Raw genomic sequence first — 105,483 nt, 5'->3', positions numbered from 1 at the left:
CTAGAAATAGAGGGAGAGAACTTGAAAATTAAAACAGAGTCAAACTAAGTATTTTTGAATGCTCTTAAAAGACCACACACACACACACACACACACACACACACACGTTTTGATCACATCAGAAGTTCCTTATATAGCCATATATAGTCTTATAGTCATTTCTTGCAATGGAAGGAACATGGAAGAAGCAGGCACACCATGATTTGGAAGCTCAGTTTTTGTTCTATTAATTAATTGCAGCCAACTTCCTACTATTGAAAAAAAGAAAGATGATTTAGAGTTAAAGGATTGCTTATCTGTATTAAAAGGTTCACTGGTTCATTCCATCGATGCCCAGAGACCCCAAGATGGAGGTGAGTTTCTATTGCTACTGCTATTGTTTTACCTCTTCGTGTTGACTGTGGCATGTGTTGGTTGAAGTCTTATAGAACAGCATATTGCCTTACGTGGTACAAAATATTGTTGCAGGGGCTCCTGGCTGGCTCAGAAAGTAGAGCATGGGGTTCTTGATCTCAGGGTTGTGAGTCTGAGCCCCACATGGGTGTAGAGATTACTTAAAAATAGAAAATCTTTAGGGGTGCCTGGGTGGCTCAGTCGGTTAAGCATCCAACTTCGGCTTGGGTCATGATCTCACAGTTTGTGGGTTCGAGCCCCACATTGGGCTCTGTGCTGACAGCTTAAAGCCTGGAGCCTGTTTCAGATTCTGTGTCTCCCTCTCTCTCTGCACTCATGCTCTCTCCCTCTGTCTCAAAAATAAAAATAAACATTAAAAAAATGTTTAAAAAATATATAAAATCTTTAAAACTATATATGTCATTGGATCATGAACTTAGAGCTCCTAACTGTAATTTATTCATATTCTTCATCACACACATGTAATGGAGGAAGGAGAATTTGGGTCCAATAGTCAACTATTTTTTATTAGTACTAGGGTTGGTCTTAGAAGAGTGGCGTTCAAGACCTGAGTGTTAAGTGGTTCATACTTTAGTGCAGGGAGTCTTAGAAGGGTAGGTAGAAACAATGTTTGCTTTCTCCTCCATCTTTGAGTCATATGCACCATGTCTGGAGGCTAGCAAAGGTCTAAACACAGAACAGAAGGTATTGGGGATGAGGTTAAGAGATTGTCACAGGCACATGGTCCCACAGTTTTCTTTTGAAGACGGAAATTATCTTCCCATATAGAACATGATACACAACATTGAATAAAACAAACATCATCCACTAGCCAGAAACAATGATTTTTCTGACCATCTTTGGCCTCTAACCAGTAAGAAGTTTTGGTTTTCCCTTGTATAGACATTCTTTTTTATTTTTTAATGTTTATTTACTTTTGAGAGAGAAAGAGAGAGACACTGCAAATGTGCACATGCATGCAAGGGAAAGGCAGAGAGAGAGAGGGGGGACAGAGGATCCAAGGCAGGCTCTGTGCCGATAGCAGAGAGCCCAATGCAGGGTTCAAACTCATGAACCATGAGGTAATGACCTGAGCTGAAGTCAGACACTTAACCAACTGAGCCACCCAGGTGCCCCCCTTGTATAGACATTCTTAATTGATTCTATCAGATTCCTAGTCATCCCAGCCATAGTTACCTTTTTCTCTTAAAGTAGTCAAATTACTGAGCGTAAGTCAGCACTTCAACACCAAATTCAGACTTTATAAAAAAAAGTAAATACACAGGGAATAGATGTGTAGCATGGTGAGCACCTTGTTGTTCATCCCTGCTCAGGGCCCAGACTAAAAGTGTTTTCACAGGGCTGGGCTCCTGGGATGTGCTAGCCATTTGCTCAGAGTGTTCATGTTCAGGGTGATTTATGAGCTATTGCTGAGCACATAATGGTCAGTACAGCTACATAAGCAGTCTTGGCCCCAAATATGTTCACTTGAACTTAGTAAGTCAAATTGGGTCTATAGAGAGGTTCTGTTGGGTTCTGACTGGAAACTCTTTGGATGCGCCTTTGAATTCCAAGACTGAGCTGGGTTTGATGTGAGAAGATGTTCCAGTTCCCTCCAGCTACCTGTAAGGGGCCCATTATAATGCCAAGGATGTAGATTGTCCTTTAATTAGACTAAATCATTTTGATATTTTACACACACACACACACACACACACACACACACACACACACACACCAATAACAATAATAGTAACAGAAGCTGTTTTCCCATGTCTAATGAGAAAGTTCTTTAAACTTCTGGCTTATCTTGGTGGTCTCTTTCTATTTTTCTTAGCATAAATTAAATTTTATCAGTTTAAGTGGGATGATATTTTAGAAAGTAGGATCTGGTTAACAAAGGATCTTCCCTTCCTTAGCAAGAAAGACTTAGAGGTCAGCAAGGAGCATCTCAAGATACAAAGAAGGCATGAGGAGGAGTTTGGGGCTATAGCCTAGGTTGCTACAAGTCTTGCAAAACTAGAATTCATCTTTCTTTTCTCTGTAGGCATTTAAAGATACTCTTTTTACCCTCAGAAATCAGACTTTTTTATTGAAGTATATTTGACTTTTCATATTGTGTAATTTTAAAGTGTACACATTTAATTTGATACATTTATATATATATACTGCCATTATAGTGATAATTAGCATCTCTATCACATTACATAATTATCATTTCTTTTTAGTGGTTGGAATAATTAAGTTCTAGTCTCTTAGCAAGTTTTATGATTATAATACTATACTGTTGTCTATATTCACTGTGCTGTGCATTAGAGCTATAGGGCCTATTTGCCACTCATTTCAAGTTTACACCAGAAAACATCTGTCCTAACCCCCAACCCCCATCACCCATTTTACTTTCTGTTTTTACAAGTTTGGCTCTTTTAGATTCCACCTACAAGGAGTATTATTCAGTACCTGTCCTTCTGATTGACTTATTTCACTTAGCATAATGTGCTCAAGGTCCATTCATGTTGTTGCAAATGGAAGGACATCCTTCTTTCTTATCTTCTTCATCTACTCATCCACTGATGGGCACTTAGGTTGTTTCCATGTCTTGGCTGCTATGAATAATGCTGCAATAAACATGGAAGGGCCTATATCTCTCTGATATCCTGTTTCCATTTTCTTTAGGTATGTACCCAGAAGTAGGATTGTTGGATCATATAGTTGATCTATTTTAAATTTTTTGAAGAAACTCCGTATTGTTTTCCAGAGTAGATGAGCTGATTTACATTCCCACCAACAGTGTTACAAGAGTTCTCTCTTCTCCACATCCTTGCCAATATTTGTTATCTCTTGTCTTCTTGATGATAGCCATTATAACTAGTTTGAGGTGATATCTCATTGTGGTTTTGATTTGCATTTCCTTGATGATGAATGATGTTGAGCATCTTTTCATGTACCTATTGACCATTTGGATGTCTTAGACACATTCTGTTTAAATTTATTTAGTGATAGTTTTCACTGCCAAACAATATATTCATTTATAGGTAGATTTTTAAAATAGTTTTAAAGCTTTTATAGAGATCATGTCTCATATATGCTGTTTCTTCCTTGATCCTTTAAATATTCCCGCAAATAGAGTACCTAGCCTTCTATATCTGGGCATTCTTCAGTATTGTTTTTTCTTTTCTTTTTCTTTCTTTCTTTCTTTCTTTCTTTCTTTCTTTCTTTCTTTCTTTCTTTCTTTCTTTCTTTCTTTGTAGGCTTCATGCCCGGTGTGGAGCCCAACATGGGGCTTGAACTCACAACCCTGAGATCAAGACCTGAGCTGAGATCAGGAGTCAGATGTTTAACTGACTGAACCACCCAGGAACTCCTTCTTTTTCATTTTTAAACTACAAATTACTGAATGCTCATTCTGTGCCAAACACTATGCCAAGAGATTTACACGCACTATCTCATGTTCTCCTAGCAATCCTGTGAACTAGGTATTATTATTCCTATTTTTCAGAAGAGGAAACTAAGACTCAGAAAAATTAAGTAACTTGCCTGAAGGCATATAGCTAATGAGTAGAGAAGCTGGAACTCACATCTAAGTCTCTCAACTCTTGCTTTCCCACTGTGCTCTTGACTTTCCTGGGAAGCATTTTTCCTTGTTCTTCAATTTGGGTTGGAGTAATCTTTAATTCTGTTCATGAAGATATGCCTCACTTCACAGTAAATATTAGGCACTAAATAATTCAAAGTAATCCTTCAGTGATTCTTCTCCTCTTTCTCCCATCCTCCTCCTCCTCTCCCTATTCCCTCCTCCCCCTCTTCCTCTTCTTCCTCCTCTTCTTCTTCTCTTCTCCCTCCCTCCTTCCCTCTTCCCCCTCCCTCTCTTTCCCCCTTCTTCCCTCTCTCTCTCTCTCTCTCCCCTCTCCCCTCACTTTAAACAAAATATTTTTTTGATTTGAGTTCTCTAACATTGGCATATATCTATAAATTAAGATTTTGAACAATGTTCTGTAGATGTCTTTACCACATTTAGTTTGTACTCCTTTTTTCTTGGACAATTTAGCTCATTTTTTTTTTTTGGTCAAACATATTATTTTAGATTTTCAGGTTATCTAATAAACCACAAGTTCACAGACTCAGAAAAATTTAGAAGGGGAGAGAACCGCAGAGATCCACTCACCCAACCCTGTCATTATATGGTCAAGGGAGGTAGCTGGTGGCTGCAGGCCCCCTGGTTGAGTCAGAGCCTCAGTTACTCCACCTAAAACTGGAGGAAATCTTACTGCTTCTAAGGAGTTGTTCCACGAGTTCGCAAGTTGAGAAGAGGTATCTAAATGGATGGTTTTTTTACAGAGAGGGAGGGAGGCAAACCATAAGAAACTCTTTTTTTTCTTTTATTTTTTTATATGTTTATTTATTTCTGAGACAGAGAGAGACAGAGCATGAGCAGGGAAGGGATAGAGAGAGAGGGAGACACAGAATCAGAAGCAGGCTCCAGGCTCTGAGCTGTTAGCACAGAGCCAGCTGTAGGGCTCGAATTCCCGAATCCATGATCATGAGATCATGACCTGAGCTGAAGTTGGTCACTTAACTGACTGAGCCATCCAGGCACCCCTAGCCCTGCTACTTTAAGATAGTAATCTTTCACTTTCACCCTAAGTTCTTACTTTGTGGAATATATATTCCAAATAGCATTTCCTAAGAGAGATTGAAAAATACGTGCTCATCAACTGGAGATCAAATTCTCCCTCAAAATTTAATGAATGAAACATGTAAAACCTCCTCCCAACCTTTTTTTTTTTAAATTCCTTGCTTATACACCACTTGGCTGAGCATTCTGCCTTCATATTTATAACTGAATTTCCCTAAATGAAAAGCATCCATTTTGTTCTGGTATAGACAGCAATATAAGCATAGTGTCATACATTATTCCAATACATTTAACAATGACGTTCTTCTTGTTTTGCACAGACTAGGAGACACAATGAAGACAACCAATGAAAACCAAAAGATCTACAGTTACAATTAAGAACATCAAAAAGAGGCAGCAAAGGACAAAGGAAGTCAGGCTGCACATACATGGAGGAAGCCAGTTTCTCAGAAGACACAACTCCTAAGCCACAGGAACATTTGCTTTTTGGTAGGGATTTCTCCCAAATTAAGATATACAGCGATTACAATTTTACCTCAAAAAATGACATCCTTGATGTCTCATATCAAATTATGTCAACAGTAGATGATCCTCAAAAAAAGGCCACATACAAAGAGATTTGTGGAAATGCAGACATAACCAAGACTTGGGATAAAATGACTGAAACTGTTGTTAACAAAAACTATGATAAAGAGAAACAATCCACCATAAATCTTGATATTCCAGCTAATGAAAGAGACCCTTCAAAGTCAAACCTTTCTGATATTTTACTCCATCATCTTTCCAAAGAGGAATTCTTAAAAGGTCAAGGCATTAGTTGTGAAACTTTCCCTGAGATTTCTAATGCTGGCTGCTCTGATGAAGCCATTATTAAAAATATTATTTTGCACTATGCTAAGAATTCTTGGCCAAAAGAACAAACCCTGGAACTCACAGGCCCTCTCAGCCCCAAAAGGGATGATGAAAGCAGCAATAAGCCCTATTGTTCTCGAGCTATGAGAGAAGAAAACACCTCTAATTTAGAAGAGCCAGTGGTTGCTGGAGAGAATCAAGAAACTTCAAATTTTCTAACTAAGATCAAGAGTCTATGTGATAAACCAAAAAGTTTCCAAGGGCAGCCACCCCAGAAACAACAGACTGAAAAAGCAATTTCAGGCAATTGGTTGAAATATGGTCATGACCAGGTTCATTACCAGTTCTCTGATTTCCTTAAGGTTGCTCCCAAAGTGAAAATCCCTAAAAATAACATAATTAATAAGCCACTTATAATAGATACAGAAGCCAGCCTTTCTCCTAAACTGAGAGATAAGTCAGTTATGATGCAAGGTATTTTAGAAAGCATATCTAGGTCAAATTGTATTGAAAAACAAAAGCAGAAAAGGAAAACTACTGATTCTTCACAACAGACAGAGGTGAGTAAAAGTAGTCTCCAGGGAATGCACAATCTGGGCAACTTCCCATCCATATCAGTGGGCCTTTGCAAGGTGCGTGGAACTGACTTCTAGTCTTTGACCCCTCAGAAGCTCAGTGGGTGTCTTCCTGAGAAGAATCAGGGGCTGGACAAACAACACACAATAGTATAAATTCCAAACTCTTTGACCTGGAATTTGAGTCCCCCCGCTGCCCTGCTTTTTTTTGCTTCATCCTACCCTTATAAACTTAGCTCCCATCCCTCAGGAGTCATCTTCAGTGACCTGGCTGGTCCCCAAGCTCTCTGGCCGCTCACCCACTGAGCTCCTGCCCTCCATGGAACATCCCACCTATGCCTATTCAAAATCTGGTCATTTTCATGGCCTCTTTCAATTCCCTGTTGGCCACAGGACTTTTCAGACCCTCACTCCCACTCCCATTCAGTCCTTCACACCCTCTTTTGTTTAGTTTTCTTTCAGAGCATTTATCTCAGCCTGCTTTGGATCATAATAATTTGGAAATATCTGTTTTTTCCACTAGATTTGAGTACTGTGGAGGGCAGTAACCTTGTCTTCATCTTTCCATTGCCTAATTCCCCTAGGGGCTTGGCCTTGTGTCTTCTATATATTACACCCTTAGTTATTAACGCTAAATCAGATCAAATTAAGATCTTTAATAACATAATCCAAGCTTGCTACATTGGTAACTAGTTAGTACCATTTTTTAAATGCTTATATTGGGATTTTTTTTTTTTTAAGTAATCTCTGCACCCAACATGGGGCTCGAACTCACAACCCTGAGATCAAGAGTCGCAGGCTGTACTGATGGAGGCAGCCAGGAACTCCCAAAGACCAAATTTTGTTAATGTTTAATTTATACTATCTCCCCTTTCCTCATCTCCCGTCCCCCCATCTATCTCCCAACACGTTGAGTCTCAGGGCCTCGATTATTTAAGATTCAGTGGTGAGGTAAATTCACATTAATGATCAAAGTAAACATTTCAGTTCTCTGGCACTTTGTCAGGACAGTATGATCTTTCCCTGAAGCTTTGTATGAAGGGCACTCTGGACTGAACACTCTATGCCTGTTTCCATTTCTACTCCTTCATGCTTCAACTCCTTTCTCTAGCAACTGAATGCTCTGGGGAGCTTGAACAGAACCCCTCCCCCAGCCCCACTCCATCCCCTCCCCCCCTCCCCCCCCCATACCTGAATCTAGCAGCTCCACTTGGCCTTGACTGGAATGCGTCTCTATGTCTGACATTGGCAAGTCTCAGGGGTCCTCATTCTGCTTGCACCCACCCCTGGGTGCACAGGGGTGCACAGTCCTCAGTGCTCTGAGGTTAGCAGGAACAGAAATGGATATTAGGCTCACCTTTCTCTGGCAATGGAAGTCTAAAGTCAGGTGTCTTATTTTCTCTAGTCCTGCTAATTGAGGTTGGAGAACTAGACTCTATCAGTTCTCTGTCATACAGTTGAGACATTCATAATAACCAAAGTCTAATTTGACCACCACCATTTAGCTCTCTGGCACTAGCATGTTTCTGAGCTTTATGTGTAGACTCTCAAGGTGAGTCACTCTGGAATTTAAGCTCCTGTCCTGTTAGCTTATGGCAAGTAAACAATCACTATCATGACATACATTTTGGAACTTAATGCATACTATTTTATATTTTTCTCCAGAATGTGGCTACTGTGTGCATGGTGTTAGTGAGAGTACCAGTGACAGAGCTGGCGACAAGACCAACAATGGCCGCTGCCCTCATGGACCTCATGGTCCAGTTTTAGGAGAAACGTTTCAGTGTTCCCCACAATAGTATCAAACATGGTAGTAGTAACAGATATGGTAATATCTAACACTTAATCCTTGTAACAACCCTAGGAGGTAGGTTCTATTTCTACCCTTATTTTATTGCTGAGGAATTTGAGGTTTACAGCGATGGGGTCATTGCCTTGGGTCACCTGGGAGGTAAGTGTCAGAGTGGAATTCAACCTTGGCTTTGGGAGCCCAGCTCTTGACACAACTCTGGGCTGCCTCCATGATGACCACAACATTTTGGATCATTTTGAATAATGGCGTCACCAATCTGTGTCAACAATAATGTTTTCTTATCCTTTAATTGTGCAGATGGAGCCCACAATACATATTCATCAAGACAATCTCACAGGTACCAGCATTTTAATTTAATTTAATTTAATTTAATTTAATTTAATTTAATTTTATTTTATTTTATTTTATTTTTACTATTTATTTATTTTTAGGAGAACGCAAATTCAGGGGGGTGGGCAAAGAGAGGAGAACAGAAAATCAGAATCAGGCTCTGTGCGGACAGGTTGACAACAGCAAGCCCAATGTGGGGCTCAAATTCATGAACTGTGAGATCATGACCTAAGCCAAATTTGGATGCTCAGCTGACTGAGCTACCCAGGTGCCCCACTAGCATTTTTAAACTTCTGATTTAGATATACATTTTGAAAACTTTTTTTAAACTTTTTTTTTTAATGTTTATTCATATTTTGAGAGACAGAGCATGAGTGGGGAGAGGCAGAGAGAGAGAGGGAGACACAGAATCTGAAGCAGACTCCAGGCTCTGAACTGACAGCACAGAGCCCAATGCAGGGCTCGAACTCACAGACAGTGAGATCATGACCTGAGCTGAAGTTGGACGCTTCACTGACTGAGCCAGGCGCCCTGAAAACTTTTTTTTTAATAGCAAATGGTGATGGTTGCCACAGACTTCTGTTTTTAGTACTTCATAAATCTGCAGTGAAGTTGAGATGAACAGAAGCCAAAACTTATTCTCTCTTACACAGGAATAGAATCTGAGACAAGTGTCTTTAAGGTGTCATCAACCTCTCAGAAAGACCCTTGCCCAAGTTCTTCTTACATATTTCAAAAGATAACTGAAGGGAAACAGATGTGCCAGAAGTTAAAAGAACAGACTGATCAACTGAAGACTAAAGTAATATTTTGAAAGATTATGACCAATAGAAGTGACCAAATTCAGACATAAGACATCATGCAATTAATGAAATATTGCATTTTTTCACTACAGGTACAAGAATTTTCCAAAAGCATAGCACAGGACTCTCCTTGTCATTTGCAAGACAAGAAGCTGGTAAAAATTTTATCAAGTTTTAAACATCTTTGTTAGGGAATTTGATGTACATAAGTATGAATGACTTTATAGCACCATGTTTCCTCTACACTGGGGGGCATAGAAATGTTCTGGTGGAAATGTTTTGCTGAAGATTAAGGGCTGTGACCTCCAGAGGCCTAGCCTTGTGTTTCACATATGTTGTACCCTTAATTATTGATTAATTGAATTGAATTAAGACCTTTAATAATCTATTTCAAGCTTGATATATTTGGTAACTAGTACAAAATTTTGTCAACGTTTAATTTATACTATTTCCCCTTTCCCTCTCCCCGACCTCTCAACATGCTGAGGTTCAGGACCTCCTTGATTATCTGGCTCAGGGGTTTGTGTTATAGGAGCTAAAAGAGCTTAGAGTTCTATTACTATGTGTATTTATCCCTTGTTCATTCTCAGAGGAGTCTATTACTTATGGCTATTATTCCTCAGTGGCCACCCAACAATAAATCTGAGACCATGGTAGGCTTAAGAGAATAACATGCCAGCTGTTATACAGGGCAAGTCCATCCAGAGTTGGTGGGTCCTGGGGGATACAGATTATAAAATTTGCCAATATCTGACAACTCAACATATAAAACTTTGCAAACTCAAACCTGATCTTAAAACTATGCTTTTCAGATGAAAATCTGTGATTTTCACATCCTTGCTTGTTGTTGCATTTAATCAAATCACTAATTTATATTGTAACCACAGTTCATCAGTGCCAGGGTTGTGGGAAGTTGGGGTGGAACATGGTAATGGGGCAAAAAGCTGAGATTGTTAGAGCCAGAAATGTGCAAAGTCAAAGACGTCATTCGGGCCACTGGGTCAGCAATAAGGCAGGTGGTCAGAAGTCCTGATGTGAAGGAGCACAAACAAAGCAATGGCAGGCTGTGCGGTAGAAACCAGACAGTATAGACAGAGGAAAGGAGGACTCAAATGTTAAGAGACACAGTTGATCACTCTCATTCATCTATTATATTAATTAAATAACTAATTAATTAATTAATTAATTAATCAATTCAACATATACTTATCAGGTACTTCCTATGTCCAAGACTCTGTACCAGGTGCTAGAGATTTGGAGATAAAGAAACAATTTCTTTTTCAAGTGGCTTACAGTCTCCTGGGAACAGATAGGTAAATAGACAAGCAACATGAAGCTTGAGAAATAATGCTAATGGCAGCTTAGAAGCGGCTCACCCTTGACAGTTAGAGGGTACTTTGCAAGACTCCCTGGAAGTGACTGACCTCGGAGTTTGGCATCGTAGGATGAATATGTATGAGATTGACAGGGTAGTTACAAAACAGTGGTCCAAGAAAAAGAATCACCAGTCACAATGGCACAGGGGACAGAAAACCCTGATGGGATGAGGAATTGTGTGGTACTGTAATTAGCCAGATGGAATCCAGGGTTCATGTGGTGAAGAGGAAGGGACGAGACAAGGACTATTCATGAAAGACCTTTAAACCATGCTAAGAAGATTATATTTCACCCTGAGGTTGAGTGAGGGGGCAACACTGGAGGACTGAAAGCCAAGAAATGGTGAGCACCATGGGGGCAAGACTTAGGGACAAAGCCTGGCTAGGAAGCCATATTCCAGGTAACAAGTTATGAGCGCCTGAACCAAAACTAGCAATGAGGATGGAGAGGGGGACAAATCTAAGAGTTTAACAAAGTGGTTGCACATTAAGAGGGGAGAAGAAAGGACGGGAGGAGGCTTGGATGAGTTTCAGATTTCTAGCGTGGGCAACCAAGGCCAGGACTAAAAATGGAAGATCCAGTTCCTAATGGGTGTGGGAGGCAGGCAAGAGGCAAGGTGCCAAGTTCATTTTGAGGTCCCTGTAGGACATCCAATTGGAAAGATCCAGTAGGCAATTAGAGCAATGGATTTGGACCTCAGAGGAGTTGCTTGGGCCAGAAATGTAAATCTGGATATAGTTGTGGGTTGAAGCTATGAAGTATATGAAGTTTACTCCCAGGCAAACCTGCAGAGTAAGCAGTAAAGAAGCCCAAGGAAAGAATCAGCAAACAGGGGCAGGTAAAAGAGGGTTCCTCAAAGGAGACTGACAAGCAGTGACCTCAAAGCTCAAGGCAGACCTGCAAGGGGCAGAGCTGTAAAGCCAAAAGAAAAGAAGGGGGTATGGGCCACAACAACACATGTTCAAATAACAGGAAAAAAAAAAATCAAGAAGTGAATTGGATTTGGCAACCAAGAGATCATGAGGGACCTTGACAAGCCCAGTTTTATTTAATGAAGTGATTCTGTAAAAGCCAGATTGCCAGAGTGAAGCAGTGAATGATAAAGGAGATATCAAAAAAGTCTGGTTTTGGGGTGCCTGGGTGGCTCAGTTGGTTAAGCATCCGACTTCGACTCAGGTCATGATCTCACAGTTCGTGGGTTTGAGTACTGCATCGGGCTCTGTGCTGACAGCTGAGAGACTGGAGCCTGCTTCAGATTCTGTCTCTCCCTCTCTCTCTGCCCCTACCCTGCTCACACTCTGCCAAAAATAATAAATAAATATTAAAAAAAATTTTTTTTTAAAGTCTGGTTTTCAGGAACTGGGAGAACACAGATTTTTTTTTTTTCAACGTTTATTTATTTTTGGGACAGAGACAGACAGAGCATGAACGGGGGAGGGGCAGAGAGAGAGGGAGACACAGAATCAGAAACAGGCTCCACGCTCTGAGCCATCAGCCCAGAGCCTGACGCGGGGCTCGAACTCACGGACCGCGAGATCGTGACCTGGCTGAAGTCGGACACTTAACCGACTGTGCAACCCAGGCGCCCCATAGATTTTTAAAGGGCTGAGCAAAGCAGAGGGAACTGGTTCAAGGCACTAGCCTTCTGAGGCCTCAATCCAGGAAGTTTCCCCTTGATGCTAGAGGATATGAGGGGATTTGTATTAGGGCAGAGATGAGAGTCAAGGTGATTCCTGACAGTGTCAGCCTTGGCCTGAGATTTCCAGGCCCATTTGATTCAGCATTGGAAGAAGGCCAGAGAGGGCGACACTAACCTTCTCAGCATGAACAACACAACAGAATGGAAAGCATCTGGATGTTGGAACAGACAATGTAGTTCTATATACTGGCTGTACGATCTTAGGCACTTCCCATCTCAGAGTTGCCATGAGGATTACATGAGGTACATTTATAGCTAGAAAACTGTGCCCTATCTTCTTCTGAGATACAACACAATTTAAATCCCAAGATCTTAAATTTTAATTTGTAATTGACTTTCTCTCTTTTCTCTTTCCTTTGAACACCTAATTCCTTCTTACGTTTTCACTATCTGCATGCTACCAATTCCTAAATTCCTGGTCCTACCTTCTCATCTACAGCTCCAAATGTTTGTGTGTATCTTTACTTGGCTCTCCCACTCTTGCTGAAGATTCTACATGTCCAACATTGACAGCTCCATTCAAATCTGTTAGCCTTTCCAAATTCCTCAGTTTAGTCAGGGGTTCACATTCTTTCCGCCTCCCAAGCTAGAAACCTGAGCATTATCAGTGAGATTTACAGTAGTACCAGGCAGGGTCCTGGCAGGAACTAGATGGTTTATTCCGATGGAACAACTGAGGGGAGTTTAATAAGGCATCATTTTACAACAGCGTGGGTAAGGTTCAGGGAAACCAATAAGGGACAGAAAGCATCTCATAGAAGGAACAGTGGGGCAGAAAGAAAGGAGGAAGAGCAGATATTGGAGCCTAGGGAGAGTAGCTATAATGGTAGGAGTAGCTGACAAGCTCTGCTTTTGGTAGAGAGACACAGCCAATCCACTGGGATACAGGCAGGAGGACATCAGGGAAATAAAGACCCCTACCTCATCTTTCTTCATTTCCTCTCTTCTGTCATTGCTTTCTATTGACTGAAACCAATGCCAGGGCAGGGAAGCCTATTGGTGCAGTCCACTGAAGGTCAGCTTCCTGGCTGGGGCACGGAGAAAGATGGAGGACAAATCTGGGTGGGGGGAACATGGAAGACATCTACCACACTTGCCATTTTTTTTTCAACGTTTATTTATTTTTGGGACAGAGAGAGACAGAGCATGAGCGGGGAGGGGCAGAGAGACAGGGAGACACAGAATCGGAAACAGGCTCCAGGCTCCGAGCCATCAGCCCAGAGCCTGACGCGGGGCTCGAACTCACGGACCGCGAGATCGTGACCTGGCTGAAGTCAGATGCTTAACCGACTGCGCCACCCAGGCGCCCCCACACTTGCCATTTTTTATGCCCTATGATCAATATGTTTCCAAACTTGGAATAATAATCAGATTTAATAATGATGATGGTGATGATCCTGGCACTAAGCATTAACTCATTTAACTTTCACAGTATGAGGTGAGGGCTATTATTGTCTCAGATGAGAAAACTAAAGTTTAGAGTTCAAATTGACTAAAATCATAATAATTATTAGGTGAAAGAGTCTGAACTTGAACCCTGGGGTGTCTGATCCTGTAACCCTATTGTTGTGTCCCTCCAACCATCCTTTCCTCTCCATGTTCATGGACACTGCCTGGCCCAGGCCTTCCTGAGCATCCTTCAAGCCTGATGTAGGTCTCACTTCTTGCACTGAGCCATGGCAAAGTGCCATGGCAAAGTCCTTGAATCCCGTTTCTTTTCCCAACTGGAATAAAATCCCTGAGACTGATGTAAATTTTGTATGTCTCACGCATTTGGCCCAGGGCCACGTATAGGCAGTGCTCAGGGAATATTTAGCTATTGGGGCTGCAGTGCTGAAGCCTCTATACATCAAGACCAGACCTTAACCTGCACCATGTAAGTGTTAATCTGCACGAGGCTGCATGTGTTGACGTCTAGAAGACCCATTTGAAGCTCTGGCTAAACTTCCTAATGCCCCATCCCTCCAAGTGCCATAGACTCAAACTCAGATCCTCTAACTTCAGTCCCTTTTAAGGTCCTTGTGGCTTCAGACATACCTCCCAGAGCTCCAATTTCCTCCCATATACAATCGAGATAATAAAATCTACTTTGCAACATTTACAACATTGATGTGTGGATTAAGTAAGATAATGCTCAGGAAAGTGCTCTATAAGCTAAAAGCCATTCTGCAATAGCACAGGACTATTGATATCCTATTAAGGAGTTCAGAGGCCTCTGAGTGGGCCCTGGGGAAGAAATCGGAAGTCGCCGTATTGAAAAAGCTGTGTGCTGGAAGGGCGTTGTGAATGTGGAGATGCCTGGGTTGCCTCTGTTTTACATGTCAGTCTCTGAAACAAAACAATTGCCAGGAGAAGGGTGGTGGCTTCATTTTGAAACTACCATAGTGTACACTCTCCTTGTATTTTGGGGGGAAACAACCACTCATGCGTGATTCTGGTGACTTTACTGCTGCAGGTCCTGGAGAAACTGCAGGGACATCTTGAACTACTGGAGCAGGAGTTTAGGGACAACAAGGAGAAGCATCTGGCTTTGAAGCAAATTCACAGGCATGAATCCCCAGCTGTCGGTGACTTTGATCCAGAAAGGTCAGGCTTAAACTGTGTGAGGTGGAGGGGTCAGAGGCAACCTCCTTCAGGTGGGATTCTGATATGGCTGCTGGCTTAATGCTTGCACAGCCCCTGGCCTAGGGTCAGCAAAAACTGTGCCATCACTGAACAAGTGTTAGCGCATGAGACAAACAATGTGGAACTCCCGCTACGTATAAAGTCCTGTCCTGGGCACTGACCCAGATGGAGTCCTCCACATGAACAATTGTCCCCCAGAGGAGCAATTTTGTACTACAATCCTGCCCTTTGTTGTGTGTCATAACTGGTTCTGAGACCCAGAACAGTGTAAGAAAATCCTGGAAAGGCTCACACGCTAACCCCAGAGGGCCTTCTCTCTAAGCTCCTTGTGTCCTGGCCTTCATCCCACTCCTTCCTCTGTCTCCCCTGCCTGGCTCTTCTGTCCTTCCCTTTTCCCCCATTTTCTTTCCTATCTGCAGACAATTCCAAAGGGGCAGTGGGTATGAGAGGACCATTGCTAGGTTGGTTAATGTGGGGGTGAAGAACCCACAAAGCCTGATAAATTTAGGGAAAATGTTAAAGCTTGAAGTCAAAATGACTTCTGAGTTAATTCACATTAGAAACTTAGATGCAAACTCACTGAAGTTTCCAACTGGCCATTTTTATGGCCCTGTGCTCCTCTCTCTCCAATCCAAACAATTTTAAGATGTATTCCAGGACTCAAGGCTAGGATTGTTTCCATTTAATTTCCTGGTATGAATTAAAAGAATCCATTTAGGAGACTTAATCTCTGTAAATTCAACTCTTTCTATTCATTGCATTTTTACACGGAATCTTTCTTGATGCCAGATTACTTTAATGGTTTATATTTCGGCACTAGCGTCCTGAGGTATTTTTTCCAAAGTACAATTTCACCTTTTCAAAATGAATGAAATCTCTGTCTACTGTTATTTCAATACTGAGTAATTAGACAGCAAGGATGAGGTTTTAATATTGATTTTTTTTTTGCCCAAAGGCTTATTTTGTTTTCTGGGAAAAGAAAGATCTCTACATACTTTCACTATTTATTTAAAAACTAATAGAGTAAGGATATTTATTTTCCGAGGAATCCCACTTGTCTAGGCAGTCATTTTAAAGTTGGGCCTCTGTGCACATTCAGACCAAAGTTATGCAACACCTTATTTATATCCTAGTTACACCCACAGTGTGCTGGACCCAGTATAAATCAAAAAAGTTTCAGCTGTAATTATGTCCCATATACAGGAAAAGCTTTCAACACTGGGGCAAGGGAAGGACCCAGTCTCTCCGAAACTCGGTTAAAACCACCTCAGAGCAAGCAAGGCTGCTCCGTTTGACACTGGTCCTCTTGTTCTCGCATGGGCATAATGTGGCAGTGAGCAGAACCCCATACAATTAATTGTCCAGAACCTTCTAAGTGTTGAATCTAAAGGCCATTGTAGATGGCTTTCTGCAAGGGAAAGAATTCTGCAAGTTCATTGGCTAATTACTTGTTTAAGTCTGCTATGTGCTCTTACTAAAACCTTATTGGGGCACCTGGGTGGCTCAAGTAATTAAGCATCCGACTCTTGATTTCTGCTCAGGTCATGACCTCGTGGTTCATGAGTTTGAGACCCGTGCTGACAGGGTGGAGCCTGCTTAGGATTCTCTCTCTCTGACTCTCCCATGCACTCTTTCTCTCAAAATAAATAAACGTTAAAAAAAACACAACAAACGTATTATTGCCTTTAAAAGGTAATATGCGGGGCGCCTGGGTGGCTCAGTTGGTTAAGCGGCCGACTTCAGCTCAGGTCATGATCTCGCGGTCCATGGGTTCGAGCCCCGCGTCGCGCTCTGTGCTGACAGCTCAGAGCCTGGATCCTGTTTCAGATTCTGTGTCTCCCTCTTTCTCTGACCCTCCCCTGTTCATGCTCTCTCTCTGTCTCAAAAATAAATAAATGTTAAAAAAAAAATTAAAAATAAAATAAAATAAAAGGTAATATGCAAAAATAGTTCTTTTATTTCATGCATCTTGTTTGTCAGAATGTAGTCTGATAGTCATTTCACACGCTGACCCCAGAAGTCAAGGAGTCAAGAAATGGGGTTCTGCCTCCACCAATCCCTCTCTCTGATATTATCAACATACAATCTTGTCTTCTCCTTTATGGAAAAGATCACAAAATCCCTCGAAAATGTCTTTTCTCCATCTCCAGATCTGCATGTTTTCACCTCCTCTTTCTTCCTTCACTCACCTCCAACCCATCTGGCCTGGTCCTTGGGCCCATTTCTTCCCACTACCTTCAGGTCTATCTCCACCATTTCAGAACTTCCTTCAAATTTTCAGCCTCTCCTTGTCCTCTGCTTAACTCTCATTTGCCTGCTAGATTAGAGCATATTTTCCTATATTTTACTTGATTATCAACAGTTTTCCATGCATAGATCTTTGTCCCACCGCTTGCTGAGTACAGCAGCCTTTCCCACAGGATGAAAAGGCCACTTTTATCACATAAAAAACCCCCCACATATAGATAGGACTGGTTCTCTTCCATCCCATTGATCTGCGTTTCTATTTCTACATTAACCACACAGTTTTAAATTAGTGTAGTCTAGGGGTGCCTGGGTGGCTCTGTCGGTTGAATGCCCCACTTTGGCTCAGGTCATGATCTCATGGTTTGTGAGTTTGAGCCCTGTGTTGGGCTCTGGGCTGACAGCTCAGAGCCTGGAGCTTGCTTCAGATTCTGTCTCCCTCTCTCCTCTCTCTCTGCCCCTCCTCCACTCATGCTCTGTCTCTTTCTCTCTCAAAAGTAAACATTAAATAAATAAATAAATAAATAAATTACTATAGTCTAGTGTATATTTTGACATATTTCTTCTTTAAATTTTCTTTAGCTGTTCTTGAACACCCTTCTTACTAATAAACTTTATAAATAGCTCACCAAACTTCCTTAGGGACATGCCACTCGAATTTTGTTCAGAATTGTGTTGAATTTACAGATTAGAGAAGAGTTGAAATCTTTGCAATGAGTAGTCCCATCCAGGAGCATGTTTTCTTCATGCAGATTTCATGCATGTTTTGTTAGATTTATTCCTACCTATTTGGTAGGTTTTCTCAGCATTATTAACAGATGTTTTCTGTAATTGATATACAGGAAATAAAGAAAAACAATATATTTAACTTCTGCTGGGCTATCTTATGTATTTCTGTTCATAGTGTTTTTTGATTAGCTGTTGATTGTCTTAGTTTTTAGGTATGACAATCATAGCATTTGAAAATAATGACAGGTTCCCCCAACTTCCATTTCCCCCTAAATATTTATACTTTATCTTTTCTTCCCTGATTCTTATATATCATATTTTTTAATCAATTTATTTTATTTGTTAGGTTTTCCAAAACAATGTTAAATAATACTAGCAAAAGCAACCATTCTTTTCATATTCCAAACAGTAATGGGATTTTTTTCAAGTATGACTCTTGCTGTAGTTTCAAGTAGATAAGTTTATCAAGAAAGTTTTCTTCTATTCTTGATTTACTAGGATTAGATTTGTTTTTTTAATGTTTTAATGTTTACTCAAATGGGATTTAGAAATCTATTTAGTTTATTTCCTAACTCTATTAATATAATAATAAAATGTATTAATAAATATCCTAATGTTTAGTTATAGAATGATTGGGAAATTTTTCCCTTTTCTTTTTATGTTTCAAAAGGGTTAAAGTCTTACTGGAACTCACCCATAATCCCACTTGGATTTGGTGCCTTTTGGGCTGGTGGATTTTTGATTATTTTTTCTATTTTTCTCTGGTTATTAGTTTTTTTCCAGATTTCCTACCTCTTTTTGAGTAGATTTTAATAATTTATGTTTTTATAGAGACTTGTCCATTTCATCTAGATTCTAAACTGTATTGGCATCAAGTTGTTCAATCCCATTTGATTTAAAATTTTCCTCGGGCATATTTCCTTTCTCATTCTTAATGTTACTTATGCTTTTCAGTCAGACTTTCCAGTGGTTTCTTTTATAGATATTTTCAAAGACAATGTTTTATTTTATTAATCAAATTCTTTTAAATTATATTTATTTCTCCTTTTGGGGGGTTCATTTGGTAGTTCTTTTTTCTATTTTCCTGTTTTGGATACTTAGTTTATTGATTTTGAACTTTGCTCCCTTGTAAATGCATGCTAAAGCTATAAATTTTTCTCAGAGTACTGCGCTAGCTACATTACATTGGTTTTATATGTTTTTTTTGCATTTATTATTCACTTATAGAGTATCCTTAATGTCTATTAACCCAAGAGTTAGTAAGATGAGTGTTAAAATTTCCAATTAGTTGTTTGTTCTTGTTGTTGCTATCTTTTTGTTATTAATTTCCAGTGATCAAATTTTTAAGACTTTAATTTTTAAGAGCATTTTTCATAGGAAAATTGAGAGGAAGATACAGAGATTTCCCACATACCTCTGCCTGCACACATGCATCATCACCATTATCACCCCTCACCAGAGTGGTACATTTGTTACAACTGATGAACCTACACAGATCCTAACTGTTCAAAGCCCATTTTCTGCATTAATGGTTTACTGTTGGTACTGTACATTCTATGGTTTCGGACAAATGTATAATGACTTGTATCCATCTTTATAGCATCAGAGAATTTTCACTGCCCCCAAAATCATCTGTACTCCACCTATTCATCTCTCTGCCCCCACCCCAACCCTTGGCAACCACTGATCTTTTTACTATTGCTATTTATTGCTTTTTATTATTTCCAGAATGTCACATAGTTGGAATCATGCAATGTGTAGACTTTTCAGATTGGGCTTCTTCCACTTAGTGATATGCATTTAAGGTTCCTACATGTCTTTTCACAACTTGATAACTCATTTTTTTTTTTAGTGATGAATAATATTCCATTGTCTAGATGTACCATAGTTTATTTATCCATTCACCTCCTGAAGGACATCTTGGTTGCTATCAAGTTTGACAAGTTGAATATAGTTGCCATAAACATCTGTGTTCACGTTTTTGTGTTGACATAAGTTTTCAACCCCTTTGGGTAAATACTGAGTGCATTGGATTGTATGGTGAGAATATGTTTAATTTTTAAAAAAGCTGTCAAACTGTCTTCCAAAGTGGCTGTACCATTTTGCATTCCCACCAGCAGTGAATAAGAGTTCCTATTGCTCCACATCCTTGCCAGCAATTGGTATTGTTAGCATTCCATATTCTGACCATTCTAATAACGTATAGTGGTATCTCATTGTTTAAATGTGCATTTCTCTGATGAACTATAATATGGAGCATCTTTTCATAGGCTTATTTCCCATCTTTATATCTTCATTGGTGAGATATCTATTAAGGTCTGTAGCACATTTTAAAATTGGGTTGTGTGTGTTTTTTTATTGTTGAGTTTTAAGAGTTCTTTGTATATTTTGGGTACTAGTCGTTTATCAGAAATGTCTTTTGCCAATATTTTTTCCTGGTCTGTGGCTTATCTTCTCATTTTCTTGACATTGTCTTTCTCAGAACATAAGTTTTAATTTTAATGAAGTCAAACTGATCAATTATTTCTTTCAGGGATAATGCCTTTGGTGTTGTATCTCAGAAGTCATCACCATACCCAAGATTATCTAGGTACTCTACCATGTTATCTTGGAGTTTTATACTTTTGCATTTTACATTAGGCCTGTGATCCATTTTGAGTTAATTTTTATGAAGGATATAACATCTGTGTCCAGATTCAAATTCTTTTTTCCACATGGATGTCCATATGTTCCAGCAGCAACTGTTGAAAAGACTATCTTTCTTTGCTCCATTGTATTGCCTTTTCTCTTTTCTCAAAGATCAGGTGACTATAGTTATGTGGGCCTATTTCTGGGTTGTCCATTCTGTTCCACTGATCTATTTGTATAGTCTTTCACCAATACCACACTGCTTTGATTGCTGTAGCTTTATAGTAAGTCTTGAAGTTGGGTAGTGTCAGTCCTCCAACTTTGTTCTTGTCCTTCAATATTATGTTGGCTATTTTGAGTCTTTTGTCTCTTCATATAAACTTAGAATCATTTTGTCAATAGCCGCAAAAGAACTTGCGGGGATTTTGACAGGGGTTGCACTGAATCTATAGATTGAGTTGGGAAGAATGGCCATCATGACAATATTGAGTCTTCTTATTCATAAACATGGAATATCTCTCCATTTATTGAGCTCTTTGATTTCATTCATCAGAATTTTATGTTTCCCTTATACAGATCTTGTATATATTTTGTTAGATTTATACCTAAGTATTTCATTTTTTGGATCTTAATGTAAATAGTACTGTCTTTAATTTCAAATTCTACTCATTCATTGATAGTATATAGCAAAGTGATTCACTTTTGTACATTAAACTTGTACCCTGTAATTTCTCTATAATTGCTTATTAGTTCCAGTTTTTCTGTTGATTCTTTTGGATTTTCTACACAATCATGTCATCTGTGAACAAAGACACTTTTATTTCTTCCTTTCCAATCTGTATACCTTATATTTTCTTTTCTCATTGCATTAAGTAGGACTTCCAATGCAATGTTGAAAAGGAGTGGTGAGAAGGGACTTCCTTGCTTTTTTCCTGATCTTAGTGAGAAAACGGTGATATAATTATTAATGATTTGGAATTTGTCGAGATTCTTCTTTGTGGATTAATATAAGGTAAATTTTTATAAATGTAATGGATTTGAGGAAAATGGGTTCTTCCTGGGTAAAATAGGTATTTATATTTATAGATACATTTACACATATACATATATGTATACATGTATATATATATATATGTACAGATGCATATAGATCCAGCTTGTTAATCAAATTCTTCAGATAGTTCATTTCCTTCCTCTTTTCAATTGATATAAATCATTATTTCCGTAGAATCATAGCTCTTAGAACTGTAAAGGATCTCAGGGTGCCTGGATGGCTTCGTCGGTTAAGCGTCTGACTTCAACTCAGGTCATGATCTCTGTGGTTTGTGGATTTGAGCTCCATGTCGGGCTCTGTGCTGACGGCTCAGAGCCTGGAGCCTGCTTCCAATTCTGCGTCTCCCTCTCTCTCTGCCCTTCTCCCACTTGTTCTCTCTCTCTCTCTCTCTCTCTGTCTCTCAAAAATAAATAAATGTAAAAATATATATAAAAAAAAAAAAGAACAGTAAGGGATCTCAAAATAATTAGATCCAGGTAAGCAGAGTATTGTTTTCCCATGTTATAGTTGAGACATTGGAGGCACAGGAAGATTAAGTGATTTTCCCAAGGATACACAGCTAATGAATAATAAAATGAGGATTAGAGCCCAGGCCTTTGGAATGAAACTCTAAACAGGATGCATGTCAGGGCGGGTGTCCATTATCCTTCCTGTCTGAAGCCAAACCACCTTAATAATACAGACCAATGCTATATTCAAGAACTGTTGTTACTAATTAGAATGTTGACTGCATATCCAATAAGATGCTTGTTTATGTTTATTAGAGAAGTGGAAGGTGAAATCTTCAAGTTGGAGATGCTACTTGAAGATGTTAAGGAGAAAATTAATAAGGGCAAATATACGTCAGCCGTCTGTCTTCCCGGGAGTTCTCCAATCATCCCTGATGACTTGGCATCCACATCCTCTCCACCCTCAAATGAGGTAATACAGCAACCTACAGCCTAATTTTATGCCAGGAAAAGATGTTTTTTATGCATTTATAGAATCCTAATTCATGAACTCATGAATTCTATTTTAATATCTCATGAAAATTTAACTTTCCAAAGTCCCATGGAACCAGCTTTTAAAAATTAGAAGCTATTTTAAGTGTTGGTTTTTGAAATATCTTAATAGTTTAAGATGTAACAACGCAGTTTAAACTGATGAACCATTGAAAAGCTATTTCTTCTGGATGAATAGCAACATTTTTGTGGATCGTGCCTGGAAGAAATAATTTTTCTTCTTAATAGTTTTATATTCCCTCTTCTACATAAAGAATAACATACTCAGCAGGAAGAACTATTTTCCACGAGTCCACTTCTGCATTTTCCTTCTCTCAAGTTCAATTCTTTTGGATTGTTTACATATGCAAGATGAGGAATTCAAATCAATCACCACCCAGTATTTCTACACTTTTTGTCTTTGTGGCCTCAACTATCAGAACATTCAGACTAAATTAAAATTCTGAGAAACTGAATCATCTGGATAATTGCCTTAAATTGACTCTTTTGTTTCAGACAAAATTTGCCTGTGGCTGACATTCAAAATCTGAATAGGTTTTTGTTAGAGTTAAGAACAAAATGCTGAAGATTATATAAATATTAGCCTTGCCAGAGAAGTGCAGTTGCCCCTTCAAAACAACCTGCCCAGCAAAATTTCATCCATTTATATAACCTTGACACAATGCCTCCCCATCCCAGGCAGAATTCTTTGTTCACACCTCTGTGCCCCCACAGCACTGTGTCTCATTTGTCCCTTGTGCCTTTGTACCTATCTTTTTATCCCAAACATCTGACTAAACGCCTGGTGTAGCATGAATGCTCAGTATAGTAACCTCTGAGCCCTTGTGGATTTAATAGTTTCAACACCTCACAACTGTCTCCAAGGTTCACAGCACTTTATGCCTACAATTCTGAACCTGAACTAGCTTCCAGGTGGTGCGAGGGAGCCCAGGAGTCAGCTTAGCCTTCCGCCCAGCAGCTCCCTCAGGTCTGGGTTTGCTCTTCTTTATTTGGTCCCAAGTTTACAGCACTTGCTGTGAAATAATAACTCTGTAACTTTGTGATAAATAGCCCTGAAAAGAGAGTCTACTGCTAGGATCATTCATTCCTTCATTCATTCAGGTACTTTTCAGGTATCGGGGTAGAACATAAACAAAGCAGGGTCACCTGGATGGCTTAGTTTGTTAAGCGTCTGACTTTGGCTCAGGTCATGATCTCACAGTTCGTGAGTTTGAGACCGGGATCAAGCCCTGTGCTGACAGCATCGAGCCTGGAGCCTGCTTCAGATTTGGTGTCTCCCTCTCTCTCTGCCCTGGCCCCACCCCTGCTCACACTCTGTCTCTCTCAAAAATAAATAAACACTAAAAAAAAAAAGCAGACAAATTACTTGCCTTCAAGATGCTTACATTTCTGTGAGGGACACATACAATAAACAAAATGTGTGGTTACAGAATGTTAAAAGTGCGATGCATTTAACATTATACATTCCTGTGACTCTGAAGCCGAACTGCCTGGGTCTGAGTACTGGCTCTGTCACTCATCACCTTTGTGACCTTGGGAAAGTTACGTAACCCTCTCTGTGCCTCAGTTTCCTCCTCTGTAAAATAAAGATAATAAGATCTGCCCAAGCTTCCAAGTCCTCTTCTGCAAAAAGTCTCTGCAAACTGTAAAGCTCTGAACCAACAGAATTACTGTTTACTTCTCATTATAATTTTGTTATTATTTTAGGCCCACAGAGTTTTAATCCCAGCACTTCCAATTAATTTATAATGAAATAATCTCAAGTGTGGTCCCCAGACCAAGAGCATTAACATCACCTGGCAGCTTGTTAGAAATTGGCATGATGTTACAGTGTCAAGTTAATATAAGTAAAATATGTGAAACAGAGCCTGGCTCATAGAAAGCATACTACCTGGGTGTTAGCTCTCGTGACTATTAAGTAATGGCATGTGACCAAAAGTCACTCACTGTGGGAGGGCAAAGTCACTCGGGAGACATGGTCAGGGAAGGTAAGATTTGAATTGAGTTGGTTGGGAGGGAGGGATGAGAAGGCAGTAGGTAGGTGAGGAGTCTGGGGACAAGGACTCCAGGCAGGATGTGATGGTGCCTTAGGGGTGGGGTGGTGATGCTGGAGCCCTTGGTGCCCTTTCCCATGGGAACTGATTGGAGCCCTTTCCCCTGGGACTGCAACCCTAAAGGCAGTCCCTCTGTGTGGCTCCGTGGATTCCCAAGGAATACTGGGGCCATCCTTTGGAGCCCATGTGGGCATGAGGGGACAAAGGGCACCCCGGGCAGGAGGACCCCCTCCTCCGAGGGGCTTGGCGGCCTGGCCCCACAGCCCTGAGTCCTCAGCCCGCAGGCCCCCCTACCAGCTCCCTCAACACAGCGACAGGCCCCTTCCTTCTCAGACAAGTTCCCAGAGGAAAGAGGGAGAGTGGCCTCATGATGTCCCCATCACACCCTACCTTAGGTTGCTCCTTCCCATTATCCCAGGAATGCTGAAATTAAATTCCCACTGACTCTTAGGCAAATAATCCCCCAAAGTGAGACTCTCACGTAGCCTAAGAACTGATTCTAAAAACTTCCTTAAAAAACAAAAATACCAAAACCCAAAAGACAACAACAACAACACGGAGTAACTAGATCAAATGGCCATAAGGTTGTCCTCTGATTCCAGGGTCATGTCCAGCAGCCCAGTCCTGCTTAGTTCAGTTCATTCGGTTGAATCTCTGACCATAACCAGTGTTACTTACTGAATGTGGCTCTGAAACTGGCATTGTTGAGATCACATGGCTCTTATACTAACATCTTGGGTGTTAGTGCTGGAGACAGCTGCTGGTATTGCTAATGTTTCCCACTCTCTCAGCACTCAGGAAACACCAGTCTGAGGCACCTGTTCTAGATCAGGGCTTCTCCAACTGCAGTGAATCTAGGAATCGTCTGCAAATCTTACTGGATGCAGGCTTGATTCAGTGGGTCTGGGGTGAGCCTGCAATTCTATAGTTCTAACAAGCTCCCAGGTGATGCCAATACTTCTGGTCTGGGGACCACACCTTGAGAGTATTTCTTTTCTTTTTTTAAAAAAATTTTTAATGTTATTTATTTTTGAGAGAGAGAGAATAGAGTGTGAGTGGGGGAGAGGCAGAGAGAGAGAGACACACACACACACACAGAATCCGAAGCAGGCTCCAGGCTCTGAGCTGTCAGCACGGAGCCCATGAACCATGAGATCATGACCTGAGCCAAAGTCTGATACTTAACCAACTGAGCCACCCAGGCACCCTGAGAGTATTTCATTATGAATGAATTGGGAGTACTGGGATTAAATAAACCCCCTGGGTCTAAAATGATAATGACAAAACTATAATAAGCAGTAAACAGTAATAGTTCTGGTGGTTCAAAGCTCCACAGTTTGTGAAGACTAGGCAGAAGAAGAGTTGGAAACTTAAGAAGGTAAGATTTGCCCAGGACAAATATCACGGGACACTGGATCCCCCAGTTCAGGTGGGGGGCACCTGCCTACATTCTGCTCATGTAAATCTGCCTTAAATGTGAAGTGCAGGGCAACCCCTGTAGGCCTAAAAGTGAGAATTGATCAAAGAAAACACAGGGAAAATCCTTTATTTTTTAATTATAAAAATGATTCATGCTTGCTGCAAAAAAAAAAAAAAAAATTAGAAGGTAGAAAAAAAGTATAAAGAAGAACATTTTAAGAAAGAAAAAGCATAGCTAATATATTAGTATCTGCCCAGTCTCTTTTCTTCTCTGCATACACATATACATTTTTGCAAAAATGAGATCATACTGTATGTATTGGTGTTTTATAGATGTTTTTTAATGTTTATTTATTTATTTTGAGGGGGGTGGGGTAGGGGAGGGGCAGAGAGAGGGAGAGAGAGAATACCAAGCAGGCTCCACACTGGCAGCACAGAGTCCGATGCAGGGTTTGATCCCATGAACCGTGAGATCCTGACCTGATCTCAGGTCATTGAGAGTCAAATGCTTAACTGACTGAGCCACCCAGTCAGGCTATACATATAGTTGCCCCATACGTATTGTTTTATGATGCTTTTTTTTCATTTAACATTCTATTGTGGGCATCTCAACAATCACTTAGAATAAATCTATAGCTTCATTTTTAAGGATTCCATTGTATTTCATTATACTAATTCATTTAACCAGTCCCTTGTTGATGGACATTCAGGTTTTTTCCAGTTCTTTGATATGGTAAACACTGCTTCAGTAACATCATTTTATATGCAAGCTTTTGGCCATACTTGATATTTCCTTAAAATAAAAACCTAGGAGTGCAGTTAATGGTTCAAGAGGCACAGAGTGCAAATTCTGATAAGCTGGCCCTTAGCAAGGTGGTATCTGTCCAGCTGTGCACGGGAAAGGAGATGTGTTCACCTGAGTGCACCCTGGGTATTTTTTTCCAACCTCTGCTAAAGTGATAAGTGAAACCAGTTTCTCATTGTTTTCATCTCTATTTCTTTGACTATTTATGAAATTTAACTCATTTTCATGTTTCTTGGCCATTTGACAACATCAACATTTTAACTAATATTTGCAAAACTGAAACCGCAGCCACTTTTTTTTAAGGCAGACATATTGAAAAATATTAAGAACCAATAATGTTCAATATTGAGATTTTTATTACACAAAGTGCTCTGACAAATGCACAAAGGAGTAGTAAAATTATGGTTAATAACACAAACATATGGGTAAAGGTTCAAATCCCCGCTCTGCCACTTACACCCTGTGTGACCTTGCCAGGTTGCTTAAATCCTCTGAGCCTCAGATGATTAAAAATGGGCATTAAAATGGGCACGTTTCAGGATGGTGGGAAGGAACAAAGGAGGCTGTATGAGAAGCACGTGACCCAATGAGTGATCAACAAATGGTTGTTTTTATTAATAGGGAGACACTGAAACCCTCCAAAAAATTAATGGACAAAGGATACGAACTAGAAGTCACAAGTAGGAAACACAGCCAATAAATAAGCACATGGGAAAATGTTTATCTCCTTTAATAATAGAGGAAATGCTAATTAACACAAGGTGCCACCTTCCCCCTCTTGAAATTACCAAAAACATTTTCAAGGATAATTCCTGATGCAGAGGAAGGTGTGGTCAAACTGAGCTGCCCACATTTTGGCGGTTGTGTAATTCTTACCACGTTTGTGGAAAGCAATTTGGCAATGTGTATCATCATGCAAACATGTTCACAACCTTTGACCTAGACATTTCCTAAGGAAGTAATTCAAAATATGGAAAAAGCTACCTGTACAATGATGCTTATGCCAGCATTGTTTATAATGGCGAGAAGAGCACGGTTTCTGTTTACATAAAGGGTAAAACCATAGTAAAAAAATACACACGGGGCACGGGGGTGGGGGCGGCGTCAGGCCTTTTCGGTGAAGTAGTGTAATTTCTCTGTGTTAAAAAGGGACATATAGACACTTTAAGCCTCTAAGTGATTTCTAAATCTCATTTTAATTCAGTTTAATGCATTTCTTTGGAAAAGCTTTTAAACCTCTACTAACAGTGGTCAGATTGATGGATTTAAGTATCTTCTTAAATCTGTTCATCCCCTGGTGGAGCTTGGGGTCATTTGAAACTAAGGAAAGAAAAAAAGGGGGTGCAGGGGAAGTATTCTCTCATCTGTAAGCTAGATTTTCAAATGTTTGGAGAAGGAAAGAAACCAAGCCAGTGTTGCAGCCTTCTTTCTCTGAGCCCCAGGCCATTACAACACAGACCCCATCGAGGGAGTGAGAAATCAGAACTGAAGGAATCCTGGAGTGGTGAGTTTGGCTGCCTCTGTGTGTGAGCAGCGGAGGGATGAGTCACTTCCTCAGTCACATCCACATCTGTCTGTGCTTTGTGGTGCAGGAGAACCCCAACAACACCTCAGGAAGGCCCAGTCGTGCAGAGACAGCCAGTCCAAGCTGTGCCTGTAGCCACCTGGTCTTTGAATGGTGAGGGCTTCTCACTGCTAAATTCCCAGGGTGGGTGGGAGCCGGTGCTGGTATAATAGCTCCAGTGAGAGTGGGCGTCAACTACTGGAACAGGTGCCAGAAGCCACTGGCCAAGTTACAGAATCACAGATGTCAGGGCTGGGCATGCCCAGCCTCCCTCCTGATTCACAAACCCTTCTAGCAGTGGCTCGAGTGAGGAGAGCATCAGAGTCACTGGGGAGATTTTTTGATCATGCACATGCCTCAACCTCACCTAGTATATCAGACTCACCAGGGCTGGAGCCCTAGTAGGAATACTTTTAAATCTGCTCAAGATTCTCCTAAGTTCCCTTGGTTAAGAATCAGGGCTTTGGAACACGAAGGGTGGTTTGTCCTGTAGGCTGCATTTGAACATTATCCACACGGGAGATTATTGGGCACCATTATATAGCAACTTCTCATGATGAGTGAAAATCTTCCCTGTCCTCCTCTCTGTCCCCAGTCCCACTGGAAATAAGCCTAATCCCATGTATAGGGGTTTACTTCTCCCCATTCTTCAGCAAGAAATCTGGAGGTTACAAGCTGTAATTGTGCAAAAAAAAAAAAAAAAAAAAAGCTATAGATGTAAAATCCTAAGGAGAAATCCTTTGTGTTCTTAAAACTTTCTTTGGCTCAACTGTTAGGCCATATGGATTCAAAATCCTTTATTTGAAGCTTCTATCAGTTAGTGAGAGGCACCAACTCCAAGCTCAGGAGGCACTGTGGACTTCTGCCAAAGCTTGGCTAATTTACCTTCCAAAGGTCAAGAGTCAAGGAGGGAGGAGCAACCATTCCTTGTGGTTTAGCAACCACTATTACATGCACATAATAAGCTCTAATAGAAGCAGATGACAAGGTCTGAAGTTAGAAAGCATTCCGCCACGGGAATGGGCACTTGTCATAAGTGTTCTACTGAGTTTCCGCCCCCTGAAAAAGGAAACAGCATGCTGTTTGTGCTAAATATGACCATGCGTCATCTGGTGTGGACCATTATTTTAACTGACATGCCAGTCATCAGCTTTGACCCTCCTTTTAAATATAGGAGGCAATAGTGATGCCTACTCCCTGAGTCACCACAGGCCCACTATTTTTATTTATTGAGTTAAACCTAGGTTTTGGGATTTTTTTTTAGATTTTATTAAGTATAATAAAGAGAGTTTGACATTTAAAAAACACTCTGATGAATGATCCAAGGTACTAAATGTTTGTCTTTCAAATTCCTAGTCTAGAACTTCAGATACTCTTTACATACTAATTGTAAAGAGTATTGGCTCAATACTCTTGGCATTGGCATTGGCTTAAGGACCAACGTCCCAGACTAAATTTTCTGTTTTATCACGGACAAGAGGGAAGGAAAAACACAACCAAGTGCAAAATCAGATCTAACAATGCATCTAACGCTGGGGTGTGAAGTGGAGATACACATGATTTATAAATTGAAATCTTGGTAAACTACCTAATACTCCGAGGAATTAATTGAACAAAGGGCTATATATACTCTTTGCTCTTCTAAAAGATTTGATATCTCTCAGACAAGACATGTGCTTTATGAAGCTAGCTGGCCTTTGAGGGATATTTTTATATATATGCAGATCAATGGTCTATATGCTACATATAAAATGCAAATCCCTTTGTGTTATGTCTGATGCAGGATTTGGGATTTAAGAGTCCACTTTAGCTACTCAGTCTTCTTGGAAAACTGTCTTCTCAAGTAGAATTGCCCTTAGCTCTTATGATTGGCAAGAAGATTTTAAGCGCACAAAGAAGTTTAAAAGAGGCAGAAAAAGAAAGTCATGTGTTAGACTGAACTCACTTGAAAGAGATCCAAGTTTTCCACTTTGGAGAGCAGATGTTCAAATGCCCCGAAGGGGGAGGGTGGAGACAGAAAATGAGGTGTGAGAAAATATGTGACTCAGGAGGAGAGCATGTTTTTCCAAGGAGAGGGGAAGGGCCCAGCTCAGTAGCCCCCAACCCCACCAACTCCAGAGCACAGTGGCTCTCTCCACGGAAGGCAGGCCTAGGCATAGGCCTAGGCATAGCTGGGTGTGCTGCATTTGCCAAGCAACTCCTAAGGCTCTCACCCCATCCTCGAGGGGATCAGCCTCATTTCTCACCAGCCACGTGCAGCAGATCTTGGGCACAGTGCCTTCCACACTAAGAATGAGCCACTTTCCCGGAGGGGCTATTACCATATCGCTGGGGCTGAGCAAGGGCTTTGTTAAGAATTGTGATTAACTAGAATTCCTTTGAAGGGGTTAGGATTTCTGTGAAGAAGGCAGGCAGAAGCTACAGCCAAGTCAGAGGGTGTCCTGGTAACTTACAATTGTAAGGCATCTTTCTGATGCCCCCTGGTGGCCTTGTACAGCTAAAGTTAACCCTACATGCTCCCTTAGCTTTTAGCCCCATACACACCGGACAAAATCCACCTTGCTGGGCTTTTTAGATACATTCAGCTTATACTTATGGAGCCAAAGCCACGGGACCTAGTACTGCCATGTGGCACATCTTCTTCCCCTGATAAGAAGTGAATTTGAGGGGTGCCTGGGTAGCTCAGTCGGTTCAGTGTCTAACTCTTGATTTGGCTCTGGTCATGATCTCAGTTTGTGAGATCGAGCCCCATGTTAGGCACGGCACTGAGCGTAGAGCCTGCTTAAGATTCTCTCTCTCTCTCTCTCTCTCTCTCTCTCTTTCCCTCTCCCCTACTCATATGCGCACTCTCTCACTAAAATTAAAAAAAAAATCATTTAAAAAGAATTGAATTTGAGACATGAGTATGAAGAAAACTCCAAATATAATTCCATACTTCAAATTTCTATATTGCATATGTGTACATGATAATTAGATATTATCCTCTGGGGAACAAACCAGATTTACTTTCAACATCTGGTAGACCTGTTCTTACCAGGCCAAGTTGTCGCTGGGTGCAGTTTCTTACAGGGAAGCTCTCAGAAAGGCAGGCAGAAGGGATCTCTGTGTGGAGGACAACATGCCACGCCCGCATCATCCCAGTCTCTGATACAAGAAATTTAACATTTCAGTTTTACCGATACTCTCACGATCTCTATTAGATGTTAATAAAATAAATAAATAAATAAATAAATAATAAATAAAAAAATAAAAAAGAAGAAGTATGTTAAATGTTTATTGGATCTTATGCATCTTTTTTTAGGAAGGAAAATATGGAGAAAAAAGGGCACAGAAGGCCCAGCTGTGGAAGGTGTCCCACTGCCCTTCAAGAAAAGGCACTGCATGCAGACTCAATTCTCGGTAAGTTAAGGGGCCTGGTGCTGTGGGTGCTCTGTCTTCAAGGTCCCTCTCCAGGGGTCTGCCCACTGCAGGCAGACCATCTGCCACACCAAATAGCATTACCCAGATTAGGGTGTTACACGTTGTGTTTTTTTGCAAACCGTAAAAAATTAACAATTAAATAGATTCAAACAGATCAAGTGTGGTCAGAGAGTGCGAAAGTGCCCACCCACCTCTGTTTGTGCGGGAGCCACAGGACTCCATGCACTCAGTCGTGCAGTGGCCTCAGTTCTATGTGTCATCCTTGCAGCACGACCCATAATCTGCACCTGGTGAGCTCACAGGACGTGGGAGAGTTGCTGCCGACTTGTCCATAACATTTCTCAGAAGCAAAGAAAATGAGAGCTGGGAGGGGACCTGGAGAGCACCAGGGCATAGAATTCAATGATTTTTAGTCATAGGAGCCTTCCTCCAAAGGTAGTTTAAGCAGAAAAACATCCCTGGCAGAACCGCCCTGGGTGAGGAAGAGGTGAGGCCAAGGCCTGCCTGTTCAGGCAGCTCCTGAGCATGAAAATCACCACCTGAGCCTAGTCTACCCTGTTTCTACATGAGAAACCAGGTCCGGAGAGCTAACGAGGCTTGTTTACATTCATACAAGCTGTTAGTCAAGAGCCTTTCCTTCAAGTCAGTATTTCTTTGCTATGTCACATGGAGTTCTACTTCTTCTCTGCAGACGACTCATTTTTTTTTTTTTTTACTTTTTAAATGTTTAGTTTTGAGAGACAGAGAGACAGAGAGTGAGCAGGAGAGGGGCGGAGAGAGAGGGAGACACAGAATCCAAAGCAGGCTTTAGGGTCTAAGCTGTTAGCACAGAGCCGATGCTGGGCCTGAACCCATGAACCATGAGATCATGACCTGAGCCAAAGTCAGACGCTTAACTGACTGAGCCACCCAGGCGCCCACCTCCCTTTTTAAAATTTTTTAAATGTTTACTTATTTTTGAGAGAGAGCGAGAGCGAGAGCATGAGTGGGGGATGGGCAGAGAGAGAGAGGGAGACATGGAATATGAAGCAGGCTCCATGTTCTGAGCTGTCAACACAGAGCTCGACACCCAGGCTCAAAATCATGAATCGAGAGATCATGACCTGAGCCAAAATTGGCCACTTAACCGACTGAACCACCCAGGCGCCCAGATGATTCATTTTCTGATGGTAATAGTAATGTTTCATTGACTGAACACCTACTATATCAGATGCTGTCACAGAGCTTTCAGAATGTGATCAGAAGGCCCTTGGGGGTCCCTGAGACCCTTTCAGGGGACCACGAGGTCCTCTCTTTCCCAGCTACATATCTGTGCAAAGCCAATACTGAAGGAGATTGAATGGAGGTGCAGCTATGTAATCCAGCTGCCTTCTATTAAGCCAGATATTCAAGACACTTGCCCAAACATAAAATACTGCCTCTTCTAATACTCTTCATTAAAAAAAAAAAACCTCTTTGCATTAAAAACCTGTTATTTGGTGAGCATAAAATGAATTACTGTTGGTTTTAAATGACATAATAAATAAAATATTTTTAAATGCCTCAGTTTAAAATTCTATTAAAAAAAAAGCCTTGGGGTGGCTGGGTGGCTCAGTCAGTTAAGCATCTGACTCTTAATCTCAGTTCAGGTCTTCATCTAAGGGTCATGAGTTCAAGCCCTGCGTTGAGCTCCACACCCAGCATGGAGCGTACTTAAAAAATAATAATAATAAAAATAGATAAAGAAAAAAAAACTTAAAGCCCTAGGACTGTCCATTCAGTCTTGGGAAAATTTGAATGATTCTGCACAAGCAAAAATGACTTGAAATTTATAAATACGTACCTCTATACCAGTCCATCATCAACTGATTGTTGTATAATAGCTCTTCTCCAATACAGGGGGAGATTTTTCACCACAGGTATAAAACAGGGTGCATATTATGATATATGATAGATAAAAACTGTAATAAGCAGAAGCTCTTTAAGGTCCTCAATTTTAAGAGTGTAAAAGGGTTCTGAAAGAAAAAAAAATTGAGAACTGCTGACATAGTGTATAACATTTAGCTATCCTTATACCCCTGTAAGTAGGAATTATGATTTTTATTTTACAGATAAGGAAATGGAGACTCAAAGAAATTTAATGACTTGCCAAAGAGCAGTTGTATTATCTACTGCTGTGTAATGCAGTATCCCAAAACTTAATGGTTCAAAACAAAAAACATTTTCTATCTCATAATTCCTATGGGTCAGGAATTTGGGGGCAGCTTAGCTGGGTGAATCAGCCTCAGGTTCTCTCATGAGGCTATGGTCAAGATGTTGGCCAATACTGCCATCATATGAAGGCTTGACTGGACTGGAGAATCTGCTTCTAAGATGGTTCACTCACGTGGCCATTGGCAGGAGGTCTTAGTTCCTCATCATGTGGGCATTTCCAATAGGTTGCTTGAGTATCATTATGACATGGCAGCCAAGTGATCTAGGTCTTTTATGACCTAGTTTTGGAAGTTATACACCATCACTACCACTTTATCTGTGAGAAGCAAGTCACTAAGTCCAGTCCACACTCAAGGAGAGTGGAATTACGCTATACCTTTTGAAGAACATATAAAAGAATTTGTGGACATATTTTCAACCATCACAGCTAACTAGCGGTAGACCCAGATTGCAAACTCAGGTCTGTCTGAACCTCATGCTATTGTAATTTCCTTGAGCTCTGGATTGAGAAGGAATTCAATGACTATTGACTGACTGAGATTTGGGGGGTGGGGTAGGGTGGGAAAACCATCCCTAGAGCTCATTCCATTTATGACTTACTCTTTGAAAGATAATGTTACAAAGGAGCGTAATCACGAGAGAAGCAAGGCAGGTAGCCCTGACAGATGCTTTGTCACTCGGCCTCATCTCTCCTGGAACTGAGATGTTGTTTGAACACCCAAGCCTGTGTGCTCACCTATCCGGCACAGGATCTCATGTTCTGGTCTTATCTGGAAGTCTCCACTGCCCACAGCCTGCCAGGTTCTAGACCGGTACCACACACACACACTTTCTATTACTAGCCCCTCTTTGGCAGAGATGAGGGCAAAGCTGTAATTCAGTTTCCCATATCAGCTCATGAATTTGATGTAGAGTAAAACCATCTTTTCAATTGTCTGGATGACAAAACACAAGTTCTTGGCCAAAACAGGGTCTGAGAAGAGAATGTGGATGTGTCAGGGCAAATCTGGAAAAATACCAATCTTGCATTTGTAGTTAATTCAGGGGGTCAAATTCTCACAGATCCATCAGTTCAGCAGGCCTTCACTAAACACCTACATGTGCTAGGAAAACCTTGAGACTTTCCTATCAGATTTGTTACTTCTGAAAACATCTCTCAGTTGTCATACGGGGATTCCAAATGCCATCCTGAGGCTGGTGACTCCCCTTGGTAATGCAGCTGGGGAAGTTGAACACTTCTGCACCTAATGCATACCTCCCGTGGTCAGAGCTCTACTTTCCACACACTCTATGACTATAATGAAGAAACTCACCTGTCCTTTGTGTAACTTGGGATTTTTCAGGTTCTGATACAGGCCATAGCTGCTATTCTGCTCCTGGGATCGGACTGCTGAGTGATAAATGTCAGAACTGCGGCACTAAGAGTCATAATTCTGGAAGAACCTGTGGCAAAAAACCACCTGAAGGTGAGTGAGACTTAGGGGCTTTAGAAGGAAGGCATAAGTGGGGACAGCTGCTGTTCCCAGGCAGTGAGTTTTATTTCTCTTTTCTTTTTAGAATTTCATTATAGATACAACACCCCAGGAGAGAATTACTTATATCATAGTGAAAGAAGCAACTTTGTCCAGCTCTGCTTTTTAAATGAAAATAAAAATTCTTCATCTTGTAAGTACATCTGCTGCATGATCTCATCTTTGTAAACAACCTGGTCTCCCAGGCGTGGGGGACCCACATCACACCAGCCACTGCTTCTGTTTGGGGAGGCCCTGGCCTCTCCAGTGTGCTGTCTGGATCTCTAGTACTCATCTGACACTCCCACATCCTGGATGGCAAAAGGCTGGGCCAGGGCTGGGAGATAAGAAATCCTAGCAATAAAGGACTCTAAAAGTTTTTAAGGGCTAACTCAGTGTAAGTTGGTAACAAATTGCAAATATTTGCTAAACAAATGACCAACTAAATAATTGCCACTATTATTGCTATTCAGGAGTGGTCAAAACTTTACATATATCCCTACTGAAAGCATGTAAAGTAATAGACTATTTTTACACTCCTTAAACATCATATTGCTAATTTCAATTAGCAATTTGGAAAAAACTAAAATCCCACATTTATTTATAAAGATGAATAAAACATGCCCCCACCCAAGGAGTTCACAATCTCTTAAGAGGAACTCATACCCAAATAAGGAAAGTTCATGGCAAAACGTGGTGCTAGAATTAACAAAGTCAGAGTGTGCTAAGGGAACAAAAAAGGAGGGAAGGACATGTTCCTTGTTGTGTTTCTGAATGACAGTCATATCTGGTTCTTCGACATCCTCTCCTTGTGGGAAAGTTCATACCTCCAGAGCTCTTTCTCTCCTGAGTGACAAGGCGTCAGGGAAAATGTTTCTTATCTTTCACAATTGCCAATTTCCAAGACGAAAGAATGCCATTTACTTGATTGAACTCAGCTGGTGAGTCCCCTACACTGCCATCCCCCAGCTGCTAAATCCTCCAACTGGATGTATTCTCTCAAGATGACAGCCACTAAAACTGCAGAAGCAACAGGGCTAATTTCTTTATCATCTCCCTGGCCTTTGAGTCTATAGCCCATGGGACTTGTTATTCTGATATATGAGGGCATGAGGGAATCAACTATGTCATCTGAAGTGTGACCTTGAACTACATTAGTAAATGTATCGTGGCTAAGAGGGTAGATTCATAGGGAGGCATATTTGCTCAATGTTGAAAAGAACCTTTCAGAAACTGGAATGGAGTGGGCTGTTGTAGGAGGACGTGAGCCCTATCTGTAGAGGTGTCTCTACAGATCCCATCCAGAGCCAATGTACTTTGTCAGGATGTTGCAAATCTGTGGACTGGACTAGAATCAGAACTGATTACGCTATGGTCCTTCCCAACTCTGAGTTTCTATGTTTCAAATAAAATCCAAAATTATATTTGGAGACTAGCAAAGGATTAAGACTGAACTCATTTGTGCCACTGCTCATCAGGACTTACGTTTGGGTGGTCAGCATGATTAATTTGGACTTTCTAGCTTCTACCTTCCATGTCTTAGGGACAGTATTTCCCAGATCGCTTGTCAAATGGGACCCTCCTGAGGGGGAGTGAAACCTAGCTACCAGAGACTGATGAGTAAGATAGAAGACGTGGAAGGAGACCCAGCAACAGAGAAGGCAGATTTATTGGCTGTTGGCCATTGACTCTTCTCCTTTCCTTTCCCTGGCTTTATTATTGTCTTCCATGGTGGCTTTCTTACATTGATCTTCTCTGTTTAGTCTCTATTTTCTGGAGTTGTCTTAGTAACATAATTTAGTTTTTGACTCCCCAGAATCCTTGCACCTGAATTTGAAGACTTCCAGGAATCCATTTGGTCCATGCTCTTGAAAGGGATTATCCCTCCACTTGTCAGATGAAGTAGCTGAGTCCACAGAAGTTGGACAGCATGCCCAGGTGTCACAGAGTTAGCACCCAGGGAACCTAAATCCAGACTCCTGATCTCTTGTCTACTGAAAAAACTCCTTTTAAAGGGGCATCTGGGTGGTTCAGTCAATTAAGTGTCTGCCTCTTGATCTCAGGGTTGTGAACTCGGGCTCCACATAGGGCACCATGCTGGATGTGGAGCCTACTTAAAAAAAAAAGTCGAATTTTTTTTTATTTTTTAGAATTTAACGACTATTCTAAGATGTCAATTATTTCCAAATAAATTAATAGATTCAACATAATCACAGAATTTTAGAGATGATCAAGGAGTGCAAAGACTACCCCCAATAACCATTTTGCTCTCCGCAGGTAAGAATTCTGAGAGTTTTAGTTTTTATTTTTTCAGTGCAGAAAGAATTCAGTATATTTATCTATTTTTTAAAATTTATATATTGTTTAATTTACATCCAAGTTAGTTAGCATATAGTGCAACAATTTCAGGAGTAGATTCCTTAAACCCCTTACCCATTTAGCCCATCCCCCCTCCCACGACCCCTCCAGCAACCCTGTTTGTTCTCTATATTTAAGAGTCTCTTATGTTTTGTCTCCATGTTTTTATTTTTGCTTCCCTTCCCTTATGTTCATCTGTTTAGTATCTTAAAATTCCTCATATGAGTGAAGTCATATGATATTTGTCTTTCTCTAATTTTGTTTAGCATAATACCCTCCAGCTCCATCCACATAGTTGCAAATGGCAACTTTTTGATTGCCAAGTAATACTCCTTTGTAGATATATACCACATCTTCTTTATCCATTCATCCATCAATGGACACTAGGGCTCCTTTCATAGTTTGGCAATTATCGATAGCACTGCTATAAACATTGGGGTGCATGTGCCCCTTCGAAACAATACACATGTATCCCTTGGGTAAATACCTAGTAGTGCAATTGCTGGGTTGTAGAGTAGTTCTATTTTTAATTTTCTGAGGAACCTCCATACTGTTTTCCAGAGTGGCTGCACCAGTTTGCATTCCCATCAGCAGTGCAAAAGAGATCCTCTTTCTCTGCATCCTCACCAACATCTGTTGTTGCCTGAGTTGTTAATGTTAGCCATTCTGACAGGTGTGAGGTGGTATCTTGTGGTTTTGTATTTCCCTGATGATGAGCGATGTTGAGCATTTTTTCATGTGTTGGTTGGCCATCTGGAAGTCTTCTTTGGAAAAGTGTCTATTCATATCTTTTGCCCATTTCTTCACTGGGTTGTTTTTTGGGTGTTGACTTTGATAAGTTCTTTATAAAGTTTGGATACTAACCCTTTATCTGATATGTCGTTTGCAAATATCTTCTCCCATTCTGTCAGTTGCCTTTTAGTTTTGCTGAGTGTTTCCTTTGCTGTGCAGAAATTTTTATTTTGATGAGGTCCCAATAGTTCATTTTTGCTTTTGTTTCCTTTGCCCCTGGAGACGTGTTGAGTAAGAAGTTGCTGCAGCCAAAGTCAAAAGAGGTTTTTGCCTACTTTCTCCTTGAGGATTTTGATGGCTTCCTGTCTTACATTTAGGTCTTTCATTCATTTTATTTGTGTGGATGGTGTAAGAAAGTGGTCCAGGATCATTTTTCTGCATGTTGCTGTCCAGTTTTCCCAGCACCATTTGCTGAAGAGTGTCTTTATTCCATTCGATATTCTTTCCTGCTTTGTCAAAGATTAGTTGACCATACGTTTGTGGGTCCATTTCTGGGTTCTCTATTCTGTTCCATTGACCTGCGTGTCTGTTTTTGTGCCAGTACTATACTGTCTTGATGATTACAACTTTGTAATACATCTTGAATATCTGGAGTGTGATTCCTCCAGCTTTTTTTTTTTTTTCAAGATTGCTTTGGCTATTTGAGGTCTTTTCTGGTTCTATACAAATTTTAGGATTGTCTGTTTTAGCTTTGTGAAGAATGCTGGTGTTATTTTGATAGGGATTGCTGAATTTCTTAAAATAAATAAATAAGCTGAATTTCTTTTCCTGAATTCAGAAAGAAAGTTCTTTGTTTTCTATGTTCCCTAGTTTTCTTATTAAGATTTCATGAAATATTACATTCATACAGAAAGGTTCGGGAAATGCTACCCATATGTCCACCATTTGGGGGTCATTTTTGATAACTCTGAATTTAATCATAGCTAACATTTTTCAGCTTGTTCAAAACCAGAATGGATCTGTTCCCAGACATCGAATCCGAAATCCTCTCAAGACGAACATGAGCCCATACCAGAAAAGTAAGTATTATTTTATTAATGATAATAACCATGCAATGTGCTTAGTGCATTAAATTACTGGCTCAAGGTCACTGAGATCATAAATTGTAGAGCCAAGATTCAAACCAAAGTATGGCTAATACTTCATTTATTTATTCAACAAGTATTTTGAGTGTCAATAGCAGGGTCTTGGTCTAGGTCCTGAGGACACAGTGAAAAATTAAACCACTGTCCCTACCCTCATGGAAGTTACCTTTTTGGTAGAAGTAGTCTTTTAAGTGCCACAAAGGGGGTGTACAGAGTGCTATTACCTAATTTGGGGGTTCAGGGAAGCTAAACACCAAAGGGTAAGTGTGAATCAACTAGCAAAGGGATGTGGAGGTAAGAGGGCATCTAGTCTATGAAGGCTTCCTGGAGCCGAAAGGCCCCTTGGCAAGTTCAGGAAGTGTAGTGCGAGGGGCTGTGGGGCAAGATGGGGCTGGCAAGGGGAAGCTGAAGGGATGGGTAGGGCTAGACCATGCAGGGGCTTGTCAGCTACAGGAAGTATTTCAGACTCAAGGGTATAATAAGCCAATTAAGTTTTTTAATGAGGCTGTTTTTAAAGTTTCCTAGTGTTGGGGCACCTGGGTGGCTCAGTTGGTTAAGCATCCAACTCTTGATTTTGGCTCAGGTCATGATCTCAAGGTTCATGAGATTGAGCCCCCATCAGGCTCTGCGCTGACAGAGCAGAGCCTGCTTGGGTTTCTCTCTCCTTTTCTCTCTGCCCTTCCCTGCTTGTGTTCTCTCAAAATAAATAAACTTAAAAAAAAAAGTTTCCCAGGGTTTTTAAAAGATCACTCTAACTACTAAAGGAATGGGAATGGATTAGAGATATCAAGAATTGGAGCACAGAGGCCAAGTAAGAGCCCAGGGCAATAATCCAAGTGGGGTGATGGTAGCTTGGCCAAGGGTGAAAGAGAAGGAGAGACAGAGGTCTAGTATTCAAGAGCTATTTAGGAGGCAAAATCAATAGTGTAGCAGAGTGGTTAAAAGTTCAGGTTCTGCACTCAGTCTGAACTCACTAGCTACTACCATATGTAGTGCAGTGTTTAAGAATGTGGCCTCTGGGCAGGTCTTGGGTTTGCATCTTAGTTCCGTGTCCTTGGGCTGGTTGCTTGACCTCTTTGTGCCTCCCTTTCCCCACTGTGCGTCCTCATTATTCTCCAAATGGGAATAATAGTAGTGCCAAACTAAGAATTGGGTCAATACATATAAAGCACGTGGAAAGGTACATGGCACTCAGCAAGTGATGGTGATTATTGTTGATCATCATGACTGACTGGATGTGAAGAGAGAGAGGACTCTCAAGCCCATACCCTTCCCACTGCACCACACTGCCCTGCCTTGCCTTAAGTTTTTTTATTAGCTAGGGGCCGCTGATGCTCTTTGATGTTCTCAACCGGATAATAGATCCAAAGTGTTAAACTGACCTGAAGAAACAACTCCTGTTAATGTGGTAGAGGAGAGACACAAAGGGAGGCTTAGAGTCACAAACATTTGAAATCAGACTTCCTGGAGATGACTGCTTACAAGTGCTCTAAGTACCAAAGAAGTAATGCTTAACAGAAGGAATCTCAAGTCAGGGAGATATGAAGATGGCTCCATGGCCCACCTGTCAACAGGCAAGACTTGTGGCATCCCCTACAGCCACTATTCATGGCATAACTCCACGCAGTGCCCTTCACAGAGAATGTGTGAATGAAACCTCCCAGAGCTATGCAGTGCACAACCAAACAACTGTACATAGTGACCCTGGCTCTCCTTATTCACCCAGACCATCATCAGAGAGAGTCATACTTAGTGTAGTAGTCCAGAGGTGCCTATTTAGAGGTGCTGCTTTTCTTCTTTTAATTTATTTTGAGAGACACAGAGTGCACACATGTGGGGGAGGGGCAGAGAGAGGGAGAGAAGGAGAAACCCCAAGGAGAGCTGGTGCAGAGCCCAACGTGGGGCTTGATCTCATGAACCGTGAGATCATGACTTGAGCTGAAATCAAGTGTTGGACACCTAAGCGACTGAGCCACCCTGGCACCCCAGCTTTTATTTTTCTATTGCTGCTGCCTCATTGCTGTGTAAGCTCCCTGGTGCTGAAGCGAACTCAAAGTGCCTACAATTGGCAGATTTGTGTGCATTTGTTTTATAAATATGCCAAGGTGGAAGGTTGGCCCCCAAAGAATGAAAACTGAATAAACTGGAATGTTGCCTCTTTCTGTGACAATGGGAAGATTCTGGGAGGAAACACTTCCCAGATCGTGGTCATGGAACCATCTTTTCCTGAAGCTCATCTGTGGTCAGCCACACGGGGACTATAAGAGCTACAAAAAGCGGAGAGTGCACAAAGTCCTAACACCCAACACGCACACAGCCATTACTGAACCACAGAGTTAGGGAAGAGAGGGGAGATTTACACAAGTATCAGTGTGCTTTTGCCTTCCAGAAAAAATAAGATTTTCATGACCTACAGTTCAGACCTTGCTACACCCACACCCCATTTCCACTCCTGCAGGATTTCTGGAAGCAAATCCTTAAGCAACTTGCGCAGTATGGAAACGGAATCTGAGGTGAGGACTTAGAAAAATCCATTCCAGAATCCTTGCAGCTTGTAAGTATGGTCTTGGTCACAAAACTGATGGCTTTTAAATTATTACAGTATGGTGGCACCAGGAAATGCTTTGCTAATAAAAACACTTTGTGCTCCGCACTAACATAAAGACACACAGCCTGAGCAGCCACATGGTTTGTATTATTCCTAAACTGGTTCCAAGGGAAATTTCCTGGAGAAAGTGTTTTGTGGGTGGTGCCTCCACTACAGGATCCCCCTGGCCCAGGAGTGAAGGTAGTGGACTGTTTCCAGCTGCTCACAAGTCTGTTCCAGTGACACTGGGGTTAGAGCTGCCAGCACTTCCCTGTTTTCAAATCAAATCCCAGGCCACCTTCAAATGCTTTGGAATGCAAGCACTAATGCCCCTGGGTGCCCTCTCAGGGGTTATGACCCCTAAATCCTCTTCAATCAGCCCCAATAGCTTTCCTTCTTTCTCACAAATTTGTTCCTCTGCACCAGGGCAACAGCCCAGCAGGTTGCTGACCTCACCCTCTGATTCACACTCATCAGTCACGTGTTGGGTCTTTTTTCTGTCCCTTTCTCTAAAAAATATATTCCATCTCAGACTGGTTTCCTAGGAAACCAACCGTTAAAAACAGGAATAGACCGGGTGGGAAAAGAATGCTCCAAAAATTCCACCTTGCAATGTTTAATAATGAGATAACCCAATTAACAGAAACAGTAACTTTAAATATGTGAATTTTTCCTCTGTAGATTTTAAACTCATCTTTGGATCATGCCCTAAGGACAGCAACCATTTTGAAAGAAACTACTGATCGAATGATTAGAACTATTGCAGAAGATCTTGCCAAAGTACAGAGATGGAGGAATCGGCTGAAATACTAGTTTGACCCAAGGCAACCAAAGACTTAAAAAAAAAAAAAAAAAGAAAAATGCAAAGAAAACTTTATCTTCCCTCAAAAAGTATCTTATTACACAATTTAGGAAGGTGACTTTCTAGAGACAATACCAAAACCATAGAAAATGGGGGGCACCAAGTACTTAAAAGGAAAAAAAAACCAATGGACCCTGATTCTTAAATTGAAATCAACAAGTATTTATTTTCAAATAAATCTGTTATTCCTAACTCATAATGGAAGAAATTAAAACAATAAACTAGGGGTACCTGGCTGGCTTAATTGGAAGAGTATCTAACTCTTGATCTCAGGGTCATGAGTTCAAGCCTCATGTTAGGTATACAGATTACTAAAAAACAAAACAAAACAAAAAACAAAAACAAACACTTAAAAAAAGGACAGAACAAAACAGACTATACTTTTGCCTTTTAGTATGGCAAAAAATAAAGTTTAGAAGACCCAGCATCAGTGAGGCTGGGGATGACAGGTGCTCTCATACACTGAGGGTGGAAGTATAAATTGGTGCAACCTGGTGGAAAGAAGGCAACTTGGTACCAAATTCTACAAATGTCAAAGCACTTAAATTCTGAGCAGCAATTCCACTATTAGCAATGACTTTATAGGTAACTCCCACAATAGGCCATGGTATTACAAATGGGATGGCCACCGAAGCACTGATGGGAAGAGCCCCCAAGTAGAGCTAATCTAAACACCCTACATGAGGAATCATAAATAACAACAGTCCTGCAATCAGTCAGTACTCTGCGGCCACTGAAAAAAATGTAGCCACTGGGCAGGTGGGGGGGGGGGGAGGGAAGACAGTGAAAAAAGGCAAACACGTAATAATACATGCAGTGTGACTTCGTTTGTGTATGTTTTTCAAAGGGCATACATATTTTCTGGAAACACACACAGAAATATTCTGTGGACCTCTAAGAAATGGAGATGGGAGTCATCCAGGGAAGGAAGAATCTTTCCTTTTCATTTACTTTCTGTATAATACGAAATTCTTATGTTTGTATCATAAGTTATGTGAAGATCTCTTAAAGTCAGAAATATGCAAACACGTTAGTCCTGGATTAATGAATTTGGGACAAAAGTAAAGACAATTCATTACAACTATGTACCAGGTATTAACTACATTTCATGTAGAATGCCAGAACAAGATTCTGATTTGCTTCTTTAAGGCTGATTTAGAACCTCTTTAATGACAGAGCAGCACATCATTGGCTCTTTCCCTCTTTCCTGAGGCCTGTATTCACTCAAAACAGTCAACAAATGGTTTCCTAACCCCCAGAGCTTTGCTTAGTGGTAAAGAGAGTTGAATCCATTCCCACTTTGAAGATCTTTGTGGTGGCCAAGGCAGCTGCTATTTGTCTAGAGCTGGCTAGAGAATAGGCTATTTTTAACTTTGGAGCTTGGAAACTGGTTAAGAGTGCCTTAGAAGAGATAAAGCAGAGCCAGCCTGAAGATACCTCTGACTCTGGGGCTACAGGTACTTTAAGCTGTGGCATTATAAGGAAGATAGTGAACACTGGTAGTAGCACTGTAAGAGAAAAAAGGGAGTTTAAACTGTGTATATGCTCTTTCAAGAGGCTTTTAGATTCAGCACTTACCTAAATTTAATCACCACTTGACAACCTGTTTTATGTGCCAAGCATCACTATCCTGTCCTCAAGTTTAAAATTATACTTCTCTGGCTGGAAGGGTTCTTATATGATTCATTAGTTCTTAACCTTTTTTGAGTTCAACCCTCTTTGAGAATCTGATGAAAGCTATGGAGTCTCCCTCCCCCATACTCCACTCTTGCAGGGAAAAGGGATGTAAGAACGCACAATTTTGCACACAATTTTTAAAAGTTCAAAGACACCTAAAGCAAATCCATGCAATCCAAGTTAGAAAGGACCACCACAAGTGAATGTTCCTAAGCCCTCAATTAACCTTTATAGAAAGTTAACCCCTGTAATCATTTAAAAATATGGCCCACCTCTACTTTATTAAGCTATATTCTAAATGTTATTTTTATATTTCCTTAATGACTGAGGATCATTATGAACAATCACTGTGACATGCTTAATCCAAGAAACAGAAATAGGGCTATGTCCTTAAGAAGTCCTGGAAAAGTGCTAAGCTCTGATTTACAAAGGTAATTTTATATTTACTGATCATGTACCCTTGGCTGTCTCCTCCCTTGTTTGTGTAAATTCTGACAGATCTCTCTCTTAATTCTGATGCAGTAACAGACCAGAAAAACGAGCTCGTTAACTGTTTGTTTCCAATGCTGAGTCAAGGGACTCACCATTGTTGAGGGCAGCGGTGTGGTAAAAAAACATCTGGCAGCTTCCACTGTCCAGAGGCCTCTTCATGTCTACTTCCAATGTGTAGCTGTGCTCTGGCTGCTTCAGGTTGCCAGGAACAAGCAAGCAGGATGAGGGGGGAATGCTTTTATCTCTTTAATAAAAAATTCTAGGGGTGCCTGGGTGGCTCAGTCAGCTGAGTGACTCGATTTTGGCTCAGGTCACAATCCCAGGGTCATGGGATCAAGACCAGCGTCAGAGTGCGTGCTGAGTATGAAGCCTGCTTGGGATTCTCTCTCCTCCCCCTGCCTCTCTCCCCAGCTTGCATTCTCTAAAATTATAAAACTAAATGAAAATAAAATTCTAGGGGGCGCCTGGCTGGCTTATGCAACTCTTGATCTCAGGATTTTGAGTTTGAGCCCCAGGATGGGTGTAGAGAGATTATTTAAAAGTAAAATCCTAAAAAAAAAAAAAAAAAAATTCTAGCCATCCACTTTAACTATTAGATTATACAAATGAAAACTCATCTTTTTATCACTCCTTTCTACTGTAATCTTACTGATTTGAATCTTAATGATTTATGTAAAAAAAAAATTTTTTTTTAACATTTATCATTGAGAGACAGAGACAGAGACAGCATGAGCATGGGAGAGGCAGAGAGAGGGGGAGACACAGAATCCGAAGCAGGCTCCAGGTTCTGAGCTGTCAGCACAGAGCCTGACGCGGGGCTCAAACTCATAAACTGCGAGATCATGACCTGAGTGGAAGTCAGACACTGTACCGACTGAGCCACCCAGGTGCCCCTGAATCTTAAAGATTTAAAACAGACCTAATTCATATTAAATATGAATATATTTAATGCCCAAATTGTTGTTGTTTTGGTAGCAGAAATTTTATTGTGGGATGAAGACTTTTTTGCTCCTTTGATTTTAAAAGAAATCTGCCTGCAACCTGACAGAATTCACAGAAAGTTACAAATACCTATAGGAGAAGTGAGTTATGGAGGCATCACATCTTACAAAAATAAACTGCCAGGATCTGGGCTTTTGGGCTCAAATCCAAGAATTTTTGTCTTTGCGAACTGATATTTTCCTTATTTTTTTGTGAATATGGTTGAACAATGTGAATCCACTATACTTTATAAGCCAAGCACACATCAACAGGAATTAATGTGGGCTTCAGAGATACTGAATAAATGGTTTCATTTAGTTGTAACAGTGAAATGTCTTCTTCAGGGTCTTGGTATCAGAATCTGTAATTGCTAATTCTGAAGGTGGAATTAGCTTATACTAAGAATTTATGTGAGATGAACACTTACATCTTCAAATTCAGTAAGAGATTTAGGAAACAAAGGATCACTCCAATTCTAAGACTAAAATACATGTAAAATGGAGGCCTCAAAGGATCTCACATCATTGTGATAGGACAAAATCATCACTGAGGTGTTAAGTGACTCAATGAATGGGCCAGTGTTTGCTGTCATCACACTCTTGGTTCCATTTGTTACAGGGCATTGGATTAGTCTAAATCTCTGTTCCACACAAGTACTAACCTTGGACTGATAGTAACCAAGGCTTACAAGGACCACAAATAAAATGCAGACACCCAAAACCAGCCCTTTCACTGACAAAGTACTGTTCCCACGCTTGATATTCAAAGAGAGCTGTTTATTAATGTCAAGCCTTTCCTCTCCACATAAACAGCGAGGTTAAATTACATAACCTTTATGTGCCCTAGTTTCCTCAGCTTTAAAATGGAGATGATAATAATAGTCCCTATCTTCATAGGATTAAATGAGAAGATTAAATGAGGTAATATAAGCACTTCGAAACACTGCTTGGCACATATAATGCTCTAAGTAAGCGCTTGCATATTGTTACTTAGTAAAACAGCAAGTTATGAAATTAATATATCAAAACAATAGCTTTCCTATATAAAAAATGTTTGAAAATAACATAAAAGATCCAATTCACATGGAATCACAAAAGAAAGATATTATGGAAATATACAGTACCTATATGAGGAAAATAAAGGTTCTGAAGGTTATAAAGACTTAGGTAAATAAAAAGACATTATATATTCCTAAATCTCAAATTTCAATATTATAGGGGTGTCAATTTTTCCTAAATTAACCTACAAATTTACTGCAATCCTAATAAAAATACCAAAATAACTTGTGGTATTAACAAAATGATACTAAAGTTCATTTAGAAAAATGTAATAGCCAGAAAATTTCTGAAAAGTAACAGTGATTTAGGTAGAGATTATATCTATCACACATTAAAATACAGCATGAATTAAAATAGGGAAAAATACAAACTAATGGTCAATAAAACAATTCAGAAACAGACCAAAATGCAAATAAAGTCTATGATAAAGGTAGTATTTCAGACTAGTTGGGGAAGGAGAAATTGCCCAATAAAATCTGTACAATATCTGGGTATTTAAGAAGAAAGCTGGATCTCTATTAAATAATATATCAGTCAGGGTTCACTGTAGGAACAGAAACTCTGCTAGGTATTTCAAAGAATGGGACTGAATATAGGTCCTTAAAAATCAAGAGAAAAAGCTGCAGGGGCAGAAAGTGGGGGCCAACACGTTTTAATTTAAATTTTTTTTTTAATTTTTATTTTGAGAGAGAGAGAGAGAGAGAGAGAGAGAGAGAGAATTTCAAGCAGGTTCTGAGCTGTCAGCACAGAGTCCAACTTCACAAACTGTGAGATCATGACCTGAGCTGAAATCAAGGGTCGGACACTTAACTGACTGAGCCACCCAGATGCCCCAGCCAACATGCTTTTAGACTCAAGGTTATATCACCTTCTGTGATCCAGAGAATATAAATTCAGTGCTGTACTGCCACCAGCATTGCCTCATGCCCATGCAGCAGGTGACAGACACTAAAACATGGAGTCTGGTTGCTACAAACTTCAGGTGGCAGGAGCTTGCTTATCCACTAGCACAGCCGTGGTACATGGTCTCTACCTTCCAAATCTTGACCAAATGCAAATCTCTGGCAGAACCTAACCTGTTCAGAACGAACCCTACTTACCTTGGAGTCTACAAAACTTCATTTTTGGCCTTTCATCCCCTTTGGTATGAGATGGGGAGGCATGGGACATAATGTCAAGTGCTAAGAGACCGTACCTAGCATATATTCTCACACTAAAGTCAATTCCAGATGGATGAATTATCTGTAAAAATAAAATGAACTTATTGAAATGTTCCAGAAGAGTGAATGACTTTATAATATTGAGCGTAAGAAGTATTTCTAAGTACAACATATAATACCAAAGCCATAAAGGAAAAGTGATAGATTTACTATATAACGGTCATACCTATCAGCACAGTTGACCCTTGAACAACATAGATTTTTTTAGATAAATACAGTACAGTATTGTAAGTTATTTTCTCATGATTTTCATTCATTCATTTGTTCATTCATTCATTCATTCATTCAGAGAAAGGGAGAGAACGCAGAGGCAGGGGAGGGGCAGAGAAAGAGGGAGAGAGAATAGAATGCCAAGCAGGCTCTGTGTGCTGTCAGCACAGAGCCCAATGCAGGGCTTGAACCCTAAGCCAAAATCAAGAGTTGGACACTTAACCAACTTGAGCCACTCAGGCTCCCTGTTTCTCATGATTTTCTTAACATTTTTTCTCTCATTTACTTTATTGTAAGAATACAGTATATAATACATATAACACAAAATGTGTGTTGACTGTTTACATTATTGCTAAGGCTTCTGGTCAACAGTATGCTATTAGTAGTTAAGTTTTTGAGGAGTAAATGCAGATTTTCAATTGCGTGGTTGGGGAGGGTGGGGGTCAGTGTCCATAAACCCATGTTGTTCAAGGGTCAGCTAGATTTTATTTATTTATTTTTATTTTTTTTAACGTTTTATTTATGAGACAGAGAGAGACAGAGCATGAACGGGGGAGGGTCAGAGAGAGGGAGACACAGAATCTGAAATAGGCTCCAGGCTCTGAGCTGTCAGCACAGAGCCCGAAGCGGGGCTCGAACTCAGAAACCGCGAGATCATGACCTGAGCCGAAGTCGGCTGCCTAACCGACTGAGCCACCCAGGTGCCCCAGGGTCAGCTAGATTTTAAACGCACAAATACTTTGACCAGCTATGCCATTGCTAGAAATTTATATTATAAAAATTTGAGTGTTTGCGAAGGTTATGTACCCAAATAATGCAGCATTCTATATAAGCAAAACTCTGAAGATGAGTAATATATAAAATTATGGTCCCTAATGTGACAACACTAGGAGGACAGGTTAAAAGAGATATTTGGAATGAAGACATTCCTTTTGTGTAATACCTGTGCACACACATCCTTATATTATCCAACCTATACAAATATTACATTGTTTTTATAGAATATCAACCCGGGCTATCTTGATGGGAAGATTATGGTGCATTCTTTTTTTTTTTTTGTAACTCTCTGATTTAGAATTTTTAAGTTCCCAACTTCCCTCTCCTCCCCTGCCCCCAAAAAGATAATTTTTGTAACTATACATTTATTTTCTCTTAGAATATTCACAATTAATTTTGGCTTTCTAATTTAAACATACATGACTCTGAAATTACATAAAATTGTGTTCTTTAGAAGTATCTGGGAAGACAGTATACACTGTGAAATTATTTCTATTAATGACAATACTATTTTACACATAAAAGAAATTATGAATTTCAAATGGAAAAAACCCTGCACTTATAGAAAATCATTCTATCATACACACACTTAAAGTTTTTACTTTTACTACCTTTTCACTTAAAATAATTCTTTCCCAAAAAACTATATTTCAGTATAAGACAGATAAGCATCCGGTAAGTAATTAATATGTACATAGGTAGTTGTGAAAAATTACCCACAATTCTAATATATTCAGTTCCAAAGGTGAAAAATTTCCTTTTAGAAAGCATTTTAACATTTCTTCTCATCATCTACAAAGCAACAACACTATTTAAATTATTAAACATGGCAAATCCAAAGATATGTAATCGTAAAGTCCCTTAAGAAGTATGTTTGAAAAATCATTATTCCATAAAATATTTACAGTGTTAAATTACATGGTAGCAACCTTGTCTTGATCTATTTTAGTTGAACATATTAATAAGAATCTCCAAAAAAAAAAAAAAATCCCTATTCATCCTTAATTAAGGAGACTTTATCCTTGGGTTTATTCAGCATCTTTATATCATCCAAAAGCTTTCTGGGTGTTAAAATATGCGTAGAACCTGGTAGGAGAAAAGATAAATGTTCAGAGGCCAGCACTTAAATAGATTCTTCTTGGTTAATTATATTGCCCTGTCCCTCAAATTTGCAAAGTGCCATAGCTTGGAGCAATTTAGCAAAATTTCTATAGGACACGTTCCTGAAAACTGCTTATCCCACAATATTTCACGTCCTTCCTCTTCATTGAACAGTAGGCTTAATAATTCACTCCTAGGGCTCTGTCTTCTTTGTGCTATATATTGATATGCTGAACAGCAAAACTGGAAATTATTCTATCCCTGTGGCAGAACATGATAGTCACTGTTCAACCACAGGATCATTAAGCAGTGCTCTAGATTTAGACCTGGTATACAAATGTTGCATTCCATAGACGAGGAGAGGTTATATATCAGTGGCTTTGATAAAATTCTTAAAACTAAATTCCACACAAGACTTGCCAATGTCACATCCACAAAAACATTCAAAATATTTCTGTAATAAAAATGTATTTATGTCTCAAAATTTATTTCATAAGAGCAGAACATAATATTTTAAAAGATACTTAATATTTAAATCATATAGTATCTTGAAGCTTATTCCTTCAAAATCAGAGTATTTAAAAATCAAATTATCAAAAAGGTCAACCAGGAAAAACTAGTACATCACATAAAACACACTATGATTAATACCTTTTTGCACTGAACAATTAGTCTTACATATAAAATACAACATAAAGTTTTACATATATATTCTTGCATTTAGAGTTTGTTTAAAATAAAATTGAAAAGTGGAAAAAAAAGACTTACCAATAATAACTTCACAGGATTTATGTGCCTGAGAAACTTCATAAGCACAACGCATTTCAGAGTATGTAATTCCTCCAATTACAAAAACAATCAGTTTTGAGCCATTTTTCCTGTCCTCTAAATAATTAGCTCTGGGCTTCTGGCGAGCACTAAAAAATAAACACAAACATGTTAAAAACATTTCCAAAACCATAGTGCTTGTAGATTTCTTAAAAAGGCTAATTCAAGCAAACTCAAATTTGGCACCAACTACACTGATTTTATGGAAATGACTTAACTATGGTATGACTGGAGGATCAAGAATTAGATAGGACAGCCCCACTTCAAGTTTAATTTTGATCAGGGGTGCCTGGCTGGCTCAGTTGGAAGATGGTGCAACTCTTGGAATTCTCTCTCCCTCTCTCTACCCCTCCCCTGCTCACTCTCTCAAAATAAATAAACTTAAAAAAAAAAAAGTGGGGGGATGCCTGGATGGCTCAGTCGGTTAAGCACCTGACTTCAGCTCAGGTCATGATCTTGCAGTTTGTGCATTCAAGCCCTGCAATGGGCTCTGTGCTGACAGCTCAGAGCTTGGAGCCTGCTTCAGATTCTGTGTCTCCATCTCTCTCTGCCCCTCCCCTGCTTGTACTCTCTCTCTCTCTCTCTCTCTCTCTCTCTCTCTCTCTCTGTCTCTTTCAAAAATAGATAAAAAAAAAAACCAAAACATTTTTTTTTTTAAAAAGAGTGTTCTCTGAGGGCTCTCATAAAAAATAAAAAATAAAATAAAACTCTATATACCTGAAAAGTCTATGACTTTCTGGAGTCTTTAAAACCCTCTTGCTTCAGTGCCACTTTCCCCATTTTTTTTAACTTTACAAAGTCACAGACTTATCAGGTATATTATTTCTTCATATGAAATAAATGAGAGTGTCAGCTGTATTTATAGGTATAGGGAGGGAGGCACAGGTATGGATGTGCAGTTGATGTGGTACTGGGACATTCTATGCTGGAACTCACTGAAGTATGATGGCAGGAGATATTGAAGATATATCTGTACTTTTGTGTTACCTGCAGCATTATTCACAATAGCGATGATACAGAAAACACTTAAATGTCTGCTGGTAGAGAAATGGATAAAGAAAATGTAGTGTAGGGGCGCCTGGGTGGCTCAGTCGGTTGAGCGTCCGACTTCGCTCAGGTCACGATCTCACAGTCCGTGAGTTCGAGCCCCGCATCAGGCTCTGTGCTGACAGCTCAGAGCCTGGAGCCTGCTTCAGATTCTGTGTCTCCCTCTCTCTTTGGCCCTCCCCCCATTCATGCTCTGTCTCTCTCTGTCTCAAAAATAAATAAATGTTAAAAAAAAATAAAAAAATAAATAAAAAAAAAAAGAAAATGTAGTGTATATATCCAGTGGAATATTATTCAGCCTTAAAACAAAAAAAAAAAAAAAAAAAAAAGGAAATTCTGCTAATGGCAACACGGATGAACCTGCAGGGCATTACGCTAAGTGAAATTACATTGGACTCAAAGACAAACACTGCATGATCTCACTTCTCTGTGGAATATGAAACAAATTCACAGAAGCAGAGAATAGATTACTGGCTGCCAGGAGTTGGCGGCAGGAAAGGGAAATGAGGTAGTGTTGATCAAAGGACACAAAGTTTCAGTTATGCAAGATGAATTAATTCTGGAGACCTAATGTACTGCCTAGTGACTATAGTTAACAAAAATTATATTGTATATTGAAATTTGCTAAAAGGTTAGATCTTAAATTATTAAATTAAGCCTTCTCACCCCCCCACCCCCCCACACGCATGCGAAAGAAAATGATAACTTTGTAAAGGTAATAGATACATTAATTAGCTTGTGGTGATCATTTACAATGTACATGTATCAAAATACCAAACTGTAGATCTTGAATATATACAGTGTTTCTAAGTCAATTACACCTCAATAAAGTTGTTTTTAAAAAAAAAAAAGATAAAAGGAGTTAGACCTGGGTTACAACTCTGCTTCTGTTGCTTTCTAATTCAGTTGCACTTTTCAGCAAGTTACCGAACTTCTTTCTAAACTTCAAGGGTTGTTTCCGGATTAAATGAAAAAATGTACAGGATACACAAAGTATGCAATCTGGTACCAAGGAAACACTCAATAAATAATAGCTATTATTTATATGTCACTTCCTCCCCCAGATTGCTCTAGATCTGCACTGTCCAATACAGGAGCCACTAGCTCCATGAGGCTATTAAAATTTTTTTTAAGTTTATTTATTTATTTTGAGAGAGGGAGAGAGAGGGAGAAAGAGAGTGAGCTAGCGTGAGTGGGGCAGGGGCAAAGAGAGAGAATACCAAGCAGGCTCTGCACTATCAGCACAGAGCCTGATTCAGGGCTCGAACCCATGAACCATGAGATCATGACCTGAGCCAAAACCAAGAGTCAGACGCTCAACCGACTGAACCACCCAGGTGCCCCAAAGCTACTTAAATGTAATTAAAATTAAATAAAATTAAAAATTCAGTCATACTAGCCACATATCATGTGCTCAACAGCCATATGTGGCTAGTGACTATCATACTATAGAGGACAGATATATGACATTTCCATTACTGCAAGAAAGTTCTACTGGATAGCACTGCTATTCACAGGAATCATGTTCCCACACTTCACTAGTAAAAATTTTGAGCTTTTACTTCAAAAGTAAATGTTTCAAAATAAAATTTTTGTACATCTAGGGGCGCCTGGGTGGCTCAGTTGGTTAAGTGTCCGACTTCGGCTCAGGTCATGATCTCATGGTTTGTGGGTTTGAGGCCCTGCATCAGGCTCTGTGCTGACAGCTCAGAGCCTGGAGCCTGCTTCTAATTCTGTGTCTCCCACTCTCTCTGGCTCTCCCCGACTCATGCTCTGTCTCTCTCTCAGAAATAAATAAACATTAAAAAAAATTTTTTTTTAAATTATATGTGTATTGGTGCATATTAATAAAGCTTTAATTTCTCCCTCTTTTGTAAAAATAAATACCCTCAAATCATCTTGTCACCCACTTGGGAGACCATGTTCTAGAGGACCTCTAAGATCCTGCAATGTAGGATCCCATAGTAAACTTTTAATAATGTTCTTGTCTACATCATTTCCATCTGACATCTTAAGGAATGACGAAGGAGTCAACAACAGAAAAAAAAGTAAGAATCAGTAACTGGTTTTGAAAGATGAAACAGGGGGGCGCCTGGGTGGTGCAGTCGGTTGAGCGTCCGACTTCAGCCAGGTCACGATCTCGCGGTCCGTGAGTTCGAGCCCCGCGTCAGGCTCTGAGCTGTCAGCACAGAACCCGACGCGGGGCTTGAACTCACGGACCGTGAGATCATGACCTGAGCCGAAATCCAACGCTTAACCGACCAAGCCACCCAGGCGCCCCTACCTAGACTCATTTAGAACAGGTCACGGTTAAAGAAAAACTGTCTTTTAAGTAACTATTCTTCCAGGAGAATTCTCAAAATAAGAGTACTTCTCAATGTAAGAGTACTTTCAATTATTAGTCTATAATATCATACTTCTATAGCTTTTACCTTACAGCCCCTGAGCCATTCCATACTGCTGGACACTGGGAACAATATGGCCATTCTTTTGAATCTAATCTATTATCGATGGCATCCTAGGGAAGAAAAAAATTAACACCATCAAAAAAATGTAAATTCCAGGATTTTTTTCTTAATATTTATTTTTGAGAGACACAGAGACAGAACACGAGCCAGGGAGGGACAGAGAGAGAGGGAGACACAGAATTCAAAGCAGGCTCCAGGCTCTGAGCTATCAGCACAGAGCCCAACATGGGGCTTGAACCCATGAACCATGAGATCATGACCTGGGCCGAAGTGGGACACTCAACTGACTAAGTCACCCAGGTGCCCCCTCCAGGATTTTTTATTTGTATGTTTTACATAAAACTCAAAATTTGTGTTAACAATTAAGGAACCTCAAGATATATAAATATTTAATAAAATAAGGTTAACCCTCTCTCTGAAACTTACAAACCTTACTTGCTTCAAAAATTAATGCAATCCTTTATTTACTTATTAAATTAATATTTACTGAATGTCTAAGTTTCATTTGGAGGGTCTACTGGTGTAAGGATTACAGAGACTTTATCAAAACCTTTATCTCTAGAGCACTACAGGTTTCTAAATACCATCCTAGTCCTGACATACCTCTTAGGCTACTGGAGAGTCCAGGTTTTGCCCTTCATTGCAATGGCTCTAAAATAAAATGTGCGCTCCTGACCTAGGGGTAATCAAGACAATCCAAGGGGATGAGAGAAGTTTTCCTTTATGTTTAAAAAAAATTTTTTAAGGGTTACATTTTATGATATACTTATATGTATGGGTATACTATATACATACATTATGCTTTATCAGTACAGTAATGCATAGTTCACAAGTAGTTCATATGCTATAACTCATGTTCATAATTTTTATGGTTAAGTGTACATGATTAAAACAGTTTGGAGACCACTGCTTTACAGCATGGTAGTATAATAGGTATCAGTAGGTGGGCACAAGGAATGAGCACAAGGTACTGAGTAGTCCAAGAATATTTTATTAAGATTGTAAGAAGCCTAACTTGCATGTAAGTAAGTAAGTAAAGTAACTAAATAAATAAATACATAAATAAAAAGATTGTAAGAAGCAAAGAAACCAAGTTTCAGGAGAAATCTTGAAGGCCTTAGAATGTCACTGAGCCAAAAATAGACTATTTTTTAATTAACATGCAAATCCTTGTTACAGGGTTCAGGATAGTCAATTCTCATTTTAAAAGTACTAGCCAAGGGCCACCTGGGTGGCTCAGTCAGTTAAGTGTCCGACTCTTAATTTTGGCTCAGGTCATGAACTCAAGGTTCAAGAAATCAAGCCCTTTGTCAGGCTCTCTGCTGGCAGCGCCGAGCCTGCTTGGGATTCTCTTTCTCTGTCCCTCCCCTGCTCACGCTCTCTTGCTCTCAAACATTAAGAAATATATTTTTTTAAAGTACTAGCCAAGAAAGACTACTTAATTCTACATCCTTGTTATGGATAGGGAAAAAAATCGTATGCTATATAACAAAGTCTAAATTCTTTAAACTTTTCATCTATGTTAAACATGTATGAATGACATAAAATTAGCCAAGCAAAACAGGAAAATCATAGTAATAAATTATAAACATTTAGTTCCCAAAGCAAAATAGAAATTGGGGTTTAAGTCAAAGGAAAATTGGAATAAATAGAACTATATGATTATAACTGAAGAATCAATGCCATGATTTTACTGTTCATAATATAATTTTTATTAGTTCATTTTCTAATTTCCTATAAATGAATATTAATTTATAAAAGGAAACAGTATTAAAGGCATAAACCATCTGTTGGATATAACAGCAAACTACAATTTACAATTTAATATCACAAATACATTTCCAAGAATACTAGAGTGTAACTTTTTTTTAATGTTTATTTTTGAGAGAAAGAGACAGAGTGTGAGCACGAGAGGGGCAGAGAGAGAGGGAGACACGGAATCCGAAGCAGGCTCCAGGCTCTGAGCTGTCAGCACAGAGCCCAACGCGGCGCTTGAACTCATGAGCAGTGAGATCATGACCTGAGCTGAAGTCGGATGCTTAACTGACTGAGCCAGCTAGGTACCCCTGGAGTCTAACACTTTCTAACAGTGATAACATACAAATGTTATTTTGTTGAACTTTCATTCAAATAAATTATTTATATTTATGCTACATAGAGTTATTAAAACAATAGTTTTTTTCATAAGGCAGTATGTGTACTTATTTTTATCTTGAGGCCATTAGTGTGTAAGTTTGTTTGATATCTTCACAGAAAGAATCTTCAAGTTTCTTTCTTCCCCTGACCCCAGATACAGCCTTCTTTTGTGAACTCTCCCAGTAGTGCAGAAAATTCCTGACCCATAGATATGCTCAGACTGACAAATATACAAAGAGTAAAGAATACTCTACAGAAAGGCGCTTAGCGTATACGTAAAATTTAATGAATTATACCTCCAAAATATCTTTGATAAAAGGTGTCCATCGGGAGAGTTGAAAAGTTTCTTCTGTAGACCTATCCTTTCTTAATGGTTTGCCTTGTTGAGACTAATACAAATAGAGGAAAAAATTAAAAACCAGTAATTTTATTTAGTAATATTCACTTACTACATTTTCTTAAAAACATACGTAATTTACAGCAAATACTATGTGTATTTGACTTAGAACTAAGAGTGGAAATGCTTACTCAAAAAAAATCTGAATAGGAGTGGTCACAAAATTTCACAGTATTTTGTGCTCTAATGATAAAATTTGTAATAGTATCAGAACTTATATTTACTCAAAAGTGCTATAAAACTTGATGGTAAAGACTGGGAGTCTAAACAGAATTCTTTCAAAATTTGCTATAAATGAATCATACAGAAAAGTATAAGAGCAAATTACAACAGAAAACAAAAGATACAAATTCACTAGAAAATGTACTTGTACAAATTACTCATATACAGAAAATAAAATTAAAATTTTTCTACTTACCAAATCTATCGAGTGAAATTAAGACTATCCACATGGATTTCCCATATGAGGAAACATATTTAATATAAACACACACATGCACGTATATGAATATATACCAAATGTAAGATTTCTTACTGGGGGGACAATGGGAACACCAAGGTAACTCCAGTTACGGATCATGTCACTCTCATTTTCTATCTTTACGTTCTGGATCAACCTGTCCAAATTTTCTTCTGTAGTTCCTTAGATAAAAATATATGAGTGAACAGTCACATAATTGCTACCACAATCATCTCTAGGTTTCAGGTAGTACCCATTAATAAAGCTTTTTAAATAAAAAACAAATGTTTAATTACATACCCCCTTTGGTGTTCTCCCAATTTCCTATTTTTCTTTATGTTTATCTTAACCAACTTCAGCTACTATCTTTGAATTTTCTAAGACTTTCTTATGATGAATAGTGAAGTACTTAATTATAAAGTGATTTTAGAGCTGAGTATTTCAATATATTCGTGAAATAAAGTCTCAATTACCATTAATACTGAAGATGTAAAGTAGAATCGCTCTTATTTTATCGTAATTATCATGATTTTTGTTGAGTAGAACTGGAAGAAGTACTCGCATAGAATCTTTCACTTTCTGTCCTTCTGCATCAGTTCCAAGTGCCAGGTCCTTAATGAAAATTAAATATAGTCAGCGGCCTATAATCCAAATTCATTTTTTTAATTAAAAACATCTTAAACCCAAGGGTGCCTGGCTGGCTCAGTCAGTAGAGTGTGAGACACTTGATCTCGAGGTTGTAAGTTCAAGTCCCATGTTGGATGTGAAGATTACTTAAAAATAAAATCTTTTAAAAAATACCTTAAATTATGCCAAATTTTAATGTAACACTGATGATACTTCACAAAAAAGTAGGCATCACTTGTAAACTATTGACTGTCTAAAATATAAAAAGTCAAAAAATAATTCAAAGAAAATCATTAATCTAAACCTATGCTAATATGGTAGCCTTGAGCCACATGTGGTCAATGAGCATTTGAAATGTGGCTAGACTAAATTAAGATGTGCTTACAAGTGAAAACACCAGATTCTGAAGACTCAGTTTTTAAAAAGGAATGTAAAATATTTCACTAATAATTTTATATTGATTACATGTTGAAATAACATTTTGAATTTATTATGTTAGGTCAAGTATATTACTAAAATTAACTATACGTGTTTCTTTTTACGTTTTAACATGATTACAGCTGACCCTTGAACAACACAGGTTTGAAGTGTGTGGGTCCACTTATACATGGATTTTTCCTTTTCCTTTTTTTTTTTTAAGTTTATTTATATTTAGAGAGAGAGACAGAGAGAGTGAGCAAGCATGAGTGGGGAAAGAACAGAGAGGGAGGGAGAGAGAGAATTCCAAGCAGGTTCTGTGCTGACAAAGCACAGAGCCTGACACAGGGCTTGAACCCACAAACCCTAAGATCATGACCTGAGCCAAAATCAAGAATTAGATGCTTAACTGACTGAGCCACTCAGGCACCCTGGATTTTTTCAATAAATATAGCACAGGACTTTATTTTTATTTTTTTTTAGTTTTTATTTAAATTCCAGTTATTTAACATACAGTGTAGTATTAGTTTCAGGTGTAGAATTACGTGATTCATCATCACTTAAATACAATACCCAGTGTTCATCATAACAAGTGCCCTCCTTAATATCCATGACCCATCTAGCCCATCCACCCACTCCCCTCCCCTCCCCTCCAGTTAACTATCAGTTTGTTCTCTAAGTTTCTTGGTTTGCCTCTATTTCCCTTCCCCATCAATGTTCATTTGCTTTGTTTCTTAAATTCCACATATGAATGAAATCATATGGTATTTGTCTTTCTTGGACTTATTTTGTTTAGCTTAATAGTCCCTCGCTCCATCCACATTGTTGCAAATGGCAAGATTTCATTCTTTTTTTTTATGGCTGGGTAATATTCCTGTGTGTGCGCGTATACACACACACACACACACACACACACACACACACCACTTCTTTATCCATTCCTCAGTCGATGGACACTTGGGCTCTTTCCATAATTTGGCTATTGTTGAACATGCTATAAATACTGGGGTGCATTTGGCCCTTCGAATCAGTATTTTTGTATACTGTGGGTAAATACCTAGTAGTGCAATTGCTAGATCATGGGGTAGTCCTATTTTTAACTTTTTGAGGAACCTCCATACTGTTTTCCAGAGTGGCTGCACCAGTTTAGCACAGCACTTTTGTTTTATTTCATTTTAATTAATTAATTAATCAATTTAGAGGGAGAATGTATGTGTGAATGTACAGGCACATGAGTGGGGGAGGGGTAGACAGACCACAACCTGAGCCGAAATCAAGAGTTGGACACTCAACTGAGCCGCCCAAGCACCCCAGCACAGTACTTTAAATGTATTTTCTCTTATGATTTTCTTAGAAACATTTCATTTTCTCTAGCTTACAATATCATAAAAATACAGTATATAATATGTATAACATATAAAATATGTATTTATCAACTGCTTATGTTATCAGTAAGACTTCTGGCCAACAGATGTTATTAGTGAGTTAAGTTTTGGGGGAATCAAAAGTTATACATGGATTTTTTTACTGTGTGGGCGGTCAGCGCCCCTGATCCTTGTTCAAGAGTCAGCTGTACTATAATATTTAAAATTACATGGGGTATCTGGATGGCTCAGTTGGTTAAGCACCTGACTCTTGGTTTTGGCTCAGGTCATGATCTCACGGTTTGTGGGTTTGAGCCCTACATCAGGCACTGTGCTGATGATGCAGAGTCTGCTTGGGATTCCCTCTCTCCCTGTCTCACTGCCTCTCTCTCTCTCTCTCTCTCAAATAAACATTAAAAAAATTAAAATCACATATGGTTTGCATTCTATTTCTCTTTGCACTAAATAGTTTGGCATTAAAGAGGGGCCTCTAAAACAAGTTAAATGTGCCAATGCAGTACTCTGCAGGATGCTGCATTAAATGTTGTACCTACTGAGAAAGGCCTGCCAACAGTGCTACTCTGAAACAATGTTCTAAATACTTAAATTGTTCCATTTAACCAAAAACGCATAATCACAGATTAGGAGGAACTGCTTACTATGATACTTATAGCTACATGATAAGGTTGGTGAATAGTGATATATTTAAATACTGCCTAGTTGAATCCCCTTCTAAGAGAGATTTTGTGGTTTAGCACACCTTACAAAGTTCATTCTGGAAATGTATTAGGACATATGTATTTCTCACTCTGCACATACCTGTTCACTTTTGCAGAGCTTTTCTATATTAGGCTTGAATTTATTCATGCAATCTTCTGCTAAGTTAAGATGGACAACTTGCTGAAAAACAAATCAATCATTTAAATCATTTTAATTTCTTTTTAAGCAACTGATAATACTAAACTTGTAAGATGGGCCTGAAGGAAATTATGGGCTTAGGCAGAAAGTAGGTACCGTGTAAAGCAAGGAAAATAGCTCAAGAAAAAGAAAAAAGTGACAATTAACATGGTCCACAGGAGACAATCAACAGACAGCAAAAAACAGAAGGGTTGAGTATGTGTTGGGTTTAAGAGTAATGAAAAAGAAGCAGAGAAAGAAAAACAGCTAAGTCCTTAAAGTTTGAATTTATATTATTGGTTCTTGATTAGGGTACCATATGATAAAAAATGAGTTAAAATTATTCTGATAATGACTCATAAGAAAGAATGATACACCACTACCAACAACAACAAAAGTTTACCTACCAACGTGGCTTAACTGCTCTTAACTACTAACACATAACTATTAAGGAACCAAGTAGAGTAACAACCAATGGTCAATCCAATATTAAATTTTCTTATTAAGTTGATAAATACAAAATTCTCTGTCTGGCTGTTCAAGACAAAGGTATAAAAAGTTTAAGCTGGATTTGGATGAATCTACATTATATACAGAGAATACTACTGAGAAGCTTAAGTATTTGGAAAATTTCCCAGACCTAGACTAAAATTTTAGAGGTTAACTAACACCAACTATCCCATAACACCCACTACTAAACCTGACTATAGAACTGGACAACTAATAAACTAAAAATGATAAAGTATCTCATGTACAATACTGCTTACCTTAGTAATCTGTTTACGGAAATGGGGCATCTTTTTCATCAGTTGCGCAAGAGCACTAAGTGATGTCTAGAAAAAAATCAAACATTTTTAAAGCAAACTTATAATTCCGGTATTTTATATAAAAATTTTTAAATCTTGTAGTTTTATTGTTAATTTTCTAAGTATTTGGCAAATTAAAAAAATTCAAGAGGCTTCCAGTTTCAGTCACAATAAAGTAGCTAATTTCAAAATTATTCTACCTCCATAAACAAAAATAGAATTGGACAAAGTAAGTAAGACAACTCTCAGGCAATGGCTAAGAAAAACTGCTCACAGCTAAGATATGTAAGCAGAAGAAAGCACTGAAGGCGATCCCTGCACTTACCCTAGCTTTTCCCTTGAGCACTTTAGAAAACATGGTGAAAGGAAATAGAATTCAACTAAAAAGCACTAGTCTCTCCAGGCAGAGGAAAAAGAGGTCAGAGTTTGGGGCTGGTGAGATAGGGTTTGGGGGGGCAGGGTGCTAGGAAAGAGCCAGTCACAACATAACTCAAAGATATAACTCAAAGAAGGGTTGTCTTTGGATCCCTGGCCAAACACCAACCTGCACATGTAAAGGGCAAAACTTTTAAAGGTCTAACACAGAGGGGCACCTGGGTGGCTCAGTTGGCTAAAAGCATCCAACTTTGGCTCAGGTCATGATCTCACGGTTCGTGGGTTTGAGCCCCACGTGAGACTCTGTGCTGACAGCTCAGAGCCTGGAGCCTGCTTCAGATTCTGTGTCTCTCCCTCTCTCTGCCCCTCTGCTGCTTGCGCTCTGTCTCTGTCTTTCAAAAATAAATAAAACGTGGAAAAAAAAACTTCAAAAAAAAAAAAAAAAAAAAAAGGCCTACCAGAGAACAACGGCTGGGTGCCCAAATGCTGAACAGAGATTTCAGAGGGGTCTTAGTGCTAAGAAAATACTGGCATTCTCTGATCGGAAGAAGACAGTGTTAAGGGAATATCCCCAGAGATTAAGTTCTAGTCTAGGACTATGTCTCTGAACCAAAGGAAATATGCTAACCATAACAGTGCCTGACATGAAGTGGCAACAAAATTAAGATTATTCATCAGCAAATTAAATCCCTGCCAGAACAGAACTCAATACTCTTTGCAGGGAGAACATCATCTAGAGCTTCTGCAATGTAATCTGTGATGTCTAACATACACGAAAATATTACTGGACATATAAGACAAAAAAAGTGATCAATATTGAAGTGATAAAATAGTAAAAGTAGACTCAAGACAAAGAAGATGCGGTATATATACACAATGGGATACTACCAGATGTAAACAAAGAATGACATCTTGCCGTTTGCAACAACATGGATGGATCTAGAGGGTATAATGCTAGTGAAATAAGTCAGAGAAAGACAAATATCATATGATTTCACTCATGTGGAATCTAAAAAACAAAAGAACAAAGAAAAGAAGAGACAAACCAAAAAAACCAGACTCTTAACTGCAGAGAACAAACTGATGGTTACCAGAGAGAACATGGGTAGAGGCATGGGTGAAACAGGTGAAGGGGATTAAGAGTACACTTATCATGATGAACACTGAATCATATATGGAATTGCTGAATCACTATATTGTATACCTGAAACTAATATAACACTGTACGTTAACTATACTGGTATTAAAAAAAAAAAAAAAAAAAAAGGTAGACCCAGGACAATCCAGATGTTGGAGTTAGCAGACAAGGAATTCAAAAATAGCATATTTATGTTAAAGAAAACAGAGGAAAAATGGACTAAATGGATAAAAAGATACAGTACTTCAATAGAAAATGAGAATTTATTTAAAAAATTCAATGGATGTCTTGGAACTAAATGCAATATTAGAAATCAAAAACATAGTGATTCCTTTACAATGCTGGAGGGACTATAAAATAGTACAGCCACAGTATTTTGGAATTTTCTTACAAAGTTAAACATATATTTACTGTATGGCCCAGCAATCTCACCCTTAATTGTCTACCCAAGAGAATGAAAACATCTTTTTACACAAAACCTGAATGTTTTATAGTGGCTTTATTCATAATTGCCAACAACTTGAAAAAAATTTCAATGTTCAGCAAGATGGGAATAGATAAACACAGTGGAGTACTTCTAAGCATTAAAGGGTAAAACCACTGTTACAGCCAACATGAATGTCAAGTGCATTATCATAAATGAGAAAAGTCATACTGTATTATTCCATTTAGCTGACATTCTAGAAAAGGCAAATCTACAGAGACAGAAAACAGATTAGTGGTTGCCAGGAGATCAGAGTTGTATACAGAGGTTGTCTACAAAGAGGCACAAGGGAATTTGGGGGAGGTGGTGGAACTATTCTATAACTTGACTGTAGTTATATGATCGTATGAATTTGTCAAAACGAATAGAATTTTATACTATAGAGAGAAAACTTTACAAATCAACTTAAAAATAATACATAGAATGGGTTTAACAGCATACTGGACACAAAAGAGACAGAAATAGGAGACTCAAAGGTTAACAGAAAATATTCAATTAAAGTAGAGAGGGAAATATGGGGGGAAAAGAACAGAATGTAGAAGATGTGGAATATGGTTAAAAAAAAAAAAAAATCTCTAAAACACAAGTGAATGGAGTCCTAGAAGGAAAGGAGAAAGATTAGGACAAACATGAGGAAATAATGACCAAGAATTTTTACAAATATGATGAAAGTTATTAATCAGTGATTTAAGAAGCCCAACAAACCCAAGGAAGATACATATTTTATATATATATATATATATATATATATATATATATATATATATATATTATATACATTATACACATTATAGTAAGAAATATGATGGCTAAGTTGTTAAAAATCAAACATAAAGGGAAAATCTTTAAAAAGCCACTTTAGGGGCGCCTGGGTGGCGCAGTCGGTTAAGTGTCCGACTTCAGCCAGGTCACGATCTCGCAGTCCGTGAGTTCGAGCCCCGCGTCAGGCTCTGGGCTGATGGCTCAGAGCCTGGAGCCTGTTTCCGATTCTGTGTCTCCCTCTCTCTCTGCCCCTCCCCCGTTCATGCTCTGTCTCTCTCTGTCCCAAAAATAAATTAAAAAAAACGTTGAAAAGAAAAAAAAAAATTTAAAAAGCCACTTTATCCTCAGGAAGATAACATGACAGCTGCTTTCTTTAATATAAAATATGGTGGCCAGAAGGTGATGTTTTACAATCTTCACATTGCTGAAAGGAAAACTGCTAACCTTTCATTTTAAATGCAGCAAAAGTGTAGCTGAAAAGCTTACAAAACAAAGATAACCTCAGATAAAACAAAAATTGAGAGAATTCATCTGGCCCTTGGAAAAACTGAAGAGTTATAAGGAATAAGTAACAATACATCTCATAAATATGAGGGCAATATGAGAATTTAAATAATAACAACTTAAGTTTATAAACACGTTAAAGTAAAATACACGACGATAATGGCACAAAAGAGGAAGGAGGAAAATGTAGTTAAACTTTTACAAGGCTCTTGAATTCTTCAGGACATGGCAAAAGTATACTTTAAGGTAGACTGTGATAATACATTTAGTAATACCTAGCATAATGACTATAAAAAGGATACTAAAAGATAAAACAAATTTATATTGGAGATAAAATGGAATCATTAAAAAAAAATACAATACATAAAGGTGACAGAAAAGAAAAAGACAAAAGGACAAAACAAATAGAAACAAGATGGTAGACATAAACTCAACTATATCAATAATTATATGAAATATTTATGGACTAAACATTTCAATTAAAGACAAAATTGTCGGGGTACCTGGATGGCTCAGCTGGTTAAATGTCTGGCTCTTGGTTTTGGCTCAGGTCATGATCTCACAGTTTTGTGGATTTGAGCCCCGCATCAGGCTCTGTGCTGACTGTAGGGAGCCTGGTTAGGATTCTCTCTCTCCCTGACCCTTCCCCACTTGGGCATGTATGTGCACTCTCTCTCTCAAAACAAATAAACAAACTTAAAAAAACTATTTTAAATGTATAAAATCGAAAAGGGTCAGGCTAAATTTTCTTTATTCACAGATGATATTATTGTGTACTCTTTTGGAATGATGGAATGTTCTCTATTTTGATTTAGGTGGTGGTTCCATATATATATTTATGTGTGTGTGTGTGTGTGTATACATATATATATATGTAAAAAGTTACTCAGTATACACTTAAGATTTGTGCACTTGGGTAAATCACACCTCATTATTAAAAAATCCAACAAGAATGCATTGATGAAATTGACTAAATGGCTTTTTAATTTTTTTAAATATTTTTTATTTATTTTTGAGACAGAGAGAGAGAGAGAGAGAGAGAGAGAGAGAGAGTGTGTGTGTGTGTGTGTGTGTGTGTGTGAGCACAGGAGGGGCAGAGAGAGAGGGAGAAACAGAATCCGAAGCAGGCTCCAGGCTCTGAGCTATTCAGCACAGAGCCCGATGAGGGGCTTGAACCCACAAACCAGTAGATCATGACATGAGCTGAAGTAGAACACTCAACTGAGCCACCCAGGCACCCCAAATGGCCTTTTAAAAGTAAACTCAAATGAAACAAGACAGATGAAATGTTGCCAACTGTTGAAACTAGGTAATGGGTACATGGGAGTTCATTTCTTCTACTTTAGTGTGTGTTAGAAATTTCCCGAAGTGGAAAATTAAATAGTTAAAATACACATTTTAAACAAACTTTAAAATTCACCATCATTAGTTTGAATGTTAAATAAAATTCTTACCTTTCCTTCTGTTGCTTTCTTTGTTGATGAAATTTCCTTCATTAGTTTGGGAATTTCCCTGTCAAATTTGAGAAAATTATTTAGATTTCTAAGGTCTAACTCTTTACAGAAATATATTAACATTACAATATGTACTTTCAGGTACTTAGTGCCTAAAAAATATGGAATAATAATTAAAATAGGTTCACATACTCTAATACAACTGCAATATGCCGATGTCGAATTCTGACCCAGAGGTCATCATCTTCTTCAAGGACGGCCTCCTTTTCTTTCCCATCTGTTTTGTATCTACAAGCAGACAGAAATATAAAACTTTTGGATTATCTCCCACCTAAAGTGGAAGAAACATCTTTACAAACAATTTTAAGACATAGCTCAAGAAACTGAACAATACATATATATATTCAATCCATTAATTTTAGGAGGATAATGAATATCTACTCAAAAGTAAGGCATATTGGTATCCTTACATTCAAAATCAAAGTTGTATGTCTACCAAGACATTTTTGCTTTCAAATGTTAAATTCAGCTATATTAAAGAGTTTTAGCTCAGCAAAATGGTACTTTATGAAATATTAAACATTCTACAATCAACTCTAAGAACAAGACTGAATTTATATTAACAATGTGTTCTAATTGCTTAAAATACTATTTTGATGTGCTGATAACCATCAGCACAACTATTAAACACCTATTAAATGTCACCCCTAAGGTGTTTCAGTTCACATTTTCACAAACATGTATCCAAGTATATAAAATCATAAACACGTGTCATCTGTTTCTACATTCTTCCCTAATCCTATAACCACATCTCCAATGAAGAATGAGAAAGGATATGAGAGAAAAACTAACGCAGTCATAAAAAATTCTGATTGCCTTAGTAAGTCCTACCGAGGTGAGTAGAAATTCAAGAGGTTCATGAAACTACTCAAAATGGGCTTCTTGACTGCCTCCCCAAATGTAACATCTCCCTTCTTTTTTAATGCAGATAGCCTCCTTCCATCTATAGTGCTAAGGAGATTCAATCATCCTTGGAACTGTCAATTTCCTGAGCCAAGATTAGGAAGTACAGCTTTGAACTTTCCCAGCTCTAAACTGCAGACAGTAAATACAGATTTCTACTATATGAATATAATCCCACTTCCATAGCTCCAAAAATTACAGGCCCCACGTATAAAACCATTTACCTATGCAGTCTTAATTGCAAATACCCAAAGGTAGAATAAGAGCTTAATCAGAAGATACATTAAGGACACAGCAGCCTATCTGCCATTTAAAATGTAACTTTGTACTTACATAATTCTTTTAACCTTTGATTTATAAACAAAGATTAAGACAGCAAGCCTGACAATACTAAAAGATGATGACAACTCCATTTTAAAAGTACATTTAAAGAAATTACCAATATAAAAAACAGAGCATGGATACTTTGAATTTCCTGCTTTGTACTGTCTCCATTAACAATTGTAATGGAGCACAAACCATAGGGAGTTCAAACTTTCATCTCATTTTATCCCTGGACTTTTTTGATTCATAAAAGGGAGTATTGCTGGTGTTTTTTTGTTTGTTTGTTTGTTTAATAGGTCTCTCCCTTACTCTTAAAAAAATTAAAACTTTCTTTCCTTGCCAGCAAATTTAAAGGGGATAAATATTTTAAATACTAGGTTAGAACTGCCTGAACTGTCTGCAGCCAAGTCCTTCAGTGTCTATTAGTTTATTCCTTTCTAATCTCTGGAGCAGTGCAGGCTTACAGACCTAAAGGACAACAGAGGTAAACAGTATTATTCTCTCCTGAAAATTCTCAATAAACTGTTTGAAACTACTTTTATGTTAGAAAAATAAGCTATATTGATTTCTCTATGTCACCAGATGTAATATAAATTACAGGAAGGAAATTCAGAAGCCAGGATTTGACCAGAATGCAAATAAGCATACAATAGAAAATACATAAATATATACAACAGAAAAAAGATCTTTTTAATTTATTAAAATTACTGAAGTAATTTACACAAAATTTCAGAAAACTAATTTTCATTTTTACTACTATGCTCAAGCAGTAAATCTTAGCTGAAAAACGCCAATTTGGACTTAGAGATTATGATATCAAATAACATGTAATATACATATGCCTGTACATATATATATACACTCATAATGACTCACAAAAATACAGTAAAATGGTTCCCTAATAGAAAAATTATTTCACTTTTCATTTAGCTATTTGGCCTCACTTTTAAAGTAAATATGCTTATATCAGAGTTAAGTCAATAGGTACTAAATTAGTTAAGACTATGTCTATTCTCAATAGCTATCCTATTCAGTTTTCCAGTATTCTAATCTTCTTAAAGATACTATGTTGACAAGACATACACACAGATACCTTTGGGTGGGTGATTCAGAATAATTACAGCCTAATAAGTTTGAATATGGTTTCCACTTCAATAAATATAATAGTGGGCCAGGTATTTACTCTTAACATAAGCAAGAAGCCCAAATTCCACCGGTTTAAATGTAGCTTTGTTGTAGATATAGTTAAGGAAGCAACTACATCAAAGAAGCTTCAAAGCAGTCAAATTACCCATTAACTTACAAGGTCAAGGTATTTTTTAATACACTATGATTATAAGGGTAAGAGAATAATAAAGTTTCTGAATAACAAAGTTACAGGGGCATTAGATTTCTGGTGCCTACACAAATCATTAAATGCTCATATCCTATATGCTCTTTGTATATGCCCTTTATATGCCCTTCAAAATATACTTGCTTGTATGTATCATTCTCAATTGGCAGTAGATCATATGCCATTGCCTGAAAGGTCAGTTCATGCAGGACAGTGGACACAGGATCAAAGCCACGATCAATTATTATGAGCTGGGAATGAGTTTTACCCTGGAATAACAAGATAAAATTATCTTCAGAAACTTCAATTTGTGTGAACACCTTGTTAATATCTCAGAAAACAAAAGCAGACTTTTCCTAACTTCTGTCTCATTCTTAAGAATGTGAAGTTCTATTAAAACAGAAAAATTGGAGTGGCACAATAGGGGAAAAACCAAGACTACAAAACTGAAAACTTATAATTAAGGAGCCAAACTTGATATTACAATATTGTGAAAATTTGTTTTAAAAAAGTAACATCTGCCTTGCACTAAACCCATTTTCTTAGGAATTTAGTTCCATAAACATTAAAACTGATATAAATTATGAACAGCAGTCACTACTTAGGCTCTTTGTATTACACATGTGCTAAGCAAAAAAATATATTACTCAATTCTTATAGCAACCCTATGAGGCAGGTATTATATCTCCATATGATGAAGGCATTACAGCTTAAAAGTCAGCAACCTGACTAAATGACATAGCTAGTAAGTAGCAGAATGGAGATTCAAACCCATGTCAGTTTCATTCCATGCCTATGCTCTTAACCATTATGCTATTTAAAAGGATTATACTGATACCAGCTAAGATGGCAAATCAAAATGAAAGCCTTGTTATCATTAATTCACAAACAGCAGTAATTATTAAACAGTGAATAACAGTGCTAGGAAAAGTATTGTTAATACTAGTATCTTTCATATGCTTCATTTTAGAAAATAATAAATTATTTGGATTATTATTTAAAGCAGTAAGAAATAACTACAACTCATTAGATAAATATTTCCTATTTATTTACATATATCAGATATAAGTAAATTACATGAGAAAGACCTTTAAAAATTGTTTTATTTAACATTTACTCATTTAAACCTTGAGACAGTATGATACAGTGGTTAAGAATACAGGCTCTGGAATCACATAGATCCAGGTATCAGCCCAGTCTTGACCACTTTCTTGCTAAATGACTTTGGACAAATTGCTTAACTTAAATTATCTCAGTATTCTCATTTGTAAAACAAAATATAACCAGAACCTCTGCTGTACAAGATTATTGTAAAGACTTAATGTAGGGGCACCTGGGTGGCTCAGTTGGTTAAGGGTCTGACTTGGGCTCAGGTCATGATCTCACGGGTCGTGCATTTGAGTTCCGCATGAGGCTCTCTGCTATCAGCACAGAGCCCACTTTGGATCCTCTGTCCCTCCCCTTCCCCCCTCCCCCCCCCACCCCGCCTCTCTCTCTCTCTCGAAAATAAACTTAAAAAAAAAAGAAAGATTTAATGTAGTAACACCATAAAACACTTAGTGCCTAGGATTTAGTAAGCCTTCAATACATTTAAGTTATAGGTCCTCAAAAATCCAAATATGAAAAATATGGTGCAATATAAGTGTTATATCAGGGCTTGGGGTTATGACAATAGGTGGGAGGAAGTATCATTTGACCTGAAGAGTCACGAAATGCTTCAAAAAGAATGTGACACTTCATCATGCTCTCAAATGAAGGAAAAATACCAAGCATTTGAAGGATGTATAATTTCCCAGGCAGAAAAATGGAAAGCACAAGTTTGTTTTTTTGTGTGGATCTTGCCGTTTTTTGTTTTTTTTTTTCATTGAAATCATAAAGGAAAAAAGGATATTTACTAACATACTGACAAAAGGATATTTACTAACATACCCATCATGTATCTCTTCCTGCATTCAACATACATTGACTATTACTATGCTACACACTGAGCCACTGTCTTCATCACTACACCAGAACAGCTTTCACCAGACCTCTAGCAACTCTTAAAAGTTGTAAACTAACATTATATCTAAGCTTATACCCTCCTAATCCAGTGCAAGTATTTGTGAATTTCCCTGTTTCACTATGCCTCTGCCAAAGAATCCTGTTATCCAAGCAACAAACCCCTTCTTCCATCATGTTGTACTCATTCTTTAAGTTCAAGAGCCTCCTCCTCTGGGATGCCTTCCAAGACTCCAGTTAGAAGATTAATCCACTGCCTATGTTCCCACTACATTCTATGTATTATTTTTTTCATTTCACTTATTAAAGAACACTGTATCAGTAGTTTCCCTTGCCCATCTCCTCTTCTAAACTGTCAACAGTTTCTTCTGCTCATTTAATATGGCTTCCAAGCCCCCTGGCCCCACCTCCTTCAGTTTCCTCAGACTCTTCATTTTCCAACGCAAGCCTAAATGCTGCTATTCTCCAGGACTCAACCTCAGTCTCTGATTACTTTATACTGTCTTCATAGGATAATAACAGCTGCCATTTATTAAACTCCTATATGTGCTGAACATGTTAACTTACCTATCTTCATGCCAACCAAGCAAGCTATATGTTTATCGCATCCATTTTATAGATGAAAATACAACTCAGAGTAAATAATTTGTATAAAGTCACAGAGCTAGCAGTAAGATAAGAATAACTATTAAATGTTTACTCAGCAGGCATCATTGTAAGAACTTTAAAAGTAATAACTCATTTAACCCTCTACTTTATAAAATAGGTATCCTTATTATCCCCATTTTACAGTTTAAAAAACTTAAGCACAGAGAAGTTACATTATTTGTCCAAACTAACATATCTATGAATTAAAAATGGCAGAACCAGGAGTTGGACACAGTCCTTACTTCAAAACTCTTATCTTCCCCACTAAACCACAACATTATTAAGGTTCCCTCTACCACCTATATTAATTATTCTTAAATCAATACTGGGGATCTATATCAATAATTCCCAAATCAACGCTGGAAATGAACAATTTTTTTGGTTTATGAAGAGATAAGACAGACTTTGTTCATAATCACTATTTGCCTTTTACACATTACCTTTATTAGGCTCTTTTCATCAATCTTGTAGTAGTTTTCAAGTTTTTTTTCAACAAGCTGGGCAAGCTTACTGGCATTATCTAGAGGTTTACTATAAGTGGAAAAAACATTTAAACAATTATCCTTCTTTCAAAACACATGTTATAGTAACATAAAGCTGAATTCTAAAATTAAACCATGCAATAACTTATTAATTTAAAAGACTTTATAAACACAGAAAAGTTCAAATAATACATCAAATATAATATTATACCAATTTGTCTGGATTTTACAAATGTAAACCTTATCATATATGCTTCAAATTTTCTTAAAGAAAATATTATAAATAAAACTGCAGGTCCCTTTATTTCCTTCCCAATTCCTAATCTTCTCCTCTACCTCTATCCACTTCCAATAGCAACCACTGTCATGAATTTGGTGTGTATTCTTCCTGTCAATGCTGTTATATATGTTTACTATTTTATATATGTTTAACAGTATATGTTATATATGTTTGATATCTATGTTGACATACACATATCAAATTTACTTACTTTAGTTTTACACAATTTTCCATCATATAATTATACTGGATTCTATGTATTCATCCCCTTAAAGATGGACTTTAAAAAAAAAATTTTTTTAAGGTTTATTCATTTTTCAGAGACAGAGCATGCGTGGGGGGAGGGGCAGAGAGAGAGGGAGACACAGAATCTGAAGCTGGGCCCAGGCTCTGAGCTGTCAGCACAGAGCTCAACGCAGGGCTCAAACTCATGGGCTGTGAAATCATGACCTAAACTGAAGTCAGATACCCACCCAGCCTCCCCTTAAAGATGGACATTTAAATCATTCTCAATTTTATACTATTTCAAACAAAAGTGAAACAAATATCTTTGTAAATATATCTCCATGTATGTTTTTCTACATCTAAAAGTATAATTGCTGAATCATGAAGAACATTTTTACTTTTCTAGATACTAGCATGTTACTCTCCAAATGAGTTGACCAATTATCCTTCCTACTAGCAGTGTGAGATTTCCCAATGTGCTAACATCTAATTAGCTTTCCAGTATAATCTTTTGCATAAAGTCTTGTATATCAGTCTTCTAAAATGATAAAATCATAGTTTAAATTACAACTTCATGACCAGTGGCATTAGCATAACTTCTGAATCTACAGGGAAAACTTCTGTGAAAGGCTCCTCAATTAGCAAACCAATCTCAAAAATCTCATTGTGACGGCTTCCAAGAGTGAAAGACTCTTTAGGTTTTATACCTTAAAAATAAAATAGCAACTATAAAGAAAAATTTATTACATGTTTAGCTTTAGAGTATTTTCAAAAGGAAATAATTTTATGTCAGAATTACACTTTAACAGTCCGTAAGACATAAAGGAATGCTTTGAGAAACTACAAGTAGGATTTTAATGTAACTTAAATATAAAGTACATGAATTTGAAATTAAACAGCTCAGCCAACAAACATGACACATGCAAATGTTTAAATTAAAGAAACTTTTAAAAAAGAAATGAGTGATAATACTTACTAGTAATACCATAGTATATTTACTACTACTATTTTACTAGTGTCATGTACTATCCCGAATGCTTTACAGAATCCTAACAACAACTTAATAAGGTGGGTACTATCATTCCCATTTCATAGATAAGGAAACTGAGGGCAGAAGGGTCACACAGCTAGTAATTAGCAGAGATTACATAAAACAATATGGATGACTCTCAAAACATAATGTTGAACAAAGAAGGCAGAAACAAAAATTTCATATGATTCCATTTTTACCAAGTTCAACACCAGGCAGAACTAAAATACATGTTAAAAGTCAGGATAGTAGTAACCTTTGGGGAGAAAAAAGGGGGTAGTGATCAAGAAGGATCATGAGCAGAACCTCTGAGATGCTGTTTATGTTCTATTTCTTGACCTTGGTAGGTTTAGAGGGATATGTTCACTTTGGAATGATTTATCAAGCAATATATATATCATTTATGCATTTTACAGTAAATTTTTATTTTGTTATTATTTATTAAAAAAATATTTTTAATGTTAATTTTTTTTGAGAGAGAGCACGAGCAGGAGAGGGGTAGAGAGTGATAGGGAGACACAGAATCCAAAGCAGGCTGCAGGCTCTGAGCTGTCAGCATAAGAGCCTGATGTAGGGCTCAAACCTGTGAACTGTTAGATCATGACCTGAGCCAAAGTCAGATGCTGAACGACTGAGCCACCCAGGTGCCTCACAGTAAATCTTATTTTTAAAAAGAAGCAAATAAATAAAGGTACACGGATTTAAAGTCAAACTTTAGCTCTTTAAAAAAAACAACAGAAAATCTATTTAAAATGGCCACTGGGGGGCAGCTGGCTGGCTCAGAGTGGAACATCTGACTCTTGATTTCTGCGCAAGTCATGATCTTACTATTCTTGAGTTTGAGCCCTGCTCTGACAGCAGGGAGCCTGCTTGGAATTCTCTCCCTCTCTCTCTGCCCCTCCCCCGCTCATTCACACATGCTCTCTCTCAAAGTAAATAAACATTAAAAAATAACACTCAGATCAATGAAATAGAATAGAGAACCCAGAAATGTACCCACAAACGTATGGCCACCTAATCTTTGACCAAGCAGGAAAGAATATCCAATGGAATAAAGACAGTCTCTTCAGCAAGTGGTGCTGGGAAAACTGGACAGTGACATGCAGAAGAATGAACCTGGACTACTTTTCTTACACCATACACAAAAATAAATTCAAAATGGATGAAAGACCTAAATGTAAGACAGGAAGCCATCAAAATCCTAGAGGAGAACACAGGCAAAAACCTCTTTGATCTTGGCCACAGCAACTTCTTACTCAACACGTCTCCAAAGGCAAGGGAAGCAAAAGCAAAAATGAACTACTGGGACCTCATCAAAATAAAAAGCTTCTGCACAGCAAAGGAAACAATCAGCAAAACTAAAAGGCAACCAACAGAATGGGAGAAGGTATTTGCAAATGACATATCAGATAAAGGGTTAGTATCCAAAATCTATAAAGAATTTATCAAACTCAACACCCAAAAAACAAATAATCCAGTGAAGAAATGGGCAAAAGACATGAATAGACACTTCTCCAAAGAAGACATCCAGATGTCCAACCGACACATGAAAAAATGCTCAACATCACTCATCATCAGGGAAATACAAATCAAAACCAGAATGAGGGGTGTCTGGGTGGCTCAGTCGGTTGGGTGTCTGACTTCAGCTCAGGTCATGATCTCACCGCTCCTGAGTTCGAGCCCCATGTCGGGCTCTGTGCTGACAGCTCAGAGCCTGGAGCCTGCTTCAGATTCTGTGTATGTCTCTCTCTCTGTCCCTACCCTGCTCACACTCTGTATCTCTATCTCTCAAAAATAAATAAACATTAAAAATTAAAAAAAAAAAAATACCACAATGAGATACCACCTTACATCTGTCAGAATGGCTAACATTAACAACTCAGGCAACAATAGATGTTGGCAAGGATGCGGAGAAAGGATCTCTTTTGCATTGTTGGTGGGAATGCAAGCTGGTGCAGCCACTCTGGAAAACAGTATGGAGGTTCCTCAAAAAACTAAAAATGGAACTGCCCTACAACCCAGCAATTGCACTACTAGGCGTTTATCCAAGGAATACAGGTGTGCTGTTTCGAAGGGACACATGCACCTCCATGTTTATAGCAGCACTATCAACAATAGCCAAAGTACGGAAAGACCACAAATGTCCATCGATGGATGAATGGATAAAGAAGATGTGGTATATATATACAATGGAGTATTACTCAGCAATCAGAAAGAATGAAACCTTGCCATTTGCAACTATGTGGATAAAACTGGAGGGTATTATGCTAAGTGAAATTAGTCAGAGAAAGACAAAAATCATATGACTTCACTCATATGAGGACTTTAAGACACAAAACAGATGAACGTAAGTGAAGGGAAACAAAAATAATATAAAAACAGGGAGGGGGACAAAACAGAAGAGACTCATACAAATGGAGAACAAACAGAGGGTTATTGGAGGGGTTGTGGGCAGAGGGATGGGTTAAATGGGTAAGGGGCAGTGAGGAATCTACTCCTGAAATCATTGTTGTACTATATGCTAACTAATTTGGATGTAAATTTTTAAAATAACTAATTAATTAATTAATTAATTAATGTATTTATTTATTTGAGGGGCACCTGGGTGGCTCAGTCGGTTAAGTGTCCAACTCTTGATCTCAGCTCAGGTCATGATCTCAGGGTTCATGAGTCTGAACCCCACATTGGGCTCTGCACTGACAGTGTGGAACCTGCTTGGGATTCTCTCTCTCCTCTTTCTCTACCTCCTCCCCATGACGTGCTCTCTCTCAAAATAAACATGTTTTAAAAAGTGCTTGCAAATTATACCAAATTTAAGCTCTGAAATTTAGTAACAGGGGGCTATTAGTTGCTTGGAAATTTCAACCTTAAACTTTAAATCTGCTATTTGAACAGCATAATTTTACATGGAGTTTGCAAAGTAAACCCTGCAAACCAATACACTTTAGCACAGAGATATTACTTACCTCTATATTGGAGATCAAATAGAAAGCATAACATATACAGACAGTATTGAGTGTTCTACCTTTTATATCTTACTCCGGGGTTTTCATCCAGGGTAGCACAGACTGTAACTATCTGCTCAGCCATTGCTTCCATAACGGCATCTTTTCCATTTGCATTACTAGGGTCCGGACTGTAACAGTAATAGAATGCATCCGGTACATCAAGAGTATAAACCTAAGTTAGGCCCCCCCAAAAAAAAATAAGGTCATACTGTGTCAATTGGTGATTTGGTTTAACATACACACACAGAAAAATGTGGCTATTATTTGGGACATTAAAAAAATTACTTGCTTAACCATGCTGTTTCCTGAGACCACTGTGTCTTTACCTTAATCAAATCTCATTTTCTCTCAGTCATCTTGCTTTCATCCTTTATTTCTTTTCCCACTCTCCTTTCCTGCTTAGTCTACCTCTCTCCTTCATTTCTTGTTTCACACTGTACTATTTGTCTCTTACTACCTGTGCAAGAGATGAAGGAATTTGAGGTAGTCAAACTAAACTAAAAATCTAATACCTGACACAAAGAAATACAACAAAGCCAAAGTTGGTCTATATATTTGACATACATTAAAAATCTTAATCTGTTAGAGAATAACCTAGAAATTTTCCATAGTTGATATGTATCTTCAATTCTTTGGTTTATATTCTTCATGTCCTTAAAATAGAGATATGTTTCCCAAAAAGACACAGTATTGTGCCAGACATAGTAATTGGTCTAATCATAGACCACACTGAAACCTCAAAGACACATTTTTTCAACTAACAAAAACATTTACTTATGTGCAAAGAACTGGATTAGAGGGGCGCCTGGGTGGTGCAGTCGGTTAAGCAACTGACTTTTGATCTCAGGTCAGGTCATGATGTCTCCATTCATGGGTTTGAGCCCTGTGTCAGGCTCTGTGCTGATGGTATAGAGCCTGCTTGGGAGTCTCTCTCCCCTTCTCTTTGCCCCTCCCCCGCTTGTGTATGTGTGGCTCTCTCTCCCTCAAAAATAAATATTTAAAAAAAGAACTGCATTAGAAATTTACTATTATTATGTTATTTGAAGAGTACAAAAGTGAGGCACCTGGGTGGCTCAGTCGGTTTAACGCCTCTTGGTTTCAGCTCAGGTCATGATCGCACTGATAGTGGTATCAGCTCTGTGCTGATGGTGTAGAGGCTACTTGGGATTCTCTCTCTCCCTCTCTCTCTGCCCCACCCCCACTCATACTCACGCAGTCTCTCTAAATAAATAAACTTTTAAAAAATGAATACAAAAGAAGAAGCTCTTTTACTAGGGTTGGGAGTTAGTTCTTCATTAAACCAATTTTTATTTTTTTTAAACAATGATAACAATCTCTCTTAGCCTAGGATGATGTATTGAGTGTAAAAGTAAGTATGTAATAAACATTACATGCTAAACTATTGCATTATGAATAAACCTGCTTATGAAAAGTTTCCTTTCATTGTACATTCATTTCTCTGAACATAACCAACAGCAGCAGGCCGCACATGGATTCAGATTTAGCCATAGCTAATCCACTTATGTCTGTATTGCTCAAAATCTTGGCTATTATATTAACTGCCAACCAACAAGCACTTCTCTTAGTACACTATTACACTACAGTAGATAATATTATCTGTTCAAAAATACTTACTGCCCCTCCCTAAGGGCCTCTCCCTATAAGAGTATACTTCCCACTCACTAAAGTCAGCCTTGGCTATGGGTATTCGAACATGAGTAGAAGTGACACGTGCTACTCCCCACAAAAGCTTTAAAAGCCATTGTATGTCTCCAACATTTCTCTTTTCCTTCTGCTATGTCCCAGACAAGGGCTAGTCCTTCAGCCTCAGTTCCGGAATGAAGAGAATATACAGCAAAGCCCCAGACAAACCACAATGGACAAAAATATGAGAAATAAACTTGGCTACAGTAATGAACTGAGATTTAGGGAGTTATCACAACAATTTAACCTAAGCTAATACTCCAATGAACCAAAGAGAATATTAGAGCTTATTTTCATTCTACTCTCACATTTCTTCCATTCTTCCATTTCCTTCCTCCTCTTCCTCTCCACTTTCCATTACCACCATACATGTTCCTTCAGACCATTACCAAATATTTTCTTCAACTTTATGACCCACAATCAGCTCCTTAAATAAAGACTCCTCCCACCCCCACCACTTTCATCTACTTTTTTTTGCTAATCTACAACTGGCTTAGCTCTATTTCTACCTAAACACCTCCCTACTAACTACACCAGACTCTTTGTACTCTGTAAGATCCACTGTAATCAAATATCCCTACATTCTTAAATGCTTTCCCTCTAATTGCCTTAATGTATATGTGATAGCACTAATTATCTTAAATCCTGTAAGAAGTAAAGCAAGAGGTTTCTTTAATCTCTTGGACTCATAAATTCAGGAGTGAATCAACCTCCTTCCTCTCCATGCAACCTCTAAATGTGTTTAATGTCCGTCCAACTTGTCTTCTTTGGAGCACTATCCTATCTGACTTTGCACCTGGCAGACAGTATCCACTGCACAAGACCTTGATAAATGCTCACATAGGCCTTTGCTCTTAGCTCAAAGCACTTAGTAGTCTACTATTTCCTTTATATCTTCACTTGCAAACAAAGTTGAAAACATTTTCACTGTAATTTCTCTGTAACAATTATAGTTACTTAGTAAACTCTCAGATGCTTATCAAGGAAATAAAAGCAAAAACTTCTTAGGGGAAAAACAAACCAGACAGGACCTTAAATAATCACATTTTGCAAAGACACAGTAAGAAGATTCTCATGAGATTTCTCTATATAGACAAAAACAAGTTATTCTCATCACCAAATTGGTCAGATAGCTACACAAATCTCTCCTTCAAATAGAGCAACTGCAGAATTTTGATGAATTTTGAGGCTAAAACTATATTTACCATCTGTACAGCAGATGCTCTGGATCCGTTTATAATATTTATCACACTACTATTCATATCCCACATCATTTAGAAAGCCCATTTCACCCTATATTTTAAACTTACATATCACATTAAAAGGAACAGGCCTAAAGTTAACCTTTGGCAATAGTGTAACGTTAAACAGATATCTTAAAATTTTACAATTTGGATTATAATCTTTCTTTGCCCAAAATAGCAATAACTTAAAAGAAAAATCTCTTGGGGTGCCTGGGTGGCTCAGTCAGTTAAGCGACCACTTCAGCTCAGGTCATGACCTCATGGTTTGTGAGGTCGAGGCTGGGAGAACCCCGTTTAGGATCCTCTGTCTCCCTCTCTCTCTGCCCCTCCCCTGCACTCTCTCTCTCTCAAAAATAAACATACATTTAAAAAGAAAAGAAAAAGAAAAATTCCTCTTCTAGGACCCTTATTTCTCTTAAAATATTGACCTTATAGTTCCAAACAACGTAAACTATTAGAATTCTATGAAATGCTAGAATCCAAACACAGAGAACAGAGCACAACAAAGTTGAGCAATGCACTAGCTGTGTGATCTGGGGCAAGTTACTTAACTTCTTTGATTTCCCCATCTTTAAAATGAAGACAGAATTACCATCCATTCATAGGACTATCATGAGGATTACATGAATATATTTACGGAAAATATTTAGGAAAGTGTCTGGCACATGGAGAATACTACATAGGTGTTTCCTTTCACCATCATTATTATTAATTGAAGGATCATAACTGTTCCAAAGTCAAAATGAATTTTTAAAACCCTTCATTTTATAAATTAATGCAATCTATATAATGTTATAGAAAAAATTTGTTGAAGAACATTTGTTTTAACATCACAAATGGTTGCAGAAGCTAAAGGTTATTTCTTTTGAGTCATCTAACATCGTGTTCAAAATCTTTTCATTTCATAATCTAATAGTTCTGTAAAACTTGACATACACAGCACTTAGTGGCAGCTGTGAAATTTAAGCTCCACTTTCATAATGTTCTGTTCCAATTTATGCTCCTCTCCTTTCCTTCATCATGAGAAATGTTTATTTGTGGATCATTCAAAATTCACCAAATACATAACATATAAAACATCTTTAAGGTATACCTTATTAACAATAAGTAAGCTCATAAAACCAAAATTTTAAATCCATTATGAACTAAAACTAAAAGTAAAACAAGAAAGTACCTGAGATTCAAGTGGAATGAAGGAAATATTTATTTCTTTACATCTTCTTATTGATTTGGAGCAAGAAGTCTTAATTTTGTTAAAGAGACTATCAGGGCAAACTGAGAGGGGGGGAAAAATCAAAGCATATAACTCCATCTAAATTTTTATTCTTTGGAATAAATCATTTTAACATGCAAGAATATTTATTTTTTACATATAATTAGTGACTTTCACAAAGCAATTTACTACGAGGACAGAGACAATATGTAAATATTTTTCTTCACTTTACAGAGCAAATGTATTCTAGCCAACAGGGCTGTAACAGAAATTCCATTTTCCCCATTCATAGGCACCATAACTTAGGATTATTTCCTTAGAGAGCTGCTTACACAGCAAACTAAAATTGTTAGGAAGGAAAATCAGATCCAAACTCATGGCTTAATAAACTTTCAGAGGACTTTCAGAATTTCTTAGGAATTTATACTGCTTTTCTAAATGTGGCACTAAGTGCAACCATCCCACACAAATTGTTAGTTTTTCCTTGTATCTCAAGACCTTCTCTAATGTCAGGAAATCCTGAGACTAATCCAGAGCCTGTTCTCTCCACCCTCCCTTTACCTGTCTATATCTCTATTAAATCTAGGTTGGAACATCAACCATTGGGTCCTAGTGTCTTTTAACATGATGTTCTTTAGCCTCAAGATTCCTTAAAAGAGGCTTCACATTCATTAAATTTTATAACTTTTATAAACATGAATTTCTGTGTAATACAGTTATTTAAAACACAAATACTTATGGCATGACATATTTAAAATGGCAACTATTACTAGGCATGAGATAAATAATAACTTATAGGAAAAACAATATACTGCTTAAAATGAATTTCTAATAGCACAGACTAAGACTACACTTAGATGAACAGCATTTTTATTTTGCAAAATAATTATGTAAGATATAACATAAAGCAGAATTATATGTGTGTCTGGACTTCTCTGTGATGCTTTTGTTTAGCTGCTTTCTATCTGAACATATGGCATTGCAAGAGAAATGTGACAGATTCTCTCCATTAATATTTGCCAAACAGATGGCAATTTCTCCAGTACCCTCCCAAAGGGTCTTATTTTTGATTACATAATCAAATCCCCAATTAAAACTTAGATTTAAAAAAGAATTCCTCCTTCATCAGCATAAAATTTGAGATACAGCTCTCACTACCAACCCCCCACCATTGTATACCAGCAAAAATGACTGGTTCAGAATTTTCTATCACTTTAATATGAATTAGGACAGATATGATCTTATATTTTTAGATTTTTTCTAATCTAATTAGAACAAGCAATACATAGAAAGTCTTAATATTATAATAGTACTGTAAGAAATACTTTACAATTAATAGGATTTTAAACAATGAAGCAATACTTTTACAAAGCTACTTACAGTCAGTGAAGTATATATATGCTGCTTTGTATTTGTTCTCGGACTTACTTGCAAAATCACGTAAAAAACATTCTACAGACTTAAAAAAGGTTAGATGTTAATACACATTTAACAAAATACTAATTTGAACGTGCTAGCTTTTGAAATAACTAAGATTATTCTTTTTCGATGATAAAACAAAACCTTAACTATCTCAAAGTTTACTTTATAAGCTGATTTTTTTAAAATGCTATGTTGTCTAGCCAGTAACAGCTAAAAACCTAAGAAGTAGTAAGGTAATATGTATAAACAGAGTACTGTTTTGGCAATGAGAAGATCCAGGAACGATCCAGTGACTGGGAAGCTGAAGCCACACAGACCATTAGAAGACAACAAATCAAGGAACTGAAAAGCCAATAAGCATACTGGAAATGTTATCTACCTGGATGATGAAAGCATTGTGACTGTAACTGGGAAAGTGCTGAAGAGAGTGACAGTGAGCTAGGAGTAAAATTGTTAAGGGATAATGAAAGACCCAGAGGTTGGTAGATGACAGCAAGGAGGGGAATGGCAGGTAATAAAGTCTGGTAGTTCTTGCATGCCTCAGTGCTGGTAGTTTTAAAGATACAATGGTCTAAAAGCAAAAATGAGGAATACAGAATGTAATGATCTCTCCTCCATCTGTTCCTTTTTCTCCTGGAACTCTAGAACTATTTCTGTTAGACCTCATAGATCAATCCAACAAGTCTCTTATCTTTCGCCCATGATTTCCATGACTTTGGTTTTTTTTTGTTTTGTTTTTTGGGTTTTTTTGCTTTGAGATATTCCATTTTAACTCGGCTATTAATTCAAATTTCAATAGTGATTATCCTCTTATGCAATTAATCATTTAACGGAGAAATCACACACTTTTGAACTTCAGGAAGTTTTTTATATGCTGTACTAGACTCTTCTTATGTGTTATCATTTTTCTGTTCAGTTCATCATCCTTCTCTCTAAGCAGCTATATTTTGTATTTTCTTCATTCTTACTGAACTTCCTCTTTCTGGCAGCTTGGCTCACTTAGATGTGTTGATGCTTTCCTTTGTTAACTCACTGAAGGTTTAGGTTTGTTGCTGGAGAATCCTAAATACAGGCAGTTCTACAAGAGGGGAAGGCAAAAAGATTTCTCCTTCTCTGGGCTGTAGGTATATAAGCAGACAAATCACCAGGGCTTTGCTTTTTCACCAAATGACCTTTCCCTGGGGTTCAGAGATCTCTTACAGCTAAACTCTTCAGAAATCTGTCATTTTATGACTTTGGCTGGGAACACTCTCATGCTGGTGTCTAAGGTGCTTACCCAGCTACTAAGGAAGGAAGTCCCTCACTAGGCTTCTCCACTACTATCCAATAAGCTCAAGCCCTCGCTGGTACCCGTAGGGCTATGGGGCCCAATAGGTAATTGATCCAGGACAGAAAGAGAAACTGGAGTTGGTTATAGTAGAAAAAAGAGTCACATTCAGGTACTATTTTCTCTGAGCCCTTTGCTCCTTTACTGAATATACAATTTTATATCCTGCTTCTGTCACTTAACATTAAAAATGAACATTTACCTAAATCATTAAAATTTCCTAGAAATCTCATTTTCAATGGACACACAGTCTTTCCTACTATTAATCTATTAATGATAAGAATTAGCATTAAGATATAAAATGTCATTAAAACCCACCAGCAGCCAGCATATAGAAACTAAATAGTGAATATCTGTTTTTTTTCCTGCTGTCTGCTAGAATCAGAAGAAACCAAACTGCAATTGCCAACTTAACATTCTGGATGAATGTAACAGCCAAAGAATGTATTAGAAAATCCATTCTCAAATATTGTACAGAATAAAGGAATCTGACATGGCACCTGGGTAGCACAACTGAGCCCTGCGTCGGCCTCTGTGCTGACATCCCAGAGCCTGGAGCCTGCTTTGGATCCTGTGTCTCCCCCTCTCCATGCCCCTTCCCCACTCACACTCTGTGTCTCAAAAATAAATAAACATTAAAAAAAAATTAGAATAAAGGAATCTGATATTTACTTGGCTCTAAAAGTTTGGCATTAATATGCATTCAATCACAGATTATAAACTAATTCCTTTGACGTAAAAGATATATTTACATATATATGCATGCATATATGTGTATATACACACATGTATGCTACAGGAAGTAACTACGATAAAGGATTAATCCAAGACTATTTCTTTTATGTACATTTCTATCCTCCAAAAATATGGTTGCATAGGAATAGCATGAGTAACAAACTACTCAAACTTCATCATTTTAATACAATTAAATTCTGCTTTCAGATATGAGGGGAGAATTCTTTCATTTATACATTCTCATTAAGAGTGCAAATGAAACAATTTTCTAACACAGAAAAACTTTCCTAAGCAAACTAGTTTATGGCACTATTTTTCTAATAAAGGATGTTTTATTGCTTTGAATTGCCTATGAGAAAATGATGTCAATGATAAATGAGGAAAATACTTTTTAAAGATTCAAAATACTCACCTTTGATGTTGGAGAGATAAAATAAAGAGCTTTCATTTGTCTGACAGGTTCTCGATTCCTATAAATATTCTCCACAACTAATAAAAAAAAAGAAAGTCCATTTTATATAACCAAGTATTTATACACTTGAAACAATTTTTTTTTTTTTTTTAAATTTTTTTTTTCAACGTTTATTTATTTTTGGGACAGAGAGAGACAGAGCCTGAACGGGGGAGGGGCAGAGAGAGAGGGAGACACAGAATCGGAAACAGGCTCCAGGCTCTGAGCCATCAGCCCAGAGCCTGATGCGGGGCTCGAACTCCCGGACCGCAAGATCGTGACCTGGCTGAAGTCGGATGCCTAACCGACTGCGCCACCCAGGCGCCCCTACACTTGAAACAATTTTAAAATAAAACTATACTTATTTATAATAGGGAACACATTAACATATCCTGGGTTTAACATTTTTTTGGTCTCCCTTTGATAAATTAAAAAATCCCAAAATTGTATCTTCCCTAAACCTAAATTCTGGGCTAAGTAATCATCATAAGAAAAAAGGATGAAAGAGCTATTTCATAGTTACATCTACCAGTGTAAGCAATCAACATGCCATGAAGCAAGAAAATGCATTAAAAATTAAAATTTGTATTTCTTTTTAAAAATATTCTAATGTAATAGCAAATATAATACCAGATATCAGGCTAAGTCCTTAACATTACTTATCTGTTAAACCTTCTAATAATTATTATATAACAAACTGATAAAATAAGTATTTTACAAATTAGGAAACTGAGACTTAAAGAAGTTAGGTAACTTGAAAGCTAGAAAGTAGAACAGGTAGGATTCTAACCCAGATCTGTCTGACTCCAGAACCCAAGTTTTTAACTGCTATAATATTCTTTAAATAAACTGCCAATTAACTCTTACTCTTTTAAAACTACGCAATATTTTTAAAGTATTTTTAACAATGAAATATCGCCATAATTTACTGTTATATTTTTATTATTGAAATTAAGAAGTTCATAAAATTAACAAATATAAAACAAAGTGAATTTAAAACTAGTAAACTCTAGGGGTGACTGGGTGGCTCAGTAAGCATCCAACTCTGTTTCGGCTCAGGTCATGATCTCACAGTTTCAGGAGTCTGAGCCCTGCATTGGGCCGGGCCCTGTGCTGACAGTGTGGAGGCTGCTTGGGATTCTCTCTCTCCCTCTCTCAGACCCTCCCATGCTTGCATTTGCCCTGTCTCTCCCTCTCAAAAAAATAAACTTAAAAAAACCCCAAAACATTAAAAACGAACAAAAACCACAAAAAACTAGTAAACTTTAAATTGTCAAATTAACTATTAAAGCTATATTTTTAAAAAATTAAGCATTATTCTACAAATCAAGAGAACCACTTTTCAAGACTAATGCTGGCAAAAGCCCTGGAAAGAATTAAAAAGATTAACCTGATAGGCAAGGAAGGCTACTGTTGAACTTCTCTGGTAAATATGGTGATTCACCTTCTCATTCTTACATTTATATTAGTAAAGTATAGACTTATCACAGCTTCTATTAGACAGGATATCAAATAAGGTTTCCAAGGAAATATTTAATTTTAATCTCCATTCCCAACTATTGTAATTTCACCTTTAAAAGATTAAAGTTAAATCTGTGCAAACTTACTTTTATTACTTAATACTCAAAATCAAGTGCCTTATAGTCATCTTACGCTATACATACTATTATGCTTGGTAAGTAATGTACATGTTAAAATGTGAAAACATTGTGGTACGATTTATTAGAACACAGACTTTGAAAATAATCTGAAATGTCTGGTTATTAATAGCAGAAAGTGCCACTTCTTCAATTCCCTGAAAAATGGATATACACTAATAAGTGATTTAACAAAAGGTTTTTACAGGATGCCTGAATGGCTGTTAAATATTAATCTAAAACCTCACAATAGCCCAACAAGATCAAAATACTCATTGCCATTTTACAGATGTGAAAATTGAGATTCAGAAGTTAAATAAGTCAGGGGCATCTGGGTGGCTAAGTCGGTTGAGTGTCTGACTGTTCATTTCAGCTCAGGACATGATCTCGCCGTTCTTGAGTCCTAGCCCCGAGTTGAGCTCTGTGCTGATGGTGTGGAGCCTGCTTGGGATACTCGCTCTCCCTTTCTCTCTGCCCCTCTCCCACTCATGCTCTCCTCTCTCTCTCTCAAAATAAATAAACATTAAGGAAAAAAGCAACTCTGGAAAGTCCTCAAGAAACCTGTTTATGGGCACCTGGGTGGCTCAGTCAGTTGAGTGTCCAACTTTGGCTCAGGTCATGATCTCACGGTTTGGAGTTCGAGCCCCACGTCAGGCTCTGTGCTGAAAGCTCAGAGTCTGGAGCCTGCTTCGGATTCTGTGTCTCCCTCTCTCTCTGCCCCTTCCCTGCTCTGTCTCTCTCTCTCAAAAATAAATAAACATTAAAAAAAAAAAAGAAAAGAAACTTGTTTAGCTTTGTCTAATGCTATATCCCAACTTACTTGGCAATAGAATTTTTTCCTTGAAGAGTATCTATCAACACCAAACACACAGTAATAAACAATGGTTACAAAAATGAAATAAAACCTCCTTACAGTGCAAAATGGTTCTGCAGCTTCATTATATTTTCATACATATTATCAAATGGTTCTAGGGGCACCTGGGTGGCTCAGTTGGTTAAGTGTCCAACTTTAGCTTGGGTCATGATGTTGCAGTTCTTGAGTTCACGCCCCGTGTTGGGTTCTGTGCTGACAGCTCAGAGCATGGAGTCTGCTTCCGATTCTGTGTCTCCCTCTCTCTCTCTCTCTGCCCCTCCCCTGTTTGCATTCTGTCTCTCTCAAAAATAAACAAACATTAAAAAAAAAAAACCTTAAAAAAATGGTTCTCACTTTAGCTGCTAATTAGAATGGCCTCTGGAACTTAAAAAACTTCATGGCCTTGGGCGTCTGGGTGGCTCAGTCGTTTGAGCATCCGATTTCAGCTCAGGTCATGATCTCACAGCTCGTGAGTTTGAGCCCCGCATCGGGCTCTGTGCTGACAGCTCAGAGCCTGGAGCCTGCTTCCGATTCTGTCTCTCTGCCCCTAACCCACTCGCATTCTGTCTCTGTCTCTCTCAAAAAAAATAAATAAACATTAAAAAAAAACAACTTCGTGGCTTAATCAATACTATATTTGTCCAGTGTCAGAAAAATCAAGGCTTCAATCTTTTAACGTCTAGTTGAGAGTTTTTCCATTGAGAAGGCCATAAAGACCAGGAAGACAAGCTGAATATATGATCAATAATAAAGTATCATATAGCAAAGATTTTATATATAAGTATCAAAATAATTATTACAAAATTTTTTAGATAATCCTCCCTTTGTATACACTGCTCAGGTTTTCTTGAAAATACTGGTGTAGTTTGTTTTTTTTTTTAAGTTTATTTATTTATTTTGAGAGCTACAGAGACATCTGGGGGAGACAGAGAGAATCCCAAGCAGGCTCCAAGCTGCCAGCTGCAGAGCCCGATGTGGGGCTCGAACCCACAAACTATGAGATCATGACCTGAGCCAAAAATCAAGAGTCAGTCACTTAACCAACTGAGCCACCCAGGCACCCCAAGTGTACTTTTGAACCTCACAAGTAGCAGTGACAAGACAGTACACATACTACACTAAATTCCAAAATATAAAAGAATTGTATTCGACTTTGAGTCTTAGTTTCCTCATTACAAGTGGGGGTATTTAAAATCTCTTTAAAGGGTTGTCATGAAGATCAAATGTAAATAAATGAGTGAAAGGATGAGGAGTTTAAGGATAATGGTAAGATTATAAATGTTATAAAATATTGGTATCATCCCCCAAAGAGATTAAAATCTCATTAACAATTCTGCCCTAATGAAAGATTATAGCAGTATGGTTTTTTTCATAATGTTATTCTAAAGCGGATTAAAAACAATTTTTTTTAATGTTTTATTTATTTTTGAGAGAGACAGAGACAGATGGCAAGTAGGTTAGGGGCAGAGAGAGGGAGACACAGAATCCAAAGCAGGCTCCAGGCTCCGAGCTGTCAGCACAGAGCCCGACGCAGGGCCTGAACTCACAAGCTGTGAGATCATGACCTGAGCTGAAGTTGGACGCTCAACCGACTGAGCCACCCAGGCGCCCCATAAAGCTGATTTAACTTGTAATTAACTGCTTCATTTCTAGGTAATAAAGAAAAACTTACAAAGTCAGTATTATACACTTGTAAATATGTACAAAAATTGATTTTATAACATAAATCTTACTATCTACTTAAAAGCAATACATGAAAACCACCAACATTAGTAAAAACACTAGGGTAAACATAGTGTCAGCATATAAAATCCTTATCAAATATGCAAGAATAAAAATTTAAGTAACAAACTCAACAAGGCAATTGACTTACTCTTGGTCAGAGGCACTGATTTATAATCAAAGCTTAAGAGGGGCGCCTGGGTGGCTCAGTCGGTTAAGCATCCGAATTCAGCTCAGGTCATGATCTCACAGTCTGTGAGTTCGAGCCCCGCGTCAGGCTCTGTGCTGACACCTCAGAGCCTGGACCCTGCTTCAGATTCTGTGTCTCCCTCTCTCTCTGCCCCTCCCCCAATCAAAGCTTAAGAAAAAACTTCCAGGGGTTATTCTGAAGATTCACAGAGAAATGTCCAGTTATTATTATGGCTAGAGTTATAAAAATAATGAAATATAACCACCTCAAAAACACAATGACTAACTAAAATTTATTATTACTTCAAACTTTCCTAATCACAATAAAAAAGTTTTTATGATGAGTATTCGTAACACTTACCAGTTATACCCTCTGCTAGAAGATCTGTCATTTTGCAACACGATGCCAAAAGCTTAGTGGTAAATTCATCTAAAAGCATTATCTTAAAATGAATATATAATAAGAAATAGTGTAAGTACCTGATTGCCAAGAATTCACAATAGACACAATTTAATCCATTAAACTTACTCAAACATAAACCTTTTATAACATAAAATGAAAATATCAGGACAGTAAACAAAATTATCTCAATTCACCTCTTAACTTGTATGACCTAGAGATTTATTTTCTCAATATACATACATATAATATTATACATAAGCAAATAGAAACATTTCCATTTTGAAGCAGAAAACTTGTTCATTTTAAATGTATCTTGTGTTTAACATCAAATTTCTTACAATTATAAAATGTCACTTACAAAATACTAATTGTTCCAGGTGCTGTTCTTATTTTCCATGGATTAATTAATTTAATCTTTACAACTATGCTATGAGATAAGACTATCCCTATTTTAGAGACAAATAACAGAGAGGTCAACAATTTGCCTAAGAAGCCACAGCTATCAAGTGGTGAAGCTATGATGTGAATGCAGTCAGTATGGTTCCAGACTCTACACTCTTACAGAAGTATAATAAGGACAATAGATTGATGTCCTCAATTAAAGGGCAAAATATGCATTCTACCTTCCATTCGCCTTCTTTCTTGCAGTCATCAAACACTGTTGCTTTTATCTCTGCCAAAAAAACAAAACAAAACACAAAAAACACAATTATTTACAAATTTGAATCAACAATTAGAAACATAATAATAACTACTGAAAGAGCAAAAAGATTGGGGAAGTACCCAATTTGAAAATCTGCTAACTTACATAAAAAGTATATATACCTGTTAAACTCTAAGTAAAAATTCAGTTCTCTTTAATACCTAACCTATATTTAAACTGTAATATATTTTTAAATTTTTGAGAATTAAAGTATTATAGGGGCACCCGGGTGGCTCAGTAGGTTAAGCGTCCAACTTCGGCTCAGGTCATGATTTCACAGTTCTTGGGTTCGAGCCCTGAGTCAGGCTCTGTGCTGACAGCTCGGAACCTGGATCCTGCTTCAGGTTCTATGTCTCCCTCTCTCTCTGCCCCTTCCCTGTTCCTGCTCTGTCTCTCCTGCTCTCAAAAATAAATAACAAACATCAAAAAAAAAAAAAGTTAAGGGATGCCTGGGTGGCTCAGTCAGTTAAGCATCTGACTTTGGCTCAGGTCATGATCTCATGGCTTGTGAGTTCGAGCCCCGTGTTGGGCTCTGTGCTGACAGCTTGGAGCCTGGAGCCTGGAGCCTGCTTCAGATTCTGTGTCTCCCTCCCTCTCTCTCTGCCCCTTCCCCACTCACACTGTCTCTTTCTCTCTCTCTCAAAAATAAACATTAAAAACATATTTTTAAAAAAGTTTTAAAAAAAGTATTATAAAATATTAATATAAGTATATAAATATATCTGGAAAATATTCCTGAAACTATTATCTGATTTGCTTTTTCCTATTCTACTTAAACCCCAAGTAAACAAGATGAAAACAAAAAAACTCATAGGAAAATCCCTAACTAGCCCATTGCTAAATTATATCTGACAATCAAAATTGGGTAAGCACTTTTCTTCCTGGTTTACTGCATTACAATTTTCAACAATTTATATTACAACATTAGGTACAGATATTCAGTCTTGATTTATAATCGATAAATATTAACATGTTCCTTGTAATGATTTTTAAAATTAACCTAAACATATTTTTTAAATTACTTCACTGATAAACAAAAATTTTTTTCTGATGTATTAAATAACACACATAGGCAATCAACACAAATATCTGTTGTTCTACCTCATAATAAGACAATTCCTCACAAAGTTTTACTAATTTTCAATTTTGAAAACTGATATGTAGTATGTAACAAATAAAATATAATTAAAATGTAAATTACAGTAACTTCTAATTTCATTAATTCCTGGTAATGAGATGTTTATATAATTCATTTAAACTTTCCTACTTCTTGGGTAGGTCTGGCTGGCTCAGTCAAAACATGTGACTCTTAATCTCAGGGTTGTAAGTTTGAGTCCCAGGGAGAGTATAGAGATTACTTAAATAAGTAAATAAACTTAAAAAAAAAATAAAAAAATTAAAAGATAAACTTTTCTACTTCTTAATTTAATACCTAAACTTCAATTGTTTTAAGTTAATGCTTGTGGAAATATACCATCAATTTTTGGCATCACATTAAATGACATGTTCAAGCAGAGGGTATATTTAATAAGGATTACTAATACTCATCATTAGAAGTGTGATCTGGAAGGTTTTATTTGATTGGGAAGGCTTGAAAGTGTTAAGAAATACTAGTTAAGGTGCTTATATGTGTTTGTTAGGAAGATTGTAGCTTTTTTAAATGTTTATTATTTACTTTTGAGAGAGAGAAAGAGACACTACGTGTGCACACAAGTGCACACGAGTGGGGGAAGGGCACAGAGAGAGGGAGACAGAATCCAAAGCAGGCTCCAGGCTGTCAGCACAGAACCTGATGCAGGGCTCAAACTCAGGAATTGAGAGATCATGACCTGAGACAAAGTCAGACATTCAACTGACTAAGTCACCCAGGCGCCCCTGCCAGGAAGATTATAATGTTAAATGAGAATTACAGCAAAAGCCTGAAGTGTTTAATATTTGGGAATTTAAACCCAATGCACTGGTTTCTTCTACTCTATAGGCAGAGATAAAGGATTTTCTCAGGCAGAGTTCAGACACTAAAATACTTTGCCACTTCCCTTTCTAAGCTTTCTTTATTTCTGTATACTTCAAACAAGCTGAAAATCAAAGAAATAAATGCTCATGGAATTTATGATGGAGCAGATTGAAGAGTTCCCTAGGAAGAACTCATCTCATTATAGTCTTTAAACCCTTAGAAACTGCACTGATGTATATGGTAAAAACTCATCACATGTTGCCATTAAGCACTTAAAGTACGGCTAGCCTGAACTGACATGTCCTGTAAGTATAAAATACACACCAGATTTCAAAGATCTAGTACAAAAAAAAGGAATAGAAAATATCATTAATTTTTTATATTTACATGTTTAAATGAGAATATTTTAGAAATTTATTATCAGGGGCACCTGGTTGGCTCAGTTGGTTAAGCATCTGACTCTTGATATCGGCTCAGGTTGTGATCTTGTGGTCATGAGATTGAGCCCCGCATGAGCCTCCACACTGAGGCTCATGGGATTCTCTCTCATGAGTGCTTGGGATTCTCTCTCTCTACCCCCTCCCCCCAAATAAATACTTTGAAAAAATTATTATTAAAATTATCTTCATCCGTTTCTCTCTCTCTTTTTTTTAATGTGGCTACTAGAAACTTTTAAATTATATATGTGGCTTGCATTATATTTCTACTGGATAGTGCTGCCTTGGAATATAAAGATACCTAGACAGTGTTAGTGTTAGCATCTTAACAACAAAACATAGGGGCACCTGGATGGCTCAATCAGTTGGGCATCCAACTCTTAATTTAGGCTCAAGTCATGATCTCACAATTCCTGGGATGGAGCCCCATGCTCTCAGTATGGAGACTGCTTGGGATTCTCTCTCTCAAAAATAAATAAACTTCAAAAAAAAACCAATAAATGATAAACAACCAGTTTTGTGGACTAGAAATTAGGTGCATCCAAAAAAAGTAATATGGTCAAAGGTAAGGTATGTTTGGAGGGGAGTCAAAGGAAATCACATCAACTAATATGACAACTTTTTAAAAAGGTATTTCCTCCAAATACTAATGAAAATTATTTGACCTTACATCCATTTCTCTAGCACCCCAAATATGGATATATTTGATTCAATTCTCTTACTCTCTGCTTGCTCTAGTCTCTTTCTCAGAAACCATATTTGTCCTTAAAAGTTTCGTCTATTAGATCTAGCCTTCAATTTTTCCCAACATTACTGAGATACAACTGACACATAACATAACTTCAAAATATATGTGTTGATCTGATACACATACTGCAACATAATTACCACTGTAATGTTAGTTAACAGATAATTACCATTCTTTTAGTAATTTTGGGAGGTGAGAACATTTAAGATCTACCTTAGCAACTTTCCAAGTATATAGTACAGTAGTACTGCTACCTGTAATCACAATACTGTTCATTAGATCTCCAGAACTTACTCCTCTACCAACTGAAGTCTGTACTCTTGGACCAGCTTCTCCTCATTCCCCCTAACCCCCATCAGTCTTCAATTTTTTGCAAATCTAACTCTCCATCATTCAATTATACAGTACAGGTTTAAGCACCTACCTGCCTCAAATTGAGATTATAGTTCCCTAAAAACTGCTTTAGACTTCTCTAAGAGTTTTAGTGACATTTTCTTAGTCATAGTCTTTGGATAGTTCCTCCATCTCCCATATCCAATAATCATGCAGTGTTGATTGTTCTTTCTGGTGACTGCCACAGTCCTCAGCATTGCCTTGGTTCTCATCATCTCTCACTCAACTACTATAATAGCCTCCTATCCGGATTTCCTGCTTTTAATTTTTTTTAAGTTTATTTATTTAATTTTGAGAGAGAGAGAGAGAGGGAGGGAGGGAGGGAAGGAAGGAGGAAGGGAGAGACAGAAAAGGAGCTCATGAGCAGGGTAGGGACAGAGAGAGGGAGAGAAGGAGAGGGGGAGAGAGAGATTGAGAATCCCAAGCAGGCTCCACACTGTCAGTGCAGAGCCCAATGCGGGGCTCAAACTCATGAACCGCGAGATCATGACCTGAGCCAAAATCAAGAGTCAGATGCTTAACCAACTGAGCCACTCAGGTGCCCCTGGATTTCCTGCTTTCTACCTCCAATCCTTTTGCCTGTTCAATCCATTTTCCACATTGCTGTCAGTGATCTTCCTGAAGCACAAATTTCTTAATCAATGCCCACCTAAATTCCCTCAAATGCTCACTCTTGCCTCAGAATAAAATCTAGATTTTACTATTCAACCTCCTGTACCAAGTGGCCTCTGCCTACTCTTTAAGTTGATCTTCCACCAGTCCAAATGATATCCAAATAATTATCTATTAATACCAACTACTCTCTTTGCTCATCCTGTTTCTCCTAAATGCAAAAGGAAATGTGTTTAAAACTAATGCCAAAGATAGGACGCCGGGGTGGCTCAGTAAGTTGGGCGTCCGACTCCGGCTCAGGTCATGATCTCACAGCTTGTGAGTTCGAGCCCCGCATCGGGCTCTGTGCTGACAGCTCAGAGCCTGGAGCCTGCCTCGGATTCTGTGTCTCCCTCTCTCTCTCTCCCCCTCCTCCGCTCATGCTCTGTCTCTCTCTGTCTCAAAAATAAACAAACATTACAAAAAAAACCAAAAAACTAATGCCAAAGAGGAAATGAAAACATGGAAGAGAAAAATGAGAACAGAGCTAACCAAGTTTTGTGCAGCATCAGCAATGCAGAAAGTATACTTGCACAACTATCTTAAACCACAGAGAAAGTATTAATAAACATGGTAACATTGTAAGAGAAACTGATTTGTCTGGAAAATAGTAAATCATCTGTAAATAACAGTTTTTTAGGAAACAAAAATGCCTAGCAACGTTTAAATCATAAATTAGGAAATAAGAGGGGAAAAAAAATACTAGTACTAAAGACAATCTCAACAGGGACCTGGAAAAGGTACCCTTTTCTCTTTATCTGGTCTTCCTTATCTAAATCCAGATGTCAAATTCAGCTCCCTTTTCTGTAATTTATACCTATGTATCTCCATCTGCTTTCTAGATACCTCAACTTGCACTTACACTCACTGTATTTTAAACCTAAACTATTTTTTCTCTCCAAAACTGTTCCTTCTCTTTCCCTTTATTAATAAAGATACTACTACCTAGTCTCCTAGACCTGAATCCGAGTCTAGGATGACTCTCCCCCAGCTTAAATCCTATTTATTCTTTCTCCAGAACTGCTCTCATACTCTCAGCCATCTTCTACCTCCTTTGCCACATTTTGGCCTTCTTCCTTGGACCAACACCATAACAGTACCAGTCTCTGCCACCCACTCCAATTTATCACCCAAGTGCACCCCTGCTTCTAACATCTGAGTTTTTTCTAATAATCAAATTATTACAACAATGATAATCAACATATATACACTACTCTATCACTTGCTTTTTTCAATAAATATACATCATGGATACCCTTTATACAGCATATAAACATATAGATTTAAATTTTTTTTTTTTAATTTTTTTTTTTCAACGTTTATTTATTTTTTTTGGGACAGAGAGAGACAGAGCATGAACGGGGGAGGGGCAGAGAGAGAGGGAGACACAGAATCGGAAACAGGCTCCAGGCTCTGAGCCATCAGCCCAGAGCCCGACGCGGGGCTGGAACTCCCGCACCGCGAGATCGTGACCTGGCTGAAGTCGGACGCTTAACCGACTGCGCCACCCAGGCGCCCCTTAAATAATTCTTTTTAATACCTACATAATATTTCTTAGTGCAGGCACACCATTATTTATTCAACTATTCTCCTCTATGAGAGGCAATCATCCTGTTTGTTTTTGCCACTATAATGTTGCAGTGAAGATCTTTATACATATATCTTTATTATCAATACTTTTATTTCTTCATTTTAGAGAGAGAGAGTACGGGGAGGGGCAGAGGAAGGAGAGGGGGAGAGAGGGAGAGGGAGAATCCCAAACAGGTTCCATGCACAGCGTTGGTCAGTGTAGAGCCCAACTTGCGGCTCGATCCTATGACCCTGGGATTATGACCTGAGCTGAAATCTAGTCTCAAACAACTGAGCCACCCAAGTGCCCAGACTTTTATTTCTGAAGCAAAGGTTCCTATAAGTGGGAATGCTGGCATCAAAAGATGTGTCTGTCGTGTTACTATACATTGCTAAATGCTTTGTCAAAAGTTTTTAACAATTCACATTCCCACCAGCAAACTTCCCAACGATAGCATGTCAGTCTGATGGGTTAAAAAGAGGAACTGGTCTTTATTTGCATTTCCACTTAAAAACAATCAACTGAATGTCCTAATCTGCAAGTCACCTGTTCACATCCTATATTTTTCTATTGCGTCATTATCTTCTCTTTATCAATGCGCAGATACTCTCTACAGATTGACCCTTTCTCTTCTATGTGTGGTCAATATTTTCTTTGAATCTAGAGTTTAGCTCTTGATTTTTTTGTTAATGGTGTCTTCTACCATATAGGAATTTATAATTTTTATTTAACAAATTTTTATGGGATTTGGGTTATCAATTTTTTTAAAAGTGTAACCCATGTTACTCTATATTTTCTCCCCATTTTATTGTTTTATTTTATATTTTAGATCTTTAATACATATGGAATTCATTTTAACTTGCTAAAGTTGGATTAAGATCATGCCTAAGTAAATAAATAAGGAGCAAAGAATCATGCTAAGTAGATGTCAGAACAAATACCTTAAGACAAAAATTTGTAAAATGTCATTAAACAATGAAAACCTAATATTAAATATTTATGACCTAAACAAAACAACCATGGCATAAAAGAAAACCATGGCATAAGTGAAAACTATCAGGAATCTAAGTGGAAATAAAGAAAATATAACAAAATGAAGATCTAAAAAATGGAATCATGAAGAATTCAAGTTGAAAAAGACTTAGAGAACATGTAGTTCAAACTCTTCATTGTTTAGGCTAGGAAAGTGAAGTACAATCTGGAGTGGAAATCAAGTCTTCCAACTATTAGTCCAATGAGGAGAAATAATAAACCAGCTTTTATAAGTAATGCATAATGAAAATCAAAAAGCCAAAAATCAAAAGCAGACTTGTAGGCTACAAAGAGTTTACATTCTCAGAAAACCAAAATATATTATTAAATTCCTAATTATGATTCCAACAGATTCTGCAGGCCTGTGGCCCAAGTTATTTAGTGAACAGGTAAGAATCTTTATAAAGGTAGAGCCAGAGGCCTGGGGCAAAGACAAATGCAATACTCATTATTAGTCAGCTTAATAAAAACAAATTGAATTGTGCATGAAAAAGACCACTTAGGGCTATCAAGGTACACTAAAAATTGTATGAAAAAATAAAAAAAAATAAAAATAAAAATAAAAATTGTATTAAAGTAGAACATATGAAAACTGAGAACTAATAGGAGACCTACTAAAATGTATACAAAGACAAACATTAAAGAGCTAATATTTCTTGGTAGGGGGTTAGTAAATTCTGTATTTACTTCTGTAAAGAAAATAACAATGGAAGGTTTAGAGGGTTTCTCTCATAAACATAAAAGTGTAAAATAAAAAGCCACTGTTAGAAAATTATTCATAATGACAGTATGAGTCAGAAGAGTAGTTACTCTGGAGGAGAGGGTAGGATTTAGACTATTAGACTATTTAGACTATTTTAGACTATCTAAAAATTTAGGATTTTTAGAGGAGAGGGAAGGATTATGGAGTACTTGAAAACGTTCTGTAACTTGATCTAGGTGGTAGTTAACATGGATAAAAATTCATCCAGCTGTACGCTTAGCAGTAGTGCATTTTACCATTACACTTAATGAAATCTTAGAGTCATTTCCCTTCAAAACAGAAACAAGAAAATGGCTTCCTTTCAGCACTGTTTCAACAGAATCTCAAAAATGGTAGTGACTGATATTTGAAAGAAAAAAAACAAAAACAAAAACCTTTCCTTTTTATTGGCTCCCCACTGCCTAATGTCTACTCTATTTAGCTCCAACCTACCTTTTAGTCTTCATCATCCTATTCCTTGCAACAAATACCCTATACTCAAAAGGAACTATTCCCTCTTCCAAAAAACTCATGCACTTTTTCCTCTTTGGGCCAAATTTGGCTCAAATTTCCCTATGTCTGCCAAAATCTTACCACCTTCCAATGGCACTTCCTCTTGGGAGTCTTCCCTGATCCACTCCCACAGAGGAAATAATTCCTTTTTCTTCTCCTCTCCCTTTCCACAATGCTAATATAGTACTTAGTTAGTACTTGTGTACCGTCTCCTCTCACTGAACTATGAGTTGCAGGCAGTCAAGGGATATGCACCTGAAATAGTGTACAACAAAGAGTAGATACTCAATACATACTGATTTAAATAACTATGTGGGACTGGAAAAATCCAAAAATTAAAGTATACAATTTTGCTCAACAAGATAAACTTAAAGAAGTGACCAGAATGAAAAAAACACATAAAACTAAAATAATTAAAACAAAAATGCTTTACACATGCTTATATTTGCATAGAAAACTTTAGAAGAATTTGTAAGAAACCTAAGAGTAGTTGTGTCAGAAAAGGGAGGCTGTGTAATCTTTTCTGCTATCTAAATTTCTTTGCCAAGTCAGGTATTTAAAAACACTTAAGGGGGACCTGGTAACTCAGTCAGTTAAGCGTCCAACTCTTGATTTCAGCTCATCATGATCTCACAGTTCATGAGTTCAAGCCCCGCATCAAGCTCTGTGCTGATGACATAGAGCCTGCTTGAAATTCTCTCTCTCCCCTCTCTCTATGCCCCTACCCCACTTGCTCTCTCAAAATAAATAAACTTAAAAAAATTTTTTTAAGTACTTAAAAATGATCATTACAAAGACTATGAAATGGCATGGAAAATGCCATGTCAACATTAGATATTTTTAAAAAGGAAATCACAGAATGACAAATAAAAAAATATATCTGTAGCTATACAAGGACTAAAAGAAAATGTGAAAAAAGGGGAAACATGTAAAGAACTGGCTTAAATACATTCTGATTACTTTTACTTGTAATTTTTCCGGGTTAATTTTCTCTTAACATTTGTCAAATATGTGGTATGAAGCACAGACACTAGACTATTGTTTATAGATAAGGGGAAAAAAAAGACTGCACTAAGGGGGAAAATGCCACAGGTGGCTTGAGCTTGCTTTGTAGTTGATTTAATTACTCTTGTTATTTTTTAAATAAACTTCATCAAATTTTTATTTAAACCCTTTTATCAGTGATATTTTTGCTACCACTTTCCTGTAGTAAAAAGTGGCAAGGGAGCAATATTGAGCACTAGAAACGTCACTGATTTTAAGTATGGAAATTCGTTTTGTAAATAAATATAGCCTTTGCACTCAAAATATTAAAGCTCTTTTTTTTTTTTTTTTAAGTGTTTTGAGATAGTCCCTAAAGGCTGATCCCTTCTCAGGTTTTAGGTCTCAGCTCAAATATCACCTACTCAGAGAAAACCTTTCCTGATCCATCTATCCAAAGTAGCCCCCTCTCTCTATATATATCACAAACTGAAATAATGTTTATTCTTTGTTTACAGATTTATTTTCTATTATTTTCCACTTGAATGCAAGCTTCAAGAAGGCTGGGAACTTGTCTGCCTTCTATTGCTGTATTTCCACAGGAATTCAGTAATATTTATTGAGTAAATGGGGACTTTAGGTAGCAAAAAATGGAGAAAATTATAAAGCTGATCTGTTTACTTTTAACAAACATTTCCATTTTTCTAGGGCCTGTTCCAAATTTAAAGCTCTAGAAGAAAAACTGGTGGACCCACCTTTAAGAAGCTTATCAAGATGCTCACATTAGGCAGTAGTGAGAAGTGCCATTTTGGAAAGATAAATCAAATGCTACAGAAATATAAGAGGCTGGGTTAAAATAAGAAGTCACTATGGTGATAGTAGCCCCATTTAAGCCAAGACTTGAAGGCTAGCTAGAGTTTGGATAGGTGAAGAACAGGCATAAGGCGAGCATTCTAGACAGGAGTTGGCATACAGATATAGAGGCAGAAGATTTCAATAAGAGTGACTAGTTGAACATCAAGATCACACAAGGGAAAGGTAGATAACAAGGTAGGTTACTGTCAGGTTGTAAGTCTTCAAAAGCAGACTAAGCATCTGAAATTATCTCTACACAACTGGAGGGGTCTCTCTCTGCAGGTCTTCAAACAGTTGAGCATGATCTCAGCACAGCACTGTTACAGGAAAATTATTCTGGCAGCGACTGGGCCAGATAGACTGGAGTGAGAAATAGGTGCTTGGAGGCTTAGTTAGGAGGTTACTTCAACAAAGTGGGCATAAGGCTCTGAACTAAGGTTTAAACATTACAGAAAGTCATAGACACATGACATGTTAACTCTGCAGTCAGAAAGATCTAGGTGTGGGGAAAAAAAAGAAGAAAGATCTGGGTGTGGAATACTAAGTCTATATTTAATACCTCTATCAGTTTTCTAAAAAATAGCTTTATTAAGATATAATTTGCATAGCATATAATTAACCCAAAGCGTACAATTAAATAAGTGGTTTTCAGTATATTCAGAGTTGTGTATCTATCATAATAATCAACTTAGAATATTTTCACTCGTCCAAAAGGAAACCATCTCCTTAGCCATTATCCCTGAATCTCCCCACCCCCTACACCTTCCAACATACACAACTCCTCATCTACTTTCTGTCTCTATATATTGTCAATTCTGGATATTTAATGTAAATGGACTCACACAGTGGTTATTTGTGAATGGCTTATTTCATTTGGCACAACTTTTTTCAAGGTTCATCAATACTGTAGCATGTATCAGTACTTCATTCCTTTTTATTGCCTGATATTCCATTTTTGGGATATACCACTTGTTATTTACCTATTCATCAATCTGTGGATATTTGGGTTGTTTGATTTTTTGGCTATTATGATTAATACAGCTATGATAACAGATGTATCAGTTTTAATGTCTATGAAATAAAGATAATAATTCTTATCAAGTTTTAAAAGATGTAAAGAATAATGCCTGGCACAGAATAAATGTTCAAGAAATATTAGTTTCCTTGTCCCTACATTTTAGGTAAACTGAAGATTAAGTAATTTATCTTTCTACCACGACTCAACTGTACTATCTTCAACCTAGCAAAACCTTTCCCCAAATGTATGCTTCTCCTACCTCTTAGGATATTCCTTCATCATTTCTTACAGACTCTGTCATCTTTTGCTAACAGAACTCACAGTCCCCCTTCTTTCTCTCTTTCTACTCCCTAAATGCTGAATGAATGTCATCTTGTGTTTTGCTCATGTTTCTATTTATACAAAGATTCAAAGAACTATTTTTTAACCTCAACATTGCTTTCCTTCCCTTCACTCTTCTGTCTTATCTTACACTCCATCTGACATCCTGGTGCTGCTTCAAGTTAATAGCGCTAGATGGAAATTTTCTTATCTCTAAAATCTCCCTCTTGCCCAGTTTCCATGCTATCAAAACTGATGTTACTATCATTAACCTTTTTTCCTCATAAATACTTATGTTAAGGACCATGTACATCTTGCAAACTATTTACACAATGCAATTCACTACCCATTTTCAAAGAAATGTACTTTAAGTACGACTGTGATTTAAAAATATTACCAAATCTTACAGGGTACCTGGGTGGCTCAGTTAAGTGTCCAACTTTGGCTCACGTCCCGATTTCAGGGTTCATGGGTTCCATCCTTGCCTGGGGCTCTGTGCTGACAGCTCAGAGCCTAGAGCCTACTTGGGGTTCTGTGTCTCTCTCTCTCTCTCTCTGCCCCTCCCCTGTTTGCACTTTTTCTCTCTTTCAAAAATAAACATATATATATATATGTATATATATATATATATATATATATATATAACAAATAAAAATCTTACCAAATCTTAAAACTCACCCATGCAAATCTTAAAAAACAGAATGCCCACCTTATAATTATCAAATTTTTAAAAAGAAGTCTCATAACCTTTTCCCCCCTTTTATTTATACACTCGTTCTAGTACGTTCAGCACTATGACAGTTATTGATGTGGAGTTCTAATCTTGCACGAGGAACTGTATCTCCCAAAATTTTGTTGACTCAGTCACTTCTGTCCTTTGCTCAACAAGCCGGAGTCAGAGATACTAATTAGATGTCACTCCCTTTCCACTACTAGACCATAATTACTTTCAACCCAACTGCCAAACAATGATGGTTCTTCCGGTTTGGTGGTTTCATTCCTTCTCTAACCTAGCTGACCTAAGTTTGGAGCGATTTTTATGAAAGTCGTAAGTGACATGGCAGAAGAGCAGAATATCAACCAACAAGCAGTAGTACAGCCCTAACAGCAGTGAGTGGCCCTCGGAGTATAGACAGATGTGAAGGTGCAGCTTTTGCCCTGAGATTTAATCATCCAAATGGCTCCTTCTCATGAACTCTTTAGAAAAGTGAGCTCCTCTAGAAACACAGGAAGAAGGATCTGTTCAACAGTCAGCGTTTGTTTTTGTTTTTGTTTTGTTTTTTTCTTCTATTAGAAGACATTGAAAAGTGTAGTTCCAGAACCCTGCTTGGTACTAAAATGAAGAAACATAGCAAGCAGTCTTTGGAAACAAGTGTGAGGAGAAGGGGAGGGGCAGGTTACAGAAACACAGTGCCCAGACCGTACTGGGTGCAGAGACATCACCGACTGGTGGGGCTCCGGGGTGGGGAACCAAGGAGCGTCGAGAGCAACGCCGAGGATAGTCACAAGGGCCGAGGGAGAAAAATCCGGGCTGGGGGCCGCTCACCCAGGGCGGGGCCTCGGGGCCAGAGCCGGGCCGAGGCGACGGGGTGCCAGACGACAGCTAGAAGGCCACACGCTCCCGCACCCTGCCCATCCCTGAGGCTAGCAGGAAATAGGGTTGGGAAGGCGAGCACGAAAAAGTCCTAACAGGGACCTGGGTCCCAAAGCAACAAGTGCCCGCGGCGGCTTCCCAAGAGACTGTTGGTCTGGGGCAGGATAGCAAGGCACGGCGCGGCGGCCTCCTGGCCTTCCCTCTCTCAGCCCCTGCCCCACCGCACTCACTCTGCCACACCACGCTCTTCAGCCCCCGCTCCGTCACCGGCGGCGCCATCTTCCCAACACTGCGGAGGAGCAGCCGCCGCCTCCCGCTGGCAACCTACTTTAGGAGAAAGAAGCTCGGAGTGGCCCCGCCCCCACTCACGGACCGCGCCCTCCGGTAACGTCACGCGCGACCGCCAGGGGATTCCCGCCCACGCCTGGACGGAGGCTGCGCAGTGCGGGTGGAATCTGTGTGGGCAGTCGTGCGCCCCCTAGCGGGACTCTCTGTCAGCCGAAGTTCAAGGACCCGTGACGTCAAAAAACGAAGTCGTGCCTGTGTGTTACGAGTTAACCTGATATAAAAAATTCCGAATGCACGCAGATGGTATTTGAAAAAGGAATGGGTCATTCTTTCGCTTTGCAAAAGAACTCTTCACCTGGCGAAGCCGTTCATAATAGACTCCACTCAGCAGCCCCCTCAACTACTGAATAGAAAATTTACCCATTAAAGTCTATTGTATTCATTTTTCAAGGACATAGTAATTGTGTAGAACTCTGAGGTTCCCTCCAGTGTGCCCCGACCTATGCAGGACTTTCAGGAAACTCAAAGAAGTGAGAGACCCACTTCTGAAGAATTATAAATCTCATTGGAGAACTCAATTCCTGGTATGCTGAAGATAGTCAAAAGTTGGTTGAAAAAGCGAATGCCTTCATGATGATAATATACGTAAATGAACCAATAAAACAGTAATTATTTACTCAACAAGCATAAATTCATGTGCAAAATTGTGTGAGAGAGGACATCAATGCTTTAGGATTTAAAAGAAGGGGTTATTGTTAAAAAGGGATTCACAAAGGAGGTGATTTGAGCTTAGGCTTAGCAAGTTTAAGCAGAGAGTTATTTCCTGAGATGGTGCTTTTGAGGTGAAATCACAGTAATCAATCATGAATGAAATCAGTTTAGTTGCTGAGAGCCCCATCTGTCACTAACCATCATTTACACTGTCAGAAAGTAGACTTTCCCATAGATTTGCAAAGAATCAATGGTCTTAATTCAAGTTGGTCACATAGGAAAGTGGAAATATACTCTTAATGATAATGGCTAATATTTACTGACTGCTTACTACATACAAGGTATTATGGTAAGTGGATTATAACCCTTAAAGATAAAGAAACTGATAGTGAAATAACTTCCCAAGGATGCTCAGCTTGTGGTATAGTGGGAACTAGGATAAGGCATAAGCTACACAGAAAGCAATAAAGTAGTCTGTGGGACAAGCTGCAGTATTTGCTCCTTAGGAGAGAAAGAGAATGATGAATAAAAGCAGCCATTAAATAGGTTCAAGCACAACATGTGGCATAAATGGTTTTTCCATTCATGGCTTATATGGGAATGGAAGCTGGAGCTCTGGCCTCTTAAACCTACTTTAAATGAACTCAGCTGCTCAGAATTTTAAACAAATGAACGCATTTCTTTTCCTC

At 38.1% G+C, this 105,483-nt stretch overlaps 2 protein-coding genes and 1 long non-coding RNA gene across 11 annotated transcripts; 1 reads left to right on the top strand and 2 right to left on the bottom strand.

Moving 5' to 3' along the window:
- The first annotated feature begins 5,457 nt into the window (after positions 1–5,457).
- Positions 5,458–43,438, top strand: AKNAD1 (AKNA domain containing 1). 6 transcript variants are annotated; one of them, XM_006934956.5, is made up of 13 exons: positions 5,458–6,441; positions 8,567–8,606; positions 9,253–9,401; positions 9,495–9,557; positions 14,934–15,064; positions 22,523–22,679; positions 28,630–28,715; positions 31,903–32,000; positions 35,558–35,680; positions 35,772–35,879; positions 39,813–39,894; positions 42,419–42,473; positions 43,229–43,438. In XM_006934956.5, the coding sequence occupies exons 1-13, from the start codon at positions 5,458–5,460 to the stop codon at positions 43,358–43,360; spliced, it is 2,208 nt and encodes a 735-aa protein (XP_006935018.1). In that variant the 3' UTR covers positions 43,361–43,438. The 6 variants fall into 6 exon arrangements, with proteins under 6 accessions (XP_006935018.1, XP_019693099.1, XP_019693097.1 ...); XM_019837540.3 differs by having other exon boundaries at positions 42,419–42,514; XM_019837538.3 differs by having other exon boundaries at positions 42,350–42,473.
- On the bottom strand, positions 6,438–34,491 carry LOC102901721. 2 transcript variants are annotated; one of them, XR_002744631.2, is made up of 6 exons: positions 34,387–34,491; positions 33,844–34,015; positions 32,213–32,396; positions 31,636–31,745; positions 7,648–7,775; positions 6,438–6,585 (listed from the first exon to the last, which is right to left on the bottom strand). It is a non-coding gene; the product is annotated as an uncharacterized LOC102901721 (long non-coding RNA). The 2 variants fall into 2 exon arrangements; XR_002161145.2 differs by lacking the exons at positions 6,438–6,585; positions 7,648–7,775 and having other exon boundaries at positions 31,506–31,745; positions 34,387–34,490.
- A 6,360-nt stretch (positions 43,439–49,798) lies between the features above and the next one.
- STXBP3 (syntaxin binding protein 3) lies at positions 49,799–104,180 on the bottom strand. 3 transcript variants are annotated; one of them, XM_006934955.5, is made up of 19 exons: positions 104,026–104,180; positions 90,907–90,956; positions 90,242–90,323; positions 85,441–85,517; positions 82,925–83,003; positions 81,506–81,606; positions 77,401–77,555; positions 72,799–72,889; positions 69,854–69,978; positions 67,282–67,377; positions 67,090–67,147; positions 62,334–62,399; positions 61,489–61,569; positions 58,735–58,873; positions 58,337–58,443; positions 57,701–57,793; positions 55,233–55,318; positions 51,694–51,842; positions 49,799–50,910 (listed from the first exon to the last, which is right to left on the bottom strand). In XM_006934955.5, the coding sequence occupies exons 1-19, from the start codon at positions 104,072–104,074 to the stop codon at positions 50,816–50,818; spliced, it is 1,779 nt and encodes a 592-aa protein (XP_006935017.1). In that variant the 5' UTR covers positions 104,075–104,180; the 3' UTR covers positions 49,799–50,815. The 3 variants fall into 3 exon arrangements, 1 of the variants encoding a protein (XP_006935017.1); XR_006582828.1 differs by lacking the exon at positions 49,799–50,910 and adding an exon at positions 55,872–55,944 and having other exon boundaries at positions 51,793–51,842; XR_006582829.1 differs by lacking the exon at positions 55,233–55,318.
- Positions 104,181–105,483: the final 1,303 nt, after the last annotated feature.

This window comes from Felis catus, chromosome C1 (genome assembly GCF_018350175.1).
Source record: "Felis catus isolate Fca126 chromosome C1, F.catus_Fca126_mat1.0, whole genome shotgun sequence".
Classification (NCBI taxonomy): Eukaryota; Metazoa; Chordata; class Mammalia; order Carnivora; family Felidae; genus Felis; species Felis catus.
Note: the sequence above shows the minus strand (reverse complement) of the source record. Positions and strands in the feature narration are given on the sequence as shown.

Excerpts from the sequence above, each read along its gene's own strand:
- AKNAD1 (XM_045033244.1), top strand. The coding sequence starts at position 5,458 with ATGGAGGAAGCCAGTTTCTCAGAAGACACAACTCCTAAGCCACAGGAA. Across the intron at positions 9,402-9,494 it reads CTGATCAACTGAAGACTAAA|GTACAAGAATTTTCCAAAAG; the intron begins GTAATATTTTGA and ends TTTTCACTACAG. Across the intron at positions 39,895-42,331 it reads CATGAGCCCATACCAGAAAA|TGTGCTTTTGCCTTCCAGAA; the intron begins GTAAGTATTATT and ends CACAAGTATCAG.
- STXBP3 (XM_006934955.5), bottom strand. The coding sequence starts at position 104,074 with ATGGCGCCGCCGGTGACGGAGCGGGGGCTGAAGAGCGTGGTGTGGCAG. Across the intron at positions 90,957-104,025 it reads GAAGAGCGTGGTGTGGCAGA|AGATAAAAGCAACAGTGTTT; the intron begins GTGAGTGCGGTG and ends TTTTTTTGGCAG. Across the intron at positions 83,004-85,440 it reads TTATCTCTCCAACATCAAAG|TCTGTAGAATGTTTTTTACG; the intron begins GTGAGTATTTTG and ends ACCTTTTTTAAG.